The sequence below is a fragment of the Eleginops maclovinus genome, chromosome 6 (genome assembly GCF_036324505.1).
Source record: "Eleginops maclovinus isolate JMC-PN-2008 ecotype Puerto Natales chromosome 6, JC_Emac_rtc_rv5, whole genome shotgun sequence".
In the NCBI taxonomy this organism is placed as follows: Eukaryota; Metazoa; Chordata; class Actinopteri; order Perciformes; family Eleginopidae; genus Eleginops; species Eleginops maclovinus.
The window spans coordinates 6,803,854-6,927,901 of NC_086354.1; the positions used below are offsets into that span (position 1 = coordinate 6,803,854).

Genomic DNA, 124,048 nt, shown 5'->3' on the forward strand with positions numbered 1-124,048 from the left:
CATTGGACGTGTTATCAGCACTGGGAGAGAGAAAACAGCTCCTGAAAGTTTTAAGGTGGACTTTCTCCCTCGTGAGAGAGAGAGAGAGAGAGAGAGAGAGAGAGAGAGAGAGAGAGAGAGAGAGAGAGAGAGAGAGAGAGAGAGAGAGAGAGAGAGAGAGAGAGAGACGGGTTGCCGGCAGCACAGATCTGTCTGTGAGCCACATGATGATCGTCTGGTTGGTCTCCTGCTAGATTTCCCTGCTGCTCTCTTCCCCACCCCGCCCCCCTTTAGCTACTGGAGAGCGGCCAGCAGTGATTTAAATCCGATAGAGAGCGGAGACAGGAGCGTCTCTGGAACAGAGTGAGTTTGCCAGTTGGTCACGGTGGGTGACCAAAAGGTGTTTTTTTCCGAACAACCCCTCACCCCTGATCTGCACAAAGTTTGACACCTCCAGCAAATACACTTTTTTAAAATTCTCCCATATTTCAGTTTGGATTTTCATACTTGCCATGTCTTAAAGCAACAAGTGTTGCTCGCGACGGCGTGTCTTAAAAAATATTTTTTCCACAAACAGAAAAAGAAAAAAGAAATGCCAACGACACATTAGCTGCCGTTCGGTGCAGTGTGGCCACCCAGTGTGCCACCGCCGGGACACCGGACCGTGATGATCGTGTCCAACGTGAGCCTGAGCGGCTGCGCGGGGGCAAACAGCGCGGTGTGTGCCGCGGTCGGGGAAGGGCACCCGGGGGGAGGCTCGTACCGGTCCACCCTGAGTCCGACAGGGAACCTGGTGGTGGCTGTGTGCCTGGGCTTCATCGGCACTTTCGGATTGCTGAACAATCTGCTGGTGCTCATTCTCTTCTGCCGCTACAAGCTGCTGCGGTCTCCCATCAACCTGCTCCTGATTAACATTTCCATCAGCGACCTGCTGGTGTGCGTGCTGGGGACACCGTTCAGCTTCGCCGCCAGCACACAGGGAAGGTGGCTCATAGGGGAAGGAGGATGCATGTGGTACGGCTTCGCAAACTCCCTGTTTGGTAAGTAGAAATGCATAACAACGACCGTTTTGGTTGTATTTGTACTGTAAATCGTTATAACAGAGTGACGGTAATCCGTTTATGTGAAACGCTGCGAGAGCACCTCGTTTATTCAAGCAAAACATATTTCATTTCTGGGGTCGAAATTAAAGATAACACTTTTTGAATTAGTCTATCTTTCAACGTAACTCTTTGTCATTTTGGTTATGTCAAGCTTTCAAGCATGAAATCGGCGTAGCCGTTATGAATGGAACTGGAAGGAAATGAGTTGCTTTATGCGCCAAATTCGAACAAATCGAACCCATTGTGGTGGATTGATTTGTTTTACAGTCCTCTGCATACTTTGGAAAATGCTCTCCCTGTTAAGCTTTTTTTTCTTAATTTTGGTTGTAGTTATCCTGCAGATGTTGAAGGTTTTCTTTGCAGGAGCTGCATATTGTCTCATTGGCTGTTGTGTTTGCAGAAAAGCCTACGAGGTATCCCAGTAGAGCGGTGTCTCAGATCACACGCATGGTCGCTCATCGCGGTCCCTGGTGATGCCTTGGTTTATGTCCAGGTGATGAGCTCTTGTGTAGTACTGGACATTATCTCCGACAGGGGCTGCATGACTGACTGTTTAAAACCACTTCCAGCCCTCTTCCAAAGCTGCACATTTCATGGCTTCAGGGGCATTTCGGGAAGCATATGGTGTGCTGAGCTCACAGACGCTTAGTAATTTGTACAAATGTCCTTAGGAACTCTGGAAACGTGTCACACAGGACTGTCAGTGCATTTAGGCTGCTGTATGAAGATAAGTGCAGAGTGCTATTTAATGGCTGCTGAATGCTTGTTCCCATATAGTTGAGTGGCTGTGCCTGAGGCAAGGGAAGATCATTGTTAATTAGGATCTCTGGGTTGCAGATAAATGCATTTGGCGCAGAAAAAAAATCACCATTAGGAAATGTGCAATGAAAAAAGGGCTCCTGAGTACAATTTAAAGGTACTATAGTATTTTCATGTTTCTTTACTTATACTCCACTACATTTTTGTATTTTTTTTTATATATTCAGATTTTAAGTTTAAATAAAACATATATAAACAAAAAATGAATAACATTGAGATATAGGCAGAAGAAGTAAAAGTATCAATACAGGGGGAACGTTAATTTAACTTAATTACGAAAAAGTCTTTCATTCAAAATTGTACTTACAGTAAGTCAAATACAACAGTATTTTCATTTAAAAATACTTTATAATATATAAGTAATTTTGCAGAATGGGCCATTTGAGCACCATGTATTATTGATTATTGTATTATAATGATTGATATATCACTGTTGCACTCGGTGAAGGTGGAGTTTATTTGGATTACTTTAAACAACTGGGTAGCTGAACCTATAATATAAATACTAATGTATTAGTTGATTTATATTGTTTATTAAAATTAATGTATTGCAGTAAAAAGTAAAACATTTGCCTATAAAATGCAGTGGAGTAAAAGCAGAAAGTGAAAATATTCAAGTAAAGTGCAAGTGCCTACATATCTTACTTATTGAGTAAATGCACTCGTTACATTCAACCACTGATTAAATTATTAAAAATCTGGCAGCATAATACACAATATTTTAAATGGGCTCTCCATTTGCAAACTGTGATAGAACATTAATGCATCACTACTATATACAGTGGGGCAAAAAAGTATTTAGTCAGCCACCAATTGTGCAAGTTCTCCCATTTAAAAAGATGAGAGAGGCCTGTAATTTTTATCATAGGTATACCTCAACTATGAGAGACAGAATGAGAAAAGAAAATCCAGGAAATCACATTGTAGGATTTTTAATGAATTAATTTTCCAATTATTGTGGAAAATAAGTATTTGGTCAATAACAAAAGTTCGTCTCAATACTTTGTTATATACCCTTTGTTGGCAATGACAGAGGTCAAACGTTTTCTGTAAGTCTTCACAAGGTTTTCACACACTGTTGCTGGTATTTTGGCCCATTCCTCCATGCAGATCTCCTCTAAAGCAGTGATGTTTTGGGGCTGTCGCTGGGCAACACGGACTTTCAACTCCCTCCAAAGATTTTCTATGGGGTTGAGATCTGGAGACTGGCTAGGCCACTCCAGGACCTTGAAATGCTTCTTACGAAGCCACTCCTTCGTTGCCCTGGCGGTGTGTTTGGGATCATTGTCATGCTGAAAGACCCAGCCACGCTTCATCTTCAGTGCCCTTGCTGATGGAAGGAGGTTTTCACTCAAAATCTCACGATACATGGCCCCATTCATTCTTTCCTTTACACGGATCAGTCGTCCTGGTCCCTTTGCAGAAAAACAGCCCCAAAGCATGATGTTTCCACCCCCATGCTTCACAGTAGGTATGGTGTTCTTTGGATGCAACTCTGCATTCTTTCTCCTCCAAACACGACAAGTTGAGTTTTTACCAAAAAGTTCTATTTTGGTTTCATCTGACCATATGACATTCTCCCAATCCTCTTCTGGATCATCCAAATGCCCTCTAGCAAACTTCAGACGGGCCTGGACATGTACTGGCTTAAGCAGGGGGACACGTCTGGAACTGCAGGATTTAAGTCCCTGGCGGCGTAGTGTGTTACTGATGGTAGCCTCTGTTACTTTGGTCCCAGCTCTCTGCAGGTCATTCACTAGGTCCCCCCGTGTGGTTCTGGGATTTTTGCTCCCCGTTCTTGTGATCATTTTGACCCCACGGGGTGAGATCTTGCGTGGAGCCCCAGATCGAGGGAGATTAGCAGTGGTCTTGTATGTCTTCCATTTTCTAATAATTGCTCCCACAGTTGATTTCTTCACACCAAGCTGCTTACCTATTGCAGATTCAGTTTTCCCAGCCTGGTGCAGGTCTACAATTTTGTCTCTGGTCTCCTTTGACAGCTCTTTGGTCTTGGCCATAGTGGAGTTTGGAGTATGACTGTTTGAGGTTGTGGACAGGTGTCTTTTATACTGATAACGAGTTCAAAAAGGTGCCATTAATACAGGTAACGAGTGGAGGACAGAGGAGCCTCTTAAAGAAGAAGTTACAGGTCTGTGAGAGCCAGAAATCTTGCTTGTTTGTAGGTGACCAAATACTTATTTTACCGAGGAATTTACCAATTAATTCATTAAAAATCCTACAATGTGATTTCCTGGATTTTTTTTCTCATTTTGTCTCTCATAGTTGAGGTATACCTATGATGAAAATTACAGGCCTCTCTCATCTTTTTAAATGGGAGAACTTGCACAATTGGTGGCTGACTAAATACTTTTTTGCCCCACTGTATATATATATATATATATATACTGTATATAGTAGTGATGCATTAACATATACATATATATTCCTTTTCCATTTGCTACTTGTAGGGATCAGTCCATAACATCAAGAGTTCTTCTGAACATGTGTAATAATCTCTCCAATGGCAAGATGGACATCAGTTTTCTAAACCATAATGAGATACGGGGGATCTTCTTCCTTCCATTTCTGCAGTATCGTGAAGCCTGCAGCATACAAAGCAATTCAAAGAATGTTCCTGTGATCATAATTTGAGCCTGATCCAAGAACAAGTGTATATGGCTTTAGAGTCCATCACGCTTTGAACTGATGCCTAGAGAGATACCTTTCAAGCATAATAAAGAGCAATTAGGATCCCATTTACATCAAATGACAATTCACATCTGTGAATAATCTTGAATTGGGTCCCATAGGATCTGTTCAAACATCTAATCTTCTGTGCATTAAAGATCACATATTATACTTTATTTCAACCATATATTATAGGTCTCAGATATATACAAAACATGTCTCTGAAGTTTTTTGCTCAAATACCAAGCAGATCATGAGTTACAGAATGCCACAAACCCCTCTGTTTCAGCCTTTTTTCACAAGGGCTGATTCTGTGTCAGTAGCTTTAAATGCAAATGAGCGGCTGCTGGCCACGCCCCTTTGCGGAAGTATTTCTGGCTCTCTGCCCCCCACCCGAGCAGCTCCATGGTAACGGTGGAGTATGGCATAAACTTAGAGGTGCCGTATTTTTGCAGCCTAAAACAGCACAGCATCTAGTCTTTTTAGACATCCTGCTGAAACCGGTAGCCAAAGGGGCAGAGGGGTTGCGAGGGGGGGGGGGGGGGTTCAGGTAAGAGGGCAGGGGTTTACCGTGGTTGATTTGTTGCTCATGCCGTACGACCCACAGATATCGTCAAAGATGAGTTTTACATCATGTGAACACGAAAGCTAACTTCAGATGCATGATTAGGAAGGACATTTGTTTGATGCCAAAAATCATTAGCAGGATGCTTTAAACATAAAAGTGCTCTCCTATCACCGGGTGTCATTGTCCTGATGCTTGATTTAACGTAATTTAATGAACAGCGCTTTCTTGTCATCAATCCCTCTAATTGCTTTAAAAGCTTTTTCCAAGGCATCCAAAACAAGCTTTGAAGGCCTGAGATGTCTGATTTTTGAAAAAGACTAATGTATCCACTCTGTGACATTCACACAATGGCAGGACATTTGCACTCATGTTTATTATGAGGAATCAAAGTGCATATTTCAAAGAATACTTGGCAGACTAACATTTGAGATGCACCACTTGAAGTAATTGCAGAATCTTGAAGAAAGTAAAAACATACAGGAGTAGAGTTGGTATGTCAAAACACAGGAAATGTTTTTGGTTGGCCTTGTTCATTAGCTTGTTTGAGTTCAATTATTTAGAAGTGGCCCGTTTGAATAATCTGTCATGTTTTTCGCTTTGTTTCTAGCAATGCAAACCATGTTAAGGGATGCAATGCCAATGGTAGTCATGTTAAGCTTTTTTTAAAGATGAATTCCGAAATGTCACTGGGATACAAACATGTTTACTTTGTGAATGACTTCCAAAAGGGTGATGAAATATTAAGAGCTTTTTCAAAGACATAGACCTCCACTGCCCTTTACAACTGCCAATGGAGGCTGCCTTGCTCAAAATAAAGCAGAGCCATGCACCCTTCTAAACAACCCAACATGTGGATACTATGCGTATAGCAACTGGGAGAAATGTGACTCGGTGGCAAAAGATGGAGGCTGATTTGGAGGACTGTTGCTTCTGTAACCCTGTGACGCACAGGACTGTGTCTTTGCACATTGACAGCAGAGGACGGATTGTGAGAAAATGCTGTCCACCACCTCCCACTGATGGGCAGCACATCCAGACTGAGAGACACAATTGTTGTGGTAGTTTTAAGTCCCTCTGAAATAATTAAGAGCTGCGGTAGTGGTCCATTCCCACTGCAGTCAGCATGTTGTTGTGTACCTGGGCAAGACACTTCACCCCAAATTGGTCCTGTGGGGATTGCCCACAGTGTGGAGTCTGTGTAAGTCGCTTTGGACAAAAGCATCTAACGAATGACATGTGATGTAATGTGGTAGTTTTTTGTTTAGTGATCATGGTGAAGCGAATGTTCTGAATCTATTTTGGGCAGTTTTGTGTCTTTGGTAGTTGTTCTGCATCTCTGCGATAGTGTTGGAACTTTTTTTTCGTGGTAGTTTTGTGTTTCTTTATGGTAATTTTTTGTTCCTTTGTGTATGTTCTGCACATTTTTGTGGTCGTTTGGTGTCTCTTCGTGTATGTTAGTTATGCTAACGTTGTGGTAGTTCTGTGACTCTTAGAGGTAGTTTGTGTGTACTGTTTTGTTTTTGAAGTTCTTTTTGGTAGTTTTGTGTCTCTTTGTGTATGTTCTGCTCCTCTTTATACTTGTTTTGCATTTATTAGTGATAGCTTTGTATCTTTTTGGTAGTTTTAAAGTTATTTGTGTTAGATTTGCATCTCTTTGTGGTAGTTTTAAAGTTTTCTGTGGTAGTTCTGCATTGCTTTGTAGTAGTTTTGGGATTTGTGGAAGTTGTATGTGTCTTTTTTGTAGTTTGGCATCACCTTATAGGGAGTTTCATTACTTATTGGTGGTTTTAACATCTTTAAGGTCATTTTCGTTTTTTATTTATTTTTACAAATGCAATTGTGTGATAGTCCTGCATCTTTTCATAGTTGTTCTGCATATCCTTATGGTAATTTTGCATCTCTGAAATAATTGTGTGTCTTTTACAATGACATTTTGCAAGTAAAGTGCATGGAGCCGCATGACCTGGTGTGTTAGGACAGTTAACTCATCTCTGCAGTAGAGGAAGGAACTAAAGCCTTACAGCCCTCACACTCAGTGAGTAGGATTTATGCAGCTTGAACGTCTCTCCATGGCTTTTTCTCAGCAGGCCATCCTGTATCCTTCTTTGATCTACTGCTACTATTTCCACCCAGTATATTAAACATAACTAAATTGAATTTTCTTTTGCTTAAAAGCCTCTTAGATCTGTCAAACTTTTTAAATTGAAAACAGATTCACAAGCGCTACTTCCACTTCCTCTGGGATATGTTGGCAATTTCCACCACTGGATCACTTCATTTCAGTCGTATCACAAAGAAATAAAGCGAGTCCTTGACGTTTCTCAGTATCAGGATGTACTCTGATTATATCTGCTTTCTCGCTAACCCCTCGTGTTATGTTGAGATTTATTGCCATCTGAGTAACGACATCCACAAGGAGCCAATTTATTGAAATCTGTCGGACATGACCTTGGCTTGTTCGACCTAAAAACAAAGCAAAAAGAAAGAGAGAAGGCTCAAAGACATCATTTAAATGCCATTTGTTTTGGATGAGTATTTCCTCAATATACTCATAAAAACAAAGTAAAAGAAAGAGTATAAGGGAGGGTCTGAGAAGGGAAAAGTGAAATTGATCGTTTAGCTGAATGAAGCTGGTGCAGCTTTGACAAAGTGACTGTCTGTCTTCACCAAATCTCTATACAGCTTTTGCAGAGTGATCGATGTTGCTTCAAATTAGGGGGCATCACTGTCAAAGACAAAGACATTGTTAGCTGGCTGCTGGAACATTGTATTCCTTCTCCCTCCCGACATTGATTTCTTTTTACTTTCTACTTTTTGCCACTGCTTTTAGACCATAATGTCTAGGATTTTTCATAGACTGAACAATTGAAGATACAGCGCTTTGACTTTATGCCAAGAGCAAAACAACTGAAGACAATTTGTGCAGACGTGTGCGAGCGAAAACACAACTCACACACTGCTCTTCTTTCTCTTGGCAGTCAGCCTCCTGGCAAGCATTTAGCCGCTTCACCTCTTCTACCTGCCTCTTTGCATTTTCTTCTCTATTTCGCTGAACTTTAATACTGTGGGGAAGCAGGAGAAGGTCTGTATTTTTCACCAGTTCTGGGTATGCCTGCATACTGTTAGCCGCCTCCTCCTGCCTCAAGTGGACTCTGCACACTGGATTAACCTTGCCGGGGCTGCTACTGACGCTAGATTCCCCTGCTGCATGCACGCTCATTCACCAAGATGCCGGCACAGGAATGGATGTGCATTAAGAAGAGCAAATGCGACCAGCTCTATAAAGAAACTCCTGCTAGGGTCATTGCAGGGTTCCAGTTGATTTCCAACAGGTCTTGGTTTTTTAAATATTAAACTCTTATCACAATGTTCAGTCAAAAAATACAGATTTGAGTCTTGCAAAGGTTTAATGACAAGCAGCCAGAGGGGGAAAAAGTACGGTGGCTGACAGGAAAAACGCACTGCGGTTTAAAAAACACAAATGTGCAAAAACACATGCAAATATAGAAACATCTTCACGGACCGCATTCAGATCAGCGATTTGACAAACCATGCAGCGTTTACTTAAAGCACAACGAATAAAGAAAGGCTGCAAAGGTTGATGTTCAGGGATTATAAAGTTGGCTAAAGGTCAATTTCACTGGAAACTTACCTAAGATGTCGTTTTTATTGGCTGATTTTTAAAATGTGACCACATGATGCCTTTCTAAATTATTGCAGATTTACTGTAAGCTACTGTAGTCAGTCTTTCTGTTGTGTTTTGAGCTTTTTGCAGCCTTTGTTTTTTAGTTTACGCAGTTCTTATTAAACCCTGCATGTGTTGTGACGTTGGTGAAGATCTGTCTTTATTTGCATGTGTTTTGACAAATTTGTGTTTTTTTTGACACTGCAGCGTGTTTCTCTTTATGGAAATATTGTCGGACACCGTAAAGAAGTACTCAGATCTTACACATAAGTCAAAGTTATTATACAGTGTAGAAATACAAGTACATGTCCTGCAATCAAAATGTGACTAAACTAAAGGTAAAAATGCAGCAAAAGTATACTCAAGTTCCACATTTAAAGGGCATCATCATCCAAAGTGGCTGTTTTCTGAATAATATACTGTCACTCATTTAACACTAGTGAGGCTTTAGTGTGTCTATCATTTAAATTGTGTATCTGGTGAAGGAAGAGATAACATTCAAATAGTTTACACTGCCAGGTTTCCCGTTTTTACCTGATTTAATTAAAACAATTGAATAATAAGAGGAAACCAGTAAAGTTTTCAAAATTATGTAGCGGGGTAAAAAGTAAAATATTTGTTGCAAAAATGTAGTAGAGAAGAAGTAGCATGGAATGGGCATACACAAGTGAAGTACCTCAGTACAATACTTGAGTTACTTTCCACCACTGCAACAACCAACGAAGCAACCTAACGGCACAGGCATTAGGCGGTGTGTGTGTGTTGTGTGTGCTTCCTTGGAACTACACTCATCACGTGACTGATTTTGATAGAGTAGGTCAGATATAAATGTGCATCACGCAGGCACAAGCAACACCTGTCCTGTGATGTTCATTTGCTGCGACGTAAGGAGAAATCTCAGCGAGGGAGCGAGAGAGCCGAACAATGCTGTGCCGCAGTAAAGGTCAGAGAGAGGGAGCCAGATAATGAGCTTGTGTAATTAATAGTGTAGGAGCTCCTGCAGCAGATACAGCAATATGTTGTGGGTTTGAGTCAAGTCTTAGTGTGAATGATGGTCTTGCACGTGTTGTGCATTACTTAAATTAGTCAACTATAATAAGCCAACATTTCTAGTTTTTTTACATAGTGTGAGGGAGAGTAGTTCTGTTTCCCAAAGTAGGATCTGGGAAGATGTAGGGATCGTCATGTAGGTCCCGTGTCCACATAGCACCTTTTTTCTGGCAGAAAGGCACTGGGCAGAGCATCCCACCAGCATTTCCTCAAAAAAAAAAACATCTTATTGTTTCCAAGGGCATACTATATATTAGTTTTGTAATACTCGACAAAATCAACTTCATTTGTACTTTGTCTCGGACCAATTGGACTCAAGGTTTTATTTCAAGACCGGTTAAGATCATGGCTGCAGCTTGGGATGTGATTGGATATAAAACTTAATAATATTCACTACAATAATACATATAAATAGATCATATTTTCTGCCAAGGTGGTTCCTGGTTGGATTGTTTTTTGATTGTTGCTTAGATCTATATACTTTATTATATTACAATGTTTTATATTGAGATCTTACAAGTTACAAGAAAATAATCACTTTTTGAATAAATATGATGAAGTTGAATTTATATCCTATGCTTTGTAGGTGGATCTTTCAAATCAAATTGATGATGGTATCTTCCAGATTTTATTTAAGTGTATAATGTAGTGTTGGATTCACACTAGTCTGGTTCCGGGCTTGATCTCGACTCGGTCTTGCCCTCTTTGTCTTGGTCTACTCTTGGTCTTGGTACACTCCGGTCTTGGTCCTGACTTGGTCTCAGTTAATGTGGTCTTGTCTATAACACTACTAAATACTATACTAAAACGATATATTGACAACTTGTCAAACTCAAGGCACCTTTTGGACACAAACCTTTATTTATTCCATCTGCCTTTTTGTTTTTGATTTGTAGTATAAGACAAACTAGATGCTTCATAAAAAAAAAAATGAAAAATGAAGGAAGATCAAATCAGGACTTCCCTATCTTATCAGATCACAAGATTTCTTATTGGGAAACATTAGATTCAGCTGTGGCCCCTCGACCCTGCTAGAAGATGGATGAAGGTTTGTCAATTTCGGACGCTATGAAGTTAAATCCGCATTTGTACAGTTTTCCTCACACCACATTGCTTTCGACAAAGATACCCTTGTCACCGCGCCGTACACCATGTAATGAGAAAAAGAGTGGTTCGCATCAGGGGACATGTGATGTGTTAATCAAGTTTTAATATCAAAAGTGATAAATCAGAGGGTCCTGTCAATTGTTGTAGTGACATGATGATTTCTATAGCATTACATTTGGATGCCTCTGCTTGGAGGAGAGCTGCTAATTAACTTAAGCAGTTTTCAGACAGTGTGATTTGATTCGGCTCTGATTATGTTATCATCTCAAACATGTGCTACACCACATGCTCGCAGAATTGAGTTGAAATCAATTTCATACTTCTTGCCCTCTTTGTTTTTGCTCAGTTGTTTTCAGTTATGCTGTTTTATAATATAAGAACATTTAGGAATGTCTTATCTTGCTCCTAGGGGTGCACTGATCAAATACACAGGAGGTGATCAATCCACACTAAATACAGGTCGGGTTGATTTCCAGTGTAAAAACATGTACATTTATACAGTCTGTTACCTATGTATTGAGGTATTCAGATTTTAAAATGTAGGTAATTAAAGGTAACAAATTGATTCTCATTGCATGTATCAGTAGCAGTGTTGCCACAGTTACCTTGAAAAAGTAATCTGATTACTCCTTTAAAAAGTAACTTAGTTACTTTACTGATTACTTGATTTGAAAAGTAACTAAATTAGATTACAAGTTACTTTATTAGTTACTTTCAGCAGCTGCCGACAACATCCCCCGCCGCGTCAACATAAATGAGTCCAACCTACTGCCCGACCAACTTCTTCAACTCTCCCCCTCTTTCTGCTTTTGCACCGAAGTCCAGCTTCTGTTGTTTGGGTGGTGGGGGACCTCCTGCTTTAGCCGCAGCTCTCTGCTTCGCTCCACCTGGTGGGACTTGCTCTGTAAGTTTGACTGTGTCGTGATGCGACTCCAAATGTTTCTTCAGATTTGAAGTAGTGCTTTTGAAGCTACATAGCACTTTGTCTCCAGCACAGAGTGTACAACGAACCTTAATACTGTCATCTTTAGCTGACTCAAAAAACTCAGAATAGTGACTGTATTTCCAGCTAGAAAACGCGCAGCTCTCTCCTCCCTCCATTGTTGTTTACGTTTGTGTCGCTGCGTGGTATTACACGTGAGTTGTCCTCGTGCTGAACTAGTGACTTAATTGTCGCATAGACGTCACTCCCCGAGACACAAGAAGAAAGCATGAATATATCTTTTTACTAAGGAAAATGACAAAATTGGAACGCACAGTGACTTGGATAAGTAATTTTAATCTGATTACTGGTTTGGAAATAGTAACGCGTTAGATTACTCGTTACTGAAACAAGTGGTCAGATTAGAGTAACGCGTTACCGACATCACTGATCAGTAGTCAGGGTTGAGAGGGTTACGTTAAAAAGGTTATATGTTACAATAACTAGTTACATGATAACACATCTAATCAGTCTAATCGTTTTCAAACTGGTAAAGAGCATCTGGTTCTATATTGGAGGTGTCTTTTTGTACTGATGATCCCAGCTAATCAGAATGAAGATTCCTGTGGCGACAGTATTAATTGATTATATTTATTAACAGGAAGAACTACTAAATCCAAATTACATTCAGTCTTCTTTTTACTGCCTGCCTATATCAAACACTGGAGTAAACAAATAGATTGTGGCTCAGGGTAGCACGTGATGTTTTGAACACTAGAAAAAGATTTAGGCCTTAAACAAGATCAAACAGCCCACCTGTTGTGAGAGCCAGTTAGATATACTGATTAGAAAGCTAAAAGACAGAAAATAGAGGAAAAAGACAGGGCTGATGAAAGAAGGCAGCAATAAGCACGTCTGAAAGCAACTTTTGTCAAAATATCTGTTGCTTTGAGCCAGTCAGCTAAGATGAAACAAAATCACCAGTGCAAAGTTGTAAAACTTTGTAGAATTGCAGTTTCAAAGCCATTAAAAAAATGGAACTAAGCAGTCATTGCAGGAAAAGCAACATGAGCCCAATAACTGTGGGCAACAACAAGCTGTGCCAAAGCAACTGCAGGCAGGGGTGCGTGCGCAGTGCTCAAGTTATTCACCCAAAGTCACACACAAATTCGGGTCCCCATAAATCACAGAACTAATGTTGCTTCCATCTTGTTTTACAGGCTATAACTCCACTCCTACCTTGTCCTCCTCACTTGTTCCCTTTATTCATTCATTTATTTATTACTCAGAGTAGCCATTGCGTTGGCAATTCAGTGAAAAGTCTCTGCCTTCTTAAAAAAGCGTCCAATTTAGTTTTGCTCCATTGCAGCTGAAAATCAATGGGCATGAAGGACTTTGAAACAAATAGTCAACAGGATAAGAAGGTTGAGGGGTCAGCAGGTACACTGAGCTGCAGCCTCCTGCTGCTGTGCCACTACAGTGAAATAAAGAAAGGGCACGGAGAGAAAGGAAGAAATAAGGTAGTTTCTCATAATGTTGTGTTTCCCCGCATTACTTCTGTCTAGCAGAGACACTACAAGTAATGCCTCCGTTTCTGATTCACAGCACTGTGTATCTGCAGCAGGAGGATGAACTGAGCTACAAGATGATTGCACAACCACGTTTGTAATAGTTTTATCAGCTACACATTTTATTCTGGTAATCTTTTTTTTTTCGTCCTTGAGCTGCATTCGTATGATACGTGATTTTCTGTGTGCTCCCTGCGAAGGTGAGCGCAGATACGATGCGAAGGTGGTTACGTCCCCTGCTAGCTTGCACCACTGCATGCAGCTGTCATCTAATTGGTGGCGTGTCAAAAGGTCAGCGCTAACTAAGTCAAAGTTTAAATTAATTGAAGCTTTGAGTGCAGCGCTCGGCAACAATTTTGAGAGGTTTGCTATGCCAAGGGTAGCTCGTCCACGTAGGCGGGCCATTTTAGCGCGTACCATGTGAATGCAGCTTGTAGGTGCTCTTTTGATCTTAGAAAGAGATTTATACACGAGATCAACATCAGTACAGGCAGTACCTTTTCTTCTTTACTTGAAGGCCCCATTTCATGTGAAGTACAGTCATCAGGGTATATAGAAGAAGATCACACCTGCACATGATGTCTACAGTGTTATGTTAGCAAGAAGAGATGAGACTGATTCCATCCAATATCGGTATTGACATTGATGTAGTGCACATCTCAGATATGATGTTATCTATACAAAGGCTTGGAGAGTAACGGATTATATGTAACGGGATGAAGTAATCAGGATACAAAAAAAGTAACTGCATTCCCTTACAGTCACTTTAAGAAAAGACGTGATCTGATTACTGTTAGGTTTTTTTAAATGGCGTTGACTTGCAGGATTTCAATGTATCAATGAAGATCAATATACAGTGTTAAAAGTAAACCTGCCGCCTGAATTTTCTCTTGGGTTTTCATTTAGGCTACTTTCATTCTTCTTTTTTCAAATATCTAATTATAACAAACACTTTTCGCTTCATGTATTAAACTCAAACATGTTTCTGAGCTCTTCTATTCCATAGGTCTAGCCTAAATTTAACAGGACACATTTTTTATCCTAAATATATTGGTTTCTTCTTTTCTAAGGTCCCATTGTTCTGTTGTTCTGTTTTCCCTTGTATTTATTTGCATTGCCTTCGATGTTGCAGTAATCCAGAATAATGGAAAGCAAGTCACTGATTACTTTTTTTTTTACAGGTAACTAGCAACTGTAAAGGATTACATTTTTAAAGTACCCTCCCAACCCTGCCTATGCATATACATATGTATTAATGGAGGACGATGTACCTTCGGTTGTGTTAAGACAGCTGGAATTAGTTAGTTTAGCATTTTGAGCATTGAGGTCAAGTGTTTCCTCCAAGCCAAGAACCTTGCGGATCGAGTACAGTCTCTTTAGGTCTACTGAACAACTCATTACACACGTTTGTGTTTTCCCAGCAACATTCCTGAGGCCTTCTAGCAGGCAAACATGGCCGGCCTGTTGTTGGCTCTATAAACGGGGGATGAAAGTTACACCCAGTGCTTCAAATAAGCCCTTGACACAGCAATTTATGACCGGAGGATTCATTTGGAACTTTTTTGATAGGGTAGATACTTCTGAACATGTCTCTAGTACTTTTATTTCTAATCCTAGAAGTAGTATGAGTGTAGATTGGGCATTTGTTTGCAGTGGCCTTTTAACAAGCTCCAAAAGTGGGGCTCTGCAGTGTGCATTGACCATTGATGAAAAATAAGTAAGCTGCTACAGTTCTTCCAGACCATCATGCTATGTTGATTTTTAATGGTAATAAACGTTTTGTATCTATTTGTTTTCAATCTTCCAAACATTCCCCTTGGAAAGCCTATGCAGATGTTCTAATTGGGTTTTTCCCTATATGAATAGTTCTTATTACTTTTACATTTAAGTATATACATCTACTTTAGTTGCTGTGTACTTGATTTGCTCAAGTTTTTTTTAAAACATTAATGGAGTTGCCATAACAATATATACTCCTACACCTGTTTGTATGTGAAGCCTACTTGGCCTACACATCTTATAAATGTCACTATTTTAATTAAAAAAGAGCTCCGGTGTTAGTCTTGGCAGATATCACAACTCAGGTCAATATTTTTCTACACGCTATGGGACCGAATCTATACCCAATGTGGTTTACCTATGTTTGTGCCCTGTCCCCCCTGTAGGCATTGTGTCCCTGATCTCCCTGGCGGTCCTCTCCTATGAACGCTACAGCACCATGGTGGCGCCCACTGAGGCGGATTCCTCCAACTACCGGAAGATCTCCCAGGGCATCGTCCTGTCCTGGGTCTACTCCCTTGTCTGGACTCTGCCGCCACTCTTTGGCTGGAGCAAATATGGCCCAGAGGGTCCTGGGACCACCTGCTCTGTGGACTGGACAGCCAAGACGGCGAATAGCATATCTTACATCATCTGCCTGTTTCTGTTCTGCCTCATCGGACCGTTCCTGGTGATGGTGTTCTGCTATGGGAAGCTGCTGTGCGCCATCAGACAGGTAAGGATACTAAACCTGCAGTAAATGCACAAAATGAGCCTAGGTGCTTTTTTAACTCTTGTTGTTAAAGGTCATCTCTGGCTGTATTTTCAACACTGAACCACATATTGCAAATCCAATAGGCCATAATGCTGTAGTGGACAGAATGATGAGTAGATGCTGGGAAATAGCTCATATGAATTCTGTCATTGTAAGCAGAAAATGTTAATAAAGTCCCTTTTTTTCATTTACAGCCTCATTACAGATTGTCTGCCCTTTTGCCAGAAACTCAGCAAAGGTCGAACAGAAAAGTTAATATTAAATAAACGGCCAAAAGTGCTTTGCAATTTGCCTCAAAATTGAACTACTCACACCCACCCGGTGCGACTGAGTTCAACAGAATTATTGTTCATTGTAATAACACCACCACATTCAAGTTTCTTTTGGTTGAGATTACATAGTAAACTTTTACCCACAGAGAGTCATTACCTAACTCTACAGTTCCTTTAACTCTATTGAGCATGTAAAAACCTAACTCGGGATTTATTTATGGTTTGAGGTGCATTATATGACTTTTCGCTCTAATACATTATTTACCCGGGAAAGTGGGCGGGCCGTAATTTTGGCCAAAAATTAGCTTAGCGTCCTCATACTAAAGAAAAGCCCCTGTGCTTCGCCATCTGAACGTACAAATGTTGGGTTGTCTGTTTCTCCTGCCTTACAGAAAAAACATCTACTGAAGGTTTAAGAAGTTCCATCAACAACAAAAAAAAGAATGCTGAAATAAAATGAAAATTACCTGGGATGGAATTATTACTTGCCAGCTGATTTCAGAAGATTCGTAATATCTGACTCTCTGCAATGATATTAAATGCAGCCCAAGAGATATCATCTTAAGAACAGAAGTAGCAATAATGAAATTCAAACTAAATTCAAACTTCTAGAAATGGCGTTAAATTTAATAACTGACATCAATAGAAAGTAAAACAACAGACTCTTGCAATCAAAGTGTCAAATAAGACAGTGTACTTGTTTTTAATGGGAGAGGAGTTTCGTACACCTAAACTCATTTGTCTGCCTGCAGTGCAAAATGTGTTTCTTGGGTTGTGAAACGGTTTTTTTTTGGATCCAAAAAAAGAAGCTAAAGGCATTAAGTTCAACAGTTGTGTTCAAGTACGCATCGTGATTACATTCTAACACTTAAATATCATGTGATGCTAGTAAGTTGATTATTATCCTCAGTGGCTCCACCAATGCCTGTTTAGTGACTCACTGATGGAATATCATTTGCAGAACTAAATATTAAAATCTATAGCGCCCGCATCAGAGTTCATACATACAGTATTAACAGTCTCTAAACAGGAAAGTAATAATGAATTACCACTTCCTACTTTTAGAGCTAAGAGCTAAGCTTTATCAAGATCCAAAAAAGAGCTCTCAGGATATCAGATTTCACTTTTATTGGGATTAAATTAGGTTTAGTGTTAGGGTTACACTTGGGAAAATTGTTTAAGAGAAGACAATGTTTTCATGAGGATGTTGCCCCTGTCTGTTTGCAACATAATTGCAGTGCATGAAATATTGACACCTATATCCCCCTAAAACAATGGTATTTTCTTATACACTTAAAATTACACATAAAAACTGTGGTGTTATTTTCTGCATTTAACATTTTAAAATTGCCTTATATTTCAGACCAAGAGCAATGTTAAACTCATCTTCTCTTTGCTGAGTAGATGTAGGAAGTTTTTGGCTGCCATCCCATCTTTCTTTTTTGCTGACTGAGTGAAATGACCTCAGAGTATCAAACTGCCATCCATGATAAGAGCTGGTGGAGTCCTCCAAAGCAAAGCTTCTTCAACGCTTCCTTTCTTATCTTATCTATTATCTTATTCTTTAGCATAGGGTACAATAGACCATCATTTACCAAAGGAAAGGACATAGGTGTACCAAACTTTTTTGTGATGTCTCTGAACAACAGATCATACGCTGTATGTTTGAGATAGTCGCAAAGTTTGCAATTCTTCCAGGTTTACAAGCCATTCAGAATTTGTGGGTATCGTGTTCTGTCAGTTAATCTGTGTGTGTGTGTGTGTGTGTGTGTGTGTGTGTGTGCTGTTCTCTATATCTACTTCAGTTCACCATTCATGTCTTTTGTAGCCAGTCACACTTTATCCAATCGTAAAGCAAATGTTGAACATAATGTTTCATTATTTTTTCTCTCTTTGTGTTAGTCATCCGTAAAATGTGGCCTTCAGCTTCATTGTCCCATTTCTCTCGTCCTTTGTCCGTCCTCAGTGTATGACTACATATGCGATTCTTTGTCTTTGCTAGTTTTAATGACTCACTCTGCTCTTCAGGGTTGTTCCTATCCCACGGACAATGCAATGTAAAGTAAAGGCTATAGTTCTCCTGTCCCATTGTGTTACGCATCAACACCTGGGACACACAGAAGTAGCTGAACAGCTTGTCTGCAGAAGAGTAGAACTGTAATATCGAACACTGTGCGGCTCGATGGAAGCAGTCCACAAGGGAAACACTCAGAGTAGGGATTGGTTCAAGTCGATTTGAGTTCACTGTACAATTAACTAGCTCTGAAACAATTATCAGAGGTGAGTGAGTGCACAGAGAGTAGGATACTTAGAGCTGCAGAATATATCGTTTGTTTATGGGGGTAGTTTGTCTCAATGTTATTTGTTTGAACAGATCGATAAGCTGTGTGTAATCAGCAAATGTAAAACACCTTCCTCAAATCCAACAAATATCAAAAGGAAAATACACAATAAACATATCTTGAAAGATGTGTTTCCGATAATGCATACAGAGATTTTTTGACCAAGCTGAGAGTACAGCAAGTATAAATGTGGCGGCTGGTGGCTCAGGGCGAAAAATGGGCACCAATCAGTAAGTCAGGGGTTCAATTCCCACTCAAAAATGAATAATCAAAAAGTGTTCCAATGTTTTTTGTGATGACAAAAACTAATGTCGCCCACAGCTGACGTTAAATTGACCAAACTCTGAGGATTGATATGACCGCACATAGTCCCTTGATCTTCCTTGGCAGTGGTCTGTGAATGGAAATCATCAACCTCTGAAATGACCAAATTGACCAAGTATTCAGGAAGCTGTGTTATAGGTTAATTTATCTCATAATGGTGCTTATATTCAATGTAATTGTTAATTTTCCTCATATTTTACAGCTCTGTTAGTTTATTGGGAAGTGATTTCTTTACATTAAACATGCTATGATTAGCTTAGCTATATCGGTTGTCTATATTTTAAGGCTCTACTTTGCCATGATGTAACAATTGCTTTCCAGTGTGTTTTCAGTAAAAGAAATAGACAGGCAGGCTTTCTGCTTGGTTGTTAGTGTGTCAGTGTTGTCATCTCTTATTATTATCCTGTGATGGGAAATGGAGGTTTTTATCTGTGCGGCAGACAGGAGTTGTAAAAAAGGGGAGTTTGTCCTTTAAAAGGCACTTCAGTCAGGGAACATCTTAAATCAGATGCAGCACTCTTCTTTGAATAACAGTGACACTTTGATGTTCCCTGTCTAAAAAATGGTGATGGTTTAGTGCGAGGATTGAATGATCACACAAGTTTTGACTCTGCGACTGAATATAAGTTACTTCTTGTTTTCTATACAATCATATTAAATGGATTAATGCTGATATTATGTTATATTGTTATTATGCTATTGTTCTGATAAGTTTTATGCACTCTTGTAGGGCTGCCCTCGACTCAAGATGTTTCTAGTCCACTAGTAGTCGTCAATTCAGGCGATATGACATATTATGATTTATGAAAACAAGAAATCATAATATTGTTTTTTTCTTCCCCCAAAATGGTTTCAGTTTGAAAGGCTGATAAAGAACCTTATTATAATAGGATGGTGCTTTGTGCTTCACATGAAATATAAAATACAACTGTAATAATTAACCGTTGAAATATAAATTAAACTCTACATGTAGAAAGCACATGAGAGTCACAGCAGAAGCTCTGGTAAGGATTCTTAATGTGTGTGTGAACAAGCAGCGAGGACACACACTGAGCATTTAGTTTTAGTTTCTATAATTCATATCTGAATAAACAACCCAATAAATATGACACAGGATACAGCGACAAATATGCTCATCAGCAAAAATCCCTCCGCACATTACGCCCTGATCATGAAATGAAAGCTTGAATTGATCGTTTCCTGAGCTCAGAATGATTATATAGTATAGGTTTATATATGTTGATACAAAGCTAGGCTACTGCCTGACTCACTGTTTTCCTCCGAGTGTGAGGAAGGAACACATGTTGTTGGGGATAATTAAGCTCTGGGTTTTGTTATGATGGCGTGGATACGGAGGCAACTTTTTTTTGAGCAGTATTTGTATGTCACCTTTTGGGGCTTGTCCCTTACATGCTCAGAGGGATCGCACACTTTGGATATCCTGCCCGACAAAATAACTTCAGGACCAGGCACAGCTCTTTTTCGACTAATGAAAAATAAGTCGACACATTTTTTTTTTTCCGCTGACTAACCATTAGTCAAATAATCGGGGGCAGCCCTACACTCTTGTCAGCAGGGTATTGCACATAAAATGCTGACGAATTAAGGAAAATGTAGCCAAACTTCCATTTCACAACATCCAAAGCTCCATTCAACAACTTTTACACGCAATGTCAAGATAATAAGTTGGATTACTTTCTGAAGCAACTGCTTTCACTGCACATATTTCAGGAGATTTCCACAGATATTACATTTGGCACAATATGCAAATGTGTTCCCCCCCATTATTCCACATATAAAGTCATGCTCTGTAAACATAAAAGTGAAAGCATTAACCTACCTTCCAAAAACAAGCAAATCAATTAAAGCAAGCTCACAAAAATGTAATGCATTTGTGAACACAAGACAACATGTCATGCCGTAGTGGAAGCAACATTTTGATTTAGCTTTATAGAGTGGTATAAACTACATGATGATGTAGTTTTGTGTGCAAACCCATATTTAAACATCACAATTGCTCCCTCTACAACTACCAGTGGGATTCATTTATCTGGATTTTGGAATATTGCAGACACCCACTATTAACACCACTTTTTTTTGTGAAAATGCAATCGCCAGAAGTAAACAATTGAATAAATGCTTTAAATATAAACTACATTACATCACGGTCGCATGGCTAACTTCTCCACCGCTAAGCTAAAGGTAAACTGACATTTAGTAGTCTGAATTAGCCACTTGTAAGCAAGCGCTGTTTTAGAGATACCTAAAACCTTTGTACATTCACAAGTGGGGTATTTCCTGACATATGTAATGCTGTGAACAAAATGTGAAGATCTTATAGCTTGGTTTTACCACAGTCTTACTTCAGGTGTCTAACAAAAGAGCATTGACTTGAGAAAAGGGAACATGGAAATGCAAGAGCGTTAACACATTTCCGGTCTGGTTTTAGCTCTGATAACCGCACAAATGTATTGCTCTGGCAGGCACTGCTGGGCTCCTAGAGGATGATGCGTTACTTCCATGACCCGAGGGAAATGTGTTTATTAAGACAATACAATCACAGATGGGCTAAGAAGGTAGGTTAAAGCAACATGTCAAGATATAAACCCTTAACCTGCTCACTGAAGGTCTGAACAGCACCAACAATCACACTATTAAAAGTTCTATGGCTTTGGTTTAATGTAATACATGAATAAGTACTTTGTTAGGGAATTTGATAATAACGGGACGCACCAACAGTGACGGATAGAAAGGCATTATTTTCCCTGACAGCTTATAACACAAGACAAATGGCCAAATGTGATGTGGTCGATTAACAATGAATGATTATATTGTTACTGTGCTCAGTTTATTATTTGACAAAAACATTGTGTGGTGACAGAGTTGGGATTTATTGGGTAACAGCATGTTGTTTTATATGGTGGTTATGGCCGGGGTTGGCTTAAGGAGGAATAAATGACACATCCTTGTTTCTCTCTCCTTTTTAAATAGACCAGGGCCGAGTCACCGGGTTGTTTTTCTCTATCAGGGCGACAACAGAATGTACCGTTTTGCTTTGTGCTATTTGTGTGACTACAGTTGTTCGCAGACAACCAAATTACACAGCACCAAAATCACCATCTGTTAGGTATATTATGTTTCACTCTGATTTAATGCTGGAATACAAATATGGAAAAGTACACATTTTATTTTATAAGCTATTATAAATATATGTTCATATTTGTATTTTTTGCCTGTACTGTGACATGTTTACACGCTTTAAAGTTAAAAAGGTCTTTATTTTTGTCATACTGCCTGTAACCAGAGCCCAGTCTGCTCTGATTGGTTAGCTGGTCGGCTCTGTTGTGATTCGTCTACTGCTCAAAGATGTCCCGCCCCTTAGCCCATCACATGCAATGTGTTTAACGCTATCCAATAGAAGCGTCAGTGTTACATACTGATGTCACTATGTTATGGAAGAAAACCAAGGAGTCCAATGGAGGCGTTTCAGGCAGGAGGGGTATGTGGTAGAGAAATTCCCTCTGGAGAGAACTTTGGGACTTTAGCCTTTGCAGACCATTTATATAAACCTATTGAAGAGACTACAGGGAAGGCAAAAAAACAACATAGGGCCCTCTAAACCAAAGCCTAAAACTTGATTATTTTTTCCGATTCAAAGATTTTAGTCGGAAAAGATTTCTAGAAGTTTTAGAAAATGATGAAGAATGTCAGAAATGAATGTTTCAGAAAGCCAAGAGTATGTTGTTTCATTGCTTGTTTGTTTAATGTCAAAACATTTAAAAAACAAGTACATTGACTTCACATTTCCAAGGCTGTAATCAGAAATGTACTTTTTTTTCCAGAAGAAGGACACAAACCGATGAGTTCATTATCAAAGAAGCTGGACATTAATCTAATAGTGCACAATTAAACACATCTTTACAACTCGACAATGATGCAGTGCGAAAATATCATAGGAAAACAGTTTTTCACTGAAAGGAACATCATACAAAGAGAAAGTGATTACCTTTTACTTTCACATAATACGATGTGTCACTTGATATCTCAGATGAAGTAATGATGATTACCAAATAATTTGATTATTTGGGAACCACTAATTCATTACTGTGTTTCCAGAGGACAGAAGGCCTAACTAAGTGTTTGAAGTGAAGATGACCCCTAGGTTTAATAAACTGGGATGGCATAGTTCATGAATCATCAGAGCCATTAGATTTCAAAGACCCAAAATATCACTTCAATTAGCATCAAAGTAATGGCAGAAAGCAGCATCCTGTGGATTACTGCTGCAACAGAGTGACATGGATAAACTATATCCATGAAATGTTTGCATAATTAAAAATTGGGACAAAAACACACACGTGAACACAAACACACACACACAGCAGTTTTTGGTTGGATAACCAGCGGCTCCCTCTCTTGTCTCAACATCTATACCCTTGGTCTGAATTCATTACATGACTCATGTCCCCCTGTGGATATCTAGCGATACTCTCAAGTGCTGCCATATTTCTCCGACGAGCTTAAGGCTATGTGACACAGAGGTAAGCGCTGGATGGAGGGAGGGAGATTGAGATATGAAGAGGAAGTGAAGGAGGCAGAGAGATAAAAGGAGGGGAGGAGGGGGAGGTGCAGCTAACAGCCTGCTGGGTTCCTAATTTGGTGCTGGCCCACATCAGATGCTCCGACCTTGCACTGGTCATGAGCTAATTTTATCGGCCACAAGCAGACTCGTTTCACGCCTCTGCCAATTTGGTAACTTTGTGACCTGGTGTCATATTTTGGACCAGAAAAAGTTTCTTATTCTCAATTCCTTATTAGTTATTACCTTAGAAAAATGGTATCTGTATTGCAGGTTATTAACAAAAGTGGGCAAGTATTTGGTATTGGAGGAAAGCCAGTGAGGGATGTCTTATAAAACTGATTATCTTTATATACATCTTTTAAACTGATGGCTGTTGTATGCTTCTGTTAATGTAACAGCATGGAAAGATTACACAGTTTATCCATGAGGGGAGACATAGGTAAATCATCCCAAGCCAACACCACAATGGAGTGGTGTAGTGATGTCGAATTTTGTGTAGTCCAACAAGGAAGTTAGGAAGTTTATGGTCCTCAACGTGTTTTGTTCAGCAGGCAATCTCCACATATAAACAGCACTTAGTGATTTTTGAAGCATAAATGCAATCGACAGAAATAAAAAGCTAATGTTAGGCTATAAACAAAGTACTTCACAGCTGAATGGCAGCGCATTACCACCGCCAAGCTAAAGGCGGACTTGTGTCTGCTTGATGACGGAAACTTCGGTCATTCACGATTTGGGTATTTACTGGTGCATTATGTTGTAGAACAGAACGTGAAAATCTTGTTAGCTTGTGTTAACCACAGACCTTATTTCAGGGCACATAATCCCAAACAAGTAAAAAAAACATTGGTTTTGAACCAAGGGAACCCTAAGTGGTAAGATGTTAACTCTTTCCACGTTTTAGGATTATTCCTGCACCAGTGAGATCTTGTAAATATCAACCTTGCAACATATGAGGATTTTAGTTTATCATGTTTTGATCTGAACCAACTAGCCCAGACTGTTTATCAAGTGAAAATTATTTAACAACTATGGCGATTAAAGGCCGTCGTATAGTGGGTGATGCCCAAGCCGAATGATGCTGTGTTCCTTTTTGGTCTCCTCCAATGTGAAGTTAGTGGCAGTTCTGCTGTAGCTGTTCTTGTCATGCCTAATAGTATGACACAATTACGTCTTATCCGACTATTGCGCTTATAAGGATACAAATTGAGACTTGTCAAAACTATAGGACCAGAAGTTTTCTTTAGTACCAAAACAAAGGTGTTGATCATGTCCAGATGTACTGAAGCTACAAATTACTGTCTGTGTTTATTTCTTTGTTCAGGAACCCTGAAGTCCCTCATCACAAAATCTGCATGACTTAAAAACTCCCCCCACACACACAAACATAACAAACAAAGAGGTATAAAGAAGGAGACTGCTGTGAAAACACTTCTTGGAAACCCTTGGAAGGAAAATTGCCATCACTTCTACTTGAGGCAGACCTGGCGGGGGAGTGGTGAGATGCTGCAGGGCACTTCTGTTGCGCGCTTAAAGCACAAATTAGTTATCCGTCAGAATGGCTCCACGATGAAGCACTTGTGCCCTGAATTTGCTTATCGTGTTACTGGGTTTTTAAGGTTTTGTCGTTTTTCTTCTTCTCTGTATTCTTTATTCTCTGAGCATTCATCTCAAACTATGGCTCCCTATTTTGACAAGACTTGTTCCCTATTCTTGCTTTTGCGTATTATTCTTTCTAACTTCACATCTATATTTCGATCTGTGTGCACACACAGTGAAATGGCCTATTTAATTTTCTGCAGTGACTGCTTTAATCCTTGCCTTTTCTAAGCTCTATTCCTCCCAGCTCTCCGTCTGCCCTTTTTTCGATATTCTTTCCATTTCACTGTGCCATCCTCATCCACCTTTTTTACCTTGTTGTCTCTGTTGTCATTGTCGCTTCCGTCCCACCTCTACCCTGCATGCCACTGTCTGGGTTTCCGCAATTGTTTTATAAGACTGACGTTAGCAGCATGTTCACAGTTTGTGAATACATGCTGAAATCCTCAGACCCAAGCTCTGTCTCTTGCTGCCACCTACTGTGAAATAGTTAGCCCTGAAGTTAGCTGAAACTGTGGCTCACTTGAGGTGGGCTGACCTTTAAGGCAGAACTGCTTTTTCTGAAGTTTAGCTCCTATTTTCTTCTCTTTCACAATAGGGGAGTGGTAGATTCATGTAAAACTGATTGTTCTACATACCCAATGGTATATCTTACATATAGGTTTATCTAGAAAAATATTTTCCAGGAATATTGAGCCATGATGGCTGCTAAATAATGTTAGTTGCTGCTGACAGTGAACACGCAGCTCTCCCGGGTCAGACCTATCACATTTAGGAATCTTATCTACCTCTGGAACAAGCTAGACTAGTTATAAATATGTTATTGTTTTTGTTAAGCCCTACTTAGTATATGAGGAAAGTATGAAAATGAACCAATTAAATGTTTCAAAAAGTCTATCTCTGCGAGTGTTGACATTGTTGCGATAGGGGGGTCAAAAAGAACCCCATCGGCAGTTCTAGGGTTATTGGAATGTTCGCAGGTCTAGTTTTCAATCCCGATCATCACTTTTAAAGCTACATTGCATTACATGCAGGAAATTGAACACATTGCATTACTGTAATGTAGACATACGGAATTATAGTGTATGTTTCTGTCTTGCTCAAGTAAACTTTGATGTAATGTTCACTGCCGGATTGCACTGCTGAACTTGAGATTGGTCGACACCTTTTTATCCCCTGCACCACAGTCGCCTAATATTTAGTATTGAGAAACGTTCAATTACTGCAGGTACAGAACATTAAATTTCAAGTAGTGACTTCTTCCATATTACCTTATCATCTGCAGACATATTGAGAACACACGCTGCCTGCATTTAAACCCAAGCTGTGAAACTCCAATAACCAGACACCACTGCTTTAATTGATAAGCTCACTGAGAAGCTAAATGTTGGTAAAAAGTGCAACCAACCTAAAAAATCCATTAGAAAACCTTAGATAGAAAGACTGAATCTAGTTGGGAGGAAGGTCTAATGTGGATTGCGCTGTAAAGATGTTATCATGCTCATAAGCAGTCAAGGGGTTTGATGCTTATGTCCCAGCATTCACTTTCATAGTTTCACCAATTGGCAAAAACTGTTATTGGTGGTTAGATTCAAAGTAACCCCCACATGGATACCATAATCACTTAGGGTATCCTGGCTTTGGATGTGAGTCTGCCTTTGGCAATTTTTATAGTGTTGAAAGTTTAAACATATAAGCACTTTGGCAAGTTACAGAATAGGTTGTAAAATGCTTCATATCGTAACTTAGATGAGCTGCATTTGTTGGTCACGATCGGGGCTCTGCGAATAGCCAAATGTTGTGTCCGATTAAATGTTGCGGCCGCAAGGTATTGTGGGACGGCATTTTCTTCTTTATTTTGGTAAAGGGTGAGCAGTGTTTCCTAAACTATAGGAGATTATGAAACGAGGTTTGATGCACCTTTCCTATCATCTACAGAATCCGTACTGTTCTTCTCATGGCTGCCACTTAGGTACTGGTCATTTCACTCCATCAACCTTCCAAAGCAAAATTATTAATACTACACAAATTTCAATCAGTACAAAGTTACTCCAGCTCTTACACTCAGTTCAGGTCGCTCCAGAAAAAAAAAAAAGCCTCCAGAGTCCGAGTCCATTTCTGTTTTAGGACGCACATGAAGCCTCCAGCAAGCCCTGACCGTTTTTAACCAGGGCCAGCCTAGAAGTGTATAATTATGTTGTGAACTCCTTTTTTCCTCAACAGCTATGCTGCTTTAATATCTTAATCACGGATATGTTTCATGCACATGAATAGTTAATACTAAACATAGGAAAGTCTTTTATCTAATTACACATCATGTTTGCCATGTATTTATTCAAATGCAGAACAACAGTGTTTCATTTGAGTAATTTACACTAAAAGTATGCGCTGCCTTATTGAAAATGAGCACTTAGAGCGGGGAATAAAATGAATGAGTTGAAAGACCCTTTTTGAAGCCTTGAGGAGGAGGTATTATTAGTTTAATTCATGATTAAGACGGGCCCTAAAACCATTTATTTTTACTCCCTTGTTAAAACAGATTATATTAAAAACAGCTAAGGTTTCCTATGGTTGCAATAATAATGTATTGTATGTAGAGGTAGACAGGGTGGGAGGTAAGTCATTCTTTATTTATTTTGTATCTCCCATCCCATGTGAATGTCATCGACCTTCAAGGTGGCTGCAAGATTCTCAATCATAGTGCTAACATTATGAGAAACTGTTCCCAAGGTATGAAAAGGTTATGTTTAATTCAACATGGTTTTCACCTGCGTTTTACACTGAGTGTACTTTAAATATCACTGATTCAGCTTGAGAGGTTATACTGTTAGCTCAATTGGTAACATGCCTACATGGTGAATGTTTAAAGACTTACTTTATCGACCCGGAGATCTCAAATGTTTATATTATTTTTTAACTGAAACAACATTTTTAATTTTTAACCAAGTTTCTTAATCCACATGCACAAGTGCGAGAAATCTTAAATAATTTATTAAAACTGTAAATTATTGATATTTGAGTTTCCATTGGCTGTCATCCAAATGACATGTAGTATACAGTAAATGTGCTTTTAGAGAAAACTGGGACAGATAGATATGAAAATATCAACCCCCAGTTGTTCACTTATAAACCTAGATGACAGCATTCTCACAACATAGATGGGTGTCAGAGAACCAATACAAAGTGTGGCTTGATCATAAATCGAAATAACTTGTTGGAAGACTTTTAGTTTGATTGTGTCCTACAGCACTGTGGAGTCTGCCATCAGCTATTCCTTTTCATGTGATGGACTTTTTATAAATCAGCATGCACTCCCTGGCCAATATGACTTGAAGCTCTTACAGGTCCAGATCAAAACAGTAAACAAGTTTGTCGAAACTGCTGAAGTCATCTGAAGCAATTCCAGCAACAAAACAAAAAAGAAAGTTTTCAGTGCAATCCAATTACAGATTCTACAGCGTCCGGTGACAGGAATGGGATTTAGTGGTTGTGTTGGCAAACTACAAATGTGACAGCCTTGCCAACCCATTAAAATGTATCAAATCATACCATGTGTACTTCAAAAGGAGGAAGCCCTAAATTTGGGACACAGCTTAAGGCTGTCTTATTATAGCTATGCCCCGAAATTACATGATGTGATCTGATTGAATGAAAACATAATATTTCATTTCCTTGTGTGGCTCCAGATTTGAACCAGGGCAGTCACACAGCTGTATTGTGGTACAGACACTGGCATGCAGAGCACGTTTACAGACAAGAAACAAAACTTTAATCCGTCCAACTTGAGTAATTAAGTCAATATGAAAACGGATGATCAAAACCCAGAGGCGAAAGTTATCAGATTAAATTAATAGACGCCAATAGCATTGGGATTCAGTGGAAATAGTGAAAAATAGCAGCAGCTGCATACAGCTGTATGGTGAGCAGAGTTGCTCTATAAGCTAACATCCTGGGCTCTACGTCTGTCCTGACCCAATACATAGTTTATTTATTGGGTCAGGACAGGAATTTGAATGTGTGACAGCCTCTCATCTGGCAATGCAAGCCTCTGCAGCCATCTGTCTGTAGCAGCAGCAGCATTCAACTGATCCAACTGGTAAAGCAGTGTTGAACAACGAGGATTTCAGTGAAATTATAGCAATCATTTTTTGCCGCGGTTTAAAGGACACAGGTTTATTGAGGATAGCCACCCGCTGTTAAGTGTGCGCCCTCCTGCTCCGCTCCGTCTGGATTTCTCCTGAAGACATAAATCTAACGCACCTCTTGAGGATTCTTTATTGGAAATGGAGCAACAGCCGCAGATATATTATCACTTTCATTGGGTTGCTCCTGACCTATTTTCATAGTTTCACTTGTTACCAGTCCTCATTATAACATGTTGAAAGCTTTTGTCAAAGTTGACTCCTGTTGGAGATTCATATCCCTAAGGTTAAAGTTAGATTGGTAGTTGGAATCTGAGTAGTTTGCTTTCTGCTTTCCTTGCTTCCTGTAGATTCATTTTCTTGCTCTGCTTGACGTTTAAGTCCTTTAGGGCAACGGGTTACCTTTTAAGTTTCACATCTGAATTCTGGGCAGGAGAACCAGCTCCACATGTGGCTGAAGAGAAACTCTAAAAACATTTCCTTCAGCCTCAGGGTGGGATTTTAGTGCGGTGACCGGGATCCTCAGGGCTTTCATTTGATTTCAGTTTGCTCCTGAAAACTTCATCGATATTGTTAAACTATATGTATTGTATATGTATTAGGAACCAAAATGTAATTTGTTAGCAATAGATAATGATTCCTCCTAAAGATGTTAATTGAATCTGCTTTGGTTACATTTGAGAAGAGAATTTTAACCCTTACCCTAAGAAGATATATATTAAACCTCCTTAGAATAACGTTTGTATTTTATTTTTTTTCTTCATCAACTTTGGCTTTCTTTTGGCTTTTATTGGGAAGGTTGTAACATCAGATCTAAAAAGATGCTGACTTACTGACTCACGTAGTGTTGCTGCTCTTCCTCCATTTATATTTGCATATAGAGAGTTATATGCAAAGTTGATCTAGATTGAACTTGGCAGCTAGGTTAGCCAAATCTGTTTCTCAGATATCTGGGGTCACAAAAAACCCTAAGGCTCTGACTAGACAGAGCATGTTTTGGTAGCCTGGGGCGGCTTTTTGTGATTGTTTTCAGTAACACTAAAGCGTTTTCACATTGCATTTGCTTGCTGAGCGCCTTGCGCTTTTACCACCCTAAACGCCTATTGTATTTTCATAGCGCCCTGAACGTCTCAAGTGGAAAAAGGTTTAACTTAGAACGGAGAACTGTCTCATGTCATTGCAGTTTGACAGGCAAGTCAGATGTGAATAACTGGTATCAAAAGAGAACTTCTAAGTCTGAAAGAAGTTAAAAGGGTGTTCAGAGGACAGGTCAGTTGTTCTTTGTGTAGCTCCTGCCTTGTGTCAGCATTTTGTAGAAACCCAAAGATAAAAGCACTTCTGTGTACTGATGAATATTTCATTTCACATTCACTGTCCCAGCCAGGTCACCTTTCCACCAATCACTGTATCTTCATTCCTTCAAGTAAAGTAATGTTATTAAAAGCAGCAGGGTTTGCCCGGACTCCTCTCTAAGCTTTCCGGTTCTTTCAGTTCAATAAGTAAAAGTTTCTTTCAGAAGCTTTTTGAGGACATCATAAGACAAAACTCTCAGTAACTCTTAACAATAAAGAGGGACATTGCTCTTACAAGGTACTGTATGAAAATGGCACCTTGTTGTGATTGTAAACATTAAAGGGGCACTTTTATGCTTTTGTGTTTACCTTCCCTGTACTGTTATATAGGTTTTTCTGCATGTAAACGGTTTGCCAAGGCTAAAATCCCAAAGTTCCCACACACCCCCATGCCTGAAATGCATTGTTTGGACTCCTTTGTTTATTTCTGTAACATAGTGATGCGCTCCAACACAAATTGTAAGGGATGACAGAGCGGTTGGGATGTGGCAGTGTCATTTTACAGTTGTGCAGATCATATTACATACTTTACAACAGGAACAATAACAACAACAACAACGCAAAAAGTCGGCTTTGTCATACAGCAACATAAAAACAAACACATAATAACCTCATTCTCTTCAGGTAAGAATACAACTTTTTTTTTTTTTAACTAAATGAGTAAAGCAAATAAATGTCATTAAAAAGAATGTGGGTCTTATTCCGGAATATATGGGAAGGTTGCGGTTAACCAATAAAAACACAGACGACCAGCTCACCAATCAGAGCAGACTGGGCTCTGGTTTCAGGCGGAGGGTGAAACAAGTTGCCGCATCACAGGCAGAATGAGAACAATAAAGAGCTTTTTGAACATTTAAGCATGTAAACATGTCAAAATTGAGGAACACAAATATATACACATATTTATACAAAGTTTATACAAATATAAACCTGAAAATAAGCAGAATAGGGCCCCTTTAAAATGGTTTCACTTTAACAAAGCATCTACATTTTTGATGATTGATCCTAACAAAGAGGTATAGAAGCAGGGTTTGGTATAGCACAACTAAGGAGTGCATAGGGTTGTGTTTGCAGTAGGGAGAGCCATAAGTTAAAATACACCATTGGAACACTGACAATTCTTTAGGTACCGTAAAGCTAGACACAATGTTCATTTTCACATCTGTAGGATTGCAGCTTGGCTAATTACTTTTCCTTCCACTAAATCATATAAATATTCATGTGGATAATGAATTTGCAGTCGGAATGCTAAGCTGGAGGCACACCAGGACAATCAATAATATTCATTCTGAATGTGTTAAAACAATACTTTAGGGATACTTCCAGGTGTGTAATTGTGTGTGTGCTGGTGTTTTAGACAGATCCAGGACACACTGAATGATGATCGGTTGGCCCCCTGCTGCTAACTAATGAAACACAAGAACATAACAAACTGTTTTCTGCACATCTATTTGTGTATGGCCGTTTGTTTATGAATGGGTAATGGTGTATTATTTTACTGCAGGTACAAGGAAGTCTGACTTACATACAAGTACAAATGATGGGATATCTGCACTTTGAATTGTATCTTCTCTTGCTCAGGAGAGATCTTTTTCATGTCTCAAACTTTATTATTTCACCAGGCTGTTACAAAGCACACTACTGAATTTAATCATGGTTGTTGTAGGTGACAAGACCTTTACTACTAATGAGGAGATCCAGATATCTTTGCCAGTGTTGCCAAATATTAGGTGTCTGATTATTTTGGTATCTCGTGATTCAATTTTGATTCATGGGGTCACAATTTGATTCAAAAATAAATTCTCAAGTCTGTGCATAGAGGGACTAGGGTTTTGTCCGAACTGGGTAACAGGGGCACTGCGCCCTGTTACTTTAGACACGTGCCCTCATACCAAAATGCTGATTTCCCCGGTAAAACTTTGTAGTGATGCCAGCAAAAAATATTTCTGTTCGTCAAAAACGTGAAAATATGAAAATCATTTCAAATTAGACCGTCAGACGGAATAGACTTATACTGTTTCTTTTACTGTCCTTTTATCTGTAGAGGAAGTAAAGAAACCGTAACTCAGGATTTAATTGTTGTTTGGGGTGCGATATATGACTCAGCAGCTTTAAGACGTGAAAGAATTATTCTTTTTCGTTTCGCTCTGATGCATTTTTGTCCCGGAAAGTGGGCATTGCCGTAATTTGGGCCGGAAGTGACGTTAGCGCCCTTGTACTTTATTTAAAAGAAAAAAAGTTATTCAAGTTTATTGAAGTTACTCAGTTTGCAAAAAATTGGTGTGGGAAACCATTGCATGAAATCATAACAAGATTAATACGACCTTTATTGATCCCTGAAATTCAGAAATTCCACTCTTATTTTTTACACTCACGTGCCTTTTCTTTGTACAAATACACACATATAATCGTGCACACAGACATTTATGTTGTACTGATACATTACACAGAGTTATACTGTATGCACACATTGGGTTTGCATTGAGAGGATCCAGAGCGGAGAGGAAGCCAGTCTAGCCGGCGCCAGGGAGCAGTTGGGGGTTCGGTGGCCTAGAAGGTGAACTGGCTCCTCACCAGTACCAGTCCTCACTCCGTATTTATTTTGGTCTGATCGGGACAAGAACCGGTGACCCAAAGTTTAAGAATCTCGATTCTTATATGAATGGATTTTTTTCCCCCAAACCACAATGCTGTGCACCAAAAGTAATTAATGAGCCATGCTTAATCCCCAGAAAGTCCCTGCATATTTAGGTTCAATCCTAGTATAAGTGCACTTTTGCTGCTTCAGTTTTGCTTTAATTACACTAGAAACACTGTTAATTGGAGCTAAGAGGCGTGACTATTGAAATAGACTCACTGGAACTTACTGAGTTCATTACCTCTGTTTGCAAAGTGCTGCAAAACTTCTCTGTATTGTGTGTCTTTGGCAGTTTGTGTCTGAATGCAGAGGCAACATACTATAAAGTGTGCCTCTGCAGAGTCAGAAAAAGTTTGAACTTTTCACAGATGCGTTCACTGTTGAGCAAGGTCTGGTTTATTCAAGTGTGAGTGAGTCAGTGTCGCAGGATTTAGAGCCTCTCTTTGTGTTCGTCTCTATGTCTGTGAGTATGATTTACCCAGCCTAACTCAAATCAAATCAGGAATGGAATTGGAATCAAACACTCTTTCAACAAAGGCTTTCAGTCTTCAATTTAGTTTAGTGGAGTGACATTTTCCAACTTGTCAGATTTCCAACTTATATTAAGTTAACATTCTTCTCGGGTTCTTCATGAATCTAATGATTCATACTAAGTATGTCAGGAGCTAGAGGTGAGGCACTTATATGTCACTAAGTGTGTTTGCCGAAAGCAGACATGAGTAGAAGCTGTGATGGACTGGTCTTGACACCTTGCTGTCAGCCAGAGGATAGAATTTATTTTGTTCATTGTATTCGGTGAACTCTAGAGACGTCTGGCATTGGATGAGAACATTGGTCTCTTTTTTTATGTCCCCTTGCTGAATCTCAAGTCCCTTTGAAGCTCCAGCAGTCAGGACAAGAGTCAGGATCTTCCCACATTAGAAAAAGCAATCTTAAAAAAGAAAACCTCTTTAGGTCTTAAGTTCAACAAGTGTGTTCCATATCTCCTCTACTGTGCACCGCTCTCCCTCAGGTCCTTCAAGTGTTATTATTCCTGATGAAAATGAATGTCTCGACACTCTATCTCAGCTTACACAAACACACGTGCACCAGCTCTGTACTCGCAATCACTTCGTCCACTCTTGAATTCCCCAAGCAGCCCGACATAGCCTCACCCTCAATTTAATTTCTGATTCCCTCCCTTACAAGTTGTTTGTCTGCCGAAAGCAGCTGCTGATGCTTATTCCCCCGGCGCCTGAAACTGTTGGCTCTACCTCGTTTAAAAACATTTTTAAAAAGAAGTTACAATCGTGCTCCTTTACGCGCGACCCTGCAGACACCTCCGAGGGGGGTTGAGATGGAGCAGGTGGAGGGGAGGAACCCAGGGGATAGAGAGAGGTTGGGAGGTGGAGGAGTGTTTGTGAAGCAACTCAGCGGAGCGTTGAGGATTCTTGCTGAGAGGGGCCCTTTGATGGGCGGCAGTGTTTGGCAGGCCACGGGAGGCCCGATGTGTACGAGACTAATGCAGCAGACACAAATCCTGTGATCAATCAAGTTTAGCAGCTCTGGCAGAACACCCGGGTAGACTCAGGGGCTGGAATGCTGAGACGAAACTAAAATGCTGCGTCTGGGCTTTTTACCTTTTGGCCGATTTGATTGAGTGTGTGTACTGTCTGAGGATTTTGTCTGGGTGCCCAGGTGCGAGTTTAAAATGCAAATGACAGACCTATTTGTATATGGGATTATTTTGATACAAACAAATCCTACATTTGCATGCCAAGTATGTTTCTGTATGAGTGTGTATGCCCCAAATCCTTGTCAGCATTAGATCGGAGTTGTTTACTGCTGATTGGCTTCAAGAACCATTCCCAGCAGCCCCTTCGAGGAAGACTTTCAGAGGATGCTACTCGTACAATCGCTGACATGTTTAATGTGACTCTCAGCATTAGTTGAACGCCTCATCTCGGTGACTGCGCTTTCCCTCCCCTGGCAGAGTAAGGGAGGCGAGAGATAATAGATGGATGAAAAGTGCGATCACGTTAGTTGGGATGTAGCTTTCTGAAGCATTCATGTTGTGTTGCCAGGATCCATTTTAGCTTTGATGTTGTGGTGCAGTTTCAGCCGTCACAGCTCGGCAGACCCTCCAAACGGATGCAAAACAAATTTCCTTTTTTTAAACTTGTGATCTTTTCTGAAATTAGTGCGACGCATGGAACAAAATCAGCCACTGTTATTCAAATCCCTGTACTGTAGCTCTTGTGAAGCACTGGCTTTCAGTCAGAATCCAGAAGAAGAAGTTGTTTTGATACCGGCACACGACATGCTCGTCTATAATAAATGAACAGATAAATAAAACTGAGTCATTCAGAACCACAGCTTTTATGAAATCAACAGCTGTGCAAGTTTAGAAGTCTTCTACACAGTATATAGACTATATAGAGACGGATCATACATCTCCTTTTCTGTTCCTTTCCACATAACTTTGGTCACATTCAACAGAGGCAAGTTGTTAGCTCTTATCTTTTTAAAGTCAGATTCAGCTTACGTGGCTTAGATACTCTGGAAGAAAAAATGTTTCCTTGTTGAGTATTTGTAGAGATATTATATTTCCTCTGTCCTACAATTTTTACTTACTAATAGCACCATCGGTTGAACTCTTAAAACCTATGGCCAGAACTAGGATGAAAGGAAAGAAGCAGGGGGGGATAAACTTGAGTCTTTTTTTTATGTCCTTCACTGTATGCCTTTTTTTCTATTGTTGAAGACTTTCAATCTCATTCCTCATCCCCATCCAATTTCTCTCTCTATGCTTTCACTTCTCAAACTATTATTTCCACCATATCTTTCTCCACTCCCCCCTTCATCTGCCGCTGTCTTTTCTCACCCCCATGTCTGGCTCCCACCGACTGCTTTCCATCACATTGCCGCCACCAACATTCTTACAGTCCAATAGATGGTGTCTGGTGCTGCTGTGTGTGTGGGGTGGGGGGTCGGGGGGGTCGGGGGGGGGGGGGGGTCAGGCAGCAGCTGGGGAGATTGCAGGAGGCACCGACTGCTTCCAAACTCTCACAGGGCGAAGGTGATTTGCAGCAGCTGGTCTGGCAAACGCCCGCTAAATCCTAGTAATCCAGTTAGCCCGTCCAAAGTGTCCAAATCAACCGACCATGTAGATTGATTAAGAACACTTTGAGTATGCCAAGATGGTTGTGTGTGTGTGTGTGTGTGTGTGTGTGTGTGTCTCTGTGTGTGTGTGTGTGTGTCTCTGTGTGTGTGTGTGTGTCTCTGTGTGTGTGTGTGTGTGTGTGTGTGTGTGTGTGTGTGTGTGTGTGTGTGTGTGTGTGTGTGTGTGTGTGTGTGTGTGTGTGTGTCTGTGTGTGTGTGTGTCTGTGTGTGTGTGTGTGTGTGTGTATCTTTATGTAACTACTCACCATCTAAGAAGCAGTTTTGTGTTGAATGTCGTCATTTCCTTTGCTTCAATCTTCAAATGACCAGAAAGAAGAGACAGAGTTGGGAATAGCCAGACGACCTTTTGGGAAAGTGAGAGACACGGAGAGGAAAGACATCTGGACTTTGATACGTGAAACTGAAAAAGACCCTAACCGTAACCTTCCCAGACAGACAAGCTCCTGTGCTTCTTTTTATACAATTGTGCGTTTGGAGTGGACGCACAAACCGCAGATCTCTCAGAAAAAGGCACTTGGTGGAGCTCTTTTTATTCAAGGCAGTCTTTCCACATTTGAAACAATAGATAAAAGATGCTATGCAGACTGAAGCCCAAATTAATGCTTGTGGTTAATACATGATGACTCTAGAGTTATTTTCTGAGCAGTTTGTGAAAGGGTAACAGTCAAGAGGTATGTGCTGATTTATTTCCACCCTGCTTGAGCACTGCTGTCAGCGTGTCTCCACCTGCACACCAGCTTTGTGTTGGGAACATGCTGGAGGTGACTTATCCTCCACAGTAGGGACTTCACACATGCCTGGCTCCTCCAAAATAAACCAAAGCTCTCAACTTTAGCTAAGAAAGTTCTAACCATTCCCCTTTCAACCAAGGTTATTAAATTAGAACGAGGTAAACGCATAACATAATACCAATGCAATCTCAAGATTCCTCTCAGAAGAGTATTTCACTAAAAGAAAACAAAATCTGTTTAGCCGCTTGCAGCTCCATCACTGATATTAAACTGATGAGATATGATGACACCGATAGGAAAAGCAGCTCATCCCACTGGTGTGTCATAAAGCTTCGGCGAGGACAATCACAGTAAAAACCATGTCTTCTGAGCCCAGACTGCGCTTTTTCCTTAAGTATCTTTCCTGACTAGAATATATAGTATTTTCATTGTTTTTAGTCTGAAAATGAATGTTTGCTTGTATATGGGTGGTTCACGTGACGCCTCGTCTTTGTGTTCACGGTGACAAATATATATATAATAACTGGTGATCTTTTATCAAAATCTCTATTTAACATCTTGATCTTCAATAACCAATCCATCTGTAATTCATTAGCTTTATACTTCCACTATTTAAATATCTTGTTTGAAACATGAACATTGTCCACTGGTGTGACTGTCCGGGGTAACATTGCCAATCGTCAAACTACTGTAATTAAACAAAATAATACAATCAAATACTTGAACTAGCTTTTATACACATAATAGCAATGTTTACTTTATGAAACTATAGGTTTTAAGTATTCAGGTACTAAACCCAAATGCTTATGGCGTAATACATTTTGTCCACAAAACTGATGTCCATCTAGTGTGACACCATTTTATGAATATAGAACTGGCATTAATTTGGGGACCCATCGTTTAGAGGGGGGCTTTATTTATCCAGGAAGTACAGAAGGCATCAATGGTGAGTTTTGGCTCAGATATTTAACATAATATTGTTATTTTTGTGCACTGTCAGAAATGGGACCAATAACGGGTTAGGGTTAGGGTGAGTAACATTTCAGAAAAAAATACAATTCAACTTTTGCTTTCAGGCCACATCAACTACCCATATGAGTGCAACTTAAATTGTTAACTTTGCTAAAATGCGTTGTTGAAGTGATAGACGAAGCACCAAGCTAAAGGAAGTCGAAATGGGTGTCATTTCAGAAACATAATAGAGTTTAAGTGTCCAAACAGTGTAGTAGAGAAGCAAATTAAGAGCAAATTAAATGTCAATCTAAACTTAAGATCTGAGTATGTTGAAGGGAAAGCAGAGCTATTCGTACGTTTCAAGTTGAAGCACAACAGGTTAAATAGCTGAAAGAGTCAGTTAGGGTGGAAATAAATAAATGGGTCACAATTTAAGGGTTGAAGTGTAGGTCATGAATTGTGTTGAAGGTGAAATCTTCAGAAGAAATTAATGCTAGTTGGTTTGTGGATTGGAAAAAAAAATGATCAGCTGAAGTATAATCACTTAAAGGATTTTTGAAAGTGTTGTGGCACAAAGGATGTGAATACGTTTTTGATCAATATTTGACTTGGCAGCAGAGTAACTTGCAGTGAAAGAATAGGACATCTAAGTAGTAAAACGTATCAAATGGGTGGAAGCCGGTAAAGCTGGACCAACGTTTTTAATGATGCAGGCACTTTTGGCGCCTCGATGGATTATCCAAACAAAGGTTACATGTGTGAAACCACCCTCCCACCACAGATCAGATATAGCGTATCCCTGGTCAGACAAATAAAGGTTGTGCCGTTTATTTTTAACCAAGGTCCAGTTCGTTTCAAGTGCTAGTCCTGATTTTAAGATTAAGTACAGAAGCTCTTGCAGACCAGGATCAGGTTATAATGGGAAGAAGCTGTTTTTGAGGTAGTAAATGAGCAGTTTGGAGTTTTACAGAGACGTCTTCACGTGTAATTGTAATCAGGTTTGCAATGTGATTTTTGAAAGCATCAATGTGTCTTAATTCGGATTTAAGAACATACCAAGGACAGTATAGTGTTTTGGTATCTGAAAAGATGTCGCTCACATACAGAAGGTGATGATGAGATGTGTCATGTATATTTCTTTAGTCTGCTCACATCCTTTTAACGTGGAAATTTGGAAAGAAAAGTTACAAGATCCATTGAGTATAATTGTCAAGAACATGAACTCTTGTCCTTGGTTCAGACTTTGAAAAGTCTGTATAAAAGCATTGAACAGGAAACCATTTCAGGGTCAGGAAGTAAGCATTTGTATTTGTTGTTAAGGACTTGTTTTTCATTCTATGTTGTGTTCACTGGATTACGTCTAGAGGGGACAACATGCGTGAGCTTAAGAGTCAATATTTTTTAATGATAATATTCCTTCCTGAGACACTATCTCTGGAGAGAACTTTGGGATTTCAGCCTTTGCAGACCATTTACAGGTACAACAACCTATAAAACACCCTACATGAAAGCGAACCCCCCCAAAAAAAAACATATAAGGGTCTCTTTAATCATAAAAATGTAAGATTTAGAGACAGCGGAATGAAGTAAAAAAAATTTAAACATTCAAAGCAATTTGTTTGCCTTTTTCAATGTTCATCAATGTGTCATTCAAAACATGTTAAAGAATAAACCAAACAATGGGTTTTTTATTGATGCATTCTCTTTGAAAACGATCAATACTAAAAAATGGATAAGCTGGATGTTAGGACTCTGCTGTCCCTTCTCCCCACCCACTACACATATCCATCACTGTGGACACATCATCCAAGACTCTTCCAGCTCCTGTCTGAAGCCTGCTGGAGCCCTGACATGATTTTAGATGAGGACATCATATAAAACCCTCAATGCAGCCGTAACCTGAGAATGGAAGTAACTTTGTGCTTTCCTTACCCAGGACTCTTTGCTCAAACTTGAATAATCTCCCACCTTGAACACTGCAACACCAACAGTAGTCAGTTCTTTTTTTCAGACAAATCTTAAATTATTCCCTGATTCTTTCATGTCCTTTAACTATTCCCCTATTGAACAAGGATATTAATAATGGAGCTGCTTCCAGTCAGATCTAAATTCGACCAGTACCAGTTTGATTCCCCTCAATGAATTGTCATCCCTTCTTTTGGCTTATCTGCTGTCTTCCCACCATCCCTCTGTTTGACTTCTCTCTCCATTCGGCAAAAAAGATAAAAAATGTTAACAGAATGGGTGCTGACTTGTACCATTGACTCATTGTGAAACAGGTGAATTGCCTACAATAAAGCCTACAATAAAGCAAAGGGTAATTTTTCATGTTTCTCAGGAGGTGCGGCACACAGATTACCCGTCTCCTGCGCTTCACACAACATTATTTATCCTCTTACATGTGACATGCTGTGATTAAAATAGATGGCTTTGACTACAGATAGGACATTTCTACAGCAGTTGCCAGTGCAACAGCAGCTTGAGTTCTCCCACAGAGACCGTCACATATTGAAAGCATGCTCTTAATGTCAACATCAGTGTCATCTGGAACAGGAAAAGTCTGTGTAGCAGAAAACACGACCACAGAAACACACAATCACTGTTGTATCTGTCCCTTTCAGACAGGCACACTAACTCAGCGTTAAATGGCAGCAGTGTACGGTACAGAAAAGGATTCAGAAGGCTATGCATATCTGGTGTTTTTCCTTTGCTGTAGTGTGTTGTATTGGTTTTTGTGAATGTAAATGGTTGTAGCTAAAACCCCAAAGTTCCCTCCAGAGGGAGTTTCTCTCCCACAAACTCCCCCCATGTCTGAAACTCATTCAAAAGACTCTTTTGTTTTCTTTCTTGACATAGCGACATCAATATGTAACTCTCAAGCTTTTATTGGCTAGCGATAAATGACGTTATACGTGGTATGCTATAAGGAGCAGGACATCTCTAATTGGTTGACCAATCACTACAGAGCCGGCCAGCTTCCAATCAGAGTGGGCTCTGGTTTCAGACAGAGGGTGAAAAGAGTTGCTGCAGCACAGGCAGTATGAGAAAATAAAGACCTTGAACATTAAACATTAAAGCATGGAGACAAGTCACAGTGAAGGTAAAAATATGAAAATTAGCATGTCCTCTTTAAATTTCAACAGGTTCGTTCTCTCTCAAAAGGCAAGCTGATGTACAATCATTGAAATAAATGTTTTGCTGCTGTTAGCTAGTGAATTAGCAGTTATAAGGTTCCAGTTATGTGACGTATATAAACTACAGTCTTTCTTGCAATGGTCACACCAGGTGCAAAACTTGGAGCTCAGCCCCATTCTTGTACTCGTGGTCTCCTCTCTGAGTGAATGAACTCAAAACAGCACGTGTAGGTATGTAGAGCCTGAAAGGATGTTTTTCTGCTTTACACTAGAAACGTTATACAACCAAAGCATAGTATGATTTTGAAGTATGTAGATTCTATTATCCTAATTGTACATCATGTTACTCTTCTTTGCATTGCTGACCGCAGGCAGACAGCATGGTGATGTTTTCAACACAATGGCATTTTCATTATACACTGCAGTTTAAACTGGCCTACAGATTCCTGTTCTGCTGGCTGAGTGGCCTTTCCATACGTCAAAACATTCTTTGGGTTTAGATTGATTAGGTTCTGTGTGTTTTATAATAAAAAGTGTCCAAGAACAGCCACAATGCATCAGCGATAATCCCACAAGAATAGGCCTAATTTTGAGTGTGTCAATTGGTGAAAGTGAAATTGCTTGTCACATAAGCCTGCTGGGCATAAGTGCAAGACAAACAGCTTGAAAACTGCTGCAATGCACACATTCAAAGTTCATTTAGCGATCAATCATTCTATCATCACAATTTGATCCATCAGGTCCAATAATAATGATTAATTTTTCCGTCAATCATGTGGGCCAGCAGGGAACACTAGCGGAAATTGGCTTACATACTGTCGGCCTTTCTCTCACAATACAATTTTGACACAGTAAGCATTAATAAATTAAGACTGTCAATGGTTGAATTCCATTTTACTTTTTATACTTTTCATGCCAGGTACTGTTATTTTTCATTTCATTTTCTTTATTTAGCACTTTCAATGTGAATCATTTAGCTAAATCCTCTGTGGGTTTAAAATAACTAATCAGTCACCGTCTGCCCACCAACCGCCAATATATTTGCCCGTCATCTAGTCCGACACATTCCTTTAAAGTGCGTTGTGGTGCTACGACAAGGAGACTGTACATTGTGCACTTCTTCTGAGCAAGTTAGATAATGTTGTGTGCAGCCACAAGTTCCCTCTTGTGGCTGCACACTTGAAAACAAAAAGGGAAGATAGTTTAAGATCGATGGGCTCTTGTTTTCTTACAATTCACTCATAGGGAGATAAGTGAATTACCTACAATAAAACCTACAATAACCTACGATAAAGCAAAGTGTAATTTTTCGTGTTTCTCAAGAAGCATGACACACAGTATACCCTTCTCCCTAGCTGCAAACACCATTATTCATCCTCTTACATGTGACATGCTGTGATATGAATAGATGGCTTTGACTACAGATAGGGCCTTTCTCCTGCAGATATCAGTGTGACAGTGCAAGGTCGCTGCTTCACTTCTCCCACAGAGACAAATGCATATTGAAAGCATGCTCTTAATGTCAGCTTTAGTGACATCTGGAAGAGAAAAGATTAGTTGTAGCAGAAAACTGGACCACAAAACACACAATCACTGTTGAATCTTTCCCTTTCAGACAGGCACACTGTATTGTACAGTACAATATCCATCTTAAACTATGTTAATGTGGCTGTGTGAAGAACTCCCTTAGTTGTTAAGTAGAAGTGGTTGAAGAACAGTGAACTTGTTGTAGCACCACAATGCACTTAGGGATTGTGTCGGACTGGATGTTTAAAAATATATTGGTGGTTTCTGGGTGACAGTGGTTGGTTGGACATTTACATAGGATAAGTGTGGATCATACCTTTTTCTTAGTGGGGACAAATTGAAATGTATAGTATGTGAGACAGATACAAGACAAGCAAACTGCAAATATGGACAAAGGGTAGATGCAAACAAAAACACACACACCCACACTGATGTATGTACAGTATGTACAGTGGGGCAAAAAAGTATTTAGTCAGCCACCAATTGTGCAAGTTCTCCCATTTAAAAAGATGAGAGAGGCCTGTAATTTTTATCATAGGTATACCTCAACTATGAGAGACAAAATGAGAAAAGAAAATCCAGGAAATCACATTGTAGGATTTTTAATGAATTAATTGGTAAATTCCTCGGTAAAATAAGTATTTGGTCACCTACAAACAAGCAAGATTTCTGGCTCTCACAGACCTGTAACTTCTTCTTTAAGAGGCTCCTCTGTCCTCCACTCGTTACCTGTATTAATGGCACCTTTTTGAACTCGTTATCAGTATAAAAGACACCTGTCCACAACCTCAAACAGTCATACTCCAAACTCCACTATGGCCAAGACCAAAGAGCTGTCAAAGGAGACCAGAGACAAAATTGTAGACCTGCACCAGGCTGGGAAAACTGAATCTGCAATAGGTAAGCAGCTTGGTGTGAAGAAATCAACTGTGGGAGCAATTATTAGAAAATGGAAGACATACAAGACCACTGCTAATCTCCCTCGATCTGGGGCTCCACGCAAGATCTCACCCCGTGGGGTCAAAATGATCACAAGAACGGTGAGCAAAAATGCCAGAACCACACGGGGGGACCTAGTGAATGACCTGCAGAGAGCTGGGACCAAAGTAACAGAGGCTACCATCAGTAACACACTACGCCGCCAGGGACTTAAATCCTGCAGTTCCAGACGTGTCCCCCTGCTTAAGCCAGTACATGTCCAGGCCCGTCTGAAGTTTGCTAGAGGGCATTTGGATGATCCAGAAGAGGATTGGGAGAATGTCATATGGTCAGATGAAACCAAAATAGAACTTTTTGGTAAAAACTCAACTCGTCGTGTTTGGAGGAGAAAGAATGCAGAGTTGCATCCAAAGAACACCATACCTACTGTGAAGCATGGGGGTGGACACATCATGCTTTGGGGCTGTTTTTCTGCAAAGGGACCAGGACGACTGATCCGTGTAAAGGAAAGAATGAATGGGGCCATGTATCGTGAGATTTTGAGTGAAAACCTCCTTCCATCAGCAAGGGCACTGAAGATGAAGCGTGGCTGGGTCTTTCAGCATGACAATGATCCCAAACACACCGCCAGGGCAACGAAGGAGTGGCTTCGTAAGAAGCATTTCAAGGTCCTGGAGTGGCCTAGCCAGTCTCCAGATCTCAACCCCATAGAAAATCTTTGGAGGGAGTTGAAAGTCCGTGTTGACCAGCGACAGCCCCAAAACATCACTGCTTTAGAGGAGATCTGCATGGAGGAATGGGCCAAAATACCAGCAACAGTGTGAAAACCTTGTGAAGACTTACAGAAAACGTTTGACCTCTGTCATTGCCAACAAAGGGTATATAACAAAGTATTGAGATGAACTTTTGTTATTGACCAAATACTTATTTTCCACAATAATTTGAAAATAAATTCATTAAAAATCCTACAATGTGATTTCCTGGATTTTCTTTTCTCATTCTGTCTCTCATAGTTGAAGTGTACCTATGATGAAAATTACAGGCCTCTCTCATCTTTTTAAATGGGAGAACTTGCACAATTGGTGGCTGACTAAATACTTTTTTGCCCCACTGTATGTACCCACAATCTGAAAAACTATTTTATTTCATTTTAGTTTCAAGACTCCTTTTAACCACAGCACACTTGCCAGATGACCTGTCTGAACAACTGAAAGCCTGCTAGATGTCTCAAGAGCAAACAATGATTCTTCTGTCATCACAAAAAAGGGAATAAGACATTGAACATTTTATTAAGTCAGTGAAATGCTGTGAAGTTATTCTCTCTTGACCAACATTTCTCATCAAACAATTCTTGACAAATTCTTTCTATCTCGCCTATCCACATTTTGAGAGCTTCAGTGCGGCTTTGGACTACTGCCCATAATTTACAACTCTATTTCAAACTGTCACAGCGTGGAGCTGAAACAGAAAGAAAGGGACTGCTGCTCTCAGTTCACTGCCTGCTCATTTCAACTTGTTGTCAATCATCAAAATTGACTTCCTGTCACATATTTATGCTCATTACCGAGCTCGTAGTCCTGTCGATTTCACAAAAGGCTGCCACAGATTTGTGCTGTCGCATGGACTCGACACACAGCTTTTAGCTACTGCTGTTTAGCATATGCTACGTTTTCTGTGGAAAGGCAGTCAATTAGTAAGCTAGTTCACGTTCAACAGCAATCCAGCCATTGATTGCAATCGTTCCTCTCTTACTTCACATTTCTTCAATTCGTCTGTTATCTCCACCACCATTTATTTAATCAGAGCCAAGATTGAAGCTTTTAGCAACCTTTTGTTTTGAGTGGACATGGTGAGAAAGTATTCAGAGTGAGAAAAAAGCAAGAACTCTTTTGCCAAAAAGGAACAATTCTTAAAACTTTTCACTGAATATAATAAAGACACCACAAAAGAGAGGCATAGATTACAAGTTTGTCAAATGGCAAGTCAAAGCTTCCCATCTTTCATGACTTGTGTGATGTTGTTGGTAAATGGATGTGCTAGGGACTTCCTGAACAATAATTCAAACATGCATTTACTGTGGGTTGCTGGTTTTGACCGACATTATACAGTGTCCGGGCCGCGCTATAATGGGCTGATATAATGTATTTAGAACCATCCATGAGTGAAATACGAGAGCTATGTAGAACATGGCAATAAATTAAGCTCTTTGCATGAAACATGTCAGGGGGCTGTGGCGCAGTGTGATCTTCGGATCAGGGGATCCCACTGTGCCACTGCAGTCAGCATGTCGTTGTGTCCCTGGGCAAGACACCTCACCCCAAGTTGCTCCTGTAGGGATTGTTAACAGCACTGTGGAGACCAAGGTTGTATGTTAGTCACTTTTGTTTGAAAAAAAACCTTCTAAGAAGTGACATGTAATGTAATGACAACATTACAGTTTATAGACATATTGACTGCTACTACAATCTAAAGTTTGTTTTTCAGTTTGTTGAGTTTATAGTTGACATCTCAAGCAAACCAGCCAAAAACCTAACTGCTTTCTCAGGAGCTTGTGAAAACAAGTTTCACCTAACTGCCAAGTTAGAAATTGAATGGCAAAAGGAGTCAAAACAGATTCAGTTAGTCCTACTGGCATCTGTGTGATGGTCTGTTTAAATTGTATTTACCTAATTTGTTTACCTGTATACTATTATTGTCATTGTTTTTTACTCATATACCCAAGCTTTATACCTTTGCTCTGATCGCACAGTGCGCTATGGTTTGGATGTTACAGGGTCTGTGATACAGGTAAAATCATAAGGTGGTGTGTTGTTTATAATGTTAACTTTCCTAAAATGATATGCTTTTCTTTGCTAACAGTATTTGAACTACTAATATCATATCATTAGATTATTGCCAATACGCAGCCCTGATAAAGTGTTTCTTTCCTAAATCTAAATCACAAGAGCAAAGGTTGGCATCTCCAGCTAGCTAGTGTTCTACCTGAAGTAGTAAAGCTAATTTAGTTTCATTTCTAAGGCCAAAGAGTATTTTATACTACATTATTTGTAAGGTTATCAGTTAAATTGCTTTGTCCAAGATAGCACATCCATCATATACTGTAGTAATTCCTCAATATGCGGAAACTGGTCTTAGATGTTAGCTTTAACAGCGTTTAGGCTAACGTTAGCGGCTCTGTCTTGTGCTTGGTTTAGTTCTTACTATAAATATATCCTCATCATAAACACTTAAGGTTAAAACCTACTGCTTGAAAATACCAATAATACTAAAATAAATCTCTTTTATGTTCAAGAAAAATAAGCAGCAAAACTGAGCCATGGTAGAAGAAACTGCCTGATGTTATATTCTTGATAAAATCTCTCGGTGGTAATTTCATCCGGCAAAATTGATTTCTGTTGGCTAGAAATTAAGTGTGCTTCTATATACCTCTGTCTCAAATCAGGGAGCCATTGTTAAACAAAAGGAAAACAATGTGGAAGCCTCCTGCGGGTAAATAAGCTGAGGTGTCTGTCAATCCCTTGTATTGCTTGATTATCCACAATGGAAAAGCATTCATTTGCTCGCCGTCATATTGTGGCAGTAATGCAAACACTGTGCATGTGTGTTGATAACTGAGTGCTTTATTAATGTTTATATTCATGCAAATTCTGCAGTGTGAGTGACAGCACAAGAGTATGGTTAATGTGAACAAAACAAGTCATGAGAACCTTCATTTTCTTTTTTCATTTTTACCCACTATAGCATTCATGTATGTAGCATGTGCTGAAATCTAAATATTGACATTTCGAAGAGGCTTTTGCAAACCTGAAGGTGTCATTAAGGTGTCACCTGAAGGGGACATGGAGTGAAGAATTTATTTTTTGGTTAGCTGTCACAGGAGTGATGGTATGGACCCATGGGAGTTTGTTTGTTTCATTGCATATAGCTATATGCATAAAAGTAGGTTTCCATTTAAATACATTAAATGCAAACAATCTTTGGAGCACTCTCCGAAAGAATATGTGAATGTATATATATGGTTTCGATCCATGACGTAATTATGTTTGCTAGTTGGATGTAAATTGGTGAAAAACAATCAAAACTGGATGGAAATGTGACGTTGTGGTTGGTTTCAAGTGCTTCCAACTTTCTGCAATATTTCAAGACATTTCCAATTTTCTGCATGTCTATAAGGTTCTCCATGCGTGCTTTGAAAATATGTTTCTAAACTAATACAAGCTTTCTTAGAATACCATCGTTTCACTTCACCTCCCTGCTAAAAAAAGGAACACCTGCCTCAGCAGGAAAAGTATTTTAGAGTGGCTCCCTGTCGACGTGTGCCTCCATGGCAATGAAGTTGAGTGACAGCTGCTGACACATAGCCATCACGCAGAGAGGGTGGGGAGGAAGCTCAACTTTGTCGAGGGTGAAGGTGACTGTACTTATATTTTAAAAAACGTAGCGAGAAAAGTATTGATGCTCTCATATTTTTCCTTTTTACACTCTATTACTTTTACTTGTTGAATACTATTTGACTGAAGACAATTCAGCAAACATTGTGTATCTTTTGTGCACTGCATACTATTTGTTTAGAAATCCAATGTGCAGATGTGAGTTGTTGTTTTTCATCTTCTGCTGCCTTTCAGCAATACTAAGAGTCATTTTGTTGATGTAGGAGTTTCCCTGTGTGCTCTGTACATCTTCATACAACTTTAAATCCCTCCCTTCAACTCGTCTGACCTTCACTCAGAGCACATTGTGTCATCGCTAGCTCAATGAATTCTCATTTCCAAACCTCTCTCTCCCTCGCGGTCTACAGGTGAGCGGGATCAACGCATCGGTGAGAAGGAGGCGTGAGCAGCGCGTGCTGTTCATGGTGGTTGTCATGGTGATCTGCTACCTTTTGTGCTGGCTGCCGTATGGCATCATGGCCCTGCTGGCTACCTTTGGGTCTCCGGGCCTGGTCACGCCTGTGGCAAGCATCATCCCTTCTATCCTTGCCAAGACGAGCACCGTCATCAACCCGGTCATCTATGTCTTCATGAATAAACAGGTAAGAGTGTGGGGGGGAGGGGGGCTGATGTCAGTGCTTTTCATTTTTCACGCAGCAGTAGGCTGAGGTCGTCCTATCTACTAGAGCCAGACATCTTGATTGTTTAAACGTTGGTTTGACAAAACGGTAATGAGTGATTGTTTTATATTCACTCTGCAATGCTAGTGCCTTTTTTTCCTACTGAATAATCTAAATGATGAACCTGTGTTTATGGCTGAGGAATAAGAAGTCGGTTTCCCACATTACAATCTAGCTATCTGAGGTAAAACGCTATCAATTAGCATCACAAGGCATCTAATGACATCAGCTATTCAAGAAGAAAGGGTTGGGTCCTCCTGTTTGTCTTTTGTTATATCTCGGGCCATGTTGGACAAATCTAATATATTCTTAAATCACCTTAACCAAGACTTTCATGTGATGTTAACCAATTTGCGTTACTGGGGCATTTGCAATGTCTTGAAGGAATATATCGTCTGAATCAGTTAATATTGTCTCAAAGTAAGTCTCCATCAGCCTTTTCCTATGCCAACAGACAATATGATACATCACTTAACAGCTCCTTTTTTAGCTGGTTCTTATTAGTGGTCTAGGAATTTTGTGCAACTACTTTGTTAGAGGTAAAGTGTCCTAATAAAATAAACGCATGTCACCTGACTCTTCACATTGGGTTTATCACTTACATTAGCAAATAACGGCTCAAGATGTTCATTTTGTCTTTGAAGCTTTGCATTCCCTTGTTATGTGATGTTCAAATAATAATACTTTGCTTCCAATCAAGTATTTTTTGTGCCTATTAAAAAAAGTTACGTGGAAATGAGGTTAAGACATGTTTTAAAAATCGCTATAATGAGTTGAATCTTAGAAACAAACTTTTTAAGTTGTCAGCATCTAAAGTACACAGATTTTGTGCCTGGAGGACCACTGAGACAGTAGACTGGATGAAAGCCAAAAGGCCTTCAGGAGTTGGGAATGAAACCCAAACACCAGACTTTTTTTTATCATTTATTCCTTGTGTTATGCTACTGGTTGAGAACCACACTGATTATTAATTGCATGTACATTGATTCTAACCCTATTTTTCATTGTATAGAATAGAGCTTTGAACACTTGAAAGCTCTATTTCCTGCAGTATGGAGCAGAAAAGGGCACAAACGTATAAAATAGAGAATCATAATTTACAGCTTTTTCACAGAGACCTCATATCCTTTTGGGGGTCGGAAATAAAGATTGTATATTTAAAGTTAATGCATCTGATATACTGTGAGGGCAACATGAAGAGGAGAGAACTATGAGAACATTGGTTGTATGAATAAAAATGTGATGACACAATAACATAGTCACACCCACAAACCCTAAGGGCTCCGTTTTTTTTCTGATCCGATGGGTTGCCAACATTGCCGTACTGCTCTTTCACTGAAGACAGTCCCAGCAAAACTTCTCCCAACCCAGATAGACAGAACTAGGTCTTCATTTTACATATTTCATAGGACAAAAACCATTCAAGGAGGAGACATTTTATCTTATATTCAAACAGTACATATTGAAACAGCCCAGTTTAACTCATTGTAAACCAATTTAGACAACAACTGTTTTAATAGCAAGGTTATATGATGCACAAATCTAGAAGTGTTATAGCTCCATTGCAGGCAGTTGCCCACTATTGATACTTTTACCTCTTGAGGCCATTTAAAGTCAATAAGAGCGAACATGCTGTGGAAAAAAAACTAACTTTTTGGTTTAATGGTTAATACCAAAGTTTAGGGTCAATACAAAATATCTGGGGAGCTGAAGACTTCAGGTTCACTGTTAATGATTACTTTCTGTTCATCTGATGAACTCTAAATTAGTTTGGGAATACTTCATGCAACACATGACCCCTGTTGTACCACCCTTTCTGGTTGCGTTAATAGAGCATTTATAGAAAATAAAGAAGTAAAAAATTCCAATTATAAATCATTATATACTAACTCATGCGGAAAATGTGAGTAATGGAGAGGCCTCTGGGTCCCGCGAAGGGGTTAATCGGGCCCTTTTGTTTATAAACTTCCTCATTAACTTTCCTTTGTGTTGTCTTCAAGTTTGTTTTGCTTTATTGTTAAAGCATGCATTAATTATTAGAACACCAATATCCACAATTATTTATGAACACTAAAGCAAACAAATTCACTGCAGCAATTATTTCTATAATGACTTGCTGGCCTCAAGAGAATATGGAGCTCCAGTTTGTGTTTATACAGCCCAGGTGTGATAACAACAGCTGCAAAAATGTCCACAGGTTCTACTAGCGCACGTGTTGTATAGTGATGTCTCTTTGTTTCAGGGGAAAGCATAAAAATCCCTCTGCAAAACTTTGGGATTTTAGCCTTTGTATACAGTACCATACAGAAAAAATAAAACCCCAAAAGGCATAATAGTATAGCATAAATAATATTATTTATATCTCATTTGATGCATGATCACAAGTACATAACCTGGTGTCTTATATGTTTTTTAATCTTAAACACAACTTCTAACTCCTGGAAAAGGTATAGACAAAAGTTCATTAGATTAAATATATATGAGCTTCTTCAATGACATTTGAAGAACTCAAGATCAATTATAAAATGATTAATGACAGTCATAAACAGAGGTAGCTGCAGGCGACTTGTGTCCTTGGTTGACAGATGAAGGCTGTAATAGGTATTACTTTGATTCAGGATTATTTTTTGGGACGTAGTGTGGTCTGTAACTACACTTTGTTGAGTTCCTCTCTGAAGTAAAACTCTGAAGATTTAAGATGTTCCTTTCTGAAGCACTTTTTCTCATGGGGAGAAAACTAACAGTAGAAATCCAACTGCGGTGCACTGATAAATCCTGTCTCCTCACTGTAATCTACATCTTCTCGTTCTGTTCTTATAAGTGAAACGCTGTGTAAGGTTTTATAAAATATTATCTCCAGACTCAGTCACAGGGATTTTATGTACTGTACAGGAAATTACATTTGGTACTGTTTATTGGAAAGTTAATCTGATCACAGACTCCAACGTGTTTGCTTCGACTTTAAACTTTCTTCACTGATTTATTGCAGAGAGGTATTTTATTCTGAAGTTGGAAAACAAACTCATAACTACAACCAATTCCAGATTTTGCTCCATCATGTTGACGTCCAAGAGTCAATTCCACACCTGTCTGCTCCGTCTCACACTCCTTCCTACTCAAGCCACCTCCCCCTTCGCACACTGACCTCACAGGGACAGTTTTAAGCCCACACATCATCGACCTCATGACAGCGTGAGAAAAATGGGACACTGAATGTCCTGTATGTCATTTTCAGTCTTCAATTCCTCCCAGCCCGTTACTATGGAAACTGTGAGTTGAGGCGAGTTGAAGACTAAAAATGCTGTACAGATACAAGGAGCAGCTGCTGTCAGAGGGTCCCATCCACGATGAACAGTGAATTTTGAGGTGAACACACAGTATTATGGGTAAGTTTACACTTAATCAGCTTTTTGTTTGTCCCGCATGATTGGGGTTTATACTGTATGTCAATGGAGAGTGATTGGCAGCTTCTCTGGCAAAACTGTTGCAAATGTGGAAACTAATGTCATATTCAATGGTTTTACCTTCTAATTGTGTGTCTTTTTAAAACATGTTTATGGGTACAGCTACAGTTCACTGCACACTTATACACAACCACACTCCAACACATACAAACTGATTTGCCAAAATGTCTTATTTTAGTAAGTACTAACTTTTCAGAGCAGCACGAGCCAGCTAGAAGATCCAAAAAAAGACCCTGTTGAACCTGTATTTGAGAATCATTTTAGAATCACCACTGCTTATTGTCTTCAGGATCAATTTAATAAATGACACGTCTAACTGACTGACATGTGGCATTAATTCAACATCCCATTTTATTGCTGTGAACTGCCTTATCATGACTGACAGCTTCACAGGCTGTGGGATTTAACGAATGATCTACTCCATCACCGCACAAATAATTGAGATGGATAAAATCTACTGCTGTTTGCATTCACTTCGCTCAAGTTCAAACCACAATCTTGGTTCCAATTGTACATCGCGGCTGCAGCTATTGGTTCATTTAGTAACTAAATCTTCCTTTGACTACATCAGATTGGATACTTTTGCTTGAATGAAGTAAATATACACAAGAACTTCATTTGGAGGTTTTCAATCCAAAATTAAAATGGAAATTGGCCTTTGAGAAAAAGGATAATTCAAGTAAGGATTTAACTTTAAAATGTCCTGCCTGTATATTGTATTATTACTCAGTTAATTAATTTGGAATAACTGTGCTATTGTCTACAAGAACTACACAAGACAAATAAAAAGCCTGGTGCACAGACACGTCAAGGCAGTGATGCGTGTGTTCGTTGTAATATATCCAGCAAAAAAGCAATTTGATTATATTTTTAAAATAGTTTTGCAGTTATGCTCAATAAGTGGCCGAGGAAGATCCATTTGATAGCTATGCGTTCTCACCCTTCTGAATGGGAGATCAAATGTTTCCATTGTGACAAAGAATATTTTGTTGCTTAGGGCTTGACTGAGCGGTTGGGGCATATTTGACTGCAGTTTATAAACTAGTTTTCAGAAGAAGTTTAATCATCATTTGACCTAAATGGGAAACCATTTTTGGGAAATAGTTTTTAGAGCCTGTAGGCTGACTTACCTCAAATTTGAAATGCGTGACATTGTTATTAGATGAAGACATTTTTTTAAATGGAACATTTTAATGGGGCCATATTTGTATTGACCCCTTTGGCATTACACTTAATAAAGAAGCAATAGCATGACACATCTAACAACCTTATTGCCTAATTCCTGCCACCCTTGAACTCACCACATTGTTTAACACGCCCTATAAAATTTCCTTTCACTAGATAAGAAATTGAACAATATTTCAGGCCTTAAATTGGCTCTCCTTCAGGTTTTCGACTATTAAAACCAAAGGGCCAATGTCGACTCAAAACATACTTTTAACAATGTGATTAAAAATACATTTCATAGAGAGTGCAACACTTTCTTGGCAGGCATAAACCACAGTTTGTTATATTCGACTCCGAGACTGGACAATGAGAGCTTAGCTAAATGCTGTGTGCTTTGAAAAATGACAGGAAACACTTACCATCACCGTCCAACAGAACAACATTGGATTTCTGTTTGGTTGCCAGAGAGCTGCTTATTTTATCATTTCAGAAAGATGATTTCAGTGAGGAAATGATTGATGGACATAACAATACACCACCGACCTTAACTGAATTGGAAATGTGCCAACATATCCTAAGAGGAAATGTGATGATTGTCATTCTGTTCATAAGTTCCTGTGTGATGCTCATTATTTTTCCGCCTATAGCTCTGAGATCAACTCTACTCTCTGTGGCGTGTGGTACACTTCAAAAGACCGGGAGTTTATTAGATAAAATTAAGTCAGGCAATCGTGGAATTAAGTAGTGGGTTATGTGCCGACTTCTATAAAAAGATACTCACTTCATTTGGATCCCTTGAACTCCATTAAGTGTAAGTGATTGTCTACAATTGAATTCATCTCAGACTGTGGTGAGAGCACTGCAAAGTTTGGGATATTAGTTTAACAAAGAACTATCAATAGTGTATTTGCCTGGATATGGAGTCCTATTGTGAACCCACAAGTATTGAGTTCACAAAAGTTTTATGTTGAAATGTATGTATGGGTCTCTTTCATATAGGAACTGCTGGACGCTAACCTGCATACAGTATGTTGGGCAATTTAGCTAGTTAGCATAGGTTGTGTTAAGTAGCATAAATTAGCATAATAACCTTTATGGACAATATAAAATATAAAATATTGGCCAATTTGGTACATTTTGTGTTTTTGGCATTTTTTGAGGATGTTAAATCCCTTTTGGATATTCCAGGATTCAAAATGGCAGTAAAAACCAGATATTGGCCATATTTGATAACATTTTAGTTCAATTGAAGTTTTAGAGGATTCTGGATCAAAAGAAGTTTGGCCTATTACTAAATAATCAGTGATTAAAATATAAAAAATGTTGCCAAATACATTAACATTTTGAGATTGTCTGAATAATATGAAACAAAAATATATATATTTTTTAAAAGCACTTATTGCCTGAGATGATGCCTGACATTTGACCCTCTTGTTATCATCCAGACGTGATGTGAACTATTCAGTCATCTCTCTTTGAAACCCTCCGTCAGTGCATCCGTCTGTCATGCTTCATCTATTAATATGTCATCGCCTTCACCTTCTCTTGACCTTAGCCTTGATGCCCCTGTGTCTGAGCTCACTTCATCCTCTGCCTTTTTTTTTTCCTGTTGTCTCCGTCTCCCTGTGTACCATCCGTCTAACGCTTGTCAGTGTTTTGTTTGGACAGCTGAGGGGGGCCGGGAGTTTGCATCAGCACCACTGAGAGGCGTTGATTGTCTTGTTTCCATACATCTCTGTGTAGCCTTCACTGATAGATGACCTATAGGTTATTGACAGTCAGACAAAAGGGACGCATGCGTTTCTCAACATGTGGAAATGTTTTGGTTGATGTCCTGAGGCACCTCAATTTCCCTCGGGATAAATAAAGCTTCTTGAATCTTGAATCTATCTTAAATCAGTCTTTTCTTCTCTCCGCACCTCTACGCACCCAGCATTTGACAGACAGCAATGCGCGGTAGACGTTCAATGTCAAGTCAAGCAAAAACAAAATTATATCGAGGTGAGCTTACATGTCAGCAATCACCAGTAGTTGTGTTAGAGTATTAATGCTTTAATCTTCCCAGCCCTCACCCCATTCCATAATCTTTACTGAGGAGGAAAATCCTTAAAACCAGGTGGTAATAATATACTTTCAGTTTTAAAACTGGCATCATTATTGTAATACATTTCCTAAAACAGCCTAGAATTGTACCTTTTAGCCTATGCCACTCAAAAAGTAAAACAGTATTTGGAGCACTTGTGAACAGTATTTATGGAGCACTTGTGAGTATTTACAGCAGTACAACAGGGTATGTATCATAATAGTGAAGTATCACAATTGTTTATTCATAGATATTGCACAACGATGGAGCTCTACAGCTCTGATGAATGAAGTATGTCTAGCTTTGGCTACACAGGCTCTACCTGCCAGTAGGTTTTGATCATAAATCAGAAAAATAAAAAGAGTACTTCCACTCTTGTCCTTTCACAAAATACTGGAGGAAAGAGCTGTTGCTTAAAGATTATGGACATTGTCCCGCCTATCATTTTGGTACTTCTTTTCAAAAGAAGGGGCAATTCCTGTACCTTTTCTTGATGCTGTAACCTGTTTCCTCAGACCTTCATCATCAGATGAAGCCCAGGAAATAATACAAAAATGGACGTTCCACTAAGTTATGATCAGCAACAACATGAATGTATACAAAAATATTGAGTAATACAATTGAGGTCACGATTATATCATTTGACTCATAATGACAATGATAACAGTTTGGACTAAGGGTAGAATGACGACGTGCCTTCAAACCCTGATACAGGACAGCTTTTCAGCAAAAGCCCAAATTAACATCACATCTCTGTTACAATATATATATATATATATATATATATTCCTTATATGTTTCTTTATAAATGTGTTTTGATTACTCTATGTATCCAGCAACCCTTTATTGTTAATGTCTTTTATTCCATGTCTTTTTATACAAATATAATTTGTTGTTAATGTTTTTTTTTTTTACTTTTCTATTGTGACCAGTAGTTGTGAAACAGTTTCGACATGTTTTGCGCTCATGAGAAAATGTAGTAGACTATAAGTATACCTGAAACTGTACGTATACTAAGTATACTACGTTTACTCAAGAGTGGCGTCTTCACATTACCAAGAGCTGAGGAAGGGGACTCAACATCGTGGTCCAGTGCTTGTCTAAGTTGTGAATATATCCAGGTTGGAAATGCCTGGAATTGAAAGTATAGCCAAATACCCTGAATGCATTGTTATGCCTTCAACCTACTGCTGGCGTCCTCAATAATTCAGAAACCCCCCACCAGTCCATCAGCATGTTTGAGCCGGGTACCATTGGGGCTCTGTTATGTGCAGGGTTGGAGCAACACAGGAAGTTCTGCATGAAATCATAATCCTGACACTTCCAGATCTGTTTCTTGGGTTACTATCTATCCAGGGGTCCATTCACTATTTATCATTCCCTGACAGGTGGTGTATACATTTCAATGCCCAACCTCGGTGCCTTGGAGACAGCCTGTCCGCTCTTCTGTCAAAACATTTTCATATGTTCTACCCTGGTTGGAAGACAGCATTGTTGGAGGTGTAAATGTTAAAGTGAAATCACTGGGACAATACCTTTGAGGAACTTTGAGGAAACGTGGTAACAGTAATGTCTTTTAAATCTTGCAATGAAATTTCAATCTCAATGCTTTTATCAGCTGTAAATGAAGGGGATAAATTCTTGTATAATGAAATGCCACTTGATAAATCTTCCCGCTGATTGAGGGTTCACAATCAACTCAGATATTAGAATTAACTATTCAGCATACTTTGATGACACTTAGTTCCCATTGTTTTTCTTGTGTTTAGCAGTTGTTAGAAATGGCTTAGTAGAGACATGATGACGTTAGTTATCCTGATCAAACAAATGGTGCTTGTTGTGATGGAAACTTCTGAAGCAATGGAGACGAAACTCAGAGAGACACGGTAGAGCTGGAACTTTGATGGCAAACACTGACGGTTTATTATGAAGTTAACGCCCGGAGAATTGACATTTGGTGCAGTCACGAGTTGACAGAGCGGTTGCCCAACCAATCCTGAAGAACTCTACTACAATACGAGGCTTTAACCAGTTCAGAGTGTATAATCAACATTCCTCATCAGCGAGACCAGACAAATATGGACTGTGAATCTAACTAGAGCTGTTGTCCATGGAAAAGAATGTGCGCCAGGGAACCTATCTCATGTCAGCTTGTGCTTGGTCATAGACGGGCATCAACAAAGTGCCCAAGCTGCCCCTCCTTAAGGGAGATAACAGCACCCCAAGGCCGACAGACCTATGCCTTGGGAACGCAGACAGAGGAAGGAGAAAATGATGAGCTGTCTCAAGGTTTAACTACCCAAGCAAAATATTCCCTAAACTTACCTTGGTGTTTTCAGACTAAAACTTTAATACACAAGGGCTATCATTGTAATATGTGAAGGTTACTCAGCTGCCAAGTTGTAAGGGCACAGATGCAGAGTTGAAACCAATCAATATGCGCAACAAAAAAAGGTGGACAAATTCTTCAATACCCAGGTTCAATGGGAAACTTTTTATGTCTGTGCCAACAAAATCCAAACCACAGATAATAAAAAGGCAAATGTTAATTTCAGTTCTGCTTTGTGAGAAAATAACAGATTTTCTGCATGCCTTGGTCTTTTCTGCCTCACTACATAATGAGCACTGACAAACACTGTGAGCAGCATGATTTGAATTGCTGGGGTTATTTGGCTGCTGTAAAAAGCACAATGGGCTTCACTACTTTACTGTAAATGAGCGAGATGCTGGGCGCTTAAGTTGGCTTCCAGCTACAGTAAGAGCAAGATACCTGGGCCGTCATGTTAAAGTTGTATCGTTAAAAAAAAGTAATTTTACGCCTAGACAAGGTAGGGTGACCAGATGCCAACATGTCAAATGTAGGACAAATAAACATTTACATTGAAACCATAAGCGTATAAATAAAGTATTGCATGTAGTCTGCAGGCTGGCTTCACATTTTGTTTTTCATAGTTGCCATTTTTTTCCACCCAAAAAGTGCATCCCGGTAGCTTCTGCTGCCAGTAGGGCGTTATGTAGTCAACGGGAATGGTGACAGGATGGCAAGCCCTTGACCCCGCCCGTGTGTGTTGATTGATTGACCTCTGACATAGGCTATTGCCATATGATAGTTCTCTCTTACTCCGTGGACCATCATTGGATAAAACGTGAATCGTATATTGGTGACACTCAATCAAATTCTGGACATCCGTTCAATTTGCGGGATGCAGGACAAGTTATTAAAATGCTGAGTTGTCCCGCACAAAGGTCACCATAAGACCTGGCTGTAAAGTGAATTTAAAGACAAAATGACAAACAGGCAGTTTCAGATACAATCTAGAAATCTGCCACGAATATAGGTCAAGTTTGTAGAGTAGGCCAATTGGTGTAGACACTAATTTGTCTCTTGGTAGTATGCTTCCAAATGAAAAAGCAGCAGTCAAAAACAACCAATAGAGTAGTACTGTGGGATCCTACAGGGGCGATCAGGTAGAAAGAAAAAAGATTCTAAACCGTCCTATTTTAGCGTCACGTGGTTCACTTGATTTTGTGAGAGAACAATCCATTTCTGATCAAGTGTTTGTCCTTTGCTTGACCCAGTTCTACAGATGTTTCAAAGCCCTGCTGTAATGTGAGGTTCCTCCACGAGGCTCCAGCATAAAGAGCTCCTCCAAGGTCGCCACCAAGGCCATGAGGGGGTTCGCAATCACTGGTACCCGCCGCACCAATGACTTCTTGTTTATGGTGGCTTCCCTGGGCCATCCGGCGGGCACCGTGCCCCAACTGGAAACGTTCGTGGAGCCAACCCTTGACATCACCAAAGCCCCTTCTTCAGAGGTCAACAGACCTGTCGAAGTGTCGATTGCCGATGATTGGCTATAACCACGAAATCCCAACGTTTCTGGGCAGGAAGATGTTAATCATGAGAGAGGTGGGGATACTGATGTATGGAGAGTCGTAGCCTACCACATCAGGTAGATTTATCGCAGCTGTTGCATCAGCTTTACGACGGCTTACAGATGGAATGGACCGGTCACAGAGGCAAAACTTGGACTGCCTTTGGTCGATATATAAAACCTGCAGGAGCTTAGATTTCTCTGCAAATAAAAAGGGAACATGGTTGTTTTCTAGGCATTTTAAGGATTTCTTATCACCCTGTTTGCATAAAGCACAGTTAGACTGTTATTGTAGGAGGAAGAGGAATCGTAGGGATCATTTTTTGTGTAGTATCTATCTACGTTTGGTAAAGTAATTACTTTGAGGGGAATGTGCTGAAGGGATAAGATGTATTTTTGTATTTATTGGTTATTCACTGTAGCAGTGGTTACAAAGTGAGGTAGAAAGATCACATGTTGTTTGTCATCTTCAGCATTTCAAAGTATTTCCTAATGTCAACAACATTATGAAATATTGAGTAATGAGAATGTACTTGAATTGTCTTTTCGCTTTTTATTCATTGCCAGTAATTTTCCTTAATTCATCAAGTTTCACTTTAAATTGCATAAATAGTCTTTTGATCAAATGGTTCATTGGAAGTAGCATTGCTAGCATGATAAGGGCATTAACTTTTACCAGGGATATTGTCCTAGGGTTAGTGAAATAGGTGCATGTTGGAGAGCTACTCCTTCAATAATGACGTGCATGTGCACTGCTGCAGGATGCAATTGAGGTTGGAGTAATACAGTGTGACGTAAAGTTCAGTGGTGAGCACTTAAACGGATATTTGCTGTCGAGAGACATTCTAAAGATGCTTTTCAGAACTGATGTCCAAGTTTTTAGGGCTGGATATCTTTTTTGTTACCCCAACTGTTTAACAATGATTTGCGGTTCAGTATCTTGCTCATGGGCACATAGTCAGACACATAGTCAGCCTTTGAAAAAGGTATAAAAGACAATCCTAAACAATGGAAAATATGTTCTAGTGTTGCAAAAGAAAACACTTTATTTGAGTCAACAAATTTGTTTTAGAAAGAATAATTTAGTTCTGTATTTAGTGTGAGCCTTCTGATGTCTGCATCTTGTTACATTTTTTAAAAACGGATTTGACACTTTTCCCTTTTTGCAAAACCAAGATAGTTGGAGTTTTTTAAAGCTGTCTTGTTAGTGAATGTCTAAGCTATTAGTGGTGTGGTACTTTTTCGCTACTGCATAGAATTAGCGTGTGCGATTTTTTGGCAATCCACTTTGAGCACACTGTTTTTTATGTGCTCTCAAGACCTTGTATACATTGTTGTACATGACTCGATACCAAAGCTATACAACTTGGGATATTTTTTTGAAGGGAACTGTTCAATAAAGGTTTTTCTATCTAAATCATTGTACAGTGCTTTATTTTGACCAAGATCTATTAAAAAAAATAAAATAAAGGTTGTTATTAAAGTGTGGTTTGCTGTATAGATTATACCGAGCATTAATGGTAAAGAATGTCAGGGCAACCATGTTAGAATGATATACTAGTTGAACTTATGTATTCATACTTATATACAAGAAAAATGCTCTCTTTGTTCCCTCAGCTTCTTCCTTTAAACATCAACTGTTAAAAATGTCGCATTTTTGCCTTCACTTTTAGCATGATATCACGTATGTAGCAATTTCGGGAATATTTATATTAAATTGAAATGGTTCTTGTTTTTAAACGGATCATCTTAAATAAGGTTGAGACAGTGTTTTTAGCCAAAGAGCAAGCATTGGCTTAATTTGCCGGCTAATATAACAGCAGCTTGTCAGTCTCTATTTAAGTCAGGGATGCTTTATTGAAAAAAATCAAAGCATTTGTAAAGTGTATAATGTGTCTTCTAGGAAAGGAAGGCTTAAGAGATAAAGAAACATAATTTAAGTGGACATAAGTGCATTAGCATTCAAAAATGCATTTTAAAATGTAAAAACAGATACAATTACTGAACAAAATGAGACATACACCGACTTTACAAAAAGGTTACCTGTGTAGCTTCTTATGAAGTTACCCTTTTTGATGTAATAGACATTATTTTTAAGGGGAATGTTAAATATCTCTAACCTGGTACAAAGATGGGGTTTTTTTCTTCACTAGAGATCCTCTTTCAAATTGGAAATATAACAAGATATTTTACATTGTAACTTCACCCACACAATCAAAAGAGGAGTCTTATGACCGCCTAAATACTGTAATTGTCCGATATAACAGAGCCAACTTTCCAAGGACAAGGACACCTGTTTTCATATTCAACCTCTTTGTCTCAAATCTGGTTAAGAAAAAACATTTGTCATCAGGACAGAGTTGGGGTGAGTGAAGTTACACATCAACACAGAGATGAGAGCAGCAAAGCAAAAAGCATTGTGGTGCTTTAAACGGTGATGTAATTCCTCTAGGAGAGCTTTCGACTACAGGGCATCTGACAAAAATGTGTTTTCAATCATGTGTGATGGATATCGTAATTAATCCATGTGTTACAGAATTACTGGGAATAGTGAATCACTTAAAATCCATTGTATAATTGTCATCACACTTGGGGTAGATACGTTTTACTACGACAGTTGACATGAAGTTTACTATCATAACACTGACTGGACGGGAGTCTTGGCATCCAGTTGTGGACATGACAAATTAACTTCAATCTAGTCAATTTGTCATGTCCACAACTGGATGCCAAGACCCCGGTTATGTAAATTAAAGGATTTACTCATTACAAACACAACATGTTGTTTTGAATACAGGGCTTAGTTGAATATTGCATATTGATGCTCTGATCAATGGACCAGGTGCAGTCAGATCTAGCCGCAGAAAGAACTCTGGTCTGATTTAACGTCAGCATTAGCCAGAAATCACAATATTCTTCCTCAAAAAATATACAGTCCCGGAAAACCACTCCACATTTTTCTTTAATCTTTATCTCTACATGTATGGCAGCCATTCTAGTGTCTGTTGAATTCCAACACAGAGAAATAATAATAATAATAATAATAATAATAATAATAATAATAATAATAATAATACTAATAATAATTTAACTCAAACATATATCTATACAAAATAAAACAAGAGAAAATGATAATGCTGAAGTTGTCTCTTAATTCTTTCCGCAGCTATCGTATATACGTTATATGTATATTGTAATATTAATGTTTATATTCATGGGGAGCCATGATGGCTAAACTGACAAAAAAACAAAAGAGAGAAACAAGAGAGAGAGGGCTCCAAGATAGAGAGCTGGACGTCAGAGAAACCAGCAGAAAAGGGTTTACGGAAAAGACAAAATCTTCAGTGCTGCCGTCATTTTAAATTGGTTGCTGTCGATGCAGTTCCAGCAGTTGGTATGCAGTGAGAGGGATTATTCGTTGTTAGAGGAAGCAATGCATTTGTTTAAAATCATAATTATATCAGCATTTGTAATAAACCAGATACTGTCCTCATGTAACATTTGGGTCATCCGTGGATGGTAACCAAACGTTTTACAAAAACTGCAGGAACTTAAGCTTCTCCACTGGAGAATGAACCTAAATCGGTCAAGGAGCTTCCATTTGAACAAAAGTGTTCTCAGCAGCGACTTTAAATCTCTTTCAGGCTTCAGTGCGTTTTCAGGGATGTTCTCCTAATCGTTTCTGTGTAATACTTCGACCTCAGCTGTTTACTGTAAAGCCCCTGGTGAGCAAAGAAGACAACGGCAATGATCAATATGAGACGGCATTGTGGTGTTTGATAAAAGACACTCCATTTAAAAAACCATAACACTGGACTAACGACCAGATAAGTCAATTATTTTTATAGCTGATACAACAGTGCAAACTTAAACTGAAAATAGGACGCCATTCTCTATGTTTAAGGTAATAATCCTAACTTATAATCAGTGCTTTCATGTGTCTTTAAATGTTTGTTCAAAAACTCAAAGGGATGCTACTTCCTACCAGCTACGCGAAGACACCTTTGAAGCACATCCGTGGTATCATGTTTCTACACTAAGGGATCTATTAGCAGAGTAGCATTAATCTAATTCTCACATATTAAACAGTAAAGGTTTCCGCAGCACAGGTGGTCGAGTGTTTGTGTTTGACCCCAGCCAAACATGCCAGACTAAAGCAATTATAATATCTGGCAGGCAGCATAGTGACCAGGGGGCCAGCCAGCTCTCTGATCATATGATGAATGATGCAACACATTGTTAATGAGGGCAGACGGTCCAGAGGATTCCACCACTAATTGATTAATAGAGTCTTCAATAATCTGAAGCAGCCCACCCTGACTTTTATTAAAGGCTTTACAGTTTTCACTTGGGCCTCTGAGTGAGGTGCCAGGGGGAAAAGGTGACACAATGTGTCCCAGTGTGTGTGTGTGTGTGTGTGGGGGGGGGGGGGGGCTTACCTAGGGCTTAATGAAAGGTTTTTTTTTTTATTTATTTATTCTTTTCCTCTGGATTACATTGTCTTTTTCCAATTCAAACTGTTTTATGTGGTGGATTAATACAATTTCAACAATTGTTCCAAATGTATTGAATACAAGTGAATTTGTCGTAACAAAGACCGTTCTTCAATAAAACTAATAAAACCCAATCAAATTAGGTCAAAACGTATCTCAGTGAAATAGCCTGAATTAATAACTTAGGGCCTACAATAACAACAGACTGGACAGTTTGGAAACACTTCTCAACTGGAACCTGTTCAAAACGTCATTGAGCATCTACGTCAATGGCTCATACTTTAGGTGGGCATACCTCTAAGGTGGAACAGCTGTTCTCAGGTACTGTAAAAGGTTGCACCTGAGTTTTCCCTTGTCTATCAGATATTGTAATGGTACGATGAGCACTACAAAGTAAATATACTGCCATCATCTTACATTTTAAATCTCATGTTCCACTATTGAATCTTTGACTTTGACAACAGAACTCTCCTCCTTAAAAAAATGTGTAAAGTCAGGGTTGCTTTCAGTGTAACCACAGGGCCTTAATAAATGCCAGGTCTGATCAGAAAGAAAACAATTACAAATAGTTATAGCTGCTTCTGCAGTGTGTGCAACGTTTGTGAATATATGCCACAACTCTTCAAGACCCAAGCAAAGTTTCCAGCGAGCTTTGCTTGCTACCTGCTGATTCAATTGAAAGGATTTAGCCCCGAAGCTAGAAGCTAAGGTTCTCTTAAGGTTGGCTGACCTTTAATGTCTACAAGTCCCCCCTCCCGGTGCCAAGTCTCAAAGCTCTTCTGGGGTAAACGCTGAAAGTATACGGTGCATAAATTCAGCTGCCTTTGACTTATCCTACTGAGTGTATGGTTCTTGGTATACTAACTTCGTATTCTATATGCTCAAGCCGTTCTGCTTTTGGAAAAAGCACAGGCCAACAAGACACAAGGTGAGCTTAAAAGTGACTGCAAATCTTTCTATTAATAGTCCCCTCACACTTATTGTTCCAAAGTTGCTGTACAGTTAAGTTCCACTCTTGTCCTTTATAAGCTTACATTTAGTATTTGTCATTAGCCCTTGGCCAGTTCATTTTTCTTTTATTCTACTGAAATTTCCCTTTTGGTTCCTGTCTTCTCTGCCCTTCAGACAGGGCAAAGTCTTAATTGCTAATGTATTTTCATTTAATCATGGCTTCTCTGTAAACTCATTTTGTATGTAGAAATAATCAATACAGGTTCTCTGCAAAATCCATCAAGCACCTCATCTTTTGTTTATTTAAGCTATTCAATATTCTTAATACAATGTACTTAGAATATGGTTCCTTTCAGCTGTACTTATTGTTCTTAAGGCAAGTTTATTTATATAGCATCTTTCAACACAAGGCAATTCAAAGTGCTTTACAAAAATGAAAGACATTAAGAGCATTTACTTAGAATATAATTACTTTCAGCTGTTCTTATTTTACCAATGACACTGGATCATTTATTTATAACAAATAATCTACTGTATATTTTAGCATAATATTGTTTTTATGTTTTGTAAATGAGTGCTGAGGATGTCTCAAACACCGATATGAAATACCATTTAATTAGATGATGGTCCCTGAATGCTCCACCGAACTTGGTGACACTTCCTGACCTGGCGTTGTCAGAGGTAATTACTGTCTCCAACTTTGAAACTCAGGTGACAGTTTGGTCCAAATGAGTTTCATTAATACAATTAAATATTAACCAAGTGGGAATTTCTGTGCCAAGGTGGCCCACCACTGCAGCCCCCTAATCCTCTTGAGAAATTGCTGCAGGAAGTGCTGGATTTGATAGAGGGGCCAATGCTGGCTCAGGGGATTTGGAGCTGCAGTCAACTCAATGATTGTTAAATCACTGCTGCAGTGTGCAGTGCAAAAACAACTCCGTAAAAATGCACTTAAGGTGTCAACAATATGAAGAAAATAAGCCTCTCTAGGGTTATTCATAGTATTTTACCTTTGTTTAGTGTCCCCTGTCTTCTGAAGTGCTTGAATTATGATGCCAAAATCTGTTGCTAGCTATCTTTTAAAACACCCAATCTATAAAATTGTTTCTGTGTTTTCATAGCTTGTCAGTCTAACCTGAGCCATTGAGAGGGCTTATTCTCGTTACTTTTCAAACTGTCACATGAACTTGTTCTTGTTCCCAAAGCCTTGTTTAAAACTCTTTTGCTACCCGTCTCGCGGTCAAGCAACAATTTAAATTTGTTGAATATTGCTTGTCAAAGCAATAGGTGGTGTTCTTAAAAAAGAGACACCAATTAGACAAAATCACAAATACAGCATTACATAATACGCCGGTAATGGTCATTTGGCTAAGTGGAATTCTCTTTTTGGTTGCACTGTGCTTACCTGTCTATCCACAGAGAGGGTGTAATTCAAAGTGTCATCTTAAGAGGAGATAGTTGGCACTTAGAAGAAACTAAGCTCCCGGCATCAGATGCTAAGCCGTTCATATTCTCAATATCCTTTGGTATAATTAATCACAGAACATAATGTAGGTTGTTGGTCATGCTTTTTGAAATGGCGTTTCAATGGGTACTCCTGCCTGAGTCGTAATCCTTAGAAATTAAATGAAATCAAACCCCCTATATTTATTCCAGTAATAAAGTAGATATTATTCTTATTCGCTATCAAACATTTACATTTTATTGTTCAGGCTCTGTAGCCACATGGTTCATGGTTTTCAGTAGTGGAAACAGGGCTGACATCACAGCAGGAAAGAGTAAAGAAGACTTTGAAATAGATCTGCTGGAGACATAAAGCTTTTGAAGGCCGGGGTGATTGTTGAGCAGTCGAGCAGCAGAGTTGTGTGTGTGCTGGAGTTCATTTTAACTTTGGATGATGTTCCATAAAAAAATACTGTGCAGTAGTGAATTCTGTTTGTCTAGAAAAAAAATAGTCAGAGAAACAGGATGGGTGTGCAAAATGACAGATAAAGGACTGGAAACATCAGTCGCTGTCTATTCCATCCCCGCCTATAAATTCAACTTGATGAGCGAGTCATTAGGCGATGCAAGGACGTACAGCAGACGTCCTACTGTTCTTTGCGTAGGCTTTTTACTCATTACATACCAAACATCTGCCATTTAAGTGCCATTGTGTGCCGTTTTGACAAATGTGCAGCCCAATTACAAGGCTTTAATTGGAGCCATGGGATGTATCAGGTCATACTTATGTTAAGTCTAGGAAGTTCATCTGCTAATATATCCCACACTGAGGACTCTACACTGACAGGAAGCAATGACTCATACCCTTTGATCTTTTGCTAATCAATCTATTTATAGTAAAAAAGATTTTAAAACAATTCAATTCAAATCATTAAGAAAGAGTAAACAGAAGCATACAAATTCACAAAAACATTATTCTATACTCTATGTCTTCTTCATTAGTGCTATTTTTTGCAAACACATTCAGCTTGTTTAGCAAAAAAAGAAACATTTAGCATTTGAAGACAAAGACAATCTTAGAAGCTAAATCCATTTAGAGTGTAAGAAGGAACAATAAGTGAGTCAGCTCTCTTTATGTGCGTGTCACAGTGATTTATTGTGAGGTGGTGTCGTCTCTGTAATCATCCACAAGCACGGGCCAAGCTCAGTTATAGAATTTAATTACTCAGGCGTCGGCTGATGGGGATTAACTGAGGAAATGTGACAAGAATGGAGGATTATTAAGGTTTGCTGTGGTATTTCTTTTTTAGAAATCCGCAAGTAGATTCAAAACTAAGAAGGGAAACAAAATTCCAAATAAAGTTCAGGGGAAATATTACTTCATCCCCAAATAAATTAGGGGATGGTTGAATAGAAAATAGGTCACCTGGTGAATGGAGGTAAATTGATGGGGTGTAATGGGACGTCTACCATATTCAACTATTTCTAGTAATGTGAAACAGCAGCAGGATAGAAAAACGGATTCTGAAACAGAATGGAATTGGAAAAAAGATAACCACGAAGAAAAAATGTGAAAGTTCCTTTAAATAGCAACGTATTATGTTTATGGATTGTTATGGCTCTTACAATGCATTAGATGAACCTGTATCGCAACGAACCTTTGCCTAGTGACTGTTCAATAACTTTTAGTCGCTTAAAACATCTTACATTTGAAGATTAAACATAACTGCATATTAGTGTGAACTACTATTAAAATTCTGTTTCACTATTTTATTGAATCATTTTGAAGCACAAAGTAGACACACAAAACACACACACACACACACACACACACACACACACACACACACGTAATAACTTCAGGGTTCATGACTTTCAATTTCAAACTCCACCGTTTTGCCATCTGACAACACATAAAACTTTAATATATACCAAAGATTGTTCAAGGGATTTTTTTAGCATTGGAAAAGTATCAAACTTTGGTGGCATTTCCATATTTGACATAATTACATTTGAGTACTAAAAATGAAAAGGTCAATACTGTTGTTAACGAATGAATTATTTGTTATCCAAACAGCAAAAAGGTCAGCTTGAAGTCATAAACCACATAACTCTAATGTGGCAGACCGGTTAGTTGGTAAAAAATACGTTAAAACTAAATGAGATGCTACGAGTCAGTTCCAGATTACGGTTCTATTAAAGTGCCTTTTCTTGCGTACTGGACCCATGCTGAAATGAAACCATGTGTTGTGAAAGGGGTCACTTTGAATGCTGATAAAAATAAGGGGCAAGTTCACAAAGAATGCTTTTGACCAAAAACCGCACATCATTTGCAGCGTATAAAGGTCTGATTCACACGTAAATACTGTAGACTGTATAAAATATGGACTTACTAAAATATGGCCGCAACGTCAAAGCTCAGACTGTAGAATTAAATGTCACATTTATAAATCCGGGTTACTCAGAAATGGCTGGCCTGAGGGGGACACAGGAGAGGAAATGGTTAGAGGCTAATGTGAAACTTTAAAGAAGGGGACATCAGCTATAGAGACCTTAAACTGTTTTCTCTACCAGGCTGTAAAAATGTTGGGCGTTTTAACATGGGGGAGTAAATTCCTTTGGGATCCAGCCTCAAGTGGCCATCTGACGATGAACTGCAGTTTTCTTGCAGTTCTTTCAGTTACAACAATAAAGCAAATTAGCTCAGACAGGCCGTGTAACTGTCGGACCAGCACCAAAAAAAAAGAGCAAAAGTAAACTAATGGGCCGGTCAAGGAAGACAAGCATATTGTAAGCTGAGGTGACACTAAACGTTACAGAATTGGACATGATAGCTGCCCTGTGTTGTAGTATGAGCCACAGATTACACAGCATTACACAGCTAATTCTCTGCAACAACTACCTAGAATTTATCAACAGTCCCATTAAACAGAGAGGATTGACCAGACCTTGGGAGTCTCCCTAACTGAAGCATTAATATCAACTGCTGACAGTCTCATTAAACAGCTTTACAGCTCGGGTTATAAAGTCTACAGTAATGAATCTATGCATTCATGTTAAGCTATGTTGCAGTTATAAAATGCTAAATCCATGATGAAGAAGAATAACTCTGGTGTTTTGTGTATTTCAACCAATGCCACTCTGAGCTACCTAATTTAAGGCCCAGACATTTCACAGAATCAGATATCCTACCTGAGAACAAGAGATTGACAATTATGCATGCATGTAATCCATCACAATTTTATCTGATTCATAGCAATCTCACTTATAATGTTCACTTATATTGTCGTATCAGAGCTGTATTGAATTAATCCTAATGCCAATGGAACACGTTATGTCTAATACTTCACATTAAAGCATTCAACTGGCGAAACAGATGATTTCGTTGTGAAAATGCCACATGAAGCGCTCTGCGTTTGCCAATACCGATCACAGCGGCAACGATTGTCCGAGAAAAAGCTTAAAGAAAACCAAAGGAGTCTTCAAATAAAATCAGAAGGATAAAAAACTAGTAGAGTAAAAAGTTCAATATTGCCAGAGGTATATTTGGTCTGACACATTATGCTGGGGCTTTATCTGCTGATTGGGACAGTTTACTGACATCAAACTAGAGGCAGCAGAGTTTCCCCTGGTGCATGAAATGGACTATAAGGTAAAGGTTGCCCTGCTTTTTCTTAATTGCCTTGCCTGTTGTGCAGTCACAACTCTGGAGGGAAGAACTCACACACCAGATGGTGGTCCCTGACCTTCTGCGCTAACAGCAGCTCACTTTCACAGTAGGGCTTCTGTCTTTTCTCTTCCTATAAATGTTCTGACTGGAAACTGAACCTTTGCAAACAAAGTAAGTAGATTGTAAGGCAGAGATATGGAATGTAAACTATAGTCTGTTGAAACTTTATGGTGCAAAAAAAGGAGTTCCACTTTTTGCAGAGTATATTCTAACAGATGAACAGCAAGTGCATTTAGTGTAGTTCCTTTGCTCATCCAATGTGACAACAAGCAGTAGAGTGGCAATTTCGCCTGTATTTCCTGTAGTGGTTCCAACAAGCCATCACAAAGTGCCTCCAGCAGTGTCTTGTCCCAGGGTTGAACTTGATGAATTTGTCCAGAAGAGATATCCCACATTATCAGTCCAAACTCAGGATAGCCTATAAGGTAAACTGAAAAAGCAAAAACATGCACCCTATGGGTTGAATAGGGGCTGGTCAAGAGATGAATTACTGAAGGAATGGAAGAATATCTGTAGGTGTTTCACTCAATACATAGAATCTAATGCATTTCACCCAAGGGCATAACATGAACTGGTAACATTTCACTTTCTCATTCATATTCCAAAATTGCATGGCAATTGCATGAAGCGTTCCATTTTTAAGAGACGGGTCTACACGTTATCTGTGTCCCTGCTGTGGGAGTTTCATTATATCTGAGAGCTATTACTGCAGCAAACTGGGGGCTCTCCAAATGAAGGAAAGCTTCTCTCTATTAATTCCTGTAATGAAATGTAATGTTGTGAAACAGAAACACACAGGGAGGAAAATTTGATTAATGGCAAGTATTGTATTTGGCTTGGACAGCACTCAAGTATCAAGACAAGGCTGATTTTGAGTGAAAAATGCCTTGCAACAAAGTCAGTGATGCAAGCCCCCCTACCCGTTTGTGACGCCTCTTACACATTGTCAATGCAAATCAATACATGGTAACTCTGCATAAGGTGAAATAAGTGTCAAGGCTAGAAAACAAGGCTATCTTGTCTGTTTACTTGTAGTCCAGTTTGGCTGAATGCTGGCACGCATTCATTTTATGCATTTTTAAATATTTTTTGTCCTTTAATTTCTCATTATCTTTAAGTTGCACACTGTCAGAGCTAATGCAAAAGTGTGGTTCTTACTCTTCAAGTAAAGATACATACATATACAGCATTGTTTTGAGTGCTGACGTCAACTGTTGTCAATAACAACGTGCCAAAGTTGGGAATAGGCTATGATGCGCCTTTGTGACATCTTTGAATATGGAGTTAGAACAGAGCATAACATTTGTGTCGAGTTCAGGGTGGCTGTAATGTAATAGCGTGGCGTTGTTTTTAACAGACCTAATGAGTTTAAAGAGTGGCTTGCCATCATTAACAGTACTGCACTTTGCGCAATGGTGTGGCACATGTCGGAGACTGCAGTTTTATCTTCCCTTACAGGCTGCAGGGATTTAATGAAGTAAGGGAAACTTGTATTACACAAAGCAGCTATGGGGATCAGAAACTGTATGAATCACCCACAGTGAGTCATAGATCGATGCGGACTGATTTACTGACTCCCCTGCAGTGCTGATCTTGACTGGAGTGTGTTAAATAGGGCCTGAGCTCGACTACAGTCGGAGCGAAGACCTATGGAAAGCCTAGGAATTATGAAATGAATGGCCTTTTTGAGGGCCTTAGCGTGCTTGAAAAATGTCGGGTCAGGTGTAAATATATTTCTATTGTAGGTTTCATAATTGGTGCACGCAAAATGACTCTATAGTGCCCCCTAGTTATCAGAGTTTTGTTGTGCTTTCACCTACAAGCCTGAAATTTGGTAGACATATGCAGCATGATGAGACCAACAACAAAAGTCTGAGCGAGTCATATCGTAAACCCAACAGGAAGTTGGCCATCTTTTTTTGAATATTCTACTTTTGCCATTTTTGCCATTTTCAGGGTCCATGCCAAAACCATCTGCTCATACAGTTTTATTACAATCGACTCCAAGTTTGGCCAGTCCTATCAGAAGACTTGGAGAATCGAAAGTTACCAAATAGTTTTTGCAATATCGATACAAATTGCCGTTGCGTGGCAGTGAAAAACATCTCATGCCAAGAAACAGGAAGTAGCTGTAACTCGGCCATATTTAGTCCTAAAATTACCAAATCTCCCATGTGGAGCACAGTCCCACCCTGAAGACAGCTGCATTTCCAAATGCACTCCTATATATAGCGCCCCCTGCTGTTATACCAAAAGTTGTTACTTTTCAGATCTCTATGAAATGTTATCAGATAAGCCATAAGAGGTGGGGGAAGTTCCATATTGAAAGCTGTGTGTTTTGGCATAACGGCTTGGCTGTGGCAGTGCGGTGAACGCCAAGAAACAGGAAGTTGCTTTAACTCCACCATGTATGCTCCTAAAATTAGCAAATCTCCCAGTGCTGATCAGAGTCTTGCCCATTCATCGCTGCTTGCAGTTTTAAAATGAGCATTATTTTTTGTATAAACCTCTTATATGAAAAAACCTTTTTTTTTATAAGGGTCCCCCTTATGAAACACATTTTAGATTGTTTTTGTCCAAAATATATATATATATTTTTTAATAAGGGTCCCTCTTTATATAATTATTATTTTTTTGATGAAAATATTTTTTTGATAGGGTTCCCCCCTTAAATGAAGATTTTTTTTTGAGAAGGGTCCCCCCTTATATATATATACATATATATATATATACAGTGGGGCAAAAAAGTATTTAGTCAGCCACCAATTGTGCAAGTTCTCCCATTTAAAAAGATGAGAGAGGCCTGTAATTTTTATCATAGGTACACTTCAACTATGAGAGACAAAATGAGAAAAAAAAATCCAGGAAATCACATTGTAGGATTTTTAATGAATTAATTGGTAAATTCCTCGGTAAAATAAGTATTTGGTCACCTACAAACAAGCAAGATTTCTGGCTCTCACAGACCTGTAACTTCTTCTTTAAGAGGCTCCTCTGTCCTCCACTCGTTACCTGTATTAATGGCACCTTTTTGAACTCGTTATCAGTATAAAAGACACCTGTCCACAACCTCAAACAGTCATACTCCAAACTCCACTATGGCCAAGACCAAAGAGCTGTCAAAGGAGACCAGAGACAAAATTGTAGACCTGCACCAGGCTGGGAAAACTGAATCTGCAATAGGTAAGCAGCTTGGTGTGAAGAAATCAACTGTGGGAGCAATTATTAGAAAATGGAAGACATACAAGACCACTGCTAATCCCCTCGATCTGGGGCTCCACGCAAGATCTCACCCCGTGGGGTCAGAATGATCACAAGGTGAGCGGTGAGCAAAAATCCCAGAACCACATGGGGGGACCTAGTGAATGACCTGCAGAGAGCTGGGACCAAAGTAACAGAGGCTACCATCAGTAACACACTACGCCGCCAGGGACTTAAATCCTGCAGTTCCAGACGTGTCCCCCTGCTTAAGCCAGTACATGTCCAGGCCCGTCTGAAGTTTGCTAGAGGGCATTTGGATGATCCAGAAGAGGATTGGGAGAATGTCATATGGTCAGATGAAACCAAAATAGAACTTTTTGGTAAAAACTCAACTCGTCGTGTTTGGAGGAGAAAGAATGCAGAGTTGCATCCAAAGAACACCATACCTACTGTGAAGCATGGGGGTGGAAACATCATGCTTTGGGGCTGTTTTTCTGCAAAGGGACCAGGACGACTGATCCGTGTAAAGTTTACACGGATCAGTCGTCCTGGTCCCTTTGCAGAAAAACAGCCAATGTGATTTTCTGGATTGTTTCCCCCATTCTGTCTCTCATAGTTGAAGTGTACATATGATGAAAATTACAGGCCTCTCTCATCTTTTTAAATGGGAGAACTTGCACAATTGGTGGCTGACTAAATACTTTTTTGCCCCACTGTATATATATATTTGTTTCCCTGTGTGTTTGTGTGTAGGTGTTTGCGTGGTCCCCCCTTATCAAAAACTGGCGAAACAGCGGATGCTGATTGTGACAGTGGTTACACAACCTTCATCCCAACCACAGTGCCATAGGTGCTTGAACACATTGCACTACACCCCTGAATGGCACCAATTGTTCTAGGCTGGGATGGGTTAGAGTACAGGCCTGTTTTTCAGTCCCACCACGTCCCTCTATACAAGGGCAAATTGTTTACACGGGACTGACTCTGCATGGCTGACCACAAACACTTAACTCTTGTGGAACCACCTACAGGATGGAATAGAATGGAATATTTGGGCCACTACCAACTGGGCTTGTGCAGTGTAACCCAGTGAGTTAGCTTGAGAAAATATGGTTTGCCCTACACAAACTTTTGAATTGAATCCCAGGATGCATTGATATGTTATCGGATGGATGCAAGGGGGATAATGGAGTCCTGACAGGTTGTCATGGGTTTTGAGTATCACTTTGAAAGAAACACCTGCTTTAATATTACCACGGTGATAGTTTTAAAGTTTTGCCCTGGACATTGAATTTCCTGAAATATTTTCCTGAAAATAATATAGAAAGCTAATTATCAACTTGTTGTATGTTCTCTTCTCTCTCAACAGTGAATTGTATGAGAAAAAACATGTGTGGTGTAGGTTCACTCGCTACAGAAGCAGGCTTTGAAGGTTTTCTGAAACTACTGTATGAAGGACTAAAAATGTAATTAATTGGTCCGCCAAACCTAAATTATATTAATTCTTTTGCATTTTTGATCAGGTTTACTTGTCTTCACGTCCATTTTCGATTAGGCCTCTCCTTTGTGAAACTGTTTTCATGCGTATTGAGTTCAAGTAGGTTTAAGAAGGAAAACGGATTTTAAAATGGGAATTATGACGACAAAAAATTGTGTGTTAGATTGGGTATCAAGAACGGTATTGGTATTTGTTTCCACCACTTAATTTCACTTATTGGATCCTGGGAGTTTTTCATTGCCTTATCTACACTGTAGCAACTGTGCATATGACAATAAAGCCTTTGAATCTTTGAATCTTGAATCTTTGTGACATCCAAAAAAGCAGCAGCTGAAGAGGTTCTAAAAAATGAAAACGATCAGTCATTTTGTTTCATTGCGAAATGATTTCCAAGTATAATTATACTGTATTCATTATATTGTGAACATCTTTATGTTTTAGAAAATATATAAAGAAATTGAATCAGACAGTATGAAGATGACTTTTGATTGTGTTCTGGTTTTATGTTTCTGTAAGTATTTGTAAGCCACTGTGATTGACAGACTATTGCTTTGAATTTGACTTTTCTATTGTTATTTCATTTTCTTTTGTTATTGTTTTTTAAGAAGGAGCAGTTCAAAAAAAGATGTTATTCTCCCTGCTCCTTTCCACCATGGGCTACAAAAACGAACAAAAAAACATCTGTGTAAAGTGTACGTTTTAAAATAACTGCCATGTGTGGAATAAAAAACAAACAAATATTAAATACTTTTTTTTAAAGTCTGTAATAATCATAGACAAAGAATACAGCTGTGCATTGCCTATAGAGGATGTTCCACTGATGCCAGATAAATGACAAGAAAGTATAAATCTGCATAAGCCCTATAATTGATATTCTAGATGGCGAACAGAAGAAAGCCAACACTGGCAGTTTAATGACCTGTGAGCCACTGAATGGGTTATAATGTTGGGAGTAAAATCTATAAATCAATTTGGGTTTCTTTCGAAATTCAGTGAAACGAGTACAAGATCAGAATAATGTGGTCTCTTCCTTTTAATCTTTATATTCCCTTAAGTTAATTCTGTGTTTGTTTTTGTTTTTTTTTAAACATCAAAAGAAGCCAAATCATTCCGCCCAGAAGGCCTCCATGTTAACATCACAGTTCACTGCTCTCGTAATCCCTCTGGAGGGGGATGGCTGTTTGCAACAAACAGCAATCTTCCCAGCTTCTTCCCACGGTTCTCACACTCCTGTGATATCATGCACTGTCCCTCTTTACCTCGATACCTCCTCTGCTCCCATTCCCCAACACTCTCTTCCTGCCAGTTTCTCATTAAGTACTGCAATGGTACCTGGGTATCAGTGGTAAAATGGGCTATCCCAATTTATTGTAGCTGCCTCTAAAGATACAGTGGAGAGGGAGAAATACAGATGAAGTCAGAGTTTCAGGAACAGCAATCTGTGAGGCGGGAGAGGAGAAATTCCCAGGGATAAAGGATGGCATTCCATACTTCATTAATCACTGGCCAGGATGACAGCTGGATTAAATTGGAAAGGCATGGACTCTGATTCGGTCTCCATCAGCCTTCTTCCCTCCTAATTTTCTCCTATTCTTCTTTCACACACCTCTCTGTCTTCATGTATCTTCCCCACCTCGGTTCGACTACTCTCTGTTTTGTTGGTCCCCACCTTCGCCCACCTTGTCTTTACTTTACCTTGAAAACACAACCCTTTGTCCCATCCTGAATCTCAGCGGGCCATTTCTCACCATTTCTACATCACCACTGGTATTATATTTTTGGAGCAGAATCCAATAATGTGGAGCATCTTCTGTGGACTTCCCAGAAGTCAAATAGACATCAGTATTCTGAGCTGGATTAACTTTTAAATCAAACACAGATATGAAATGCTGTATCATTGTGTCTGTGGCACTGTTATTGTATTAAACAGAGTTAACATTGGATTCTCGAGAGCATCGGTACTGTGTTTGCTCTGGGAATCCAAAAGGTAAAACTAAGAGCAGTATGTAAGCCTTGAAGCAACACATGCAAAATGGCCCTACGGATTCTTATACTCTGTGATAATCCAGTCATTCTAATTACATATAATATGATAAACAGCCCCAGAAAATATTAAGAGACCACTTCAGCATATCTTCTGCTCTTGTTTTATTACTGATATGTCTTTGAGTTAAATGATTTTTTTAAATTATTATTGTATTCTATAAACTACTGACCATTTTGTCTCTGTGTTGAAATTCAACAAACAGTAGAATGGCTGCCACACATGTAGAGATAAAGATTTAAGAAAAATTTGGAGTGGTCTCTTAATTTTTTCCGGAGCTGTATGCAGCGGGTAAAATAAGTATTGAACACGTCATCATTTTTCTCAGTAAATATATTTCTAAAGGTGCTATTGACATGACATTTTCATCAGAGGTCGGTAACAACCCATGTGATCCACACATGCAAAGAAATCAAATCATAGATGTCCATAAATTAAGTTATGTGTTTTAAAATGGAATGACACAGGGAAAAAGTATTGAACACGCTTACTGAAATGTATTTAATACTTCGTACAAAAGCTTTTGTTGGTAATGACAGCTTCAAGACGCCTCCTGTATGGAGAAATTAGTCGCATGCATTGCTCAGGTGTGATTTTGGCCCATTCTTCCACACAAACAGTCTTCCAGTCTTGAAGGTTCCGTGGGCCTCTTCTATGAACTCTGATCTTTAGTTCTTTCCATAGATTTTCTATTGGATTCAAGTCAGCTGATTGGCTGGGCCATTCTAGCAGCTTAATTCTCTTTCTCTGAAACCAATTGAGAGTTTCCTTGGCTGTGTGTTTGGGATCATTGTCTTGCTGAAATGTCCACCCTCGTTTCATCTTCATCATCATGGTAGATGGCAGCAGATTTTTAGCAAGAATGTCTCTGTATATTTTTCTATTCATTCTTCCTTGCATGAAGTGTGGCAGTGCCGTATGCTGAAAAACAGCCCTGATGTTCCCACCTCCAAACTTCACTGCTGGTATGGTGTTTCTGGGGTGATGTGCAGTGCCATTTGACCTCCAAACATGCTGTGTATTATGACATCCAAAGAGTTTAATTTTGGACTCATCTGACCAGACTATATTCTGCCAGTATTTCACAGGCTTGTCTAAATGTTGTGCAGCAAACTTTAAACAAGCTTCAACATGCTTTTCTTTAGTGGTGGAGTCTTGCGTGGTGAGCGTGCATACAGGCCATGGTGGTTGAGTGCATTACTTATTGTTTTCTTTGAAACAAGTGTACCTGCTAATTCCAGGTCTTTCTGAAGGTCTCCACAAGTGGGCCTTGGCTCTTGGACAACTCTTCTGATAATTCTTTCCACTCCTCTGTCAGAAATCTTGCGAGGGGCACCTGGCCGTGGCTGGTTTATGGTGAAATGATGTTCTTTCCACTTCCGGATTATGGCCCCAACAGTGCTCACTGGACCATTCAGGAGTTTAGAAATCCTTCTGTAACCAATGCCATCAGCAACAATAAGGTTGCGAAGGACTTGAGAGAGCTCTTTGCTTTTACCCATCATGAAATCTTTCTTGTGTGACACTGTGGTGTATTAAATCTGTTCACAGTTAAATGGTTTACATACAGTTAGCCACTCTTGGAGGTCATAGAGAATGTAGAGAAGAGGTTGTTTAGAAAGTCCCATCTGGGGTGTCATAGGAGGTTGCATAACAACCTCTGGAATATGTCAGAGGGCCTCCAAGGATGAGTAAGAGAACTACATGTTGGACAAACGTATACCTCACCTTATTTGGGTACACGTAAGACATGGTGGACAAACGTATAGCTCACCTTATTTGGGTACACGTAAGACATGGTGGACAAACGTATAGCTCACCTTATTTGGGTACACGTAAGACATGGTGGACAAACGTATAGATCACCTTATTTGGTTACACATTCGTATAGAACATCGCATTTGGTCACGCACACACATTTTCTCCTTTAAATTGCATGCACAAAGAGAGTTCGGGGGGACTTCCACAATTGGCTCTGGGAACCTCGTATTGCCCGTGTTGGTGTATGATACTATGCTGTTGTAATAAACCTTATTATATACAAGCTGGTGTCTCCGGAGACTTCTTCATCATCTTCACAAACATAGCTACAAGATATACCTCAACACCTTGGAAATGAGAGACCTTTTTATGGGCCATCAGTTAGGACTGAACCAGCTGATATTAATTTGCACTGACAAGGGGCAGGATTGCTTTCTAATTAATGATAGATTTCAGCTGGTGTCTTGGCTTTCCATGCCTTTTTGCAGCTCCCTTTCTTCATGTGTGCAATACTTTTCCCCTGTGTCATTCCATTTTAATAAACATAACTTAATGTATGGACATCTATGATTTGATTTCTTTGCATGTGGGCATTGCATGGGTTGTTACCGACATCTGATGAACATTTCATGTCAATAGCACCTTTAGAAATATATTTCCTGGGGAAAATGGTGATATGGTTCAATACTTAATTTTACCCGCTGTATCATTAACGTGTTACCGTGCTCTCCACCCTTCGTAGAATTTTCTCCAACAAGATGAAGAGCAAAAATAAGATTTAGGTAAATCCCGGAAATTAATTGCTATGAATAAAGTTCATTAGAGGCCTATGTATGTTATTTAAACTATGTCATAGTTTAATTTAGCAAAGAAAGAGCATGGCCAGCAGCCAAAAGAAGTTGAACCGGGTTTTGTACCAAACGATCCAATCCCTTTAAACAACAATTCAGTTCGATTATTTGGTTCAATTGGAATCACCATACCCCACCAAAGCTGCCTATTTTGTACTTAACAGCTGGTTTTGAATTACTTTAATACATCATTCACTTGTGCATCTTGACAGGATGTTTTAGTCATTACAAAAACAGATAAATTATCAAAAAGGGAAAAAACCTGTTATTAAGCTAACAGGTTTTCTATTCTAAGCACCAATTGTGCATGCATGCAGATATGATGTGCCCCTTTTTCTGTCATTTTCCACAAACATTATCATGTCTTTTAGATCAGCTTTTAATAAGTAATATCCCCTTTAATTTGTCTTTTATTATTTGTATTATTACTGTTACTGCATGTGTGCAAAAAAGGTTTTAACTTTTGACTTGGATTGCATTAATTGGTTTTCTGTTCATCTTGTTTGCCATATTGTTCAAGCACCTCGAGCTGCACCCTGTGATTGAAAAGTGCTGGAGAAATTTGATTTGCAATGCATGTTTTAATTAGATACACATTACATTTTGTTCACTGCTAAAGTCAGGATGACACTTTGAATAAATTCTACCATAGCTGAGAGCAAAAAAGCGGAACAGAAGGAATGCCCTGAGAGGGAAGTGGGGCGCTCAGAATCGGTCACAAATTTTGTAACAAGCCCATAATGTATCAATTACCCACTGTCATGTTTGCTCAATGCTGACAATGGATGAAGGAAGCGTGAGGTATGCCAGCATTCCACAGGGTCAGTCAGTTAATTAAGAAAACTAATTATCAGAAGCCCAGAAAAAGGTTTTTGAAATTAGGCGATTCCAGGTAGTTTAAGTGCATGTATGAGTGTTTGTGCTCACAAGCTTACTCACGGTTTCTGTCCATCTGTCCGTCTGTTCACGTCACTCCTCAGATGAATATGTCAGGCTATATTTTGTCTCATGGAATAGATTCTTGAATTGAAGCAGTGAACACTCTTTTCAATAAATATCATGCTTACCGGCATCTACAGTCTGGAAAAATGTCTGCCTTTTCATAACTGTATAGAAAGACCCTAAAAGGAAATCTAAAGTCCTTCCATTTCTGTCCACAGAAATCAGTGCTGTAATGATAACATGCACTCAAAAATACTGGTCAGCTGATGAATGAGTATAGAGTCGTAGTGTTGACATGGTTGCTCAGGGAATAACACAAAAGACAACAAAAAAACCAAAAAGAGAGGCCCCTTGTTCTGGGGCTGACATATCCTTCCTTTTCTCTGTGTTATCTTGACCATTGCATAAACTAAAGCAGGATGAACGCAGCATTTATTATTGCATTAGAATGTTTCAGCAACAATTTTACCTTGGGAACAGCTAAGATGTTATACCATTGCTCATAAGCTGGGCCACTTCAAATATATTATGCACCATGATCTAACAGATTAGTGGTAAGCCCATTCCCCCTTATGATTTACATTTATATTAGAGGATTCAGGGCCTGTAGGAGAAACGCGTTCCCTCTGCAAAGTAAATACGAGTAAGTATGTTTTTCTGCTGGGATATCTCATTTCTGAGTTGTGTTCTATAAAATTCCAAACCTTTTGTGAAGACCCAATTTCCTCACAGAAGGTTAAACTTGAGATTGAAGTAAATTACAGCATTATGTGGGCCGATTTCCATCAAAAATTGCATTTCAACCAGTCCACTACCAACCTTTCCCATCCAATAGTATATGCTATAACACTTTATTAAATAACTGAAAACATAATTACACGTGAGGACTTGTTTCGATCCTTAAAATAATAATATTAGCTTAGAATAGTTTAATAATATCAATATATACATACAAAAACAGTGGTATTAATTTCAATTATTTTCAAAGAATATGTCATGCGCAGTGATGGGCAAGTTACTTCCAAAATGTAATACAGTACATATTACTTATTACTCTCTTTTTAAAGTAATAAGTTACATAAAATAATCGCAAAAGTAGGTCTTTAAATGCTAAAATGTAGTTTATTGCAGCTCATTAATTAAAGCTATCTATCTATCTGGCAGTAGCCTACATATGCTGAAAATGAGGAAAATATCTAGAAATTAAACTCATGCTCCGTTTAAGTGGGCTGAAAATATGTGATACCAGTAACATGACGTCTCTGTGTGTTATTAATGACATGTTAGTGGAGCATCGGCAAGGCCAAGTGACCTGCTGTAAATGAACGAGTCTCTATGGCAACGTTAGCTCACCTTATCGTTGGTGTGTTAACGGGGATTTGGCTGACAAGTGTGGTGTAATAAATTTGGGGATATACAAAGGTAGATACTCTCTGAGGTCATAGGTTGGGTAAGAGAAACGTTGGGTGATAGGAGAGTGATAAACTGGCATACGTCAGAGGGCCACTATGAACTGACCTATGTCCCCTTAGGGGGGCACACATTGTTAATGATTACCTCAGGTGAGCGCACATATTTTCTTCTATAAATGGCATGCACAGAGATAGTTCTGGGGGGCTTCCACAATTGGCTCTGGGAACCTCGTATGGCCCGTGTTGGTGTATGATACTATGCTGTTGTAATAAACCTTAATATATACAAGCTGGTGTCTCCGGAGACTTCTTCATCATCTTCACAAACATCGCTACAAGATATACCTCACAAGCTTTCTAAAAGCCGGCGATTCCACAGAGGACAGAGGCTGCAGATCTTCAACACTCTGCCACGAGTCTCTGAACTTCTCGATGGAGAAAGTTACCTTCTGTTGCTTCGGCCTGCGCGCACTCTTGTGTTTTTCTTTTCTCGTCTCCGAGTCTGCAGCTCTGCATTGCGAGCAAAAAAAATGTGAATCTGTTTCTGCAGCCATCTAAACCACCTTACTATTCCACCCGCACAATTGTTCCTCTGGTGTCGGAATGTCTCACGATGTTGGTGAGTTCTTAAAGACAAAACACCACATCATTTCGGGTTAAAATGTGTTGTAACTGCGTTACTGAGAATTGTAACAGGTATTATATTACCCAAATTTCAGAAGTAATGCGTTATATTACTGCGTTACAGCAAAAAGTAATACATTACTGTAACTCCGTTACTTTTGTAACGCGTTGCACCCAACGCTGATGATGCGTTACGCAAATATCTATAAGTGGCTATTTGATATAACTATCAAATGGCTTTTACAGATGGTATGAGCTCACTGTAGTAGGCTATGCTTCTCTCTGCTGAGTTAACCTCCCCTCTGAACTCTGAACAAATCAGGAAGCAGGAAGTGAAGGAGACGCAAAGGGAAGCGAGCAGAAAGCTTACAGTTTTCTTAACTGATTCCGACTGTCTGTGGACATATAGACAAGCTAGCTCCAGAACTGACATTTCTCATGCCATCTTCATTTATCTTTCCACTTTCTCCTCCCCATTCCCTATGAAAAAAAGGAATCCCAGGAAGTCCTGAGAAAAATGAGGTGGCTGTAGCTTTTACAAGTGGGAGAAAGAGAGCTTGTGATTTTTTATTTTAGATTAAGAGGAGGGGTAGTGAGGCGGGGGGGGATGAAAAGGAGGAAGTGAACAAAAGCCCTGGTGAGGTTAGTATGGTGATAGTGTTCTTTGCATTTCGCAAAATATTCTCCTTGTAAAAAGTCAACTTGAAAGAAAAATATTTTATTTTTTGATAAAAGAAATACCGCTTTAACTTTTAATGTTCTGGGATCAGCTGTTGTTACATATTCACTGCTAATAGTCTAGCTGATAACTAGCGCTCTATAAATGATGCTTCAGAACTTTATTCTTCTATGAACAGCCAAAAGACACAGCCCACTGTTTAAGAGGCTTAGGCAAACGGTTAATTGAATCTTTAATCAGACAATCTCAAGAGTTTGAAGAACTTTCAAATGACTGAACCATTTTTAACTGACATATCAAACATAATAAGTAGAGAGTATTTCCATAGGATGAACAAAGTCTGTATTTGAATTAGCTTAAAACTTTGAATTAACTGTCCATCTCTCCCCCTTCAATTCCCTTGACATATTCTCCTGATTTAGGACTTCAAATAAAATACATGAATTAATACTTCCTCCTCTCATTGGGTCTGTTATAATGACAAAATGTAATATCCCTGTCCACTAATTCTTGAAAGCGAGTGTGCTAATTGAGTATGGAGCGTTGTGAAGTAAAAACCTAAAATACAGCCTAGCTGACTGTTTGGACATGGATCAATAAGTCATCTACATACTGATCAAGGTGTGGCAATAAACACGACCATCATTTTCCCTGCTACATCGCTGTGAATCATTTCCCCCCTAAGAAGGACACAACATTATGCTGCCACAGCCAGGCAGGAGAGTAGCCTACTGTCTGTATCATTCCCTTGCTATTTCTATCTAGAAGTTTAATATCTGGAAATAAAACTGTGTTTATTATAATGAATTATTCACATACTGTATATGTTTAGGGATATGATTAATTCATGCATGTTGTTGTCTAGTATTGCAGATTTAAATTCACATTGCAGGATACAGAGTATATGTGGATTTAATTATAGACAATCTTCAATCCTGGAAACACTTTGTTATAATAATAATAATAACCATTCTGCAAAGAGACAAAATAAAGATTCCTCCACTGTCTTCAATCTTTTGGGCCAATTACATGTATTTATTCATTACATCTGTGATTGAGTGTTTCACAGTTTTGCAGTATGGTGAAGGTGTCTGATTTAAATTCAAAACTGTTGAGAAATCTGCAAAAGAAATATACACTGCCTGGCCATACACTATACAATATTTGTTGGACCGCCTTTAGCTTTGATTACGGCACACATTCGCTGTGGCATCTTTTCCACAAGCTTCTGCAATGTCACAACATTTATTTCTGTCTTGCATTCATTTTTTCCAAGATCTTGTATTGATGACGGGAGATTCAGACCACTGCGCAAAGTCTTCTCCAGCACATCCCAAAGACTCTCAATCGGGTTCAGGTCTGGACTCTGTGGTGGCCAATCCATGTGTGAAAATGATGTCTCGTGCTCCCTGAACCACTCTTTCACAATTTGAGCCCGATGGATCCTGGCATTGTCATCTTGGAACATGCCCGTCCCATCAGGGAAGAAAAAATCCATTGATGGAATAACCTGGTCCTTCAGTATATTCAGGGAGTCAGCTGACCTCGTTTTTTTTTGGCCGGGCAGTACACTGACCCTTTGAGAAACTCTAGGAATCAACATACTATAATAAAATGAAAGGAAATAAAATGCTTATTTTCAGGTTTATGTTTGTATTTTGTTGCCTCTACTGTGACATGTTTACTAATTTAATGTTCAGAAAGTGCAATATTTTTCACCCTCTGTCTGAAACCAGAGCCCAGTCTGCTCTGAATGGTTAGCTGGCCAGCTGTGTTGTAATTTGTCAAACAAAAGATGTCCTGCGCCTTAGCCAATCACACACAATGTGTTGAAGTGCAGGATGAGAACAACACGCCAGTCTTTACAATACACTCTACAGATGCTGGTGAAAGCTGGACAGGAAGTTTCCCCAAAAAAAGATGTCATCGTCTTTGACTCCAACCACGTCCTGAACAGAGAATATGAATTTTCACCATCAAATCGTAGAGACAGGGTCAAATTATTTAATTAAGTTAATTGATTGATTGAACGACTCTGAATACTTCATTGTGTGTACTTGTTGTAAATGGAGAGCTGTGATGCAAGAAACATTTCAGACTTGATGACAATAAAAGTATGTTATCAATTATAATCACCCCACCTTTACTCCCTGGTTGTCATCCATGCGGCTGAAGGACTGGCCCTGGGACGGTTAGGAATGGACAGAGAAATTTGAAGTAAATAAAGCTGTGTGCAGGCCGTACCTCGGTTCTGTCACCCTGCTGAGGGGAGGGTGGATGCCTGTAGAGCTGAAATATGAAGCTGTCAAGTGGAGGCACATGGTGGCAGAGAGAGGACACTGTGACCCTGACAGGGAGTGTGCTGGAGAGGAGGCTGGATTTGGTGTGGACTGCTTTATGCCCAAAATATCTGCTCTATTGTCACAATACAAATTAAATTGTACCTTGATAACTTCCTGGCACAATCAGCCGCCATAGCCAATCAAATGAAGAGACGACCTCTGCAAGAAAATCCATCATCAGGAGACCCGGGAAAAGATGTCTGGGTACCCACACTTTTTAATTGAGAAGTAAAGTCGGGGATGTGAAGTGCCAAACCAATGATTGCACTCTCAGTAAAACAAGCAGTGACTCTTCCCAATTCAATATAACAAGCTCTGCACCTATACCAAATAACCCTTAAGTTGAACTTGTCAATTATGCACTGTGACTATATGTCCTTCAGTCAACTTTCTCCTGTTTCCAAACTTCCCTGTGCTGGGACTCTTCGCTGGGAATGGGTAATGAGATGTGCCTACTGGAACTACTACACTTGAGTTTTCCTTAAAAATATTCTGAAGAAGTAAGTGTTATTGCATAGTGTCTGACAGGTTTAAAGAACACGACCAAAAATTTAAAGCAAAGAAATAACGCTGATTTATTTGCTGATTTAGCATTTTAGTGGTTTTATACAACTGGGAAACAATAAAGATGGCCTAGTCCAGAACAAAATCTACCAACCAGTGCGCTAAAGCTAACTGTAGGAGCCAAATTCAAGGTTTATGTGTTCCTTTTAATTATGTGGCATGTTCTATGTACGTATAATTGGTGGTGGGCGAGGACTGGAGTTTTGGGCGGAGTAAGTCAAATCAAATCAAAGTTTATATATTTTTATATATAATTTGCATAGCCTAATGGCACAAAACACGTTCGTCTCAGTGGGCTTTACAGATGAAACACAAACAACAACATTGTAAATGATTTAATTACAGCAAAATGAGAAGACAAGATAGTGTGAGAAATACAACAAAAGACAATAAAAAACATTTAAATGAAAAATCTAATAAATACCATAAAATGCCAGCTCTAACCAAAGGCTTTGTTAAAAATGTAGGTCTTCAACGCACTCTTAAAAGTTTGGACACTCTCTGCCTCTCTGATTAAAACAGGAAGTTGGTTCCAGAGAAAGGGAGCTCGGTAGGCGAACACTGACTCCTGATCTTGTTTTGGTAAGTGGTAGTTTATCCTGGCTGCTGTCACCTGCTACATCTTTCCACCGCAATATCCTTAACCAGCAGTGGCATCGGCCTTGCACTTAAGGTTATCGGTATATTTGTTTGTTTTTTCTTTCAATAAATGGTCAAACGAAACAGAAGGAGTGAAGCGATTGTTTGAGCGTGTCAAAGTGTTTATCTTCCTGTATTTAGCCCCTCGCAGCCTTTTTCTTGTATTGCTTATAGCCAAGACACTACATAATCAACACGATAGGTTTGTATAAAAATAAGGAAACTCCCATTTCCAGTTTCTTGCTAAACTAGTGGCAAGAAAACAATGTAAGAAGGTCATGAATGGCCTCATCTTTCTTTGTGTTGACCCCAGAGTAAAAACTCATTGTAACAGCATTTAAAGTCCCAATGCAAATTCTCAACTGAATAAGGAAAAAACATTTTAGGTTGAACCTAGATTGCTTAATTAGGATTTTTGCTTTTTACGCAAGTCCATGTGTACATGGATGTTTGAAAGGATCTCAGCCTCAAAAATGATCATTTGTAGAAAGGCTATGCTCATCAAAACATGCAAGTAACTTTGAAATTACAGATGTCTGAAATCCACAGGTGTAACGTAACTAAGTACATTTACTCATGTACTGTACCTAATTAAAATGTTAAGGCACTTTACTTCAGTATTTCCATTTTTTGCTACTTTGTACTTCTACTCCACTGCAATTCAGAGGTAAATTGTGTACTTGTTCTGCACTACATTTATTCAATACCTTTAGTTACTTTACAGATTTGGATTAATGATGTGAAATGTAATCAACATTTAAATCAGACTTTATTTACAAGCTACCCTGCAGTAAACAAAGTCCTACACTCTGGTACCTTTACTTAAGTACAAGATCTGAGTACTTCCTTCACCTCTGCTGAAATCACATCTCCACTCCAGATATGCCGTATTGTCGTGGCTGTGGAAGAACATCGTTGCATCTCAGTAAACACCGTCACTTCACTGATTACACACATGCTGTTTTATACAGGTTCTGCGTACAGGGAGTAAGAAGAAACATCCAGAACAAAAGCAGCTGTAGTGTTTGTTACAATTAATACAAAACACTGCCACGCTACCTTAAATCAGGACATGCTGTTCACACACATAATGAAGCCCCATTCAAGTGCAGCTGAGCCGATTGTTTGTAACACCAGCCAGGGGGAGTGATTTGAATGGAAGATGAGAGGATCACCTTCAGTGTGCTTAATTCCTCAGAGTAATTGCTTAATCCATGTATCTAGTAAAAGGAATCAGATAATGACAGAGTCCTCTCCAGTGCAACCAGCCTGAGGATTAATCAACTGTGAGGTGTCAATGATAGCATGTGAGTGATAAAGTGGTAATTAACGTGTGCTGTATCCCCTACTAACCAATGCTTTTTGCATGATTTGAGTGAAAAATTACAGATGCTTCATTCCAGATGGTGAAAGGATCGCATTTATATTATATAGCGCTTTTCTGGTCTGTGCAACCCATCAAAGCACTTTTACATATAAGTAGGAATTCATCCCATCACACACATTCATACAGAAGCTACAAGGTAATTCCTACTTTTGGCCGGATCTACAGTATGGGGAAACTTTCCTTGACCCAAAGGGGGCCTTCAGTGACAAGAGGTGTTTCCTTTTTTGTTGGCACAATCCTTCCTCATCATTAAATGTTTTAAATAAAACTCTTCACAGCCATTAATAACTCTGCTTTTCGATAGGGTCAAATCTTATTTCTAAATTGTCTCCAATCTACACTATATATGCACTATCAACTTTATTACTATACGATCCACTGCCGAATAACCACTCATAAGTCACTCATGTCACATTGTGTCAACTGTGTGTGGGGAAAAAGGAGCACTAGCTAAAAAGAATGTATGGTGCCGGTATAGCCAAACTTCCAGCGTTCGAAGAAATGCCAAGTTGGTATGGGCTTACAGTATGTCCTATTTTAAAAGTGTGATGCTCTCAAAATATAATAAATTCTTATGACGGAAAACATCTTCTAGCTTTACTAACATAGTTTATTTTCTTCTTTTGCAAGCAACGCCCCTGCTTCAGTTAGAGGGAATCAATGGAGTGATCACTGAAGGAGCTTTTTATTCTATAAAGCAGCTGCAGCATTTACAGTAAGAATCAGACACATTATTCAATAGTGCAGACTTATTACGTGGTTTAAAGTGTGCACGCATTTTTGTCTTGGGCCGGGGTTGGAGGGCCCATGAGCTCTCAGTGCCCAGGGGCCCATGGAAGTACTAATCTGGTCTTGTTTCTACTCATGGAAACTAACATACACACACAATGCCATAGGGAGCCATTTGGGGATAAGTATCCTGCCAAAGGACTGTTGACTGCATGGGCTGGGAATCAAAACTATCAAATTCCTGATTAGTAGACAACGGCTCTACCTCCTGATCCACAATCTCCCCTGTATTCTGAATTACAGAAAGAGTGGTGGATTAGAGGAAGACTGATGGACCAGGGGCTGTTTATCTAGAGTGCAGACTGGCCAGTAATGACACAAAGCGTGAACGGTGAGTGTGTGTGAGTACATGATTGTGTCTGCTACGTGAATGTGTAAAAATGCTTGCATGTGTGAGTGTGAGGTGTATGTGGCGGGGGGGGGGGGTGGGACACATTGTGGCCAGGCGATAACAGCGATGAAGGGCCCAGTCGAGCATCTAATGAAGCATTAGTGACAGACTGAGGGAGGAAGCTCTGCGCCTCCCCTGCCGCCGATCCATTTTTCATCAGGCGTGCGGAACGACTGGATTGAAGATAAAGGGATAAATGGAGGTGGGGAGGAGACGCTTTCAACGAGCTTTCAACAAGCTCTCACCTAGAGGCGGGGGAATGTCAGCTCAGCGAAAGCTTGAAAAGGCGGCAAAGATTTGGCGTCTCATTTATTACGTTTGTTAGCACGGAGCGTTTGCTGAATATGCTTAATACAGGATGTATACATGCATCACGTGTGACATTTTTGGGTGTCTCCTGCATATAGGAATGGAGAGTTAGTGAAACAGTGTGTGAGGATGTTACCAAGTGGTGCATAAGTAATGAAACACCGGAGGAAGATATACAGTATTGGAGGTGGGAGGGGAGTGCTTAGTTTCTCCTCCTGCTACAATAAATATAACAAAGCTACACTGAGGTCTCACCTGACCCTTGGCTTGGTACTGAAAAACTGAAAATGGTATTTTCCTTTTTCAGGAGAGCTGTTCTCCATATCATGAGAACATATGATGCTGCTGAACGGCTAGTCTCGACAGTATCTTAATCTTTGAATAATATATGTATGGCTTTTAAGGACTATTTGAATATCAAGTAAAAAGCTAATCTCCCTCTCTGGAATTTACACCATTAGGCTACAGAAAAATGGGCACCAGATTTAACAAGACTTCACAGTTATTACTTATAATGACTTTCTAACTTCCTTTTTTCCATGAAAACACTGAAGAGCACTTAGCCAAAAGCTGTTCACTATCATTATCAGTTATCTTGTTATTATTCCCCATAAAACATTGTCCCGATACAAGAATATAAATTAGGTATGATACGTCGTAATGTGTTTTTTAAAAAATGTTTAGGACATGCTGAGTGTTGGGCTTACATTCACTGCAACATGCTGACTTTTTTTCAACTGCAAATAATGCAGTTAGTCAGCATTCGTTTTATTTAAACAATGTTGGTTTATTTCAGCTCCATCTAGATGTTTGAAAGAGCAAATATTATATTTGGAAAAATACAAATGTATATAATAAAGATGGATCCTTTGTGTCAATTTATGGATAAAGTTTTGCCACTCAAAATATCAATACAATACTGTGTGAAATGGTTTAGGTGTTGTTTTACGTGAGGTTAAAGCTCAGTCTTATATGACGACATGGCAAGAAGCGTTTAACCTTACAGCACAAGTTAGAAAAAAGTGCATATGTGAAGGGTTTATATAAAAAGTGTATTTTATCAAACAATTTCAGTAGGTAATTGTTTATTTTCCCTCTTATTCATCTAAAATGGAGAGAAGAACTGTCTATTTGCTTGTGGCTGACCCTTTACAGGGCTTTTTGGTACCCTCCTGCTCACTCATGAAAAACCAAGAAAGGTGATTCAAATCTGCCATATTGTAAAAACTGAGATCTTTATGACTTTTTAAACAGGTGTAAGTGCTATATAAATACTGCGAAAGTATCAAAACGTTCAATCCACTGACATATTCACAGACTTATCATGAATATTCAGACAGAAAGTACGAGCGAAATATGCTTTCTGCACATTCAAACCAAAACTCCTCTGTACTCCTGAGCAGAGGTCTAACCAACCTGAACTCAAAATAAAGCCAATTAAGACACTTTTTTTGTAAAAGAAAGAAAGACTTAGGAAGACAAAGACAGTCACAAAGTTACCTGCAGGTTATTGTTGCTATACAAAAAAAACAACGATAAAAAAATAATGTTGCTGTTGCCCTGGACAACTTATTTTGTTCCCTTTATTTTATTAATGTGTAATGGCTGGCTCCAGGAACACATGGGAGTAGCATCTGTTACTGGGTCCATCTTATCAACTTTACTTATGGCAGTTGAAAAAAAACAACTACTGAACGCAGGAAAGGATTATGCAAAATTTGACCCTTTCAATAATTATAGAGAGAGATATAATTTAGAGAAATCATTTTAATTTGCATATTATTTTGAAGCAAAAACTATTCAAATACCCATGTTTTCCTGTCTTTAGGTGCAGTTCTTTTCATTCTGTGCACACAGTATGAATGTAGCAGTTTCAACAAAAATGCCAAAAGACCATCAATAGAAGGTCAGGCTGTATAATGGTGAAAATAACTCACACCAAGTCAGAGAGAAATGATGCCACTTTTCAAAATGTCACCTTTCAAGAGCTCAGGGTGTCGTGTCAGATTTGGTGACTCCACTGTTCTCACACTTCCTTCCACATTAGTCTCAAAGATGTGGCTTGCCGGGGTTCCTCTGCACAAAAACGTGAGAGCATAGCACAGACTTTGACTGTGCATATAAAGGGTTTTGCTTCCCCCAATGATGTGCATATGACTGTAAATAACGTGCGCCACATGTATTTGGTTATATCTGGCTGATTATGTTAACCCAGACTTGTATATGATCAATTGGACCACGACCTTGGCATTTCTGAAATTCTTTACCGAAGCATTTCGATCCTTAGTATAATTTTCATCTGGTAGATTTCTCCTCTGTTGCTGCTGAGTGGTAAACAGATGGATGGTGTGTAACCGTAAACCTCCTCTTTCTCCTGCTTCACATCCTAAGCTTCTCAAAAAAAGCCATTCAATTGAAATAGTAACGGCTGCCTCTTTCTGCTAGATCGACATGCGTTACCAAACCATCAATCAAGTTGTTGACAGCTCTCCGATGCTTTCTCCAAAGGTAGAGCACGCACACACTCACATGCACTCAGCCACAAACTCCTTCAAAACCTCTCAAAAAGAAAATCGCCTTAGAGCCATTTTGAGTTCCCTTACCTAGCATTTACCAGGAAGGGACTGAGGGAGAGAAAGCGCTGGCTAGAATGCTCTTGGGGGCATGGCAATGGCTGAAGCTCAAATTGTAGAGCAGTCTCAGAGGTGACCTGTATTATGTCTTTAACATTGATTATTGCAAACAGAATGACAAAGTTTCCTGCTCAGCTGGCTCAAAAGGTTCAGATACAGTAAGATGAGCACAGGATAGCGAGGGATCATGGCCCTCTGTCAAATTTTCTACCTCGCATTCTTGTAAGTAGCCTACAGAAGAGAAATTTCCCTCCTGACATATCCCTGAATCTTAAAGGTGCCCTATTATGCCTTTTGTGGTTTTCCCTTTCCTGTAGTGTGCTATATATGTTTCTGTGCATGTAAATGGTCTGCAAAGGCTAAAATCCCAAATTCCCTCCCTGCCTGAAACACCTCCATTAGACTCCTTTGTTTACTTCTGGAACATAGTGACATCACTACGTAACACTCACACTAGCGCCAGATGGCTTGTTAACACAGAACTATCTCTAAACGCATAATTGGAAACAGTTTCTAAAAGGAAAGGCACTTTGACAAAATACTTGGCAGGTGATGAGAGATCTGCAAAACCCAACTCTTGCCAGAGTCAGCTGAGAGAAAAAGGAAAAACATATTTTCAATCTAGGAAGGACTTCAGTATGTTTTTTGCAGCATGTTTTTTCAATGAATTTCCCATGAACCCCTCATGGTACATTAGGCCAAGTGACAACCCAGACACATTATTCGAACTCTGAGAGGGCTCAAAAATCCAGCCTCAGTACATGAGTTCACTTCCACTTTTCTAAAATTCTTCAGACTTCTCTTTTGGTGTTTTTATTAATCCCTCTTGCATCATATAATCAACCGCTCAGGGTCCCAAAGCAAATGAATGTATTGGATCACCCTGCAACCACCTCCATGCTCCTCAAATCATTCAATCAATATGCCGAGTTTCCTCAAAAAGAGATTTCCTACGGGGGCTTTAGAGACACGGAAAGTTATTGAGCATGAATTCAATTAGCAAAATGAATCATAATTGAGTGGATTGGAAAAACATGCAGAACCTTAAAGGTTCAAATTCTGCTTACATAGTTGCTATACATCATTGTGATCTCTCCACAAAAAGACAATAAATACATGAGTTTAGAACTCAAGATCCATTTACTTGGTCATTTGAGAATCATTAACATTACCTTGTGGCCAGTGTTGGAAGTTCTATGTAGGTCTACAGAGTGCAAGTATACATCCTGAGTCCCAATTATGTTTACGCTTTAAGGTGCCATAGAAAGCATCTATCTGGTATTGTTAATTGTTCTCTGATGTCTATAAAGAAGGTTTATAACTTTGGTTGATCCAAAAAATGTCAAGATGCGGTTTTAGAGACCCATTTACAACTCTATGATTTGGTCCTAGAATGAAACAAGCTGAATTGCCTTATTTTGGGGCTCATTTAAATAATTATGACGAGCTCTGCTCCGATTGGCTGGTTTACAAAGAGCAATCCATGGCTGCCTCAGATGAATTTGAAGAACAGCCAGTTGGTCGGAGATTGGAGATCAACGTTACAGAGTGGTAAGTGTGAGCGTTAGTGTTTCCAGAAGCTGGTGTATGCAAATGTTGGGGCTGGACTACCGTGTGTGACGTAACACACAGGGATTGTTGTAATTCGCCCCTTTTACCGCTGTGATATGCATATTCATGACTTGCACGTGAAGGAAGAAACAATGGTGTTTGAGGTTCACGGTATGTCAGTTCAATGTACCGAACTCTCCTTATTCAACTATGCCAAGGTAAATACAGTTTTCCATTCTATGGCACCTTTAAGTAACAAAAACACATTTGCTCAGTTGAGAGAAAGAAGGCAATTCAGTTCAATTTCATGACACATGTTTAAAATGATTACAAAATGTTTCAATATTTAACCAAACTGAATGCAAATTTTATTTTATCAAGTGTTGTTAGGGCCTCAACATAACCCTACAGTTCTATCTTAGTTGCTACAATAATATTACATGAAAAAGTGCAACAAAGTTGAAAAAATAATTCTACTAACTTTTTCCAGAAGTTGCAACCATGTTTCATAGTCTTCTTCTGTGGATTAGCATCTGTTCAGTCGTCCCAGTTATAAATTAGAAGAGAGGTAATAAATATGCCATAAATCATAGCAACTACTGTCAACAAATAAACAGGGGAAATTCAGATGAGTTGATAAAGATTGAGCGGATGAAACCTCTAGATTCTCTCCAAACAGTTCGTAAGGCAGCCTTAACGAACCATTGGACCATAAATTACTTCAACTTTGTAACACAATCCTCAAATATGGGTGTCAATAAGCTGTAAAATCAATTGTATACTTACCATTATTAAGGGCTACATCATCAAATAATTCTTAGTTAATAAAGGTCTAGAAACATTCTTCAAAGTGTCCCGGTATGACAGTAGTTCCTGCCGAAAAACTAAAGCAAGCAGCAGGGAGGTAATATCTCTGACATTTGGAATGCTATTTGACAAGAAAAGGAATTAAATAGGAATTATTCACTGGCTGAACAATTAGGTAAAAGAAAATAGTTATGTTTTGAAACAGTGCTCTGCCTCACAATCATAATTACTCGTGATGGGAAACACTCAACTCTGGTGCAATTAAAAAACATAAAACAGAGGGGAGCATCATGATTCGACGGATGTTGTTTTAGAACTTGCAATGCTTTGACAAAACCTAATTAGGATTCGTGTTGAGATATTAATTGTTTTTCCTGGAAAATGTGATTAAGTGGTAGAGAACACCAAAATCTCCTAAAGGTATTCAGACACCTGCTCTGAGGAGCTGTTAGTGACGTACAAGCTGCAAGAAGTTGTTGACTTATTCATAAGTCAATCAAACGAAAGGTTACTGACATCCATTTATTTTCAATTGAACGTATTTCAATTGCCGTAGTGTTACTCACATTCCCACCCCAAAGCCAAACAGCAGCTAGTTTATTACATATTACAGAGTAACGCAGGACATACCCATGTTTGAGAGGCTAAAAACACCTTTTTCTACAATTTCTGAATGAGAACTCACTGCAGTGTTGGCTCCAGAAGAATATAACTAATGTTCTGTCTATGTTCTTCTCACAGCTGCTCTTTTGTCTCCTGTTTGTTTATTCCGTTCCTTAGTTTTGGATCTTTTACTGTTGCTCTTTGTTTTCTTTTGTACTCCTAGTGAATCTTTTCAAACCAGATGGGTTTCTTTCTATTTGTAATCCACATCCCTTTCCACAGTTTCCTACTGTGTGAAGTAGAAGCTACTTTTTTCATTCTTAGTTTTAGTTAGTTCTTTCAGCCTCACTGCACGCTGTAGTTAAAGAGCAACGGGAAACTTTAAACCTGTTTGCCGTCGGGGTCGGTTCCTGTGTCTGCACCCATGGTGAGTAAATTGAAGCACCCCAGAACAATCCTGTATGCAGTCTTCCTCTAACTATAAGTCATCTTGTACATGGGAGATCTTTGTTTTAGCTCTGTTTACACTTTTAATTAGATCCTGACTTGATTTTATGTATACATTCTTACAACCTCCCCCCCCCCCTTCCTGTTTTTTAACCACACAGGTGTATATTTTTCCTTTTATGCTAAGCAATGTTTGGTGTTTCTTTTGCATTTGTTCATACGTCCATATTAACTGCATATGTATGCGTATATTGGTGAATATAAAAAGGAGGAAAACAGTTTGAGCTTGGACAACAAGATGACCAGTCCAAATGTTGTACGGTTTAAAGAAAGTTGTCTCAAAAAGTAATAAAACAGCCTGATTTTAAGTCCAGACCCACGTCTACACTTCGTAAAACATTTACTCCAGACAAACTTTGTATTGTATCTTGACTGGCCATCTGAATTCATTTTAATCAGGAGAGACTTGTATTTATATCTGTTGTTATTTTACAAGATTATAGAAATGTGAATTGTCTTTGGCGATTAAATGTTGTTGACGGGTGTGAAGAGGATGCTGAAGATCTGGATTTGATGAGGAATGGACTTCTTGCATCTTGACCTGGGAACTGGATAGGATGACAGGAGGTGGATGGGGTGGACGAGGGCCGCAGCATTAACGTCTGAAATGAAAGCTCACTGCAGAATAGGGGGGAACGGATTCAAAGTTTGACTGCAGCTCGATGATTGGCTGTTAGAGATTGTGGCAAAATGTAATTGGTTAAAAGTGGATGCCCGCAATCAGCTGATAAGATGCTGCTGAGGACTGAATGAATGCAAAGCTATAGTCTTCCTGACTGAACTTGCGCTTTAGCTTCATTTATATGTGCAATTAACTTTGATTTCAAGGGAGGACAAATTGATAATTCCAAAGTGTAATTTCTAAAAACATATAAGCAACCTCTTCCACTACGCTTAGTACTAGGGATTTGATTGAACAGAATAATACATGAGGCCTTAACAACTTAGAAAACACTCAAATCCTCTCTGAACAGGCAATAAATAATACATTTTGTATGAATGCAAGAAATATATACAGTAAATATAGCTTCTCAACATCATCATTCAATGAATTCAACGAGAGGTTCTTAGGTATTTTACAATGTCAAATTGTTGCTTTACAAAGATCATAATTCTGAAAAACAATTGAAGAATGATTGCAGCAATACTGTTAATGAACCTACGAATAAAGATGACATGACGTGAACTTATGTGTAACAGGTGTCTACCAGCTGTGTCTGCGTTGTGTTATGGAAGAATAAGACCCAAGTGAGCAGTTCGTTGGAGCTGTTCTCCATTTATTTTGACAACAGATCAATAACAAATCAGTCGTTACCACTTCGTCACACTTCGGCTCCTGCACAGATTAAATAGGAATAAATAATTCAGCATATACACATGTTCATAGCTTAATGCAGAAATGTCCGAAAACAGTGCAGTTTACCTCTCCCGTGAAACATGTTAACAAAAAGGATAGAGGAAAACGTGATGGACACAATATAAAGGGGTGGGAGTCCCCACAAATAATCGCATGGGTACAGGGACTGAATTTCAGATGTTCCACCCACTGATTTGAGGCCTAACAAGTCAGGTATTCACTTTTGGTAGATACAGATCACAGAATTTGTGTGCTTATAATAAAATAAAGAAATATTAGACTCTGTAACACCAAACAGTACTGCATATTTACAATTGTTACAATGTCAAAGTTTTCAGGAATCAGTGGCTGACCAAATATAAATTTGAGTAAAAGTTGTTTTGTTTCTATTCCAATATCTGTCCCTTAGAGGGGATATTTGAAACACATGGTTGGGATGTGCATGTTGGACAGTAATCCGTCCTGGCCCTTAATTCACCCCGGTGACAACCTCTTTTATAACCCTCCTGCAGAAAGAGGCATGTAAAGGACTGTTTCTACCAAGAAAAGTCAAACATCTCAGAAAAAAGAGGGAGTAATCCTTGTCCAAAGCATTTCAATTATGTATCGGTCACTCTGGGACATTATCGATTAGACTTAAAGCCTAAGGAGCACTGTGCTGAGATAATAACAAGAAGGATTTCCATGTAATGTGGTTGATTGACTGAGGCTTGGCAGTGGAAGACAATATTCACAGTTGCACAGAGAGATCATTATTTGGTGAGCCTGGTCAATTATCTGAAGGATTTCTTTCAGGGATGTAAGTTTCTATTTCTATTTTATTTGAGACTGAGGCTTTTCTGGCACCGTCAAGAGTAGGAAGAAAGGAAGGAGGGAATACTTCTATTTGTTTCTGTATTGTGGATACATTCACATTCTTCCAACTCTCTGTGCATTGTCTATGTACCCTGTCATGTTCAAGTATTCATCAAATTCTGTTCACACAGGGGACCACATTTGGCAGCTAAGTTATAATTTGCCTTAAGGCCAAAAAACTAACTTGCACTCCTGTGCTGGAATACTTCCTTCCTCCAGGTTGTCAATTTGTCTACTTGTGTTTGCTTATTTGATTAGTCATGCTTCATGTAAACAGAAGATATCCATTCCTTTGATGTGTTTTCTGCTAATTATCCGGATGCTGAGGCTAACAGAGCCTTGTCCCCCAGCTCTTCCTGGGGATATCAAGATGCTTCCAGGACAGATGTGATTTGTAATCCCTCAATTGTATTTGGGGTCTGTCCAAGTGAACAATGTTATCTACAAAAATCAGAAATGCATTCGAAAGGCAACCAAACCAGACTTGCCTCAAAACTCTGTCCATGAAAAATCCAAACAAAAGACCCACCATCGTCACTGGGGTATGGAAGGCAGTATAACACACAGAAATAAAAGGGAGGAAGGTGAAAATAACTTAAGGCAAGGTTTAGTAAAAAATAAACATGTTGCCAACAACAGATAAACATGAACCTAAGAGAGATGGTGGCATCAGTCGTCTTCTATGGTGTGGTCTGCTGGGGCTGCAGCATCTCGGCTGCTGACAGGAAGCGACTGATAAAGAAGGCCAGTTCTGTACTGGGGAGTCCTCGGGACACTGTGGAGGTGGTGGGAGACAAGAGAATGGCAGTCAGGCTGTCCTCCCTGCTGGACAATGTGTCCCACGCCCTCCAGGACACCCTGTCCGCACTGTGGAGCTCCTTCAGCGACAGGCTACTGCACCTGCGGTGTCTCACAGAGAGATACCGCAGGTCCTTCCTTCCTGCAGCGGTCAGACACTATAACCATCATGGCCCCCGGTAGACCCCCACACATATTACAACACTGACTATAACACCCCCTGTTGTGTTAAATACTGTGCAATACATATCTGGCTGCTATACTTCAGGGCGAGGCAAACAATCACAAAAGACGGGAAAACAGAACAAAGAAAACAAAACAACACAAGACAAAAGTAAAGTATGGAATAAAATAAGAAACACAAAAACCAAGATCGGGAGAACCATAGGCTGTATAAGCAGTGGCTGTTGTCACCATGACACCACCAATTGGTTTGTCGACTGCCATTTGGAACAGACTTTAAGATTTTGAACGCTTTTGATGTTGCCATCTTGGTTTTTTGCCGTTCCCCTTGCCTTCCCCGAGACATGAGAGTGAAGATAAGAACAACCGAAAGCTGAATAACACATTTTTAGGTGACCAAAATCTAAAAATGAATGAAATAAATCAAACAAGGGTAGAAGTTCTGAAGGGAAACACAGACAGAAGAAACAAACTTAAGTTGCTAAAGTTAGCAATCACAAGGTAGCCATGCTCTAAACATACCCTGTGTTAATGTCTATTTTATTATGATTTGGATCAAATTTACAAAAATAATCGTTTGAAGAAGACTTGAACCTAGTGATTGATACCATCAACTTTGAAAAATGTTAACTGAGGTTATAAATCCAGAGGAAAGTAGGGTCGTTTTCTAATACACTGAGTCCCAGCAATGAATCCCATTACCAAACATTCTGTCACACTCTGAATCTGGGCTCATTAGAATCTCCTGGCATCTTATACCCAGGGTAGCTGCTCCCGTGTAACAGGACCAAAAATGGCTAACTTTATCATCCTTTTAGTATTCAGTCAGTGTTTCTGGTGATGCCTCAGGTTAGGTAGCTACCCCCCGGTGTAATCAAGAAACTCTTACTCTTTTATCTCCTGTTGGTTTGCCTTCATCACCAACAACACTGTGAGTGTGACAGGTGAGTTGTGATTAATGGTGTCTATTTACTCTCAAAGAAAGGACAGTAAATGAAGGCCATGATGATTGGCAGAGAGATTCAAGGCCATGTCAAAGGTGGGATGAGGCCCGGGTTATAAACAGAAAATCAATACGAAACTATTTATATAGTCACTGATTCCAGATCAGCTTTGAGCTGTGTTCTCGGAACAACTGTAATGATGGGTGATTTCAATCCTAAAGAGCTTCTAAAGTGAATTGGTTGGTTGGTTGGTTGGTTGGTTGGTTGGTTGGTTGGTTGGTTGGTTGGTTGGTTGGTTGGTTGGTTGGTTGGTTGGTTGGTTGGTTGGTTGGTTGGTTGGTTGGTTGGTTGGTTGGTTGGTTGGTTGGTTGGTTGGTTGGTTGGTTGGTTGGTTGGTTGGTTGGTTGGTTGGTTGGTTGGTTGGTTGGTTGGTTGGTTGGTTGGTTGGTTGGTTGGTTGGTTGGTTGGTTGGTTGGTTGGGTTTATTGATGGAAGATGGTTTTGGCCTTATATCAAACATGCTCCATGTATATCTTGTTCTACTTTGAATTTAGTTTATCTTATGGAGGATTAGGGTCACAACATGAAATGAGAATGCCTGGATGAAAAACCGTAGCTGTTCAATTTGTCAATTCTAGTGTGACAAATTATACTGCTTTAATCAGTATGATAGCATTGTTGTCAGAGGATAATTGTTGCTGCTGGGCAGCTCCAAAGCATGAAAAGCTATGAAGCATTGACATCTGTGACCATCTTTTCCACTATAAAATTGGCTCTTAAAGCTAGTGCTAATCATTTAGCATTGTTAAACGATTGTATCATAACTTTTGTTCCCTTTTTTCCCCCTCTGAATCCTGTGTGCTTTATCAGAAATTAAAATACAAAATGTTTTAGTCCCTAGACATCACATTGAGACTCCAAATGTATGTTTTATGAGATGCTGGCAGTGTACCCTTCAAAGCCCAGCTAAACAGAACATCCCTGATATGCAGTCTGAGTCAACAGCCAACTCCCTCGAAACACACAGACTGTGGCATGGGAATAATGGCTGTGGGCTTTGGCTGTTAGTAAAGGCGTCTCTGGGTGTGTGATGCTCATATATCCTGAAGCGGATGAGAAAATAGGTGTCAGATGCAGGCAGTTTCCTGGGATTTATATGAGGGCTAGCAGAGACTGAGTGAGGAAAAATGTGAGGATTGAGATATCCCACGTTTTGTTCTCACTGGGCCAAGATGTGAGTCATGTCTTTCAACCTGGACAGACGTGACTGTCCTGAAAACAAGCCTTTTTTCCCAAAGGTCCAGAGAATCTGGCCTTAACATTGTCCTTAGTTGCCCCTTTACACATCTACCGCATCGAATGAGATTGTGCATGTGTCACTATGGTGATGTATCCTGTTGGTAATTTGATCATTACTAACCAAGTCTCTTGCCAGTCCTTGAAAACATCTGACAATTTCGACATCAGTCCTATGACAGAAGCTCTAGAATCTTGCTGTCTAATCAGTAAGACATTTCTGCCCATTCTTTGCTGTGATTTTCTTTAGAAAATGAGCGACAATTGGGTTCAATTGAACATTTTCTACTACAAACTGGCAGGATGAAGGTTCAAATGACACAGATCTTGACACTGCACAAGATACACCTAAAAAGTCTAACCAGAATATGCCCTTATTTTGACTGTTGGTTTAGGAATAGTTGGCCTTTGGAACAATGGACAGTCCTTCTATTTGAGTATTAATTGCCACACTGCAAACAGAAAGAGTCAATCTTAATCTAAAGTGCATATTCATTCAAGGATAAATGAGGCCCAGTTTATTTTCATTTACTTCAACATGGTTCATTGAATTCATACAGTGTAACTGATTGCTACCAGATATCAACTGACGGTTTCTTTGATAGACAGTAATTTGCCTTTGATACATAAAAGAACACAAAGAAAGCTGTCGGCATTAGTTCTTGCCTTCTGAAAGCTTATGATGCGAATATAAAGACAAGGGTCTCGTGAGATACAACAAAAAGTGAACATGAAGGAAAACAGCTGTGTTTGTTTATCATTAGGACTGATTCAATAGTCTGTATGTGTTGTGCAAGGAGTTGCTTGTTGTGACAAACCCAAAAAAGAACCTTAGGAGCAAACAGCACTCTAACATTTACATAAGGTAAAAGGAATTTGCAGTGTCTGCTTGCGTTGACAAAATATAACATCATCTTTAAGAATTCAAAGTCTCTTTCATCAATTAAGCATTTTAAAATAAAATGTAGACCTTTATCGACATAGGTCTACGATTTAGGCAATTAGGCCTGTTTTTATTGCCTTTCAGCAAAAAAGCCACCAGTTTTTCAGATATGAGATTCCTGCTTATTTTTTCCCTATTTTTAAACCCTCTTTTATATACTTGATCATATATACGTGGATGGGTGGTTCATAACACGTTTCTGTGGTTTGACAAAAACTCAAAACAGTATTTTCTGCATATTTTCATTTATTTAGCTCAATCAATTCAACAAAATATACAGCATATGTGTAGTCAGAAGAATGTTTACAGAATAAAAAAAACAGTACAGCATTCTCCTGGTACTGTGAGAAAAGTTAAGTGAATATACATTCCACCACAATTTATTACTCAATTAAAAACTCAAATCCATCTTTCGGATGTAGGGATCATGTAAAAGCTGACTGGACAATAGGGATGACAGATTGCTGCAGAATAAACTGAGCTCAGTAGAATTCTGTAAAGCGTAAATTTTGTGGCAATTTAGTGTAATATTAATTTGATTTAACATTTGAAGGCTTTGTCATTTAAAAACATTTTCAGGGTGAGAAGAGAGCAGTTACATGCTTCATTGTCTCCATCATAAATTTGATGCCAGGCTCTCAAACCTCTGCTAATGCTAGTACATAGGAACAAAGAAGGACAAGATCTTAAAATAACTTTCTGTTCTTTTATCCAGACACAATTTTACTGGTAATTAATCAGGGAAATTGAATGTTGTTTTATAAATCTGTTAATTATGATTGCTATTATTATTTTCATTAAGATTAATACAACCAATTTAGTGTTAATTAAACTTCAGCTTACTTGTCATTAGGAGTAGAACTCATTCTGTCAAAACAGTTATTATAACTTAAAGAAATACACTCACTGGCCATTTCATTAGGTACACCTCTTCAACTGCTCGTTAACGCAAATACATGGCAACAACTCAATACATTTAGGCATGTAGACATGGTCAAGACGACCTGGTGAAGTTCAAGCAGAGCATCACAATGGGGAAGAAAGGTGATTTAATTGACTTTGAACGTGACATGGTTGTTGGTGCCGAATAGGCTGATCTGAGTACAGTGTGTTACCTATTCCGTTGCCAGTACTTGAACTTTCTAGTCAGCAATTCATCCTAGAACATGGTATTCTTCCCTCATATGTTTAAGTGAGGTGGAGACATTCAACACAAACGTTTATAGTTTTAATTTTACACTAGTTTATTTTTAATTCAATGATAAAACAAATATCTGACTAATGCCTGACTTTTAGAGCCCTGGCAATACAATGTAACAAAATATAAGAGCAGTTAAAAAAGAAAATGTAGGTAAATTTAAGTCGCCTTGGATAAAAGCATTGGCCAAATGTAATATGGTAAAACCCTAACTACCAGGGAAAAACCCAAACTGATGGAGGATTGAAAGGATGAAGAGGGGGAACTACAGGCAGCTACTGTCGTCGTAAACAACTAGCAGTTGTCTCTGTTGTACTTTTCCCTTTTCTTCTCTTTGTTTTTATCCTTTATGCTTTTCTTTCCCTGCACCTGTGCCTTTCCTTTCACAGCGGTCTGCTTTAGGTTGAAGGATTCTTCTGGGTCCTTTTTCTGCTCCTCCACCTTTTTCTCTTTGGTTTCGCAGTTCTGTCCTTTATTGGCCAGGTTGTCCTTCTCCTCTACGTTCATCCCCATCGGTGTGACTTTCAACGCCTTGTCTTGTTTCCTCGCTTGCCTTTTCTCCCTTTTGCTTTTCTTTTTCGGCAGCCCGACCTCTCGTGTCTCGGTCTTCTTTAAGTCGAAGACTTCTTCCAGTTCTTTCTTGTCATCCTCATCCTCCACCTCTGAGGTTTCACATCTCTGGTCTTTATTGGACAACGCTGCCAGACAGCTAAGGTTGATCTCCTCTCCGCTTTCCTCTTTCTGCAGCACTATCTCTGCTTCCTCGGTCTTCGGTAAGTTGGGGAACTCTTCTGGTGCTTTCTTCTCATCCTCAACCTTTGGTGTCTCAACTAGGTCCTGTGTGGACTCCTCCGGTTTCTTTAACTCATCCTCCATTTTTGGACTTCTGTCTCAACCTGGTCTTGTGTGGACTCCTCTCCGGTTTCTTTAACTCATCCTCCATCTTTTGGACTTCTGTCTCAAGTACGTCCAGTGTGGACTCCTCCTCCGGTTTCTTTAGTTCATCCTCCATCTTTTGGATTTCTGTGTCCATCACTGTCTCCCAGCTATGTGGTTTCTCAGCTGGGTCCTCAGTGAACTTTTCCTCCAGGTTGTTTTTCTCCATCTGATTTTCTTTTGTCGTCTCCATCAAGATGACTTCCTCCACCCCGCTATGATCTGTCTCAACTAGGTCATGTGTGGACTCTTCTGGTTTCTTTAGTTGATCTTCCACCTTTGGTGTCTCAACTAGGTCATGGTTGGACTCCTCTGGTTTCTTTAGTTCATCTTCCACCTTTGGTGTCTCAACTAGGTCATGTGGGGACTCCTCTGGTTTCTTTAGTTCATCCTCCACCTTTGGTGTCTCAACTAGGTCATGGTTGGACTCCTCTGGTTTCTTTAGTTCATCTTCCACCTTTGGTGTCTCAACTAGGTCATGTGGGGACTCCTCTGGTTTCTTTAGTTCATCCTCCATCTTTTGGATTTCGGTCACCATCATTTGCTCCCAGCAATGTGTTTTCTCAGCCAGGTCCGGAGTTAACTTCTCCTCCAGGTTGTTTTTGACTTCCTCCTCCCCACGGTCTTGCTTCTCAGCCAGGTCCTTTGTGGACATTTCCTCCAGATGATTCTTCTTGTCCTCAAGATTCGGGATTTTCTCCTTAATCAATTTGGTTAGGGACACCCAGCTCTCTTTTTTCTCTGCTGTGTCTTTTCTAAGGCTTTTATCTTTCTTAGCCCTTTCAAAGTTTGTCGCCATTGTTGTCTTTGGACACAGCTTTTTCTCTTCCAGGCTCTTTGAAGATTCCTCCTTCAGTGCTTTGTATTTTTCATGCCAGTTTGTGGACACTGCGAGTGTATGAGAGAGAGAATCCTTCTCTTTTTTCAGAAACACGATTTCAGTGTCCCTCTGTTGGACCAGTTGCTGCCAGTCAACCTGGGCATTTCTTTGCATCAACTGGTTTGTTTCTGTCAGTCTCCTGATTACATCGTAACCACTCTGGATCCTGCTTTGCATCAGATTCTGGTTAATGGGCCAATTCACCTCCCAGTTCCTGTTTCTCACTGCCAGGTCATTTGCGTGCCTTTCCAGTTGTTGATATTTGAACTCCCAGTGTTTAATAACCCCTTCCAATAAAGTCTGTCTGCTTAACAGCACGTCGGTGGCCTCTGTGAAACACTTAGCGGCTTCCTCCTTCTCATTTCTACAGCTGACAAGCTCACACACTGCTGGGCAATTCATTTCAGCCATGGCAAGTTAGTTTTAGACTTGTGTTGTGCGTAGGTAGATTAATGGAAGTGTTTCTGTGCGTGAACGGGTTTCTTTGTAGAAGACGGTAAATGTCTTTAGTGCACTTTTTCTCTGTATGAGACTGTGTTGTTCTTATGATGAATGTGGTTTTCTTTCGAAGTTAATCCAGTGATTTCGAATGACCTGTGATTAAGACGACCTGTTCCTACAGAAAGCAGAGTAGGAATGAATATCCCTCCTGCAGCTTTGTACTGTATACCCTATTACCTTAGAATGTTCAAGATCAAAGTACAATCAACTGGCTTTGATGGTGTTATCTGCTGATGATGTCATAAATTCTGCTGAAGAAGTGATGACATCATCAGCATATAAACTATGACATCATCACCAGATGATGTCACGATGTACACACGTGCTTCTTTATCATGGCCTTCAAAAATGGATTCTTAAGTGATGTGTAAAATAACAATACTCAACACCATGTTCACTTCAAGTATTTCAATACATTATGAATATGTTAATGAACCTAAAATGTAAAATAAATTGATTACTTTGTTCTTTGTCATGTCTATATTTTCTACTGATTTCTGACGTGTTATGAATCACTGATCAGGTGGAACTTTGTAGATGCGCTTTGCAATTTAAATGTGTTGATTAAGTACACTTAATAAAGTATTTGCAACAGTCAACTTAATCAACAAATAAGTCATTTACTGGAATCTCTGCTATGATACATTTTGTAACACCAAACATTTTAATCTGACGTGAACTCTCTCACTCACTCACTCACTCACTCACTCATACACACATACAGTACACACACACACACACACACACACACACACACACACACACACACACACACACACACACACACACACACACACACACACACACACACACACACACACACACACACAGACTCACACTCACTCACTTCCTCACTCATGTAATAATACAGACACACACACTCTCAAGAACACACATACACACACACACAAACAATAACACACAAACACACACACACACCCACATACTCTCACACACAGAACAGGGCACGTAACAGGGAGAAAATGCCTTGTTGATGCCAGAGGTCAGACGAGAATGGCCATTAGTTTGAACTTTTCTAAGTTGATAGAAAACAGTAAATCAAATAACCGCTAGTTACAATAATATATTATACATCACTGGATGAGCAATAACTCCCTCCAACTAAATAGCAGCAAATCAGAGGCCATTCTCATTAGAAGGCCACAAAAATTACTCAAAGCTGACATCCCTTAAATCATCATCAATGGCCACTCCATTCCTCTCTTCCCTTTTGTAACAAGCCTAGGTGTCAAACTGGACTCATCCCTTTCTTTTCAAACACACATCAAGACTATCTACAAAGCTTATTACTACCACCTGAGGAACATCTCCAAAATGCGACAGTCTGCAAACCGGACGCAGAAAAACTGGTCCATGCCTTTGTCACCTCTCGCTTTGACTACTGCAATTCTCTGCTTGCAGGCCTACCAACAAAACAACTCAAAGACTGCAATATGTACAAAACAGTGCTGCCCAAATTCTCACAAAAACACGCAAATCAGAACACATCACCCCGATCGTTCACTCACTCCACTGGCTCCCTGTAACCCACCGGATCAACTACAAAGTCCTTATCGTGGTCTACAAATCCATTGACCACACAGGCCCCACCTACCTACAGGACTTGCTTACTAAACAACATTCACAAACATCACGCACCCTCAGGTCATCCAGCACCAATCTCTTAGCTGTTTCCCAGACAAAACTGGCCAGCATGGGAGACCGTGCATGGGAGACTGGCCAGCATGGGAGACCACATCTATTGAATCAGCTTCCAGAAGACTTAAGGACCTCTGTATCCATCTCGGTCTTTAAGAAAAGCCTCAAGACCCTCCTATTCCTTACCGCGTTTTACAGACTGTCCTTTATTTTGTATTTTTATGGTCTTAACCTTTTTCTTTTATCTTTTTAAAACTCAGCTCCGTGGTTTGATTTCTTTAAATGTATTTTATTAAACATGTTCCTTAGATAACTTTTTATTTCATTTTATTTTTTTTATACTCCCTCATAGCATTGTGAAGCACCTTGAGACAATGTTGCTTTTAAAGTGTACTATAAAAATACAATGTATTATTATAAGGTATGCAGAAGACCATCTCTGAGTGCACAACATGTCAAACCTTGAAGCAGATGAGCTACAGCAGCAGAAGACCACACTTGGTACAATTCCTGTCAGCTAAGAACAGGAAACTGAGGCTACAATTTGCACACCCTCAACAAAATAGGACAATAGAATATGTTGCTTTGTCTGATGAGTCCCGATTTCTGCTGCAACATTTCGAGGGTAATTTCAGAATTTGGCAAATAATTCCCCCTGACTGCGCGATCAGAAATTGTAGGAACCAATATTTGGGGGATCTTGTGCCAAAACATGCCAAGTCAGAATGTCTTGGCCTCTGTGGTGATAATAAAGCCTCTGCTACACAAATAAAATACTGTAAAAAAAAAAAGATACTATGTACAGTAGGGAGATGTAGCACCTCAAAGATAACTTGCAGAAGTATGTCTCTAACATACAGTGGGGCAAAAAAGTATTTAGTCAGCCACCAATTGTGCAAGTTCTCCCATTTAAAAAGATGAGAGAGGCCTGTAATTTTCATCATAGGTACACTTCAACTATGAGAGACAGAATGAGAAAAAAAAATCCAGGAAATCACATTGTAGGATTTTTAATGAATTCATTGGTAAATTCCTCTGTAAAATAAGTATTTGGTCACCTACAAACAAGCAAGATTTCTGGCTCTCACAGACCTGTTACTTCTTCTTTAAGAGGCTCCTCTGTCCTCCACTCGTTACCTGTATTAATGGCACCTTTTTGAACTCGTTATCAGTATAAAAGACACCTGTCCACAACCTCAAACAGTCATACTCCAAACTCCACTATGGCCAAGACCAAAGAGCTGTCAAAGGAGACCAGAGACAAAATTGTAGACCTGCACCAGGCTGGGAAAACTGAATCTGCAATAGGTAAGCAGCTTGGTGTGAAGAAATCAACTGTGGGAGCAATTATTAGAAAATGGAAGACATAAAAGACCACTGCTAATCTCCCTCCATCTGGGGCTCCACGCAAGATCTCACCCCGTGGGGTCAAAATGATCACAAGAACGGTGAGCAAAAATCCCAGAACCACACGGGGGGACCTAGTGAATGACCTGCAGAGAGCTGGGACCAAAGTAACAGAGGCTACCATCAGTAACACACTACGCCGCCAGGGACTTAAATCCTGCAGTTCCAGACATGTCCCCCTGCTTAAGCCAGTACATGTCCAGGCCCGTCTGAAGTTTGCTAGAGGGCATTTGGATGATCCAGAAGAGGATCTGGAGAATGTCATATGGTCAGATGAAACCAAAATAGAGCTTTTTGGTAAAAACTCAAGTCGTCGTGTTTGGAGGAGAAAGAATGCAGAGTTGCATCCAAAGAACACCATACCTACTGTGAAGCATGGGGATGGAAACATCATGCTTTGGGGCTGTTTCTCTGCAAAGGGACCAGGACGACTGATCCGTGTAAAGGAAAGAATGAATGGGGCCATGTATCGTGAGATTTTGAGTGAAAACCTCCTTCCATCAGCAAGGGCACTGAAGATGAAGCGTGGCTGGGTCTTTCAGCATGACAGTGATCCCAAACACACCGCCAGGGCAACGAAGGAGTGGCTTCGTAAGAAGCATTTCAAGGTCCTGGAGTGGCCTAGCCAGTCTCCAGATCTCAACCCCATAGAAAATCTTTGGAGGGAGTTGAAAGTCCGTGTTGCCCAGTGACAGCCCCAAAACATCACTGCTTTAGAGGAGATCTGCATGGAGGAATGGGCCAAAATACCAGCAACAGTGTGTGAAAACCTTGTGAAGACTTACAGAAAACGTTTGACCTCTGTCATTGCCAACAAAGGGTATATAACAAAGTATTGAGATGAACTTTTGTTATTGACCAAATACTTATTTTCCACAATCATTTGAAAATTAATTCATTTAAAATCCTACAATGTGATTTTCTGGATTGTTTTTTCTCATTCTGTCTCTCATAGTTGAGGTATACCTATGATAAAAATTACAGGCCTCTCTCATCTTTTTAAATGGGAGAACTTGCACAATTGGTGGCTGACTAAATACTTTTTTGCCCCACTGTATAGGCAGTGAGAAAAAAAAAATATGGTCTCTATGTTTTTTAGGGAGCGCTCACACGGACGCACAAGATACTTTTAAGGTGAGTTGATAGAAGGCCTTGAAAATCAATGTGCGGTGGTTAAATTTCCCCTGGGTGTTGCAGGGGGATGATGCTCATCAAGCAAGTAACAACTACAGGCCCAAGATACCATAGAATTACTCTGAGAAAATGAGAACTCCACTAACTGTGCATACAGCCAAAATGGGAAGCAGTAATGACTACGCAGAAGGAAACTTTGATATACACTACATTTCTGGTCTGCAGGGTTTCCAACTATGAAACTGATTGGGATGCTGTGAGAGTAAAATGAAGGGCAAAGGTACACATTTCAAGTTCTGGCAGTGGCTGAAGCTTAGATGTTTTTAGTATTTTGAATGAAATGGCGAAGTATCCGCACAGAAATGGCAATCATATTGGTTGTTGTGTGCCCTAAAACACTTTGTTCAGTTTAATAGCTTCTGATCTCTTTCTCTTCCTTGATGTCCTCCTGACAGTCCGCCTTCCTCACTTTCTTTCACTTCCTCCCTGTCCAGTCTGGTCTGTACTGGACAAAGGAAAGCCCATCAACAAGACATCAAGATAAACATTAAAGTAGTTTGAGCTTGACAAGAAAATAAGAGTCATCCATCAAAGGGGCTTGGCTACTTACAGAACATGTCAAAGAACCCCTTGGGTTCCCCACAGTTGCCTAGCTCGCCTAAATTTAGGGCACCGAACCAGAACATTGCCATCAGGCAGACAGCAAACTGAGAGAGAGAGCAGAAAAAGGTGTCGAATGTTGTGGTTTTTTGTTAACATTGCTGACCGGCTCCTGGAGAGGATTGCACATTTCAGGGAGAAGACAGTCTTCATCTTAATATCAGGCCTCTGGGATTTGCACTAATCTTCCTACTTCAGGTTTCCCCTGACATATCTGACGTCAGAGTTGATCATTTTTAGTTCAAACTATCATAATAATGCTTAATTTAGCTTGCACGTGTGAGTCACATCAGTTGTTGTCCATTCTTTTGTCATAGATAAGCCAATGTTCATGCAGTTCTGTTAACACACAACCCTGTCCTGATAAAATGTCACTTGAATGAGATTGTTTGCTTGGTTATAAATCATTCTTTCTACTGTATAAAGCTACAATGCACATCATGCTGTTGATGCCATATATTATGCTTTGCTACTTTTTAGTTTAGTCTGACATTAAGGGGGTCATTTAGGGAAGACGGCTTTGACCCAAGTCACATGCATTAATCATCTTATTTAAGTAAATTCTTTATCATGAGGACGTGTTAAGGCAGTCATATAATGAGCATAGCTTTAGAAACCAGTGAGGCTTCTGCTAAATCTGTGTCAAAACACAAAAGTATGTATCTCGGGGTGGCTCATTTTTACAATTTTTATTGTTGACAAGACTGATTTTTGAATGTCAGACTTGTCAAAAAAGCATTACGCTTATTATTATTATCTAAATGTTAGTTTCTTCTCAGGGATTTTTTTAAATGGCAATTACAAATGTCCATGAAAACAGGTAGAATTACACCTACTGAATATCTTCAGCACTTTTTATCCTTAGTTGTTTAATCCTGAATCACAAGCAGTTCCTTTTAGCAGTTTAACCAGTTTTTAACAACTCTTAAACTCAAGACTCACAGGAAGGGCAGGGCAATGTCCAAGCAGAATAACCAGAAGGGAAAGGGTGGAAGATAGGTCAAGGCCAAGCAGAGGATTGGTAAACCGGTATTTTCGAAACAAACGAGGAAATAAGGACACAGAAACGGATGTCAAAGTTCAACCCAGAAGGCTGGGGGGTGTTCCTGGTTACAGGCAAGATATGCAGGGCAGGCACGATTGGCAACAGGGAAACAATCAAGTGCTTGAGAGTCTTGCACAAGTGGCGTACAACAATCTGACAATGAGTGGCTGACATGAAAGGCTTATACACCGGCTTGATTGAAGATGAGATGCAGCTGGGAGACCAGGTGAGCTGATGCGGTGGAGAGAGGTGAGTGGAAAGCACTGAGACAACCATTAGTGGAAAAGACCAGCCGTGACATACAGTATTTCAGTAAGTCTACGTAGTTAATTCCATGGCTGCATCCCAATTACATTCAATCAAAACACAGCACTGACATTGACACTAGTGACATCCAGTATTGGCTTTTTTTGGCAGCATTAGCTCAGTGTGTAGGAATTACCTTGGGAACTGAAGGGATCCGTTCAACTCCTGAATGGACCAAAATACAGTGTGGACTGGTAGCTGGAGAGGTTCCAGTTCAACACCCGTACACTTGAGCAAAAACACCAAACCATCCAACTCCCCACTAATGCAAGTGTATAGGTCCTGTCTATCACACAAATATTACTAGCAAAACTCCTTGGGGATTAATAAGGTATTTTCAGTTTGAATGTAAGGTGTAGTGGGAGCCTGTTTTCACTGGTCAGAAATGTTCCGCCCAGAATTAGTACATGGGGCATTGGAAAGAATTTTTTTTCTAGCAGAAACCTAATGGGGCAAGACACAGGACTAACTAAGTCATATGGAACCAGGTAATGGGTTCAAAATGAAGAAAAATGCATGAATATCTAACAAAAAGTGTTTGGTTTTATGAGAAACAAAATAGAAGTCCCTGTAGTTAAAAAGGTTCATCAAGTATTAGCATAAGCTAACAATGACTCAGAATTGAATCTAAGGCCTCTAAGGAAACCCTTTACCTTGCATTTATTTCCTTGGTTTTTCTATTATATCCACTTCAATTTCTCTCTGGGGAAAGTCCAAGACGTTGTGCATAATAAAACTTTATGAGAAATGCAACAGAAGAACGCTCCTCTAATTGGTCTTCTTAAGGTTAGAAAGGTTAGAAATCCTGACAGACAGGTAAGGATAATGAGCCCAGATAGAAAGAAGAGAAAAACAAGGTAATTCACATCATGACTCTTTGGCAGTGGACAAAAGGCTTCTGCCACTCGCAGGAAAGGCTCTTAGCAAAGACATAAAGTCACCTTGTGGCCTCCATTCTGTTTTGCTCTCATCTGTAAAGTGCTCCTCATCTTACCAAATCATAAGCACTTAAAGTTATGTTAGGTAACACCTAGCTCAGTCACATCTGGTTTCATAGCACACCCTGAGCCTTGATGATAATGAAATCGCTTTTAGCTGACACGGGGCAACTATCACGTTCCCAGTCAGGTGAAGATAACTGGCCTGTTGCCATGTTTTCCCATCACACAGGGCTGAGGTAAGAAACCCTTGCCAACTATACAGGGTTCAGTTGCTGAGCACATACAGTGTAGTGCAGCCTCCTCTCATTCCTCATGCGTGAAAATCCTAAAAGCACAGCAAGGACCTACAGCACCATTCATCAATGCCAGATTGTAGGCCAGAACCCATTACTTAAGGAGCGTTTTGTCCTTCCACAGCAATACTCACCACTGAGAACAGCACTGAAGTGGTCAACCTGCTGTTTGAGGGTACGAACAGTCAAAAAAGGGGCAGAGGTTACATGCATGCTTTCTTAACATTTGTTCAAAAAATCTGAGTAAAACTGTGCTTTTGTCAAACTTTGTTCCCACAGCACCATCAAAATCACTTGATCAGCCAGGAGAAACAGTTGAGTATTGAGCGATCCATGCGTTCATGGGTAATTAAATATCCAATTTAATCAGCTAAGAGGCAGGTAGAATTAATCAGGTCCAATTAATCAGCCCTTCCCTTTTTTCGTTTGAGATTTTGGCGTGTAAGTTCAATTCAAGCAGCCAAGCATATGAGATCTTGCTTCTAGTGAGTTTTTCTATCTATTTTGCTGTCCAAACGAAAAAACACAGAAGACTAATCGCTTTTATTAGCCGCTTTGATTTGGGGGGGTATATCCACACAAAATAAGGTGGTACTTTAAATAAAGGGGGGTCAGAGGTGTTATTGTGTAACTACAGAAATCATTAAATGAGGTGGAAGCTGCATTTTCTTCTCGGCTGTGTGAGCAGTGATCCGAGTGACGCTCGTACAAAAGGGAGTGCGTAGGGGGGTAAGCCTTTTTTTCCGCTTAATATCGCTTCAGTTCTTTCTTCCTCTATTCACCATATTTAATTATCTTCAGTAAATTGAGTGGAAAAAAACAGCTTGAGAATGAAACAGCGAGCTGGGGTCTTCATGTGTGTCTGCAGGAGGAATCTTGAGGTTAGTCAACTGTAACTGTGCTGATTAAAACAACTCCGGAAATCACGGTGAGGAAAACTCAGGCACACACTATTTTGCTGACATTGGGCCAAATGCAGCAAGATTTTCTACATGTAATAAGTTGTTTTTAAAAGTTGTCAGTTTTAGCTTTACAGGTCAATTAAAAAGCATCTAAGAGCCATATGTAAGCCATTAAGAAGCTGAACACAGAAAACTGAATCCTCCAATAGGAATCAATGGACCTAGAGTATTTATTAATAATTAATAATAGAATTTACTCAAATATAATGGTCTTAATTTGATTATATCTGAATGACAGACTGAAATAGATACATTGTGACCTCATCAGATGTGTAAGGGTGTATCACGGTTTATAATTCATTTCGACTAAGCATATTTTAAATCAAGTTGCAATTAAGAATTAGAAGCTTGAAAAACTTAACTGCGCAACGATGACATATTTTTATACAAATGCTTAAAATGCTGTTCTAGGAGCTTTCAAAGTTTGACTTGGATTGGGCTTTGATAAAGTTGCTTACTGCTCTGGCTCTAATACAATTATGAAGTTTTTGACTCTAAGTGGCTTTTATTTACACTTTTTACAAGCAGTGTACACAGGCAGTTTTCCTTAATTACCAATAACTTACATATTTCGAATCTCAGCGCTCCTGTCCTTGGTTCAGCAATTAAACGTAAAGTAGTTTTGTGCAACATTGGTATTGAGGCTACCATAGGCTGGTAAAAGATGTGGTTATTGGAAATTGGAAAACTCAAGTATATGACCTGGAGGTGGGCTTATAGTGCCCAAAAAAGTGAAATTAGCTTTGGAAAACTGATGATCATCACTTGGCTTCGCCTCAGCACTTTTTAGCATCTTTCAACACCTTGTTTAGTTTAGCAGACCAAAAAGTAAACTGTTTTGTTTCAGTCTCACCATTTTTCTTCCGGAAGTAGCAGCCAGCTGTAAAAAATCCCAATACAATTCTTGCATATTCCCAGAAAGCAAACAGATACAGACAGCAACTAGGTGGAGAACATACTGGAACATTTAACTGATTAAGAGTCAAATATTTCCTTCAGGAGTGGTGGAGACCAAAACAGAGCTAAAAGGAGAGTGAAATGTAGACTTACATTCAACAAGTCAGCAAAAACACAACTCAACAGGATGTAAAAACGGCTATTGTTTGTTAACATGTTCTACTATCCGTGATGCTATCCCATTATTTGGTTTACAGTTTATTATGCTGTCTCCAGGTGGCCAAAAAATGAATGATAACCTTTCTGTGATGCCTCTACAGTATATGATGTACAATACAGCTCCTCGTTATCTGTTAATAGCAGTATATAACATATTTAGAATCATTAATACACTTTATTTATGCTTTATAACACACTTTAAGTATTTAAAATGCTTTCATGGTCAAATGTCGAAATACGTAATGATTTCTGGTGACTTACTGAAAGGTATTGATATTTATATCTGATATGCTGATAGCTAAGAACATAAAGTGCTACCGTGACTATAACAGATTATAAATATTTGTATATCTTTTCACGGTTTTATAACGCAGACATGGGTGACATAAAGTCTTAACAATTCAATAATAACAATAGTAATTGCATGCTGCTTGAAAGGTGTTTCGAAATGTGTCTTGATATTAGTGGGCTCATTATTGAATTACAATAATTAAATCATAGATTAAATGACAGGCAAAGTGTCACGAGAGTCATAACACACATAAATTAGTCCGTTAGGGGAATACGAGCTATGTGTTTACTGAGAAAGTAAAGAAAATGAGGCTGGATTTCATATCCCACTTCCGTTCTGCTTAGAATTAGTATGAATAAGAACTGAGGCAATTTAATGCAGTAAACCACTTGAGACGTTACGTACATGTGTTTCCCATACATGTAATCACATCCCGCCATCTATAATGTATTTATAACTGCCTTGATATTGCAGAGTTTCACCCTCATTATTCTCAGGTATCTTGTTTTTTCCTAATCAGTGTTCCCCATAATTATTATTGAGGTGTGCAATAATGATGATGATGATGTAATTTAGGTCTGAAATTTAAAAGCATTTCTCAGAAATCTAATCAGTGTATACATTAAAGTGCTCTAATTCTCTTCTCAGTCATTTCGCTCCCAACAAAACAGGTTTCCCATGTGGAGCTGCATTGATTTAATATATTGATGTACGACAAAAACACACAGAATCGGCCTCAGTGCAATAAAGTCCAGTGCAGCAAGTTTGTCCTCTGACAGGATTTGTTTTAATGAGGACACGATAAGAGAGGTGGACAGAGGAACTCAATCCTTATGGTGATGCCTTTTTTATTTATTCATTGCTACATTGAACAGAAACCTATTCTTTTCGCGGTCGGTGAGAAAAACAATAAATTATCTTGGGGATTGGACATGAATATGCCGTTTTAAACAAAGGTGTTTTTTTCCGCTTTTGTACAAACCCTTGGTGTTCACCATACATTTCCTCTCGGTAGTCTGTTTGCCCCTATATTGCACAAAGCTGTAAAGGAAAAGAGTGTATAATTAAGGATAGTATTTGCACATATAAGGCATCTATTTTGCCCGCCTGAATTGCTTTTGTCGCTACTGTCTCTTCTGTTAAATGAACACACAAAGGAGACTCAACATCCACACACAGGAGAGGATGGGGTCTTGAGTAAGTGCTGCAACATAACAACATTTGTTATGTGTCGTGTGTACACTGTAGGGCCAGAGAGGAGATTAAGAAGGACATCCATCCAGAGGTTTACCTTGAGCCAAGATTACATTTTTCGTGTCACGTCCGATTTAAAAACAGACCGTCAATGGCGGCTCAGGGCCAGATTTACGGCGTTATTTACACCAAGACAGGGACATTGATGTTGCGTTCTTTGAAATGGATTATGATGGGAAATTACATTGGAAGGAATTCCTATTCATCTGTTTTCCTAGACAGTCGGTTTCCACATGAACTCAACTCACCTTCTTCTTCTTCTTCTTCTTCTTCTTCTTCTTCTTCTTCTTCTTCTTCTTCTTCTTCTTCTTCTTCTTCTTCTTCTTCTTCTTCTTCTTCTTCTTCTTCTTCTTCTTCTTCTTCTTCTTCTTCTTCTTCTTCTTCTTCTTCTTCTTCTTCTTCTTCTTCTTCTTCTTCTTCTTCTTCTTCTTCTTCTTATAAAATAAATTGAAAGACATTAAAAGTATCTCACCATTGTCAGGTGTCTTAAAAACAAAGGAAATGAGACTGCACCAGCAGGTGTCCGAACCCTTGGAGTGTGTGGCTGCATCATCTGATATTATTACAGAACCTGTAAAACAGAAACCATACTGTAGATCCAGGCTCTTTTGCTTAGTGCTGCATACAGTACATATTGTAAAAGCTAGCCAGACATACAGCGAGTGTTTGCCACTGTGTAAAAATGACTTGAAACCAGCTGAACACTCACAGCTTATCAATACAATACTGGCACAAGAATTGCAGATGAAACAGTGCAACCTCCTCTCTTCTCACTGGGTTTTTGATTTGTTCAGTCATGCTAACGGTAACTGGATGGTCAGCGGTCAAGCAGCCCTTTCGAAAGTAGCTCTACACCGTGATGAAGTATTTTGTTGTTCTGACTAAGTGTTTCTTGAATTCAAATTGGCTGCATCTGAAGTTTGTCGTGCAAGGCTGTACTTTGGTACCGTATACTATTCCCGTTCACTCTGAATAAGATTGCTTGGGTTGCAGCATTTAACACTGTTTTGTTGAATGATCGAACGCACATGAACCAAAAACACAAATGAATTTGACTTCTACAATATATTTGGTTTAGCGTTTCCAGACTTCATATCAGAAAAGGGACATGTTTGTCAGCAGGGCAAAAGATTCTTATATCCGAGTGCAGTGTATTTAAAATTCTGCCTACACACCCTGGCTCACTAACTCTCACCACTTGCCAAGTCTTTTTAGAAAGATATTCTCCTTTAAAAAATGTATGTGTTCTCCACAAAATGTATTTATTTCATTACAAAGAAGTAGGGGAGGAAAAGAAGGTAAAGGCATATAATCAGGTAAGGGTAGACTCACAGTCAGCCAACATTTGTTCAAAGCAAAGATGAAGGACAAAATAACTTGGAAGTCTATTAAAAAGCCAGGAAGTACGATGAAACCAACACAACTTTTGATGGATTCTTAAAACAAGCCATCTATTGATTAGACCATAAAACAAACCTTTCATGTTTGACGATCTTTCATTTCTAAAAACTCTTAAATCATGTTGTACTGCACTGAATGCAGAAGCCAAAATGCATTGAAGTTTAATGGCCGGCAGTAGGACTTCAATCATCCTTGGGTTTGCTCGAAATCAAGCTAGCGTGAAGTGGGAGGGACTCGGCTGATTGGACTGCACATTGTTCATTTATATTTATTTATGTGATGACATAAAGACTTGAAGAATAATTTTAAAGACAGACACTTTACAAGCGAGAAGTTGAACATAAGCAATCACTCTTTCAACATTGACTTAACCTCCTGAAATGATTAATATATTTGAAAACAATGTTCCTTTACTGTAAACAAAGAAAGGTGATTGGGTTAGCTGCCATTAGCTAGCTGATACGTTAATGCTAATGTTGATATGATTTTTTAATTTCTTTATGTTATTATCCTTTATCCTGACACTTGTGGCCACACACTTTAACACAGCATTATTTACACTTCTCTAAAAATAAAACCTTCCTTACTCAGCATATTGGAGCCCCATGAGCTTTACAAAAGTTTTGTTACTTTTTCAAACATTAACAGTTTTGCCATGCAATTATCTCCGAGCTAATTGGCCATTGTTCTCGTGAGGCCAATTTGTCTGGTCTAATGGTGCGCCGAACTGTCTGAGGATTTTCCCGTTATTAATTGTTATTAAGCATTAACATTATAGTCCAGCTGTGTCTGGCATATTCTGTTCGCCTAATGCACCTTCACTGAATATTGTCAGCTCAGAGCTTTTTGAAAAATTCTTCAACCTATTGTCCTGGCCTCGGTAGGAATGAGTCTATTGAGCCCAGTTGGATTTTAAATGGGAAAATGGTTATTGAAAACAGGGCTGTACACTTTATCTGATTCTTTAATCCAAATACCTGATTGACTTCACCTATTTCTTAGGTTATTACAGGCCAGGTAACCAGCCAGTCAACCTAAGCCAGAGGACAAGCAAGAGAAAATGTGTTTGAACAAATGTTAAATGCAAAACACACATTAACTTCTTATAAACCCCTTTTTGTAAGGTTAGGGAAATGCCACATTCTCACTCACAAACTAATCATACCAATTGTGTTGCACTGAAGTAATATAAAAATTCCTTTGTTTGATGGAACACAGAGCAAGTGGTTCTAACCTCAAGTAAATGCCTGATTCACTGTATGGCATATGCCGTTTTCTACAGCCATATTTTACAGGCGTATTTTTCATTATGATATGACTTATGATAGTCTGACATGGCAACCTGTAGGCCCTATAGACCTTGTATGGACTAAACCCAATAGTTGCTATAATAAAAAACAACAGGAAAACGTTTGCTCTTAAAACGGGAAGTAACAGCGAACGTAAGGTCAAGTAAAAATAAACATCCTCACACTATGCGTAGTTAGTGTTGCCTGATTTTAAGTGTGTTTTCTATGAGTGTGTTGATGCATTATAGTAAATTTGCTCAGCGCTGCTTGCTACAATGTTATTCTCTTTGCCGTACCCCCATGAACTGTTATTGCTGAGGTTAATCTCGCGCCGTCCTCCGACATAAGCCTGGCATATTCGGTACTTGGTTCTTGACTGGCAGTAGAGTGGTGCCAGCTACAGCCAGTACAACAGTTTTTTGGGTCCAAGAGCCAGCCCCGCTGCAGTGGAAACAGGAAGAACTGGTTCTTAATCGGGCACTTGCTCCGAAACCGGCCTGGCAACCGCTTTGGTGGGAAAAAAGTATGTGTGCATATGTTTAAGGAGAACTGGAAATAGCGTGGTTGTGTTATCATCAAGCACAGTTTCACAGCTGGTCTCGGCTCAGTCAAATGAAGAGAGGGAAAATTACCCTGGATTTCGCTTTTAGCGCATTTCACAACTTTTAGGACCTACTGATTTAAATTAGGCCTATTGTAGTGTTCAAAATGTTGAGTTGGTTCACCTCACAAGATATTTTCGTGGCCCGGTCGCCTCACAGACTGACTCAGAAGTGGTAGTACCACGGTTTGGCCATTATGCAAAATCAATACAGAAGAGGAATATACTGTAATCAGCTTTGTTAAGCAGGCATGTCCAGTCAACACCTGTTGGCTTAAATAATTACATATATTATTGTAAAATCCACACATTTCGTGTAACAGTTTAAGCCTAAACATTCACAATCTGACACTTTCATCCAGAAGACCCAAAGCTTTAAACAACAAACCATTTAGCTTCAACACTATGCTCTGTATCAGTAAGCAGTATCAAACTCTTCAGACAGTACAATGGAGGCCTTACGGACCAAATTGTGCATCCCTCTCTTTTCACTAAGAGCCACTGGTGGCTGCTTTTGGCTGCTTCAATAACTTCTCTAATAGTCTTAAATTGTGAGTTTTGCTGGGCTGCCTGCCCATCCTATGATTCCTCTGGTGGGAGTGAGGCTGTAAGTGTGATCCAGATCCAAAGCACCCTTACAGCATCCTATGAAATAGACTCAACTTTGCAGTGGTTTACAGTTTCAATAATAAATTCCTCACATGAGTGCAAAAACTCCCATTAACCTTTTATGGCCTCAAGAAAGTCAAAGCCCCATTAAATGTGTACGCCCCCAGGTTAAATGAATGATTTGGAAGGAAGTTGAACTTTAAATTGACCAACACACAGAGAAGTCTCTAAACACAAACACACCTTCTTAGTTTGTTCACTAGTTTCTATGGAAGCCAATAAAGCAATAAAACATGACTATTTTGCCAATTTAAAATACTGTGCTTTCACAGATTGTCGTGGCATTACTTCTTATGATATTAAGGCCTTCTTCCAGAGCAATAAGTAGGCAAATGAATACCTAATGCCTTGGAATACTGAATGACTTTCAAAGATAGCAAAGTTCTACAGCCTAACAATGGCAGGAATGTTTCATCTATGCATTGCTTTGGTCTTGCCTTTCACTTCAGTGATGGCTTTCATACACTTTTTAGCTTACTGGCTATGCCAAACAGATTAGAGGCTCATTATCCGACGAAAAACGCCTGAACTTTTATGCAGATAACAAAAGAATAAAGTGATGTTTAAAGCACTGAAACACATCACAAAAAATAGGAGTAATACAAAAAGTGACCAAATGGTGCCGTTTTATGGCATTGTTGGCTTGACATAGTTACACAATGGCACGTACAGGGTCGCTATTTTGGGGATTCTTTGCGTCATAAGTGGCCTCTGTTGTTGATTATGAAGCCTAATATTTGCACTTTTAAGGCAAAACGCAGGTGCTAGCTAAATCCTAGGTCTACCCAACAGCTGATCCAAATAACATCACGTGTGGGACTGCACTCCCCCGGGTCCTCAGCAACAAAGAGGCCAAGTTTGAAGTAGATTGGTCTAAGGGTTGGCAGGATAGTTTAAAGTTCAATTTCTTAGTTCCATGTTCATTTTCAGTTGTATAATATGTTTAAGCATTAACTAGCTCACTGGATACACAGCAGGTGGTTATTTGCTCACGGGTGTGTGTTAGACTCAGTAGGAGTACTCACGAGGAGCTTGCTTACTGTGAAGCTTCATCAGTAGGCCTGACCACTGACTAACAGCACTCCCCTGTGGTGAGTCTGTATTGTTACAGTTTCTGACAGTCCTAATGAGACTGTCAAAACCAATATCCTGCCTAGTCAGAGGATATACTGTATGAGGGGTATAGCCTTCATCCATTTATATATGCGCCTATGTGGAATTGTGATTTGTCTATCTGGTACACAACCAGGAGGTTAATGTATAAATAAGCAGCTTCACGTCAGTTCAAATTTATCTGACTGACAAGTAAAGCAATCCACTGCGTCTCTCAATCGCCCACCAGCTCTGGGTTGTAGCAGATCTAACTTATTATCCTAAAACATCTTTTTTGCAAATACATTTTGCCTCTGTGATATTTTTTGCTGGGAAATTCTCCAGTATAATTCTCAATAAAATTGGCAAAGCGGAAAAATGCATCAGCTTTAAAAAAAATCCTCGATGAATTATGCTTTCTGTGTGCACAGTTTAAAGACAACCCATTATGTTTCAACAAACAGATTTCAGAAGTCCCCGGGCTTAGAAATGGTAATTAGTCTTTGAAGTTAATGAAAACAAATGAATGATGCAAACAGGCACTTGCAGAAAAGCAATTCTAAAAGTGCATTGTTTGTAATTTTGAGGTGCAACACTGTCGTAGAGATGACGAGTTCTAATCTGAATTATTGGTAAATTACAAATATCTCTTGGTACATAGCCATGAATGCAAATTCTGAATCATTGTGATCTTAAAGCCTCAGAAAACTTGGGCTGAATTTAGTATTTTGTCCAGTATAGTAAATATTCATAAATATTAAGCAGCAATTCGTTTTTAGTTATTGCTTTAGTAAAACTGGCAACAACTGATCTGTACAGTCAATTGGGGGCAGCAAAAACAAGCTGTAAACAAGACACTGACATATAATCATCTTATAAGATCATTTTGTGAACTTTTTTGATAGTGGTTATATTTTTACACATCCAGCAGGCAAAGGGAACCATTAACATTAATTTGGGTTTTGTGTCAGGCACCCTAATAAGTGCAAGTCTCCAAAAGCCCTGAGGGAGATTTTGGGCTCGTTAATTGTTAAATGCAACACTCTGTTCACTTAATATTCATTAACCACCATTCATCTGCTGTTTAGTGCTGGACAAAGTGTAGTTGGTTATCAAACCTTGATTTCTCTGAAAAAGCTGCACGTCCAGAATACTGATGAAAACGCTAAGTGAGCGTATACTGTATAAACAAAACAATGAGCTGAAAGACCCCAAAAAAGTCCTTTGAGATGGATGCGAGCTGAAGATGATAATTATGCTAAATCGTTTTTGGTGGAAAGAAATATACAACTGTTATTAAAGACAGTTTGCAACAGAGCCCACCACACTTCCAACCAGCGAGAAAAGTAGAGAAAGGTAACATTTAATATTGTATTATTGATAATAAACAACACTATGGGACATATGTGAACACAAAAATATTTTCATAAGAGGATTTCCTGCCCAAGTCTGTATTATATATCACAGCCAAAGTGGCCCCTGGGTAGAGATATTAAATCATAAGATATGATCTATGGCTCACAAACAGATTTTCAATAACACTGCCTACCCCCACCTGCTACTTGAATCCACCAGTGTGAATATGCTTGTGTAGATACGACAATAAAAGACTTAGTGTGTAGAACATCTTTACGGCATATAGTCACAGTTCATGTATCGGCCTTTTAGATCTCAATGACGGTTGAAAGGACTTGAGCTTTAAAAAGGCAGTAGCCACCAGCTCTGTCATCTATCAAAAGTTGTACAAAGTCAACCGAAAGTGTACCCCCTTCAACTTGAAGTTCACTTATAGGGGAGATCGGTCACGTTAATGCCAGGCCCCAGGCAGTGACGAGGGGGAGAGGAGTTAGTCGATGGTGTCGGGGGTCGGAAACAGTCAGTGGAAGGGTGGGGAAGAATGAAAAGGACTAATCAGAAGAGGAGGTGAAGTGAAAAAAAACCCTGAACTAATGGGTCTAGTCCACAGCTGGTTCGCTTGGATTATTGGGTACCTATAAATAAACGTGTGACAGCGATAAATATAGTATGACAGGTTATCAGCACAGTTGTCCTCCAAGGACACCATTGGCGAAAGAGGTTATAGGACATGGGGGCTGCCCAGCTTTTCACACATGACTGTAGTGACTGATGACCTGCTGATTAAAAACCCCAGAGAACAAACTCAACACAGAGAAAATGAATATGACCTTTAACCAACGTGTATGCGTCAAACACGGAGGGATCGAAAAAGCAGTGATGGTATCTATCACTCACCACACCTGGAGATATATTGCTTGTAATGCTATAAGGTGATATTGATCAGGTCTATCAGGGTTTTAAGAAATGATAGAAGGTGCAATAATTCTGAGCTGCCTTGTGGGAAAAAAGGGCAGTATAATATTGTGCCTTTGACTGATAGTTGAAGTCCTGCTGACTTTGGCTGAATAGTTCAAACTAATATAGAAAGATGAAAGAGTTCAGGGAGAG

The 124,048-nt window shown here is 39.3% G+C and overlaps 1 protein-coding gene across 1 annotated transcript; it reads left to right on the forward strand.

Annotated features, from left to right (window-relative positions):
- Positions 1–646: 646 nt before the first annotated feature.
- LOC134866223 (opsin-3-like) lies at positions 647–60,783 on the forward strand. The gene is made up of 5 exons (XM_063886262.1): positions 647–1,019; positions 15,655–15,983; positions 30,467–30,478; positions 48,519–48,752; positions 59,124–60,783. The coding sequence occupies exons 1-5, from the start codon at positions 647–649 to the stop codon at positions 59,151–59,153; spliced, it is 978 nt and encodes a 325-aa protein (XP_063742332.1). The 3' UTR covers positions 59,154–60,783.
- Positions 60,784–124,048: the final 63,265 nt, after the last annotated feature.

What these genes read in the sequence shown, in the direction of transcription:
- LOC134866223 (XM_063886262.1), top strand. Translation starts at nt 647, where the DNA reads ATGATCGTGTCCAACGTGAGCCTGAGCGGCTGCGCGGGGGCAAACAGC. An exon ending in CTTCGCAAACTCCCTGTTTG is followed by an intron (nt 1,020 to 15,654) that starts GTAAGTAGAAAT and finishes TCCCCCCTGTAG; the next exon opens with GCATTGTGTCCCTGATCTCC. An exon ending in ATGTCTTCATGAATAAACAG is followed by an intron (nt 48,753 to 59,123) that starts GTAAGAGTGTGG and finishes TGCTTGACCCAG; the next exon opens with TTCTACAGATGTTTCAAAGC.